Below are 144,179 nucleotides of genomic sequence, written 5' to 3'. Positions count from 1 at the left end.
CTTCAGTCCGGAGCCACGCTGCTGCTACGGTTGCAGGTTCGAATCCTGCCTCGGGCATGGATGTGTGTGATGTCCTTAGGTTAGTTAGGTTTAAGTAGTAAGTCTAGGGGACTGATGACCTCAGATGTTAAGGCTTAGAGCCATTTTTTTGTATGTCTGTTTTGCTGTTTATTGGTTCAAATGGCTCTAAGCACTATGGGACTTAACATCTGAGGTCATCAGTCCCCTAGACTTACAACTACGTAAACCTAAGTAACCTAAGGACATCACACATCTCCAAGCCCGAGGCAGGATTCGAACCTGCGACCGTATCAGCCGCATGGTTCCGGACTGAAGCGCCTAGAACCGCTCGGCCACAGCGGCCGGCCGCTGATTGTTGGGCTATTTATAATTTGCTTTTTTGTTCTCGTGTCTTTGAAGCTAACGCTACATACCTAAACTGTCTAAGAAATTATTTAGTGCATCTGTTATATTTAAGTGGCTCAGATAAATTTAAGTCTGCTCAGAAGTATTTGTTTTCGCCGAACCGCTATGGACTAATGTGTGTACTGAAGAGCTTCGAATGTCATGCGAGTGTCGTTGCGGCTGCTTTAACGGTTTTCAAGAAAGAAATATTTTTTTCTGATATTACTATCTTATTCCTGAAATTATTTATTTAAAATATTTGTAGCTGGTTTCTTAAATCTTTTGGTTAACTCGTTAAAAGGTAGTTGTCATGGTAAGAGCTCAGATTAATTAATTCGACCCTAAGAGTAACTTATTTGATGCACGTCTTGTGTTGAAATTCTGTCTAGTTAAAATTATTTGTGCTTCAGGAAACTGTCGGTAGTAATCTCTTGTACCCCATAGCTGGTACGTGTTACATAGGATCGGGCCGCGCTCACTCACGCCTCGTCGGCCTGCTTAGCCGGCTGTTTACGTCATTTGGAGAGGTTACACTCGGCAGCTCTGGCCGCTGTCTGTCTTTCGCCCTGTTCCCTCCAACGGCGGCCGCCCTGCTTAATGTTCCTGTTCAGGTTCAGTTAATACTTGGAATAAGTTTGAATTTGCATCCGTTAGCTTGTTGCCTTCACCTTAAGCAAAGACACGTGTTGGGACTCCAAGATATATCTCAACCTGTTGTGACTTCATTATTCTTATGTCATTGGAAAATGTGTTGAATCTTCAACTGATGTGTTTTTCTGAGTTTAAAATTATCTTGCCTAGATATTGGTGTCAAATTGTTTTTCACTACCTGAAAAACCTTAGGACTGTCAGAAATGCAGAACACAGGACCTACAAATGGCACCCGTCCTCTGATAATCATCTCACCTTCGAGGAACTACACAACCGAGTCAGTCAATCTTGAGGAATGCAAAGCTCAGGCATTCCCTCTCGCTAACAGAACTTTCACAGACCTGTCATCCTGTGAAAAAAATCTACGAGTAGGCAAACCCAAACCTGCATCTGAACCTCTGGTTCCTATTGAGGATCTAAATGATTATTTCGCCACACAGATATCTTCACTTGACCAACCCACAAGGGCACAACCCATTGATTCCTTTAAAGTATCAATGGTTGACAGAAAAGAAAATTCTTTTCTGCAGCCAGTAAGCCCTAACACGGTCGGAAGTCAACTGCATGGGCTTGCTAATGCAACAGTGAAAATGATCAGTCTTTTCATCGATTCTCCACTGCGCAAAAAGCGGACATTTTTAATCTTTCTCCGAGTTCAGCATCTTTCCAACAGTCTGGTAGCAGAGATTAATAAAACCGTTACCTAAGAAGGAAACTGCCAAACAGCCCTCCGACTACTGGCTCATTTGCATTCTACCAGCATTATCTAAGGCTTCATAATAATACGTAGTTCACAAACAGCTTACCAGTGATTTAACATCAAATAACCTTTTAGGTGAACACCAGTCCGGTTCTGACAAAATAACAGCACAACGACTGCTCTTACAACAATGACTCACGAACTGAAATAAGCTATGGACAAACAACAGGCGACTGTAATGACGTTTTTGGATTTCAACAAAGCACTCAACACTGCCGATTTTGACATTCTTCTTGCTAAACTCACAATTAAAACTTTATCTTCAAGTGCTGAACAGTGGTTCCACTCATACGTTACATCTCGGCAACAGTGTGTAATGACTGGGATAAAAAGGACACAATGAAAGGATGTAGTATCACGATTCCCATAAGGATCATTATTGGACTCATTACTCTTCTATGTGAATGATGTGTCAACTACTGTCTCACACTGCAGATATCACCTGTACGATGACGTAAATCAGTTATATCTAACAAGGGGAGGCCGCCAATTGTGAAATTCAGATATGATTCATACTGCGCATAATAAAAGCTCATGGCCAGAGGTGTAATGTGGCAAAGCACCAAGATGCACTTCTCAGCCGTTGTCGAGAAAATCGACAGTTAAAAGAAACCGTTGCGGTGAAATATTCTCTACGATTAATAACTTTCTACAGCGTCGTGGCGCAGCGGTAAGCACTCGGGTTCGTAATCCGAAGGTCACCGGATCGAATCTCGCGCAATGCAACTTTTTTTTTTTTAATTCAAGTGTATATATATATATATATATATATATATATATATATATATATATATATATATATATATATATATATATATATATATATATATATAATTCCCGGCAATCAGTTGCAACAATTATGCATTTAATAAGTTGTTGAAAGCCGTTTGTCGCGGAAAAACTGGCGACTTCGAACATCATTATGTTTTCCGCAAACAAAGTTGTATTTCACAAATGTTATTAATTGTCTTCATAATGTTAACCACGTATAGTTAACGGAAGACGTAGAAACGATATTCCGAAACGAATACGTATAGCGTAAGTCAAACGTTCGAATTAGAATAGAGACCCCACGAACACAGATTTGCTGTGGCAGGTATGAAATATAAACTCCGTTACTTGCTCGTTACACTTGAAGGACAGATGTTGATTGGACCGAAACGAGCCGCTGCATAACAGCGTAGTTGCCTGCTAACTTCGAAAGAAGGTAGATGCGGTCCCTAGCGCAACTTATAACATCGTCGAAAATCAGTGCGGACGGGAGAGCTTTGGTACACCCTGTTAAACAAACGGAAAAATATATATATATAAACTATTAATCTATTAATGAATTGCTTATGCATGTTGGTGAAGGCGGATCGCTCTCCAATTGTACCGCCTCCATATATATATATATATATATATATATATATATATATATATATATATATATATATATATATATATATATATATATATATATATTTGAATTACAAAAAACTAATAGTAAATAAAATTGCATGGCGCGAGATTCGATCCGGCGACCTTCGTATTACGAACCCGAGCACTTACCGCTGCGCCACGACGCTGTAGAAACTTATTAGTCGCAGAGAGTATTTCATCGCAACGGTTTCTTTTAACTGTCGATTTTCTCGACAACGGCTGAGAAGTGCATGTTTGTGCTTTGCCACATTACACCTCTGGCCATGAGCTTTTATTATGCGCAGTATGAATCGAATCTGAATTTCACAATTGGCGGCCTTCCCTTGTAAGTGCGCCGGCCGTGGTGGCCAAGCGGTTAAAGGCGCTACAGTCTGGAACCGCGCGACCGCTACGGTCGCAGGTTCGAATCCTGCCTCGGGCATGGATGTGTGTGATGTCCTTAGGTTAGTTAGGTTTAAGTAGTTCTAAGTTCTAGGGAACTGATGACCTTAGTAGTTAAGTCCCATAGTGCTCAGAGCCATTTGAACCCCTTGTAAGTGCAAATCCAACAAACCTGTGCACAACCATCCAGATGTAGATGCTGAGTAACTTACCCTATCAATGTTGGTGCAAAGCATGAATATAAGCCTCCTTCATCGCTCACAAAAGACCTCTTATCCCTCAGTTCAGAGAATCTCTTCCGCCATCACTCCTAAAGGGCTCTAAAATAACTTCTTCTTTTTCTGCAAAGAACTTGGGGATAATTCTGGTCCATCATTTACACTGGACTGGACATATAATTGCAGTCTGTAAGAAAATGTCATTATCACTTCACTCTCTACAGAAATACAAAAAAATATTTCCTGTCGACCTTAAAAAGAAGCTGGTAATGCCATTCTCCAAGGACTTTCGTACGAAAGCTCACGCAGGCTGGAACTGGTTATAAATGCTTGTGTACAATACATTTGTGACGTACACTTTTTCGACCACGTCACACCAGCCTATGAACAATTATTATGACTACGCAATGATCAGTGTGAAGAGTGTGGTACTCTATGTTTGCCCTATCGCCTTGTCGATCATTGCACTCCTCTTATTTGTCATCAACTCTCACTCTACTATCTGAACAGCACAGCTAAAGTCCGCTCTGTACCATCGCATAGTACTGGCACGTTCTCTAAACCATTTTCTGTATTAGTAACCCGACTTGGAGCAATCTTCCTCAAAATATCAGTGAAATTAAATTCCTTTCAAACTTCAAAATATAGTTAATCGTTCACCTTTTATCGCAATAGTGATCTCTCCTAAGTCCTGTGCATCTCATTCTCGCCAATCCCCCTCCCCCAGAAGTTTCCTCTACCCCATGTCGGCAGAGTTCTCTGTGTATTTTCTGTTCTTTCCAACAGCCACTACCACTGTCATTTCAATCTTCTCCTCTTCCTTTATTTATTCCGCTTTTGATAGCCCTAAAAATGCCTTCAAACGTGCTAAACTAATCTCCAGAAGGGTCCAGGAGAATGTAGGCACTCTTTGATAGTCAATATTAACGGGGAAAAATGACATACCGTTACAATTCTGGCACGGGGGAAGGTTATTTTACGTGTTCAAAGTGACCCCCATTAGCAGCCAAATTACGTCCATGCCGCTGAACTGTTGACCGAACTACAGCTATCAGTGCTGTCGATGTGACAGGCGCACAGGACGCATCGATGAGTTCTCGTAGCTCGTTCGATGTTGCTGGCTTCTGTTGATAAACTTAATTTTTCATGGTCCCCCTTAGGCAGAAGTCAAGAAGTGTAGGGTCTGGAGACCGTGGTGGGTACTCAACAGCTCCTCTTCGACCTGTCCATCGTCCAGGTAGATTCTCATCCAAATAGGTTCTGACATCTCTGTGGTAGTGTGGCGGAGCGCCATCTTGTTGTAGGTAAAATCTTTCATTTCCAAACAACTCTCGGATGGCAGGTGAAATCGATGTTTACAGCATACGAAGATACACCACATGAGTTACTGTACCTTCAAAGAAGAATGGGACAATCAGACCGCATGATGACAGACCTCGCAACACTTTAACACCCGATATATTAACATGTTTGTCTACGTGAACGTGAGGATTTTCAGGAGCCCAGTACATGCAACTGTGGCGGTTTACAGTACCGTTCGGTTTGAATTGCGCCTCGTCAGATCAGATAAGTACCCCTACAAACCGTTCATCCTCACACAGCACGCCTTCAAACCACTCGCAGTACTCCATCCTTCGATCCGGGTCGTTCTTGTCCATAGCGTGCAGGGATTTTGGAATGTTTGCACCCTTCACAATTCTTCGTACATTTGATCGGCTTACCCCGCTTTCACGTACACACTGCTTCTCGGCTTTTCTAGGTGATCTAGTAAAATGTTACAGCACGGCAGCGCTAGAAGCTGGGCTTGTTGCTGTTTTTGCCGGCCGAAGTGGCCAAGCGGTTCTAGGCGCTTCCGTCCGGAACCGCGCGACCGCTACGGTCGCAGGTTCGAATCCTGCCGCGGGCTTGGATGTGTGTGATGTCCTTAGGTTAGTTAGGTTTAAGTAGTTCTAAGTTCTAGGGAACTGATGACCTCAGATGTTAAGTCCCATAGTGCTCAGAGCCATTTGAACCATTTGTTGCTGTTTTTCATCGGACAGACCTTTCCTTATGCACACCCTGAAGAGTACTGTCGACTTCAGATTTATCCTGAATACGATAAATTGTTGTCATGTTGGTGGCTGAGTTCCGTACATATTACGCCATTACCGTTGAACCTTTATCATGGTGTTGTGCTTCCAGTACCACTACAATACCGCCTTGCGTTCTCAGACGACAATCTTATTTCATTCATTGCTGCACTATCATCAGCTGGAAAACGCGCACCACGATCTGTTGAGAAAACAATGCACTACGCTACCGCGCAAAATAGCAATGAAGTGTCATGTTGTTCAAAGATATTAAGTATCAAAAAGTGTTTACATTTTTCTGGATACCTCTGTACATCATTCCAAATGCCCTTGACTATTTCAATTACTGTTTTTTTATTACTTTCATTGGCGTCTATTATTATTATTATTATTATAGTGACGTTTTGTAATATCTTTTGTATGTGTTGTTCCCGACCAGATGTAAGACAGAGCCTTAACGCCCTCATCTGGTAGGGCTAAATGAGCAATAAATAAATAAACAAAGTAAGTAAATGGATGATAAATAATCCACCTCTAAGGAATGAAAGCAAAGCTTTTGCAATATTGGTTCAAAACATGGATCTCGATGTTACAATATTAGATTAGGTAGAAAACTAAAAAGAAAAGGAACGGTGACTGACAAAAAAATGTGCATCTCAGAATAAGAGAAACACATCTTCAAAATCGGTGCAGTGTGCATGCCATATTTGATAAAATAATGATATAACTAAGCGCAGATTTCATTGTGAAGTGAAACAATGGACAACTGCAAGAAAAAATAATTTTTTAAAGTGGTTGCATTACAGTCGATTTCACCAGGAAGAATTCCACCCGCATTTACACTACTAGCCATTAAAATTGCTACACCACGAAGATGACGTGCTACAGACGCGAAATTTAACCGACAGGAAGAATATGCTGTGATATGCAAATGATTAGCTTTTCAGAGCATTCACACAAGGTTGGCGCCGGTGGCGACACCTACAACGTGCTGACATGAGGAAAGTTTCCAACGGATTTCTCTTACACAAACAGTAGTTGACCGGCGTTGCCTGGTGAAACGTTGTTTGATGCCTCGTGTAAGGAGGAGAAATGCGTACCATCAAGTTTCCGACTTTGATAAAGGTCGGATTGTAGCCTATCGCGATTGCGGTTAATCGTATCGCGACATTGCTGCTCGCGTTGGTCGAGATCCTATTACTGTTAGCAAAATATGGAATCAGTGGCTTCAGGAGGGTAATACGGAACGCCTTGCTGGATCCCAACGGCCTCGTATCACTAGCAGTCGAGATGACAGGCATCTTATCCGCATGGCTGTAACGGATCGTGCAGCCACGTCTCGATCCCTGAGTCAACAGATGGGGTTGTTTGCAACACAACAACCGTCTGCACGAACAGTTCGACGACGTTTGCAGCAGCATGGACTATCAGCTCGGAGACCATGGCTGCGGTTACCCTTGACGCTGCATCACAGACAGGAGCGCCTGCGATGGTGCACTCAACGACGAAACTGGGTGCACGAATGGCAAAACGTCATTTTTTCGGATGAATCCAGGTTCTGTGTACAGCATCATGATAGTCACATCCGTGTTTGGCGTCATCGCGATGAACACACATTGGAAGCGTGTATTCGTCATCGCCATACTGGCGTATCACCCGGCGTGATGGTATGGGGTGCCATTGCTTACACGTCTCGGTCACCTCTTGTTCGCATTGACGGCACTTTGAACATTGGACGTTACATTTCAGATGTGTTACGACCCGTGGCTCTGCCCTTCGTTCGATCCCTGCTAAACCCTACATTTCAGCAGGATAATGCACGACCGCATGTTGCAGGTCCTGCACGGGCCTTTCTGGATACAGAAAATGTTCGACTGCTGCCCTGGCCAGCACATTCTCCAGATCTCTCACCAATTGTAAACGTCTGGTCAATGGTGGCCAAGCAACTGGCTCGTCACAATACGCCAGTCACTACTCTTGATGAACTGTGGTATCGTGCTGAAGCTGCATGGGCAGCTGTACCTGTACATGCCGTCCAAGCTCTGTTTGATTCAGTGCCCAGGCGTATCCAGGCAGTTATTATGGCCAGAGGTGGTTGTTCTGGGTACTGATTTCTCAGGATCTATCCACCCAAATTGTGTGAAAATGTAATCACATGTCTTTCTCTGCCTCGTGATGACTGGGTGTTGTGTGATGTCTTTAGGTTAGTTAGGTTTAAGTAGTTCTAAGGGACTGATGACCATGGCTGTTAAGTCCCATAGTGCTCAGAGCCATTTTGTAATCACATGTCAGTTCTAGTATAATATATTTGTCCAATGAATACCCGTTTATCATCTGCATTCTTCTTGGTGTAGCAATTTTAATGGCCAGTAGTGTATCAGCATCAGTGGATGAGACAGAACAGTTGATGGCAGCTTAATCCTTATTTGCCTAAGTTTGCAATGGCTAATAATTCTTCATTCCTCCTCCATTAATAAACCAGCATGTACCGGAAGGGATATCTGTTATCTCACGTGCACTAACATCACCGAAGTCTCAAAATTTAGACTACAAACCTGTAATTTACATGTAGCTATAAACCCTGAACGTCGCTAAACGATGAACCAGTCTCGACACGCGTAGCGCCATGTTAAATACAGAAACATAATAGGCACATCAAACATCTGAGCATTTTTGTGACTGTTACCAGAATTTTAAAAAACGTTCACTCTGAATGCCTAATAAGAAAACATGGTAGCGTCCATTAGGCAAGATTGAACGGAATTAGAATGACAAAGATATTCCACAAGCTAAACTTGGAATATAGGAAGGCTTAATGGCAGAAAGCGTAATTTTGAATGTCAATAAAATGATAAATTACTTACTCCCTACTCCTGACAGTTCCAAAAACATTTTGCTCCAGAATATAAGGCACATTTGTTTTTCGTACAACTCACTTAAGAGCTAACCATTTTCAGTGAGGCATTTCATAAGAAACGCAGTAGTCCCCAACCCCATTTCGACAGCGTTTGCGCTGACAGGCGCTAACGAGTGGTATGCAAGTGGTCATATAAAATAAATAAAATATTATAAAATAAATAAATATTAATTATTCATTATGTATTATAGTGATTGGATGTAATTAATATTTGCTTATCTGGAACGTGGACGTTTAATTATTTGGTATCAGACGCTTGACAATGGCTTTTTCGTAAATGCAATGTTATTCGTAGTTGACCGTGAAATATGATTCAAATAATCGGACTTCGTATTTAAATCGTTTCCAAAGACTGCTGCGGTAGGTGCGGACTCAATATCTAAATCTCAATATTAGAATAATTTGCCAGCCATGTCAATACGTCGTAAGAGGTGACTGTCTACTAAACATAAAAAAGTTTACACAGTTAGTTAAATCAGATATATTCAACGAATAAGCCTACAGTTAAATAATTCTACTTACTTTCATAAATATAAATTCTTTACAGAATCGAGTGCCTAGTAAGATTGCAACTCGCAGTGTTCTATTATAACTTCAAATATGGCGGTGTGCCAGTTAATAAAATATACGTGCTTCCCGCACCAGTTGTTGTACAAGACCTCCCCTTCTTAATCAAACATAAGAGTGACCTAATTGTATCTTGTTTTATCAGCGACATAGCGCTGCAGTTCTGTGCCATAGGCTTTATTTATTTGTCAGAGATTAATTATTTAATTAAGATTTCGCGTTTCCGAGGAAACTCACGCACGGCATACAAATGTGCCTTTATAGTCAGCGTGGACAATGTGGTCCCTCGACTTCGTAAAACCTCGCTGTTGCACAGTATGGAGACCAGAAACGCCGCGAAACCCCGAGCCCGCGTCTCTGACGCACATTATGTGATCGAAAGTATCCCGGCACCTAGCTGAAAATGACTTACAAGTTCGTGGCGCCCTCCATCGGTAATGCTGGAATTCAATATGGTGTTGGCCCACCCTTAGCCTTGATGACAGCTTCCACTCTCGCAGGCATCCGTTCAATCAGATTCTGGAAGGTTTCTTGGGAAATGGCAGCCCATTCTTCACGGAGTGCTGCTCTGAGGAGAGGTATCGATGTCGGTCGGTGAGACCTGACACGAAGTCGGCGTTCCAAAACATCCCCAAAGGTGTTCTTTAGGATTCAGGTCAGGACTCCGTGCAGGCCTGTCCATTAAGGGATGTTGTCGTGTAACCACTCCGCCACATGCTGTGCATTATGAATAGGCGCTCGATCGTGTTGAAAGATGCAACAGCCATCCCCGAATTGCTCTTCAACAGTGGGAAGCAAGAACGTGCATAAAACATCAATGTAGGCCTACGTTGTGATAGTGCCACGCAAAACAACAAGGGGTGCAAGCCCCCTACATAAAATACACGACCACACTATAACACCACCGTTGCCGAATTTTACTGTTGGCACTACACACGCTGGCAGATGACGTTCATCGGGTATTCGCCATGCCCACACCTTGCCATCGGATCGCCACATTGTGTGCCGTGATTCGTCACTCCACACAACGTTTTTACACTGTTCAGTCGTCCAATCTTTATGCTCCTTGCACCAAGTAAAGCGTTGTTTGGCATTTACCAGCGTGATGTGTGGCTTATGAGCAGCCGCCCGACCATGAAATCCAAGTTTTCCCACCTCCTGTCATAGTACTGGCAGTGGATGCTGATGCAGTTTGGAATTCCTGTGTGTTGCTCTGGATAGATGTCTGCGTATTACACATCACGATCCTCTTGAACTGTCGGTGGTCTTTGTCACTCAACAAACGAGGTCGACCTATACGCTTTTGTGCTGTATGTGTCCCTTCACATTTTCACTTCACTATCACATTGGCAACAATGGACATAGGGATATTTAGGAGTGTGGTAATCTCGCGTACAGACATATGACACAGGTGACACCCAATCATCTTACCACGTTCGAAGTCCGAGAGTTCCGCAGAACGCCCCATTCTGCTCTCTCACGATGGCTAATGACTACTGAGGTCGCTGATATGGAGTACCTGGCAGTAGGTGGCAGTAAAATGCACGTAATATGAAAAACCTATGTTTTTGGGGTGTCCGGATACTTTTGATCACATAGTGTATCTCATGACGCCATCCACCTTCTGTCTTAGTTAGTCCATAGCAAACAGAACGAATCACAGTCCGATAGGAGGCATAGAATTCGCTCCTTTGTCAGTGGCTTTACACAAGTTTTCGTAGTGAAGCGAGATTCCTTATTAAGAAACTGAGCACTTACCTGCTGCAGACAGTCCACACCGGAGGGAGGATCCGTGACGACTGACCGCTATCTGAAGTGGGCCTCGTGAGACGGCAATCTCTGCCGGCTAAGTTCGCCGATCCGTGCCTTCTACGTGACGCATTCGCTCAGTTCGGCAACCGGAAGTCGTCAGTTAGTCCACTAAAAGTTAATGTCGGTTGCACTTAGTGCCGCCAATACCGTTCCTCAACCATCAAAAAGCGCCATTCCACTGCTCCCTGTTCGTTGTATTTCCAAACGCCAGCAGTCTATGTCAGTTTTCGTGGAGTATTTGTGCAGTAGTCTTCTTGAGTTACGTGTGTTTCATGTCCTTACTGAAGAAAATCATAAAAATGATACACTTTCGGTGTATTTTGCAATTACACTTAGAGCGACCTAGTATTATCCTTCTGTTTCTGTAGGGTAGGGTAGCTGTGTGCGTTATCTGCTTGAAGCCCTTGAAAACGGACAAATTAACATGAAAAACACAGTTCTTCAACCACAGTTTTCACCCTTTAGCAGTGACCGTCCGTAATGCCCAAATAATGGTATGATCCCCGATTAGCGCATTATTTTTGAGTGAAGTTTCATAAAATTAGAATCAGTAGGAAAATACTGGTGATTTTCTTGTAGTAGTCAACCATTTATCACTTTCTGAGAGAAGCAGCAAACGATAGACGGGCGATGTTTTACTTTATTTGCCCATTTGATTCAATATTTTGATTCTACGTATCTCAAAACTAAGACAGTCAAAATTTTTCAGTCTTTGTTATATTTCTACATTTATTATAGGAAATAATAGGAATAACAAACGAAAAATCGGTTACCAATTTTTAAAAAACCGGTTATTTTCAGCAGTTTTAACAGTCATGTTAAAATGGCTTGAAAGAAAACGATATGACCGAAATCTGGTTGCTTCAGCGATGATCGCCATCCCTGCTGAGCCCTGATTATGCAGTACACCACGGATGTGCACTTTAACTTACACTTTCCTCTACAGATTTTTCTGGCACTTGTTTTTAGTTTGTGTAGTTATTTTGAATCAGTCATTAGTTATGTTGTAATTTTCTGGCGAAGTTCAAGTAGAGTATCTCGTATACTGAAACTTCAGAAAAAATTATCAAATACATGTGAACCGCACAGAAAACAAAATCTTTTCACCCATTATTTCGACAACTGTAAATCACAACTGTACCCTCCATAGGCCTATACATTTATGAAATTATTATCTTCTACACAGTAGGCAAAAATTATTTGAGGAAAATCATTTTAACCACGTATACAACACAAGAAATAAAAATAATTTTATGCTTGCGATACACAAATTGAAATTATATGAACGGGCTCCACAGTATTTGAGGATGACAATATATAACAAATTAATGGGCAAAAATATATTTAATGTTAAGCCAGAGATCCTAAAAATAAGGCTACATCAGATTCTGCGGGAGAAATGTTACTATTCGACAGAATTTTTAGAGGATGAAATGATAATTTGAGCTAGGGTAATTTAGGCGTAGTGTTAGATTTTTAGATATTATTTTTATTATTGTTATTATTATTATCTCTGTCTTTTGTGTGTATAAAACCAAACTGTATTATTATTATTATGCTGTATGTAAACATCAGTTTTCTATGTTAATGGTAAATTTTACCAAACTTTTGACGTGTCTCCTGTACCTGAATCAAATGATATTGACTGTGTACATTATGAGAATAATAAACCAAAATTCACAATTCACAACGTTATTGTCCTCTGTTCAGCAGCAACGTCTGGGGTGGAATCATTCATGATCATCTTACTGATTCCTATTTCTTCCCACAACACCTTGCCGAGAAAATATACTTTCGGTCTCTAAGAAATGATGTGCTTCTTTTACTTGGTAAAATACGTCTATATGTCATCCAATAAACGTGGATTATGTACGATGGTGCTCCAGTTTTACTCAACAGTTTGCCAGTACCTTGATAATTGATGGATTGGTGATGGTGATCCACTGTTCAGCCTGGTCTATCGGATTTGAATCCAATAGACTTTTACTCATGGGGCGTTTGAATTACATTGTGCATTCAACTTGTGTACCGTACCTAATGTCGATGTCCTAACGAAGCATATGTAAAATCGATTTGACCGAACATGACATGGTCCAGGTATTTTCAACTGAGTACTGCAAAGCATAACCTGCATGCTCAGACCATGCACAGAAGGTCGAAGAGGTCATTTTGAGAAATTTTAGTAAATCTGCATTGTTAACTGTATCAAATGTAACGTTAGCAGTAAACCCATGTGTTTCGGCATCCGCTTCTGGCATATCTACACAGCTAGCCAAGAGGCATGCTGGCCAGCCACCTGCATAATGTTGCACCTAGGGAAACATCCTGCAATGCGGTGTTCTAACGTCAGTGGTAGAGTGGATTGCTACATGCTGTAGCACAATGCAGCATTTCCGAAGCCAGCTATGCGATAGGAGCCTATCTCTTGTCACAACACACCTAGCTGGACTGAGCATAAGTATACCCAGATCGGCCAGAAGGAGCACTCCGTTGGCACAGTGTATACGACGGTCGTCGGTTTAGAAGATTCTGCCCAGTGGGTGCCTCCGCCTGACTCCGCTGCCAGTCTCTGATGATCCTGGTTTCGACCTGGGGGTCAGTACGTTTCTGCCAGAGACCTCCGGCTGTGAACAATGCACGTGATCCCAGCTGCCTAGCATTGCTGCGCCACAGAGCAGACATCAGACTTGCGTCAGCAAAGGCACCATCACCGTCCACACTCTGCTGTCTGCCATAGCAGTACGCTGCCTCAACATGCGTCAGTCACTGCCAGCTTCGGTCGGCTCCCAAGTCGTCTCTTGTCATCATGAAGGAACTTTACTGAAGGAAATTACACTGTGCAACAAAATTAAATGATCACTTTTCCTAAACCTCGTAATTTACTTCCATTCCAACGTATAAGTTTGAAATTTGGCTCAAAGATGTCTATAATCTTCCTCTGTAATGTCGCAAAACCATGGCACCCTGCGACGTCATCCTCGGACTCGACGGAGCTTCAAGCAGCAAGGTGTCGACACTTGCGAAAAAAGAGCAACACTTCAGAAGTTCATGTGACATGTAAGGTGCGTTAATGCTGTCACATTGGCTCCAAATTTTAAGACAATTCTGTCCAACGCCACTGTGGACGTGTCACACGACGAGAAGATCGCCACGCCCCCCTCTTACCCACATTTCACCGCTCCTTTTGACGTCTCTGCCTTGGCAGTCGTAATAGCGACACACAGCGTTGAAATCACGCGGTTTTCTGATGGGTGGCCGAGGAGAACAGTTCAGAAACACCGATGCTCAGGCACAGGGGTGGCATAAAGGTCGCCAATGAAACGACCCGTTTTCTTGGGGAGTTGATTCCCACACATTTTGCAGCCGAAAACGACAGTTCGCAGTGCGATGATGACTCGTATGCTTCAAACCTTCTCTAAGGACATTCTGGGAATGCATCCCCATTAAACGTGATCGCACCCCTTTTGAGCTCAACACAACCACAATTTTGGCTCTCTGTATAGGCTGGAACCACTAGGGACCGTTCAGAATCATTCACCGAAATGTGAACGTGATCCAGAGCAGCAAAGGGTACTTATCCTTTTTCAAGCCTCCGTTTTTCCGTCCTTCTTTCCATGATCACACAGAAGTGCCACCTGTGAATAAAATGTGAAATGGTCCCTCTAAGACATTCCAACCCCAAGTTTGGCAACACTCTCAGACCCAGCCACGCAGCTTTGTTGAGCGCGTTGCATATGTAATTGACTCCAGTTCAGTCTGGCGGCTGCTCTTGCGCCTGAAGGTAAGCAGACCCCACTCCAAGGGGTGTCAAAGGGCTTACCTAACCCTAACTCTGGGGGTCGCGGTTCTAACATCCACCACAGAAAAAACAAAAGAAGGAGTGGAATGTGGGTAAGGGAGGCTGTGACGACCTTCTCATCGTGTGATACGTCCACCATGGCATTGGGCAGAATTGTAGTGACATTTGATGCCTATGTCACATCATTAACCCACACTACAGCTCAAATTACCTTCCTGGCCGTGACCTTTTTTTCCCACATGTCAGCACCTTGTTGTCTGAAGCATCACCGAGCCTGAGGGTGGAGTTAGAGGGCCTCAACCTTTTGCACCATTACAGAGAAAGTTTCTAGGCACTTTTGTGTCACAATGGGAGATAACTACCGGGTTTCAAAAAAATAATCCTTTAATTCTTTTGAACAGTGTAATAATAAATAATACTCCAATTAAGAAAGCTTTATCGACTCCACACTCGCTGTAGTATTACCAAATCATCCCATACCTTCCTGCACATGCCACTTTGGAGTCAGAAATGGCCATCCTGCAACTCTGATGGCCCTCTTATACAACAATAGTTTCAGAAGAGACGACACCTGCAAATGATCTGCAGAATCACCTCAACAAGATGACTGTAAATGATCTATTCTCATGTCATAGGATTCGGCACACAGTGTCTATTTGCCTGCACAAGAGCCCTTTACATTACTCCATGGAATATAGGAATGTCCATTTTTAGTACTCAGATGTAAGAATTACATCTGCATCTTCATCTACAGGGTTACTCTGCAATTCACAATTAAGTGCCTGCCAGAGGGTTCATTGAACCACCTTCTCGCTATTTCTCTGCTATTCCACTCTCAAACAATGTGCAGGAAAACCAAACACTTAAATCTTTCTATACGAGATTTGATTTCTCTTATAATGATCATTTCTCCCTATGTGGGTGAGTCAACAAATACTTTCAAAATCTGAGGAGAAAGTTTCTGATTGAAATTTCACAATAAGATCCTCCTGCAACAAAAAATGCCTTTGTTTTTGTGATTGCCACCCCAATCTATGCGTCATGTCCGTGGCACTCTCTCCCCTATTTGCCGATAATACAAAACGAGCAGCCCTTCTTTGGAAATTTTCGATGTCCTCTGTCAATCCTATGTAATGTCGACCCCACACCAGGCAGCAATACTCCAGAAGAGGACAGACAAGTTTAGAGTAAGCAGTCTCTTTTATAAATGATCAGCCAATAAACTGCAGTATTTGGTTTGGTTTCCCCAGAACATTATCTACGTGATCTCTCCAATTTAAGTTATTCATAATTATAATCTCTAAGTATTTAGTTGAATTTACAGCCCTTAGATTTATTGTATAACTAAAATTTAACAGATTCCTTTTAGTACTCATGTGGGTGAGTCCACACTTTTCATTATTTTACCTCTTTTCGCACCATACAGATATCTTGTCTAAATCATTTTGCAATTGCTTTTAATCATGTGATAGCTTTACTAGATGATAAACCACAGCATCATCTGCAAACAATGTAAGAGGGCTGCTCAGATCATCTCCTAAATTGTTTATGTAGGTCAAGTACAGCAGAGCACCTACAACACTCCCTTGGGGAACATTGTATATTACTTCTTTTTTACTTGATGACTTTCCATCAATTATTGTGAACTATGACCTTTCTGACAGGATACCACAAATCTAGCCAGACAACAGGGATGGTACTCCATAGGCATACAATGTGATTAAAAGCTGCTTGTGAAGAACAGTGTCAGAAATCTTCAGGAAATCTAAAAATATGGAATCAATTTAATATCCTTTGTCGACAATGCTCATTACTTCATGAGGATAAGGTGATCTTTGTGTTTCACAGGAACAATATTTTCTAACTCCGTGATGGCTGTTTGCATTATCTTCAAGGTAATTCATGATGTTCGAACACAGTATGTGTTTCAAAGTACTACTGCACATCGACACTAGTGATATGAATCTGTAATTCAACAGATTACTTGTATTTCCTTATATATAACCACATATATTATCACATATTCTCCATACATTAAAAAAAACAGAGAGAGTGTCCATGGACCTCCACATAACCACCAGATAACACCGGCCTCTAAGGATTGATTCCTACTGGATATATGTATTCATAAAAAGTTAAAATAAAGTAAGTGCCTATATGATGTAATGATGCCAACTGTTTGCAAATACAGTCACATAAATGGGACAAACTGTCTCAAAACTACATTTTTTTTTAACAACAGTTTCCAAAGAAACAGTCTATGCATCCCAACACTGTCATTTGCATATACATTGCACAAAATTTTATACTTTATCATTATCAATTAACAGCTGCAACAGAGTAATTGAACTACATTATCTGTTCCACCTAACACAAACACACAATCACACAATATGCAAGGTTTCTTCAAAAAATTCTGGAACTTTGACCGCAAAATTTTTCTGTGCTTAACTTTTACTTATGGAGCATGGTTGTCTTCAAAATACTCTCCACAATAGATACACCGCTCCCAATGCTGTTTCAACTTCCGGAAGCAGCCGTGGTACATCTCTTGCTGGATCGCATGAGGTGCCATCTGTGAATGTTCTTTTATCTCATGTATCATTGCAAATCTTCATCCTTTCAATGGGGTTTTCAACTTTGGAAATTAAAAAAAAAAATGCATTGGGGCCAGGTCTGGAGAGAACAGAGGATGCAGCAGCACAGTGATTTCGTTTCCTGTGTAATAGTCACTCACCAACAGGGATGAATGTGTGAGTGCATGATTGTGAAGTAAGAGATGTAAATTGTCTCACCACATTTCATGCTGTTTCCTTCTCACATTTTCTCATAGGTGCTGCAACATGTACCAATAGTACCATCGATTAACAGTGCATCCCTGAGGCATGATGAACAAATCTTTCAAAGTCAAAGACAACTATCAGCATGGGTTTGACATTTGACCTTATCTGACAATTTTTTTTTGTCTTGGAGAACCTTTCCTGACACATTCTGAAAACTGAACCTTGGTCTCAGCATCATAACCATAGACCCACACCTCATCATCAATTATGATTCTCTTAATGAACATCTCATTCTCATTTGCATGATCCAAAAGCTCTTCAAAGAATGCATGGCGAAGTTGAAGGTCTTTCTGGTCTTGACTCATGAACCGCAGAACAAACTTGGTAGCAACTAGATGTGTTCCAAGAAGCTGTGTTAGGATTTCATCACATGATCCAACTGAAATTTTACATTCTTCTGCGGTCTCTTGGATAGTCAGTCTTCAATTGGCACGCACAGTTTCACTAATGTTCCTGACATGAGCATCGTCGGTAGATATCAAAGGGTGTCCTGATTGAGGGTCATCTTTAACTTCCGTCCAGCCACTTTTAAACCATGCGAACCACTCATAACACTGAGTGCAGCTCAAGCACTCATAACCGTAGGATTCCTGCATCATTTGGTGTGTCTCTGTAAAGGTTTTCTTGAGTTTCATGCAAAATTTAGTGCAAACACATTGCTGTTCTATCTCTGCCATCTAGAAACTTGCAAACTGTGTGACACAACATACTAATCAATACAGCACTGAACAGTAACTAACAGACATACAACAATGAAACTCCACACAGGTGTGTGCAAGGGTGCCAACCACATTTCACTCCAACACATCATTGGCTAGAAACTATGAATGTTCTGAAATTTTTTGAATAGACTTCGTAAATTAAAATTATTGACTATACACTAACACACAGTATAAAACAAAAATTTGACCATGCACCCCATCAAGTATGCTAGATGACAAATGCACCAATCTATTTCCTTAAACTGTATCACGTCATAAATATTATTAAAGAGCTAAAATAATAATATGTGCACATACCATACAGGATAATAACAGCTTCAGAATGATTCAAGCACAATATATGCCAATGTCCAAGCTATTCTTATTAAACAAATTAAAATAAAAAAGTAGCTAAAGCATCCTCTTGTGGCACACATTTGTACATAGCAAAACAGCTACCCATTTATTATTATCTGTCTCTGATGTTGTTACGATGGAACCACCAGGCATAGACAGTTAATAATAATAATAATAATAATAATAATAATAATAATAATAATAATGGAAAATTACACAAGAAGGGTGATTTGACTGACTTCAACAATTATAGTGGGATCTCATTGATACCAGTCACATACGATATTATCTAAGACATTATTAAACAGAGCCGAACCTCAATTGAATCCAAAACTTGGATATTATCAGGGTGGTTTTAGAAAAGGACATTTCTGTACTGAACCGATCCTTAACTTGAACTCAGTATTAAGTCAAATTAAACTAGTGAATTAAACAGTACATAGTTACTTTCATTGACTTCAAGAAAGCATACGATTTAGTTGACAGACATACTCTTATGAGAATTTTGCAGGAAATGGGCCTGAACCAGAAAACCCACAGCCTTATCCAAAAGACCCTGAGTAACACTAGATCATTAGTAAAGGAGTTAGACAGGGAGATGGACTTTCACCTCTTCTCTTCAACTGTGCACTAGACATGGTGACCAGAAAGTGGCAAAAATAAATGGAAGTACAAAATATACCAAGTGGTATTTACCTGGGACACAAATGGGAGGGACTAGTAGTAGACTGTTAAGCTTTTGCAGATGATCGGACACTTATAGCAAGCTCAGTGGAAGTAGCAGTAAAGCAGCTCAATATGCTCAAACTCCAGGCTGCCAAGGTAGGACTTCAATTGTCACTATAAAAGACAAAATACCTCACCAACACCAGTGACACTCCCAGTGAACTACAGTTGGAACAAGGTCAAATTGAGAAAGTTGACAGATTCAACATTCTGAAAGCTCTTGAGAAACAATATACTGAACAATATATAAATATTAAGAATTGCATTCCTTGTGATAAGAAGGAACAGCACTAATAACTCTGATTAATAAGTTACAATTAGCATATCGATTAACCAAGAACATCTATAACAAGAAATGCCTATCTCACAATTCCAAACTAAAACACTACCAAACAGTTATCCGCCCTGAAGCCCTATATGCATCAGAATGCTTGAATCTGAACAGGAAAGGCATGACAGATAAACTAGAGATTCAGGAGAGGAAGATCCTGAGAAAAAATTCTGGGACCAGTCAAAACAGATGGTGAGTACAGAAGACAATCAAACCAGGAGCTATAGAATCATACTGAGAAAATCACAGATATCGCCAGGAAGAGACGTCTTGCTTTCTAAGGACATATAACAAGGACAGACCAAACAAGACTAACCAACCAAATTCTCAACTACTGAAACAGCAGGAAGACCATGACACCATGGAAGACATAAGTCAAGAAAGATATCCAGCAACTGAACGTAGCTGAAAGTAATATTAGAAACCAAACACTTCCCAGAAGGATACTAAAAGAAAAGAGGTTTCAGGACAGATCACCCTGTAAAAAGATTTGTGCCTTGTGGAAAAAGGAGAGAAAGGAGAAATGTAGCCAGAGAATGTGGGATTACTGGGAAAACATTAAGTCACTCTCCAGGATGAAAAGTTGAATATCATGGTCCTTAGCTGGCCCATTCAAAAGAAGAAGAAGAAGAAAGAAGAAGAAGAAGAAGAATGGAACATTCTATAAGTTACATTTGGCACTGGAACTGGAAAATGCATAACCAAACTGTTTTTTGTAAGTATTATTTTGAAATAATGTGTGGTAGTCTATATGTAATTTCTAAACACTTGATGTTATGTATTAGAATTGTATCCACTTGTTATCTGGTTTTCTCCTTTTGGTGGAAAAGACCAAATATGGTCTTTTGCAGGCCCAGAATCGGTCTCCAATAAAAATAAAGTAGTTCTTAAATGTAATGTAAAATGCAATTCTTAATATTTATGTATTGTTCAGTATATTGTTTCTCAAGAGTTTTCAGTGTGATTTTGTTGAAACTAAGTCAAAATTTTTCTCAAAACCTATGAATTCCTGGTGACTTGGAGATTCATGTTTTCATGGCTCCATTTCATATTTTTGTTCATCGCTTGCAAATGCTCCTTTGTGCTTTATCTATTTATAAAGCTCATTTGCCTGAGCAACATGCTGTTTTTGCTGTAACATTTTTAAGAATTAATGCAAGACACGGTTGTTAAGTATTTGTAGAAAGTTGTTTTTAATACATTGCTTGAAAGTCTTATTCTACATTGATCATCTTCTCTGTTGGACAGATACCATGAAGATGTAGTTGATGATAATGTTCAAGAATGTCTTAAACATTGTGGAGGAGAAGCTGATAGGTCTACAGTTCTTTCAGTTTTGTCTGTCATGTTTCTTGTGAAATAGAACAACTACAGGATTGTTCCAATTTTGGAGTACTGTCTTCTTTCACAGACACCATGTAAACAATATTGCAAATTCGTTTTATATTACTTTTCCTCTAGCTTTGAACTCTTAATCATGCAAACAGTCAAAGAAATATTCTAATGCTTGTACAATTGTCACCCTGTTGTTAGTTCTTGTACCACGTGCCATCTTAGTTGATGAAATGTGATATCTATCAAAATTAAAAATGTAGATACAAGATGTGTATCACTATACAAAAATAAATTTGACAATGGAAATAATCAGTTTTTGAAAATATAATGTAATTCAATGGATAACAGATGGGATGAGAAGGAAAGTCTGAGTCAGTCTTTTCTTCTCATCCCATCCAGTAAGTTTCCCCTGACCTGAGGTTCTGGGCAACTTTTTCAAATTCTACCCCTTTTCCTAGACCTCAGCAGTCATTTTCCTTTCCCATCTTCCTTCCCCTCCAACCCTTCTGCCAAAAGAACGGGCCACTGATTCCAAAATCTTGCAAATTGAAATATCTTTTATATATCTGTTCTCCAGATGGTGCTTGCTGATTAGATTTTTTTATCCACCCAATTATAAAAATAAATTTGGTTTGTCATTTTCATATGTTTCTTGTTTTCAGTTGTTTCTTTAGTAAAAGTTTCTTTGTATCATCTCACATCTTCTTGGAGAAATGTATGAACAGTTCTATTTAATTAATATGCATTCACGACAATATTGCGTACACTCCCTTATGATGATTTTTTATCAACAGTCACTCACAGTCCAAAAATAACAATAACATTTGTACATATAACACTAGAAAGAGAAACTATTTACAGTGTCCATCACACTGTTTTAGTGTGGCATGGAAAGGATTGAGCTACTTAGCCATAAAAAATTTAAAAGATAACAGAATTAACTTCAAACACGAACTGAAATCATATATACTTGACAACTCCCTCTATTCCATAGAAAACTCCTGAACATGTAGCAGTATTGCATGTTACCAAAAACTAACATATTTGCTATGTTCTACTGGATGTCCTGTTATAGCTAGCTGGGATCAAATGCAGTTAAAAGAAGCTCAGTTTCTTCCATTTCTATTCTTTTTAACAATCCAGTGATACACTTCTTGTTTTCATTATAGAAAGTTGTTCAGTAACATCATTATGACTAGCTGGTAATTTGTGTTATCTTCAGTTGGAACAGTTAACAATCATACCAATTTTCTCCTTGCTCAATGAGCTTCACAGATGATTTTTAAAGAAATTTCAACTTCAAGAAGTTTCCCTCCAGATTTGCAGCTGATATAGACATTGTTAAAAGGCTGTTAAGTTTTATTGTCAAATTAGAAAGCATTACCAAATTTTCAGGAACAGACTTTCACTCTGCAGGAAAGAAACACTTGTAGAATTCTAGCTCAGACAATATGTCATGAACTGTGACTGGATAGCTGAGTTGGTAAGGGCACTGACTATGAAAGGCAAGGTTCTAGGTTTCATTCTGAGTCCACTGCACAAATTTAATTTCCCAGAACGTTTCATTTTAAAAACTGTTTTGGGACTATGAGGCAGCACACATTCAAATGCTGTATTTTTTGTTATGCATCCATTTGAACACAGCTGTGACGACTGGTGGGACTACCCAACAAACAGTTCAGAGCAAAGTCCTGGAATAATATACATCTTGTATCTATATTTTTAATTCCCCAGTTACTCAATTCATTATAGTATCAAATATGGCAACGTATCCCACAATCTAAAGAAAATTATTATTGCTACAGACACCAAGCTCTGTGCATGATTTCAACATGCCTAGAAATAAGCTTAATTTCATTCTCATTTACAAAGAGCTTAGTCACAATCAAAAATTAAAAAGACTATTCATTAAATTCTTCAGTTTTGTAGGCATAGTGTCTGTACTTGCATTACAGTTATTGAATTCACAAAATTTCCAGTTCTGGACAACACTGCGAGACTCATCAAAAACATTAGTGCCAAATGAGAAAATACCTCAAAAATGTGCAAGCAGATGACATTTCCTGTAATAAGGAAAAGTCTGACATAAAGTACCAGCACTTATGATGTTTTGTATCAATAAAACAAAATGTGTTTGGTGACAAAACACAAATTTTTTATAATTGAAAAATTGGATTTGAAATATCATCAATAATTATTCATTATATCACACATTGTGAATTCACTATATCAGAGGTGATCCAGTCTCCTTGATGTAATAGTGATAAAAAGAAAATTATTTGAGATAGGGCCAGCTATGGACAAATATGAGCAGCTCTATACAACTTTGAATAAGTGACTATAATTAGATTTAATACATTTCACATATTAAATCTATGATACTTCAGCACCATGGAAACAGCATCTTTTAATTCTAAATGTTCCGCTACAAATTCAAAATTCAGTACCTCTGTGCCTCTTGTTTTTTAATTTATTTTTTAGCATATATTTTACAGCTTTTCAATACTTCATACATCACTTATTCTTCTTTGTCCCACAGGCTGAATTACAAGCTGCGGCACCTACACAATAAAAAAACCCATATATTAAATACCATATAGGAGTAAACTATCACTCTATTATTGTAACAGAAAAATTTGACAGTAACTTCTACAAAATTTCTTCCCTGAAATTAAAAATGTAAAGTTGGTGACTGAATATCACAACTTCTTAATTCTCACTTAAAATATGTATAACAAACAAGCGGCATCATCATCACTTAACTCATCTACCCAGGCTAAGCAGCCTGCATTTGGGCTTCTACTTGGGTCGCATTACCTGAGCAGCCTGTCATATGCGGTGCTGATCATTTCTGGAGTATTTTCTGTAATGTGTCCCTCTGTTGCTCTAAGATTTTTCGCTGGCAAGATGAACATTATTGTAGACGTAAGAACTCTTTTCTAACTTTGAAGCTTCTCTGCAAATTTATGGTTGTTACAAATCCTAGGAGATTCCTTCAGTAGTTCCTGATCTCATTTTGGTAACCCATTCTCAAAGTTAAATCATTTTCAGATTATTTTGATTTGGAATTACATCTCTTGTTGGAACGTAAGACTGTAGTGTTACTCCTGCTGAAGCAGATGGCTTAAAACTGTTGCTTTCAGAATAGACGGAGGAGTTATCAATTTCACTAACATCAAATAACTCATTCACACTATTTTTCTTTGTGCGTATTTTCACGATCTCTAACTCAGTGCAATAATAACACCCTTTTATTTCCTTTGTGGAATGGAGTAAGAGAAAAAAACAGTCTTACCAATCCTGATGAACAATAGACTAAAGCAAAATCATATCCAGGAAAACACAACTTAGCAGCCAGTAATGTGAAAAGCTGCTGATATATGAGCTGGAAACTCTGATGTATGCTTATACTTGTCAACAGCACTCAGGTACCTGAGTGGCAGTGCAACTACATTAGTCATTAGTGCTCAGGGTTCAGCAAGGACACCAAATTTAATATTGTCAACAGTGGTGAAGGGAAACCCAAAGCCCATGCTTAAACTCATCAACAGCACCTGGGGCGTAGTGGAGCATGACAAGTTAACTCATGAACAGCAATCAAAAGGTTACTATAATACAAAACATACAAAAGAGATATATCAAAAAAATTCAAAGAAGGGCAGCACATTTTGTATTATTGTTAAATATGGGAGAGAGTGTCACTGAAATGATACAGGATTTGGGCTGGACATCATTAAAAGAAAGGCATTTTTCGTTGCGATGGAATCTTCTCACGAAATTACTATCTCCAACTTTCTCCTCCGAATTCGAAAATATTTCATTGACACCATACTACATAGGGAGAAATGATCACCATGATAAAATAAAGAAAAGCAGAGCTCATACGGAAAGATATGGGTGTTCGTTCTTTTTGCACATTATATGAGATTGGAATAAAAGAGAATTGTTAAGGTGGTTTGATGAACCCTCTGCCAGGCACTTAAATGTGATTTGCAGAGTATTGATGTAGATGTAGATATCAGGTTTATGTAACTTATGATACACATTTTTTTTTTTTTTTTTTTTTTTTTTTTTAGCAAACGCTACTCCAATCCAGTGTCCTCACTTTCATAAGTTCTTTAGATTGTAGCTAAGTAATAACTTTGCCCCTCCCCATTTTTGTCTTCTTTCTGTGGAATATGTTGAACAAACTGTAAAATTTTATATCATTCATGGACCTCAGCAAAACTATACCTGAAATGAAAAACTTACATTCACAATTGGAGGCTGTGAAAGGACATACACCACAGCATTAGCGATATGTTCTGGCTCCAGATAGGGAAGCTGGGAAAAAACTTTGTCCTTATCAATTTCCTTGCTGTTATCCATGATTTCAGTCTTCACTAGGCCTGGACATATTGCCTGCAACAACAATGGAATCATTAATTTCTCTTGAGCTCTACCATATTAGAAAATTCATATACAGATACTAAGAATATTCTGATGATGAATTATGGTAGAATTATGATGGTGGTTGCAAATCTGGAAAGGAAGATATGTATTTGCTCAATTACAGACCACTCTGCATTTATCACAGAAGACAATGAAAAATTAAAAGGTATGTGGAGAGCAATCTCTGCACCTCTCAGACCAGTGACCACCCCTGCATTGTGGTTTGGGGACAAAAAGAAAAAGAATGCTCTTCGATTTGTTAAAATGGCCTGCTCAAGCTGAAACCTGATCACTTCAAACATCTTCATCAAAAAAAAGTCACCAAACAATTCTATATTTTCTGAAGATATTTTATGTATACATGGAGTGCATATGGACCTGAATATAGCATTAATGAGATGCCAAAATAGGTTGTCTAAATAAAATAACTTCTGTAAATATACAGGTTTGGCAAATTTCCCTTGGTAAACATCTCACCAACCACTGTCTCGTATTCATAATGGACAACAGAGATCAAACGTCTTCAGTTCTTCCCCATGCCTGATTAGGTATAAAAAATTCAACCCCAGTAAATTAGAACTTAGTGGCATTAATTCCCCAAAGAGTAACTGCTATTCTCCTTGCCTTTTTTTGTGAAGAATTTAAGAAATTTGATTGAAATCAGCAGATATTTTAATTAATATAAACAGGTACTTTCTCTATAAATGAAAATGTAAAAGAAAAAAATTTCTTGTGAGAAATGAAGGCAATATGGGGTCATGGCATGTAGGAAAAAATAGGTAGTAATGAGACTGAGGAGTGGGATGTGGGGAGGGGGAGGAGGAAGGGGGGGGGGGAGAATAAGGGGTGGAGGGAAGTGGGAGAGGGAGGATGGGATACAGTGTCACAGAAAACATGGTGCTAAGGATAGAAAGATTAGCAGCAATATACATAATAAATATGTATATTACTATGTCCTATATAATGAATTAAATACACAACCAGTACACAAAACAAATAAAACATTTTTGGCATTCCAAATTAATCTTGCAGTATGTGCAGCTAGTAATTAAACTAAATCAAACATATTCACTTGGAAAGGGTGCAAATTACACAATCAATGTTATAATAAAGCAATTTTACTGGACATATTACTTCCAATCCAAAAATCTACAAAACCAAAGCTGTCCATAATTACAACATTTTCTTTTCACATTTTTCTTTACAATAAAGTAAAATAGTCTTGAGCAAAAGTGATTGGGGGGGGGGGGAGGAGGAGGCAGGGGGGGGACAGAAGGGAGGGGGGGGGGTAGATTGTGGAACAGAAAAACCAGTGGGCAGTACAGAAGGAGTGACAAGGGGTGGGGCATAGACAAGAATGACAGGTCATAGCAGTGGAGTGTAAAAGCATACGGAGGACAGAATAAAGTATAGAGTGTGATATACAGTAATAAGCAATACTACATACATAATACCACCTGACAGAACACACCAGTGGAAACAATCAGAATATCAAGTGAATGGGTGTCTTCACTAACGTGTTCTGTCATGTGGTATCATGCATATCATATTGGTTATTACTGTATGCTACGCTCTATATGCTATTCTGTTCTCTCTGTGCTTTTACACTCCACCCCTCCAATTCTCCCCCCCCCCCTCTTCCCTCTTGTCTACTCACCACCCCTGCCACCCCTCCCCTATTGTCCACTGGTTCTTCTCCTCTATCCCCCCCCCCCCCACTTTGGGCTCAAACCATTTTACTTTATTGTAAAAAATTTTTGCTGGTTAAAAAGAAAAACTTGTGATTATGTACAGGTTTGGTTTTATAGACCTTTGGATTGTTGGAATTGATATGTCTGGTGAAGTTGCTTCACTATAAAATAAATAGTAAAATTTGTACTTTTCCCAGTTGGATACATTTGATTTAGTTTATTACTAGCTGCATAGATTGTAAGATTAACTTGGAATGACAAAAAAAATTGTTTACCTTGTGTACTGGTTGTGTATTTGGTATATTATAAAGGATGTAGTAATATATATACTTATTGTACATTTTACTGATACTCTTCAATTCCTTTAAACTTCAGTTCTCATTGACACTCAATGAACCCCATGTTACCTCCCCCCACACTGCTCCACAGTCTCATACCTCTCTATTTTTACTTTTACCCGCACAGCCATGACCTACTATTGCCTTCACCTCTCACAAAAATTATTTGTTAAACCAGTCCTTTTCAGTGATGACACTGTGTCTTCATTACTCTACACCAGATGTGTTGATCACATAGACAGAATTTTTATTGTTATTAAAATATGTGACTTTTCATGTAGCACCTTCACTTGTATGTATATAAAATGGTTCGAATGGCTCTGAGCACTATGGGACTTAACTTCTGAGGTCATCAGTCCCCTAGAACTTAGAACTACTTAAACCTAACTAACCTATGGACATCACACACATCCATGCCTGAGGCAGGATTCGAACCTGCGACCGTAGCGGTTGCGCGGTTCCAGACTGTAGCGCCTAGAACCGCTCGGCCACCCCGGTCGGCATATATATAAAGCTTTTATTTATTTATTTTTTAATGTAAAAGATCTACCCTGTAATGATTACAGATATCAGTTAGATATGAATCACAGTCATCTTTGCAGTATACATTTAGAATGGCTTATACTACTCCACCTTGAGCACATCTCAGGCTCACTGCTGGAATTCTGTTGCACACATTCTTCTGAGCTATGGACAGTATATAAAAATATGTTGTGGACAACATGCTTAGTTGACTGAATAGTGTCATTTTCATTAAAGTCTTATGTACATGGTGTATACATGGACAAGGAAAAAAAATTCCCGGATTTTCCCCAGCTTTCTCGGTTGAAAATACACTTTCTTACATTTTTCCCCGTGTTATGTGAGAGTATAGTTTTCCTCGGCACTGTAAAACTTATCAGTCTTTTGAATGTTTATGGTTTTATACGCCGACGTAGAATTTCCCGGCACTTTAAGAAACGAAACTCAGGGGGAGGGGGACACACACGTTTTGGAAAGATCTTTGATGTGCAGCAGCAACATGCACACTGCATATTTTCGTGTTACGGAGATATAAATTTGAATTCCACCAAACACCACATGTTACTTTCCAAGGCAATGAAATCGAGATTGTGAGGAGCTTTTGTAAGCCAGTTATAGCTCATGTCATGTGATCTAGCCAGCTGATGACGGCATACGACACATGATGTAGTCAGCCAATAGCAATATCACTCTTAAGTAGCGCGAACACACAAATAAGAAAAGTTGATGGTTTAAATTAATATACATTGTGTTGCTACAAGAAAAACAGATGTTTCACATATAATCGTAGTCTCAAAGATTAATAAGCTGCAAGAGAAGCTAAGTTTCCACATATAATGTTGATCTTTTTTGTGCGTGTTACACTTTAAGATATATCGCACAAATGTGCCAATAAAATTTTTAATAATGACGTAAATGTCTGATTTTCTGGGCTCGAAATTCTTCTAGATGGTCGTCCTCAAAGAGTTGATTTTTGATTGAGAGTCAAACGCTATGTGATTTAAGAAATTCATCGTACATTCTTGCATCTAGTTCATCTTGTGTAAAAGGAAATTTACTTTGAAAGCAACGCTTTTCAAACCACCTTGACCTGTTGGAAACTGATTCATTTCAGCAGTTGCCAGATAGCGCCAGATACCAGGCGTCACCGTTCTTGCGCAGCTACGATGACACAGGAAGCCCATATGTTCGTACGTGTAAAGCATTTAAAGATCTTGCACTACGTCACAAAAGAAACAAGACATCAGAGGACACGTCAAGTTCATCGGAATTCCGTGAACCATACTAATTGGGCTTAAAGTTCACATTTGTATGTCCAGATTCGGATGGAAATTTTCTTGAGTACCAGTACTGTATTATCTCATGTTTGGTTCTTTATTATGGCACAATGCCATGCGAGCTAGAAGATGGAAAATGTGCACTTGAAATGCAGAAAACAGTTGAAACTAGCCAACAGTGTGAAATTAAACACTTAGTTTCTAATAAATTGACTGCCTCAGTGCAAAATATTAATAAAAGCCAAATATCTTTAGCAAAGCGACAAAAATAACTTCATTCTTCTCCAAGGTGATTAATGCTTGACTGTCAGAAAGGTGGAAATAAAAGATGAAAATAATAACATATTTTAGCCTTCCGTAATCATGCAAACATATTTTAATTCATTTGATAGCTCCCAGCCACAGAGATCCATTTTGTTCTCATTTGATGTGAGAGTAATAAATGAAGAGGAAACAGCAAAATCACTAAACATAAACACAGGTCACGTGGAGACTACCCACCACAACTAGGACTGCTCTGTGCATCAGCCCCGGATCTACGATATTTCTGAACCGGGGCAATACTAGATAGTGGTGACCAGCCACACATCCATAGCCAGAAGCGGGAGAAGGTACTACCCATACGCGACTCAATTGTGCATGCACAAGAGCCCGCCCGCAACTGCTCAAACAAATCTAATGTCAACAGCTGTCACGTCACGCTCATCGGAGGCAACTTGTCATTATGAATCATTGCATAGTCTTTCTAAAGCCTTTGACACACTTTGCTGTTGGCAGACGTTTGTGTGAGCACTACGTTTTCTTGTTGTATATGGCGGATTTCCTTTGCGGCTTAAGTTTTATTTTCGTTTTTTCTTCCTCTTGTTAATGTTTTCTTGCTGCAGTATTATCCTGCAGATGTGGGATACAGTAATGTCTTTTGTTGGAGTATTGGTTCTTACCAGTCAAAATCACAAAAATTTAACTGAAAACTAAAACAATGAAACATTCCCGGAATTCTAAAAAATTCCAGGGTTTTTCCCGGTTTTCTACCGGATGAAAAAAATTCCCGGATCTCCCGTTTGTCCTGAGTCGTATACACCCAGTATGTAATATCACTGATTTAGTTGTAAAAATTGTATATTATTCATATTTCATTCCTGTCATTTAGTAGGCACAGTATAATTAACTGGAGTCCCAGCCAACTAATTTACTCAAATTTTTTAAACTACAGTAATAGTTTATCTGAGCAATCGTGGGAGTTGTCATTTTTGTAAAGAGGAACCAACAATTTTTAAGGACTGCTGTTTCTTGCATCAGCATGAGACTATACACAGTGCACATATACAGACACAGATTGCTTGTGTCTGTATATGTGTGGATGGATATGTGTGTGTGTGTGTGCGAGTGTATACCTGTCCTTTTTTCCCCCTAAGGTAAGTCTTTCCGCTCCCGGGATTGGAATGACTCCTTACCCTCTCCCTTAAAACCTACATCCTTTCGTCTTTCCCTCTCCTTCCCCTCTTTCCTGCTGAGGCAACAGTTTGTTGCGAAAGCTTGAATTTTGTGTGTTTGTTTGTGTTAGTTTGTGTGTCTATCGACCTGCCAGCGCTTCGTTTGGCAAGTCACATCATCTTTGTTTTTAGATATATTTTTCCCACGAGGAATGTTTCCCTCTATTATATTCAACTACATATTTGTACACACGAGTTATAATTTCCAAAAAACATATATTTTAGCCAGTCAACAGGCAATGACAGCTACCTGTGAGACCAGCAACATAAGAGTTAACATCAAATGGTGACAGATAAACACAAATGTGTGACACAACAAAGAACAGTACACAGCATCAACTGGTTTTACTTTCATCCACACATTCTATTCTGAAAGTTTTTGGTTTGTATTGTAATGAGTTGATAATGGGACATATTGGCTGTGCATTCATAGATGCCATATTCAAAAGACAATTGCACTCCATATGGGTTGGTATTCTGCACCCTGTTGCTACGCTGAAGGCTCACCAATTTAAGACATATTCTCCCACCTATTCCAATGGACTGAGAGTGAGAGGTAACTACAGGCCACAGCACAACCACTCATGGCTCACCTGGCCCTCATCTCCACCAATAAAAGGATGGAGAAAGAAACTGAATGTGTCCTCTTCAAAGGAACCAAATATGGATTCAGTTTAAGTGACTTAGAAAAATATTACACTGTTGGACTTCTGTATCTGGAGATATTTGTGCCATGCTGTAGAGAACATAGATAGCAATAATAAAACTCAAAATACACTGGCCAATGGATAACTGTGGTGACCAGTTGTACAATGCTTTACTCTGTCCATGTTATACTTCAAGAGTGTCCAGTCTCTCACTTCTCTCAGATCAGGATATCTAGATTGTTTGGTCCAGTGTTTCGTGTTTAAAAATCTACATTTGATTTAGATTTAATACTTTCAAAATACATCACAATATAATATGATATAAATTAATAGAGGGAAACATTCCACGTGGGAAAAATATATCTAAAAACAAAGATGATGTGACTTACCAAACGAAAGCGCTGGCACGTCGATAGACACACAAACAAACACAAACATACACACAAAATTCAAGCTTTCGCAACAAACTGTTGCCTCATCAGGAAAGAGGGAAGGAGAGGGAAAGACGAAAGGATGTGGGTTTTAAGGGAGAGGGTAAGGAGTCATTCCAATCCCTGGAGCGGAAACACTTACCTTAGGGGGAAAAAAGGACGGGTATACACTCGCACACACACACATATCCATCCACACATATACAGACACAAGCAGACATATTTAAAGACAAAGAGTTTTACATAGTAATAGGAAATTAAATGAAATGATTGTATGGCATTGCTGGCCGGGAGGCCCCATCCGGGGAAGTTCGCCTCTGAGTGCGAGTCTTACTTCAGTCGACGCCACATTGGATGACTCACGTGCCAGCGATGAGGTTTAAGTGATAATGAGGACAACACAACACCCACTCAATGAGCAGAGAAAATCTCCAACCTGGCTGGGCCCGCTGCATGGGAGGCAAGCATGTTACCAACCAGCTAAGCAGGTGGACTATAATAATTGTAGTTGTAATAGAATAAAAATATTCATAACATCAAAAAAGAAATATGTTTGTTAATCTTGGTACTGATCAGTGAATAAAACACCATACCGTAACCCTGATTCCAGATTTCTTCTCAAGCAAGTCCTTTCTGAGACCCTCTGTCAATACCTGAACTGCATGCTTGCTGGCAGCATACATGCTTATACTTGAGGAACTTGGAGGCAAAATGCCAGCAATACTGAAAAGTAATAAAACAAAACAAGGTCACACAAAACCAAAAATGATAAACTGTATATCTCAGAAGGATACAGCAACAAATGTTGCTAATAACAATACTGAAATTTATATACTGGCATGAGATTAGCTTGGTTATTTAGCAGCATCATATTTACATCTATCGATCAGGTACAAGTATATATTTTCATTTTACAATTTTATAAATATGCTCTGAAATGTAACTACCTAACCCATGTTGTAATGTAGTATTCAATACAAATAATTAGTGGACAACCCAGTACAAAAGCATTTCTTGATTTGAGGTTTTTTTCTGTATTTTGCCATTGTTGATTGCCATATGGTTTTCAGTAAATAGTTGACATTTTTGTTGCTAATTAAAGGATTTTGAACCATTTATAATTAAATTTATTAATCTCCAAAATTAATAACATGTAAAGAAGCATAAATAAGCAAGGTTGTGGCACTTTATTGTTACAACATAGAAACTAGAACATTTTACAAGAACTGTGAAGCCTTTGAAAAGTACAAAAATTATTGCATCAACTGTAATAAAATTTACAGAAAAGCAAACCATGTATTTACATTAATAAAATGAAATGGTCACAAAATGTTATAGTTGTAATTCTCCACGACAGGTAGAATGACCTCCAAGAGCTTAGTGTTGTTAGTGTTTAGTGTTGTTACCAAGCCTGGTAGGGCATATAAGGGACCTGAACAGTGTCAGGTGTTGATCACATGGAGATTCACATACTTGTGTGAGATAACATTACTGGCATTTGACAGATTTTGAAAGGGGCATCACTATAGGTCTCCAATTGGCTGGCTGGTCAAATTGTGAGGCTTTTGTATGTGTCAATGGCTCAATATTGGACTGCATGAGAAAATGATGGCAGGCGTACTCATTGTCAAGATACCAGTCACGGATGTCTGACCTTCACAAAGGAAGATTGCCATACTGTGCACCAAGCACATTGTAACTCATTCACATGTGTGTCTTTCGCCCAATAACAAATAATGGATTCCAATCAAAGTTCTGTGTCATCCTGCACCACTGGTCAGAGACTAGCAGCAGTTGGACTAGCAAATTACTGTCCAATGCTTAGGCTGCCATTAACACCATAACACAGGCAGCTACATTTAGATTGGTGCTATGACTGGGAAGCATGGACTGCTGATGAATGGCATTGCATTTTGTTCAGCAATGAATCATGATTCTGCACTAACCCAGGAGACCATCATCAGCAAGCTTGGTGATGACCTGGTGAGAGGTCCCATTGCTCCAATAATTTGGAGACTCACAGTGGCATTACTCTTGAATTCATGGGTTGGGAAGCAATTGAGTATGACTTGCAGTCATTGCTAGTAATCATTGCTGGAACTTTGGTAGTCAACAGTACAACATGGACATCCTGTATCCTCATGTGTTACTTCTCATGTGATAGTACCATGGTGCCATTTTTCAACAGGGCGATGCTCATTTACACATGGCATGTGCCTCTATGAACTGTCTGCTTGATGTTGAACCAGAAAGATCCCCAGATCTGTCCCTGATAGAACATGTGTGGGACCAGCTTGGACATCAATTCCATCCCACTGCTAATATCCAGAAAACCAAGGAACAATTGCTGCAGTTGCAAGCCAGCTTACCTCACAAGAGTACAACTCCTTTATGACACTCTTCCCAACTGATTCAATGTATCATTCAGGCCCAAGAAGGTGCAAGTCTTATTGACAAGTGAGCTTGAACTCCCAAGTTCACTTTGATCTGATTTCATAATCAATACAGCAATGTCACGTACCCTCTCAACGTAAGAGGGTTTCATTTTGTCTACTCCTTACCTTCTGAGTGCTTCACTGTTTTTGTCAAGCAAAGTATAAGAAATGTCTGATGAAATAGTCTGTGAGTAAGTAAATCAACTGTGACTGATACAGCAATATAGAATAAAAAATAGTTATTGTTTAGGACTATAAAATCATAAGTGGCAGAGGCCACAAGGATTTTTCCTTTTTTTCCTTTTTGGACTGCCTTGGTGGAAGCTGCTGTATGATTTTTCACCTTACATAGTAAAGTACAAACCAGTCTCTTGTTATCTCTTCTAAATTTCTGAACCAGTCTGTCTTGCTACCAATGATAAGTATCTCAGTTTAATTTATTAACATTGCTACTCTCATTACTCATGTACAATGATGTGATTCAGCTTTTGTGTTCTAAAACTCTCCTTGCCAAGTTAACTATTCTAAAATTATTAATTTTTACTATGTACTTCAATGGGGTAGTAACGCCAGAACTTTATGTAGACATATTTAATTATAATCAGATTTTACATAATTTAACATTTTTTAATACAACACAATGCACTAGCACACACTTTAAAATCTACTATACAATCTTCATACATATTTCAAATTTATTGCAATGAAACTGAGAGAGGTGACATAGTGGTTAAGACACTGGTCTTACATGGTGGTTCAAATCCCTGTCCAGCAATCCAGATTTAGGTTTTGTGTGTTTTTTGCAAACTGCTTAAGGCAAATGTCAGGATAGCTTGTTTTAAAACTACAGGGCCAACTTACTTCGATAATCCAAGGTAATTTTTCTTCTCTAATTACCTCATCATTGACAGAACATTAAACAATGACTTTCTTTCCATTTTATTATAATGTACACCTTCTTCCAAAACTTTGCAGTTGAGATGTATTCATTGACTGAATATGTAGTCTTTTCCATGTAGACTCCTTTTATTACTTGTTTAAATGGATCTTTAAAATGAATTAGAAATATTAACCAGTTAAAAGTTGTGCAATTTTCTGTCAAATTATTTACAGAAGGTTGAAAAGACATAGAAACTGACTTAAGAGAAAATCAATCTGAGTTCAAGAGAAATGTAGGAACAGAGAAGACAATAGTCACACTATGACTTATCTTATAAGATAGGCTGAAGAAAGGCAAACCCATGTACACATCATTTGTATATTTAGAGACAACTTCTGATAATGCTGTGATTCAGAAGGTAGCAGGGATAAAGTACAGATATCAACAGGTGTCTAAATAAAACATTCCAGGCAAACACAATTTAATGGTCTCTCTCCTTTTGGAAATGTTCAGAAGAACAGACACCACAAACCTAATAATGTCATTCAATGCTTACTTTCTAACAGGACAGTAAATTTTGTCCCCAGTAATAAAGAACCAAATACTGATTCATTAGATTTACTTGTACAGTTACTATGTACAACAGCAATAGACATTACTTTGGCATTTATCAGGAGCTCTACACAGAGAAAGTAAAACGAAGATATACAGGTAGAATATCTTGGTCATGGGTCCAGATCATGAAGATACAGGGGGTACCACAAAAAAAGCTGAAATTATTTTTAAAAAGCTATTTATTTTCAAATTGTTCACAAACAATCTTACCCCTTCAAAATACTCTCCATTACAACTAATAAATTTGTCCCACCAGTGCTTGCACTGTATGAAACATTTTTTGCAGTCATCTTTAGAAATGGCTGACAGCTCATCCCTCATTTCTTTCTTGACATCTTCATTGTTGTCAAATCAGTGTCCTTTCCTGCCCCTTTTAATGTGTGGAAATAGAAAAAGTCACACAGAGCCAGGTCAGGCAAGAGAGGTGAGTGGGGAGCAGAACAATGCCATTTTTGGCCAAAAACTGTCTAGCAGAGATGGCTGTGTGTGCAGGTGCATTGTCATGGCAGAAGAACTAGACCCTGCCTGCCACAAATCAGGCCTTTTTTGACAAACACTCTTGTGCAATCTTCTTAAAACTTCCAAGTAAAAGATTTGATAGACAGTCTGACCTGAGGAACAAACTCTAAATGAACTATGCCCCTGGCATCAAAAGAGCAAATGACTTTTTTGGAGTGTTTGATGATGACATCCTCCAATGGCTTGACTGCTGATTTGTTTCTGGGTCATAACTGCAGTACCATGACTCTTCACCAGTTATGGCCTTTGACACAAAATCTGGATCAGTTTCAAGCTGTTGTTTCAAAGCATGACATGTATAACACCCCAACGACCCCCTTAAAGTCAATTAAGACAGAATATCATAATACAAAGTACCTTGGCAAATACGACATCTTTGCCGATAAGCTAACACCAATAAGTTTTGATACAACAACATTATACATCACTGAGAGTTTTTGTTATGAAAAGAGGAGGAAGAAAATTCAGATTTAATTTATGAACAAATATCCAAGTGATAATTGCAATTAATTTCTTGAAAACTAAGTCCAAGGTGATGTTAGTCAGAGATAACTTTTATGTGGAAGAGAGTTGTAAGCGCAACAAAGAAATTCAATGCGCCTACAAAACTCTTTCACAGAAGAAGTCGCTTGCTGGCTCTCGTCCTGTAAAGATGTGCGAGAACAATTCTTGTCTTAGTTATTGAGAGTATGGAACATGACGAGATTGTTTTGCATTCAGAAGTGTTTCTTGCATGACGTGATTCACAAACTTTGGAAACTGATTTTCTAAGCAGAGACAGGAACTGATAGATGCGTTTAATTGTGCATAATGGGTAAACTGAACTTTATTGATGAAACTACTGAATATTGGACTTGACTTTCAAATAGTTGGAACTAAAAGAAGAGTGGATAGTATATCAAAGGACTACACTCAATTAGTCTTGAGTGGGACACAATTACACGACTTCACAAAGATAATACAATTACGCTGAAGAGTCAAGTTGTCATAATTGTCAAGAAATTTAATTTTAATAGAATGGACTTTACCAACCAACTGCGTGTGCACGTGGTGTGAAAGTTATAAAGTATTTAGTGGCCAAGGAACAATAAACTGTTCTTTCCAAGTGAAATATCAACTGTGGGCTACATTATTAAGTGATTTGATCAATGATAGTTAACCAATGACAGTTCAGCAGGGACAATTTAATCTGAATATCAAAATACCTACTTCATGAATTGAAAAGAGAACTTTTGAACATTCTTTTTAAATTACGGCGTAGGTTCACTGAGACGTGATCAAAGAGTATCTGTGGATCTCACTTCATACAGGTTCAACAACTCCATAGCAATGAGCCAACAATGTACAAGAAGACTGATAATTACAATGTTTCCTCGCAATTGGTGTTGTGCACGATGCGGATGAGATAAGATTTAACAACTACTGCATATCCGGGCAATGAATCATTCAATCTTAAATCAGAAGAAGCATCCATCATATGAGTTCGCATTTCTGTCTCCCGTTCACCAACAGGGACCTACGTCATCGTGCATCATGTCTCAACTCCACTGCGAGAGCTGTGGCAGTAGCAGCTCTATGGCGTCAACAATATCAGCGCTCGGTTGGAGTGCGGGGATGCCACACATGTTTCAACTCAATGTTACTTTTGATTGTCAGTTACAATCTGAGGAACAAACTTGGCAGCAACCCTTTTCATCTTCCATTAAAATTCACTGAACCAAGCTCCAACATAACCCACTAGTCTCTGACAATTGATCAACTGTCTGTCAACGGTCTATGAGCACAAGCTGTTGAATTTTTCAATATTTTCGTTGATTTGGATAGTTAATGGACGTCCAGAAAGAGATTTGTCACCAATCAACATGTCACCATTTTTAAATCAAGGTTGGTTGGGTGGTATGGGGAAGGAGACCAGACAGCTTGGTCATCGGTCTCATCGGATTAGGGAAGGATTGGGAAGGAAGTCGGCCGTGCCCTTTCAGAGGAACCATCCTGGCATTTGCCTGGAGTGATTTAGGGAAATCACGGAAAACCTAAATCAGAATGGCTGGACGTGGGATTGAACCGTCGTCCTCCCGAATGTGAGTACAGTGTCTAACCACTGCGCCACCCCGCTCGGTTTTAAATCAAGCGAACCACTGATACACTTGGGTTTTTCCCATAGTGTTATTTGTTTTCAACATTAAAACAGTTTCGGCAGCATTTTTACTGAGCAGAAAACAAAATTTCACAGCTGCATGTTGTTCACTTAAACGAAACAAGAACAAAATAGTGGCAGCAAAAACAGTCACTGAAAATGACACAGGCAGCACTAAACTGGATATGAGTTGCGCTGTGCATGCCTAGTGGCGGAAATGAGTACTACACAAGCTCTGGACACAGCAATGTATGTTTTTTTCTTTTTTTTGCACCCCCTTGTATCATCAATGAACCTGAACCAGACAAGGTGCCTGCGATTTTGGGAGGCTAGGAAGGTTTCCTCTAACTGCCTCGTAAGCAGAGTGGCATAGAAGAGTGTCATGCAGATGGTCATGGCATTCCTTATACATCTAACAAATTACATCCTCACGCAATACTGCTTCTCCTTTGAGACTACGATATGTAGACAAGTCTGCAGCACAGCCATGGACCTCTTCATGGGATCCTCCTAAGCAAATCTATTTATAGGCCATCTGGAGGAAACTTTTCTTACTTTCCAAAATTACACCTTATCTAGTTTATGTTCACTGGTGATATCTTCATTATCTAGACCCACGGCTAAAACACCTTAGTCTCATTCCTCCACAGCCTCAAAACCATCTCACCTATTTGGCCTGCCTGGTCCTCCTCAGCTCAACATGTCAACTTCCTGGACATTGATCTCCACCTCTCTGATGGCTCCAGCCACATCTTTGGCCATGCCAAGCCCACTAGTCATCAACATTACCTGCATTTTGGCAGCTGCCATCCCTTCCACCCCAAGACAATGTCTGCTATACAGACTCGCCACCAATGTGCAGGGTGTCAGCAGATGGGAACTCCATTACTCAATATGCTGAAGGTCTCACAAAGGCCATCACAGACAGGCACTATTCCGTAAATCTAGTCCACAAACAGATTTCCCACATCATATCCTCACACATCCCTAAAATACCCACACCAACAACAAACTGGTCACACCCTCAGCATCCAATATCATCCATGATTGGAGCAATCAAACCACATCCTTTGCCAAGGCTTTGACTATTCATTGCCATGCATAGAAACGAGGCACATCCAACCCCCAATATTTCTCACTCCCTCTTAAAGTGGTATTTGACTGACCACCCAACCTACACAACATTCTGGTTCACTGCTATTCCACTTCCAAACCCTTGCCACAGTGATCATAATCCTGTGGAAGACTCAGGTGTCCAGTTCACCCAGCACACCCTTTTTTTGTCCTGTCACAGGCTTTTCTCAAACCATCACAGGCAGGGCCACCTGTAAAAGCAGCCACGTCATATACCACCACTGCACAGCATTTTATTTGAGTGTGTCCACTAGCCACCTGTCCACCAAAATTAGTGGCCACAGACAACCTGTGGCCAAGAGTAGAATTGACCACCTAATGGTGGAACACGCTGCAGAGCCCATCAAGCTCAATTTCAATGGCTACTTCACCTTTTTTGAACTATCTATAAGAGTGTTATTCTTGCAACACATCCTTTGTTTCTTCAATCCTTCTGGTCTCTATCTCTGCTAGCCCCTGCACCCACAACTTCCTCCAAATGATCTACCCTACTGCCTCTAGAGGCTACTTGCTAAAATAATCCAATATGGAAAAATGATGTCTATTTTATCCTTATGATTTCCAGTGTGTCCTTTGGGCCTTTATTTTAGGGTTAAGTAATTTGGAAGAAAAGTGACAGGATAAATATACTTATAGAGGTAACAGTTAATAGCACAACCAAATAATGCAGCTTACACAATGTCAAGGTTATTAAAGAAAACTCATGTAGTATCTTCCATCAAAATATCAGTAGCTACATAAATAAAACGGATGAAATTCTGACATGTCTTCAAGAAAATGAAATGATGGATGGAATTTCAGCAACTGGTTGAGCATGTGTGAACATGCAGTTGTACACGCTCACCACCGGTATGGGATTATGTTCTGGGGAAATTCTGGAGATGCCATCAAAACATTAAAAATTAAAAAGAATTATAAGAATAATGGAAGGGGTAGATAATCACAAATCATGTAGACCATTGTTTCAAACAAGGATGACCCTGCCACTTCCTTGCATATATATATTTCAAAATATAATGTATTTAAAACAAAACTTACATACAAAAAGACCACTCGTCACTCAAAATCACACAATACACAGCTATGATACAAGACAAAAATTGGATGTACATGTTCAAAGTGCCAACACAAAGTTATTTCAAAATGGCCTTATCCATCCTAGTATCAAACTATACAATGCCTTACCAGATACCATTAAATACATACAAAACATTGGTCACTTCAAATCTAAATTGAAGTCCTACTTGGTAGATCACTGCTTTTACACAGTAAATGAATACCTACAAAACTAAATTTTTCTGTGTTAACCCAATGTAGTCTCATACAGAAGAACATTTGTATTTTATCTCTCTGTATATAGTGTAACAACATTTATTTAAGTATTCATCATTAATTGACACATCAACATGTTATTATGTACAAAGGTATATTATATGTAAAACTGTTGATATTAACATAAAAATCCAAATATCTCTAGCACATTGTGCAGCTGTAGATGAAAATGGATCAATAAATCAATCAATCAATCACTTGGAAATTGCCAAAACTAAACAGATTCATCTTGATGGACGCAAGCTAATATCATACAAATGGAGATTTATATCTGCACCTATAATCAGCATATCACTGTGAAGTGAATGGCTGAGGCCACTACACCAGTTATTAGAAATTTTTCCTGATACATTCACATATGGAGTGCAGATTTATTTATTTATTTATTTATTTATTTCTTGTTCCGTAGATCCAGTTAGTGAGTCAATCACAAGGATATGGAACGTGTCAAATTGTACATGTTTCAATTTAAACTTACAATAAATACAAGGGCAATTCAATGGCAAATTGTACATAGTTTAAGTAAGACATACTATAAATACAGTAACAGATACAATGTCAGCTAGATAACATAACAACCATTTGACAGAAAAAGAAGTTTCAAATAAAGGTTAAAGATAAGAGCACAAAGTTAAATCAGATATTAGGCCTACAAGAGTAAATACATGTACAGCCAATCTGTTATTACAAAAAGTGTGCTAATGCCCAAATGCACAATAAAATCAAATGAACTACTTCTAGACACAATAAGTTTAGTGATGGTATACATTTTCTTTCAGGTATTCATCCACAGTATAATAAGATTTCTCTGTCAGGTAATCTTTGAGAACTTGTTTAAATTTTGGCAGTTCTGTATGAACACATTTGATATGTAGTGGTAGAGCATTGAACAGCTTAATGCTGGAGTAGTAAACTCCTTTTTGTACCAGAGTGAGACGTTTCATTTCTAAATGTAGATTGTTTTTGTTTCTGGTGTTATAACCATGGAATTTACTGTTGTCTTGGTATATGGAATAATTTTTGCACAGAAAAGTCAGCAAGGAAAAAATATACTGTGAGGCAGTTGTTAGGATACCTATCTTCCGAAACAAGTGCCTGCAAGAGTGTCTTTGATGGACCCCACACATTATTCTGATTGCTTTTTTTTGGATGGTGAAAACTTTTTTTGCAAGTGGTTGGTTCCCCCAGAATATGATAGCATATGACATCAATGAGTGGAAGTAGCCAAAGTAGGCAACCTTAATAGTGTCAACTTCAGCCACTGAAGAAATTACCCGTAATGCAAATGTTGCTGAGCTAAGTTTTTTACATAGATGAAGAATGTGAACTGACCAATTACATTTACTGTCTATGTAAGCACCCAGGAATTTTGTGTCTTCAACTTTCTGTATTGGTTGATCTCTACATTTTATGTCAATTTCATCGGGATTACTTTGTGATGTATGGAACCTCATATAATGAGTTTTATCTGCATTGAGTGAGAGACCATTTGAGGAGAACCAATTTAAGATGTCATTAAAAACAGTATTTGTAGTTTTTTCAAGATCATGATCAATCAAATCGTCAATTAGAATTGTGGTATCATCGGCAAACAGGGTAAATTTGCTGTTTGTCTCAGAACAAAGAGGAAGATCATTAATAAAGATGAGGAAAAGCAGTGGGCCCAAGACGGAGCCTTGAGGCACACCACACGTTATCGTGCCCCATTCAGACGAGGCAGGTTCTCCAGAAGAGCCATTTAGCATTACAGTCTGCTTCCGATCCTGTAGATATGATTGTAGCCACAAGCCAACAGTACCACCTAAACCATAGTATTCTGCCTTTTTCCAAAGAATTTGGTGGTTTACACAGTCAAAGGCTTTCGTAAGATCACAAAAAATACCCACTGGAGACATTTTTTTGTTAATGGCTTCCAAAACTTGGTTGCTGAAAGAGAATATTGCCTGTTCAGTACAAAGACCGGCACGAAAACCAAACTGATTTTTGCTTAAGATACTGTGGAAGTTGAGATGGTCTACAATCCTCCTGTGCATGAGTTTTTCTAGAATTTTCGAGAAGATAGTTAATAGGGATATTGGGCGATAGTTTGTAACAATGCTTTTATCCCCTTTTTTAAAGAGAGGAATCACTACAGCCAACTTAAGTCTGTCAGGGACAATCCCATCTTGTAGGGATGCATTGTATATGCTGCATAAGACGGGACTAACAAATTTATAACAGTGTTTCAGTATTTTACTAGAAATATTGTCCACACCAGCAGAATTTTTATTTTTTAATGATCTAATTACTCTTATGACTTCGCTTACAGTAACTGGAGATAAGGATAACTGTGGGATTCTGTTGCTAAAAGCTTTCTGTAGGAGGAACAATGATTCTTCCATAGAACCATTACAGCCTGTCTTCTCTGCTGCTCTCAAAAAGTGGTTATTAAATATTTCTGCAACCAACTCAGGTTTCTTTATGATACTGTCCCCTGTTTTAATCTCTATCTGAGACATGTTCCCTGTTGTCCTGCCAGTTTCCCTCTTTATTACATTCCATAGAGTTTTAATTTTATTTTCTGAGCTTTCAATTTCTGATTTTATGCACATACTTTTAGATTTATTTATAACCTTCTTGAGAATGCTACAGTAAAGTTTGTAGTGTTTTCGTTTCTTTGGATCATTAAAAGTCCTGAGAGAACTGTATAACATCCTCTTTGTTCTACAAGATGTTATTATCCCTGTAGTGATCCAAGACTTCTTGGCATTGCCTATATGACTATTTCTAACTACTTTTTTTGGAAAGATGGACTCAAATACAGACATGAATTCATTTAAAAATGAATTGTACTTTTTGTTTACATCTGTTTCCCTATAAACTTGGCTCCAGTCTATCTCTTTTAGGCTATCATTGAATTTTTTAAGGCCCTGTTCATTTATTACCCTAAAAGATTTCCAAGAATGCTCGGAACTGTTGCACACACTGATGTAATTGAGCCTAAGCAATTGACCACCATGATCAGAAAGGCCAAGGATTGGATGTACAGTGATCTCATTGCATTTAGACTTATCTATAAATATATTATCTATCAGACTTTTACTGTTAATAGTAACCCTAGTTGGGAAATCTACTATTGCCATCAGATTATAAGACTCCATTAAATGTACTAAATCAGCTTTACTATTGCTCTCATTTAGGAAATCAACATTAAAGTCACCAGTAATTATCAAGTTCTTGGACTTTGAGTACAGTATGGATAATAAAGAATCTAAGTGCTTAAGAAATACATTCAAATTCCCTGAGGGAGATCTATACAGTGCTAACACTACAGCCGTGAAGTCATTTACAGTAATCTCAACACCACATACTTCAATTTGTTGCTCTATACAATGGCTCTTTAAATCTAATGCATTGTAAGATATGTTGTTTTTTACATAAATTACCACTCCACCTTTTTCCATGATGGTTCTAGAGTAATGCGCTGCCTGACAGTAACCACTTAGCTGTAACCTTTCAATATCTTTCACATGATGTTCACTAAAACATAATACATCAGTATCTTTTATTCCTTGTGGTTCCTCTAACAGAACAGTAATGTCATTTACTTTATTACCAAGTCCTCCCACATTTTGGTGAAAAATCGTCATTTCTTTGGAATTAGAGACAGATCTAAACTTTTGCCTAAAAAATTATCTGTAGCTACAGACACAGTACGTTCATTACTAACAATTTCCTGAAACATTTGAGTTTGAAACCGAGTCTGACTTGAAGGTTGGAGCCATTCAAGTGCGATTGGTTCCAACTTTGGGGTACATTTGTGGACTTCTTCCAATATTTTTGTTTTTAAGAGGGTACCTAATGCTTTTTTTCCTGATCTGTTCAGGTGCATACTGTGTCTTGTAAATAATTCTCGTCCAAAACTGCTTACATCTACAACACAAGTATTTTTAAAATGCTTACACAACTTTGCTAACTTAGAGTTCGTTTGTGAGATAGCCTCATTTACACAGGACTGTGGAATTAAGTCATGTCTCTGTGGAATGTTCACAACAAATACCTTAGACTGATGAAGCGCCGATATTTTCTTCCTGAGCGACTGTATGGCATCATTCCCTTCGTTGCAGGCAACGTTGTTTGAGCCACCTATTAAGATCACACACTCGTTTTTTACTTTTTCAGGATCACACCCCGCTACAACTTCTTGAAGTTTAGCACCTGGCTTCACAATTCCACAAACATCGGCAGCATTAAAACTGCTTTTCACTATATCAGCCATGCCTCTACCATGACTATCAGCGAAAATGTGAAAACGATTTGTTGATGTTTCACTCACAGCAGACTGGATCACACCACTGCCACTTTCATTGCTGTTAACTGAACGTTGTGGCGTTGGAAGTTCAAACCTAACCTTTTTCCGATAGTTTATCGGTACACTCTTCTTACGATTGTTTTCACTTTCAGTGAGACTATTACTAGAACAAAGTACATCAAAATTGTTTACATTCTCGAACCTCGAAACATTTTCTGTAGACGAAGTTTTAGTGCCGATTGTTTGACGCTTGTTGTGTACTACCTTCCATTCTGATGATTTGTCAGCGTCACTTTGCACCGATGTAGCCATGTTCTGGCGAAAGTTTTTGTCCTTCTGTCTGTCTTGAAGCAATGGATCCATGTTTCGCTTCGACTTCAGTTCCATATTTTCGGAATTCAGGCTGTCGATTTCTATTCTTAGACTGCTGATTACACATTGTAAACTAGCAATACGCTCATTATACTTTAATAATTCACTTTTGCACCTTACACACGAATTTTTAACGGCTTCACTGTAACTTGTTTTTGGAGTAAAATCGCGGATATCTACACACGCCGCCATCTTGACATCTGCTGTTTCATTGCCTCCATGCACGCTGTAATTAATCTTGCCCTTACAATCCCTGAGGGAGCAACATGTAAGGGGTCATAGTATATTCCCTGACTCATCATTTAAAGCCACTTCCACTTCTTGAAACTTTGTAAGTACACTATTTTGGGATAGTTTGAAGCTCTCTTTGGGAGTCTGTCTGTTCAGTTTCTCCTTGACAACTCTTTATATTCTGTAGAAGAATTTCTATTAACGTAGTGTGCAAAAGGTGGTGGGTAGGAGTGAATCATTTCACATCATTATGATTTATCATGCAAATGATCCATGGAACATGAAACTAACTTAAGGAATGATTTGCAAATTGTGATTAAGGTCCCACTTCAGCTGAGGAATATTTCAGAACAAATGAAAATTAGTGAAGGACCGGAACTGGAACTCAGCTTTCCCGTTTGTCATGATCAGTCCCCTTAAATATTTCTGCTATCTGAGCATCCTTCCAGGAGCAGTCCAAACTTCCATTTGTCTGGTTGTCTAAATTTCCTAGGGCTTGCACTACACTACCGCGATTCCCACACAGGCTGAGACACTGTTTTTTGATAGTCACATAGCTCTTCTATGGGATGAAATACTGTATTTTAGTGTAGTGACTGTGTTGTACTATATGACTGCATATCTGAAGGAACATTGCTTTGTACTATATAGTACAACAAAGACATTGCAGTACAATACAGTATTTCATGCCATAGCAGGGCAATGTGATGATCAAAAAAAGGTATCTCAACCTGTGAAGGAATCACAGTAGTATAGCATGAGGACTAGGGCATGTGAGCACCAGTGCAAATGGAAGTTATTTGCCCCTCCTGGAAGCATACTTGGATAGTCAAAGTGATTAAGGCAACCACTCACGACAAGTTTTCATTTGTTTTGAAACCTTCTACAGCTGAAGCAGAACCCTAATCACAATTTATGAATCATTTCTCCACTGAAATGTCACTGTTTATTGTCAACACAGTGTCTGTTCCTATGGACATACATGCTTGTCTGAAGGAACACTGCTTTGGACTATATCATAAAACACAGACACTGCAGTACACTACATGAAACTTACTAGCTAATTGACTGAATATTTGTGCACCATCTTTCAGACAGTACTTCATTACAGATAACTGCATCATTTGAGAAAAGTTTAAGGTTACTAATAATATTGTCTGCAAGATCATTAATATTCAACATGAACAACAAGGGCTCCAACACACTTCCCTGGGGCACACCCAAAGGTGCTTCTGTTTCTATCAATGATTCTCCATTTGAGATAACTTGGTGCATCCTCCCTATCAAAAAATCCTCAATCCAGTCACAGATTTCACTTGATAACCTATCAGATTGTAATTTTGATAATAAATATAGTTGTGACACTGAATCAAATGCTTTTTGGAAAATGAGAAATACTCTACCTACCTGACTGCCCCAGTCCTTTATGTCATTTGAGAAAAGTGCAAGTTGGGTTCCATGTGATTGATGTCTTCAGAATTCATGCTAGCTGACATGGAGGAAGTCATTCTGGTGTGACCTGTGCTTTCTACCAACTACTGGGCACAGTTTTTCATTTGAGGGATCTATGGCAGATTATAATTAAACAGAGGCTAACTAAGCTGAAAATACAGTATAGATTCTGATAGGGATTCCATCAGGCCTTGGACATTTGTTCAGTTTTTGATTCCAGTATTTTTCTCAGTACCACTAATACTTATTTCACTCATCTTTTTGGTGGTACGAGGATTAAACTGGAGTACTTCTACTTTGTAAAGGAACATTTGAAAATGGAGTTATGGATTTCTGCTTGTGCTTTGCTACCCTCAGTTTAAGTTCTTGTCTCATTCATGATACTAACTGTGGGACCATTATTAGCCTTTACATTTGAGCAGAGTTTCTTTGGGTTTTGTGACAGACCACTCAACAGTATCATGTGATGATAGTCATTGAAGGATCGTGCACTGCTCTTTTGACAGACAAACACATTTTATTTAGCTTTTCTCCAACAAAAAAGAAAAAGAACGGTGGCTTCATATGCAAAAAATGGAGTTAACACTTCAACTTAATGAATGTTGTGTTGAACAGTTACTAGTGAACAAGTGGGAATTATTTTACGCTTCATAAAACAGCTGGAAACAGTTTTATTAAGGATAAGTGGACTTAACTGGAGAGTTATTGTTTGTGGAGACTTTAACATTGATTTTCTTTCAGATGTTACTGACCAAAGGCACCTATAGTTGTTAATGCTCAGTTTTGGATTATTTCCACAATAAAATTCCCTGGTAGTATTGAAGTACATAATGAAACACCTACTGACAATTTGTTTTTAGAGCCAACTATCTGCAGTGTTTTATCTGTAAAATCAACAGTCAATCTGACCTAGATGGTCAAACGTTAACAAAAAATATACTGATAAGTTACATTCAGACTATACAAGGAACATATTGTATCACAGAATAATAAACAATGCCTTGATCACAGTGTTTACACAAAAATTGAAGGAAGAATTCTGGGGACAAATTTATAAACCAGTTGGTGTCGACATTAAATTTTATCTTTTCTTAAACACATTCCTACAGTATTTTGTGTCCTGGTTTCCCCTAAGATAAAAAAGAGCAAAACTGAACAGAAGTAAGGATAAGGGGTGGATAACTTCCTGAATTAAACTATCTTGTCAGAGAAGAGAGAGCTCTACCAGATTCCAAGGGCTACCTGTAATAAAGATTTGAAACTTCATTACCAAAGAGTAATACCCATCTATAAAACTAGGGTTTAGCAAACCACCTCTAACCACAAAGCTATGCCACACCTTGCAATCTTTTCAAAGGTGTTGGATAAGAGGTCCATGACAGAATATTAGCTTATTTAACTGAGCAGGACTTGTTAACTACCTCTCAGACTGGCTTCTCCAGGAACAAAGCTATACAAGATCTCACAAATGAAGTTATAAGAGAGATAAACAAGAAAATTTATCCTGTCGGTGTATTCTATACAGGCCAAATACTGGAAAGGGGGGGGGGGGGAGGGCAAACTGGGGTATCTGCCCTTGGCAGCAATTTCAGGGGGTGCCAAATTCATATTCTTGAAAACCTTGTTTCGCAAAGCACCTAGTTTCCAGCACGTGTCGGTCTATCGATTATTCACATGATTTGCAAATGCATCCCTGTTGGTTTTTGAACATTTTGAACATATTCTAAGTTGATTTCTGAACAAATCATAAGTTGATTTTTAAATGTGTGCATAGTGTACATCATATCTCTGCCAGGGAAATTCCCATCACATCTAGAAATAAAAAACTTTTCCACAGACAAAATGAGACAGGCATATACAAGCTGAGCCAAATAAACCTGAATGGTTGACTGCCAATTGCTGCTTGCTTATGTGGTTGATTTGGTGTATGAATGATAAGCATTATTATAATTATTATTGAAATTTGTAGATTCAGACTACCAGAGTGGAAATAAATGACTAACAGGACTAACAGGTGAGAAAGATTACTTATTGTCTTCTCAGTGTATCCAAGAAAATGAACTGTTGACAGAAAATTTTTGCCAAACCACTACACTACTAAGGCCCAGTTGTACAGTCACCAGTTAGCAGCTGCTTAAGTTTTATTCTTGGAATAGTGCAGAAAATGCATTGTAAGAACTTGTAATAATGCCTAACTGGAGAATAAATGTGGGATAAATAAACCAGTGATTCTGGCAGGGTTACCAAAATCAACTACAGAATAACATTTAACAATGACAGGAATAGTTACAGAATTAGTTATGACATGATTGTCTGTTAGAATGAGGAAGGAGAAAAAATGGGGACATCACACAAATTATATGGAAGAATATGATGATTCCAAATTTATATAAAAATTTTGTACTACTACTACCTTTCGATCTCATGCTTGAGAAACTGGAGCATATGAATGAAATTTGAAACTATTTCCTAAAATAAAACTTTTTTCTTGTAGTAGACCTAATATGCATTTGATATTAGTAATTCATAAATTATATTCTTTCATGTTATTTATGTAAATGAGGTAGATAAAAGTGATCATTTGTGCCAAAACAGTCTCACTCATTTGTGTGTGTTATAACTGCTGCAATATTAGAAAGGCCTACTTTGTTTTATACAGCAGACAGTGATAAAATAGATGTAATCAGATTAAGAAACCACACCAGTCTTGAGTACTATCCATATCAACAGCTTTTTCAGTATAAGACAACGACATTTTGATTTTTCATGTAGCAAAACGTTTGATGTGCTTTGATGAGTTAATAGATTCATTAGCAGAAAGAAAAGCACATTATGTAAAGCTGTAGCAAGATTAGAGAGAAAAAAATGCTGGAACCTAAGGATTGAAGAAATGTGTACTGTCTTGGCTGTCTCATGTCTTTACTAATTTTTTGTTTTCTATATTTAATTATATGTCACACAAAAGAGAAAGTTATTAGCTTATAGGCAATAAAGAGTGAAAATTTTCTCATGAGCTCTTATTCTCCTGATCATAAATAACCTCACCCAGTATTAATTGTGAGTTGTGTCTATTTTTCAAACTGGCCAACTATGAGCAGGATAGGCAATGCAGAACATTTTAATTTCCACTGTCCTTAATATAGGTTTGATGACTTCCAATACAAAACACACATGTTTGAATTCCACAGAGCAAAATACAGAGACAAACAGTAGAAGAGCCATGGTACTGGACTTTCTGAGACTGAATACCAAGTCTTACAATTCTTCAAAGATATATGTTTTATATATCAAACTCTTTGGAAAGATATGTGCTAAAAATGAACATACTTTCAAAAATGAATTTTATTTAAAAGTTTTGACTTCCTGTCTCAAACTCTCGAGGGGTAAAGGGGTGGGGGGGGTGGGGGGGTGGGTAAAGCCTTTGATCAGGTGGATAACAAAATTCTACTTGTACAACTAAAGTAGTAAGACATCAAAGTTACCTCTCTTGCATGGATGGAGTCTTACTTGCATAACAGAAAATAGATGGTCTCATTAATAGACTGTGATGTAAGCCCACCGTCCTTATATTTGGATTAAATTTTGGGTCTCAAATATTGAATTATATACAGTTGTTTTCATATTCATTTGGCATTGGACTGTTTTGACAGCATGTGCAGGTAGCTTTACTCCCAAGGTAAATGCTTCACAGTAATAAGTTTCCATATTGTGTATCTAAGTGACACATGCCCTATAAAATTCTTGTTTTCACTATTCAATATAATTAAGCCAGGAAAACTCTAAAATAATGAGAAACATAACTTGAAATCAGAAACTGAATTTGTTGCACTTTACATCCATAGAAAATGTCCCTGTGATGCCTGAAGTTCATCCACAACACATGGGGCTAACACATACTTTGCTTGAGTTAGCTATTTCTTTACAGATTCAGTAATGTTGCTGTAAAAGTATTATAGTGCATAGGTAACATTATTTAGCAAATACCACAAATGTGAGAAATTTAATCTACACCTAAGGGTTTCAGAAGTCAAGCTCCCACCACTGGTTGTGTACATTCAACCCTTCATACACATGCACTTTAAAATCACAAAATAGTCATCAAATAAAAACATAGCACTTTGCTGTGGAGTACATTCCTTAAATTTGTGTGCTGTAGGGTAAATAAAGTGAACAATGGTTGTTATTCAGTGATTATGTTCAATAATTTGGCTAACAATGTGAATATTCTCCTCAGTTATGCTGGTCCTCAGATGATGTCAATGGCCTGCATTCTCAACTGTTTCTTGTCCTTGTAGAAGCTGTCTGTGACATGTGTACACTTGAGTCTTTCTCAAGACATTGTCCTGAAACTGGGCCACCAGAATTTTCAGAACTTTCAAAATTTCATTTCCATTTTATCATGTTTCACACAGTATACAGACTGTGGAGGCACATCTATACTGTGGCAAACTGATATCCGAAACTGCATGTCAAAGATTTCACATTCATGTCCATGGTAAGCGCAATTTTACTATGGTGGATTTAGTACATGTGTTTTACCAAATACGTGTGGCACCAAATGACATTGCTGAGACTGTCAACTGCGCTCCATTTAGACTGTTAGTATTGTGGAGGCACCAGTGGTGGCCAAGTGAAGCAAGCACACCACCACTGCTCACAGCCAGCTCCCTGTCTGACAAATATGAACAGGTGAGGCTGCTAACAGCAGGGCCTCATCCATTTGCTTCTTCCCCATTGTACCCAAATGTGCTCGAGTCAGACCAGCTCTGTGACAGTACGCAATAAGTTGATAAGTTGTCAGTGATAGGACTATGTAGTTGGACAGTTAAAATTTGTGTTAATGTTCTCTAACCTTGTCAGTATTCAGTATGCAGTTATCAGGTGATGCAATTTTTGTATATGTAGTGGTTGCCAATAAAGAGTGAAGATACAGCATAGATCTTACCTGCTAATGTGTACAATAAAACCGTCATCCACTCCCCTCTTCAGCATTCCTTGTACAGCTTCTCTTGTACATATGCTTAATCCCATGACATTAATTTCCAAAATCTTCTTCCATTCCTCTGAGGGTGCCACTGAAAAGCAAAATAAAAAATGTTCTTTTGTGTTGTGTGGTAGTCTACTACTGAAGAAAAATAGAAAAATATATTTGTCGCAGTAAAACTAATAAGCATTGCCAATTTCTTTGCAGTTTGTCACATATTTTTATGTTTCATGGTTTAGTCCACTATACGAGTATATTTATTAGATTTCAGACATGCTACATTAACTTAGTATCTGTACTACATCAATCCCTCCATGTAAATGAATATAAATTTTCCATATCCTATTTCCTTCTTAAATTTTACTGCCATCCTAACAATTGTGACTGTGTGAGTGCATAAAACATGCTACCACAGTTAATGCATTAAGCAGATGAAGTTTTGACAACAGCTTCTAAATAAAAAGCTTTATTCTCTCCTATAAAATTCAGTCAAATTCCTTTTCTCAGCAAAAATACATTACCAGTCAAAAAAATGTATGTTTGTGTTAGTTGATTAGAGAATGCATAGAGTGTCAATTCAGTGTATCATTAAACACTACAACAGCACAGAACATACTGTTATGTGTGATACTTTTAGTTATGCTGCCTGTGAGAGGAAGACTAAAATTAGTAAAATGATCCTCACATGTGCACTGTGAGAACACTGAGCTAGTAAGCCATATGCTGAATTGGTTTCTGTTGAAGATATTTGCCAATAAGACAATGCCTTTGTTGGCAAACTTTGTCATTTTACAGGACAAAATTATCACATCAGTATTAGCATACAGTACCTATGAGGTAACACATGTTACTTCGAAAAAGTAAGTCACAACAAGTTAACCCAACAAAACTAAGTTTAAGTATTCAGTTGCAAAATAGTATATTCATTTCATTATTACTTCGTATAACATCAGTATTCAAAAAAACTATTAGCTCAATACAATGGAAATGACAAGTTATTACATTTTACCTCTGCAGTGACACGTGAGTGTACCTTCAAAAAGCCATGCATGTGGCAGTGCTGTGTCATCCACAGAGGGCGCCGCAGACTTGTGTGTGTGTGTGTGTGTGTGTGTGTGTGTGTGTGTGAGAGAGAGAGAGAGAGAGAGAGAGAGAGAGAGAGAGAGAGAGAGACATCACCATCAGAGCCTGCCATGGGCCACAGGCCATTTAAGGCTAGCCGAACTATGTTTGACCTCAGTTCCCTATGTGTATTGCTACAGCTCCTTGCATACATAACTGGTTCCTGATTAATGTTACTTCAGCACTGTGTTCAAGTTGTTAATTTTTCCATGGAATAATGCTGTGTTCAGTCTACTGGCCATGTTTTACTAATACCTAATTACAACACTCTCAACTGTGTAGTGGCTGTTTGTGAACTTGATTATTCAACATTCAGTATCAAATAAATTACTCTTAGAAATTGAGAGGACATAATCTACAGTAATTTATTCTCTTTTGTGACTAAAGTTATTTTTCATGAATAATTTTCATTTTTTCTCATAATTAAATTTCTTTATGCGAATTATTTAAGTTTAAAATCTACATTTAATTTACGTAACACAGTTATTGGTAATTGTTGTTAATATTAATTTATAAAATTTACATTTAATTTACATAAAACAGTTGTTGCTAACTACTGTTAATTTTAATTTACAAATGATTTTATCAAAGAATCAAATTTAGAAATCCTTTAGGTTTTATTTTCATTGAATGCCAGTAATGTTTTCATGTTTGATGTTACAATAATATCTATGTGAGGAATGAAGGTAAACCCTTCAGGAGAAGCAGTGAATGCCCTATCATGGTGCAGTACTGGATAAAGGTCAGCTTATCTTGAAACTTCAAGCTAATCTGGTGACAGCAGAAGAAGGTTTAGCAGTTTTGTTTTTATTCTCCATCTGAAAAATTATGAATGAGATACAGGATAGTTTCAAATATTGGTATAAAGTGAATTTATTAAGCCCATAACAACTGGTGACCCTGACACGATATTCAACAGTCACTGAGATCTCTACTGTGCTGTCGTGCTACAACATCTGCGTAAACGGCATCATGCATCTTTTGCGTCCTTGTAACCATAACTGCATGATATCAGACCTGCTACCAACTGCAGACATGCCTACAGGCACAGTAATCAATCACATGATAGTAAAACCATCACAACAGAATCCTTGCCTGCAGTTAGAATGCCAGTTTGTCCTAGTGCACATAACTGCAGACGACACAAATTATAGTTATGTTGTCATTACACTCAATGAAGATATGGCCATGGATGTGCAAGACATTCTGGCATTACTACCTAGCACTGATTACCTGCCTCTTGCAATCTGTGATGAATAGATTGGTAAAGTTACTCCACACCAAGGAGCTAGGGCATTGCACTCCATCACAGTTACTGCAACACCTGTGTATGTTAGCAAACAACACTGTTAACACAGACATCCTGCAGAACATTTTGTTACCATGCCTGCACCTGAGGTGCAGAGGATATTAACAGTGTGTGCTGGTGATCTCGATGTGCTCATGCAAATGGAGGATTGCGTAGCAGAGATGTATCTGTCCACATGTCGCCACAGTTTGATCACAGCCTCTGGCAGATAACAGCTTTGTAGCATCATAAGCATAGATCAATGAGCTTACCATGCAAGTTGCTGCCTTACAAGCTCAGAATACTAGCTGCCAATTCCCTTGCCACTACCCATTGGGAAAGTGCAGCCACACACCATCATCAGCAAGAGTCTCCTAGTACCACTGATGGTTCGGCTTGAGAATGTGGAAGTGCAGTCCACCATGAGAGAAGGAAGGCTCAACAGGAAGTTAGTGATGATGATCACTGAATCTCCAGATGGCAGCCATTGGCTTTTTATGACATGGCACAATACAAAGCTACAGTTCCCGGTAGGTACAGGTACTGACGAGTCAGCTTATCCATCTGCCCGTCTGCTGTGCTGTAACTGTGATGACTTCCACCCTTTTGCTGCCCATGGTTCCATGATCTAAACAATTGGTCAGGTCACTTTAATGTTAATCCCAGACCTGTGATGCAAATTCGAACAGCAATTCATTGTAGCAGACATAATGCACCCCATACTCTGAGTGAACTTCCCATCATTCAGTGGACTCTGGGCTGACCTCCATCATCAGTGCCTCATTGATACCACTACCAGCCTGATAATCTAAGGGTGAGTACATTGTGTCAATTACACTACAGTCCAGATGATAACTGGTGACTCTCCATTCACAGAATTCCTCACACAGTTTCCAGAGATCACATCAGACACCCTCACCAACACCCATGCGGCACTTGATAGTATGTAATATATTAACCACACCATGACCACCACTTCATGCTTATCCATGCTGCCTGACACTGGAGGAGCCATAGGATATGAAGCAGGAATCTTGTTCATGCTCACTTATGGAATCTGCTGTCCATCAAGCAGTGATTTGGCATCTCCACTGCATGTGGTCTCAAAGAAGTACAACAGAAGGTGCCCATACGGAGATTAAAGACAGCTCAACTTCAAAATGATTCACAACTGATATCTGAAACTGCATGTCAAAGATTTCACATTCATGTCCATGGTAAGCACAATTTTACTATGGTGGATTTAGTACATGTGTTTTACCAAATACGTGTGGCACCTAATGACATTGCTAAGACTGTCAACTGCACTCCATTTAGACTGTTAGTATTCGTTAGAATGTCTTTTGGAGTTTTTATTGCTACCCAAATGTTTCAACAACTTACGGATGAGGATGTACATGACCTAGATTTTTGTTACGTTTACAGTAATGACATTTGGGTCATGTCAAGCTCTGGGGCAAAATACCTGTCACTCAGCAGTTTCCACTCATCTCCATGCACATGGTCTGCTTATCAACCCCTTCAAAGTGCATCTTCAGAGTAGTTGAGGTATCACCAATTTCTATTGTCGTTTTGTTCCTAAACATGCCATCCTGGTTACACCATTGAATGAATTCCTGCATTGTGCACCAAGGCCAAAGGACAAATTGTCATGGAAATGAGAGGCATTTGAAAAGGTGAAGACAGCCATCACAGAAGGTACTCTGTTACCACACCTATCCCCATAGGCACCTCTCTCCCCAATAGTCAATGTGTCTGTCACAGCAATTGCTGCTGCACTGCAATGGCAATTAAGAAAACACTGGCAGCCCTTGGCCTTTTTCAGTCAAAAGTTATCGCCATCACAGTAGAACTGATCCATGTATAATCATGAAATGTATGCTGTAGGCTGCACACACCTCCATTAAGATGTTTTCCCACATATTAGAGGGACGGTGTTCATCTTAGTCACAGACCACAAGGCAATGAAGAACACTTTCCATCAGTGTCCAGAGAAAGCTTTACCATGTCAGCTGCACCAACTAGACTATATTAGACAGTCCACCACCCACATAACCCATGTTGAGGGTGACCTGAGTGTGCCAGTGGATGCTCTCTCTCAGACCAAAGCAATCACTGATGCAGCTGATTTTGAAGCTGCCACTGCAGAACAGAAAGGAGACAGTGAGATGTGACACTTTTTGACACAACCATCAGGCCTATAGTTCTATTGTGTTACAGTAACACCATCAAATGTGCTGCTGCATTGTGATGTAACTACTAATCTGTGACTGTTGACTTTTGGCAACAGGCAATCACCTCCTTGCATTATCTGTTGCACACTGGAGTATGGGGCACAAAAAGCATGATGAAGCAAGCTTTTGTGGGGCCAAACACAGACAAAGAAAGTATGAAAATGTGCATCATTGCATGGCTTGTCAATGGAACAAAGTAAACAGGCAGGTCAGTGCACCACATGGCAGGTTCATTCCACCAAACCAAGGATTTGAGCATGTGAAACTGGACATTGTTGGACCACTCCCACCACTGGAAGAGAACATTTCACACGCTAGCTGTTGGTATTCCCTATGATTAACATTACCACCAAAAATGTTGTGATCACAACCTTCTGGGGATGGATAACCTGTTTCAGTGTACCACTGAGTTACAACAGGCCAAGGATAGCAGTTCAAGTCATATCTGTTCAAAGCAATTGCAGTCCTACTGGATATGAACAGTATTAGAACCCAGCAGTGAATGGCTTATTTGAACAAATGCACTGGCAATTGAAAGTGTCTCTTCAATGTCATGAATTGCAGCAGGGGACAAAGACATTGTCCATTGTCCTCCTGGGTCTCGGTGCATCAGGAAAAGAACATCTGAAAGCCACAAATGTGAAACTTGTATATGGACAGACACTAAAACTGCCCATCAAGTTCCTCAGCATGTCAGATGGCCACATTTAACCATCATACTTTGTACATGGTCTACATGCACAAATGTGGCAGTTACATCCCATAGCTCTAAGGGACCAGCAGAGCCATTGCCCCTTTATTTTTGATGAGCTGTGGAGCTGTTATTACGTTTTTTTTTGCACCATGATGTGGTGCACAAGCCACTCAAACCACCTTACAACAGATAATTGCATTATCAATAGGAAGGAAAAGACTTTCAAAGTTGACATGATGGGAACACCAACCACCATCCCCATCAACAGACTCTAACCAGCTTTCAATACCTCCCATTCCAGTCAGACTCATCCAAGGACACACACTCCACAGACATGATAAACATACCAGCTGCTCTGCTGCACACTACAGGTAAGCAAAAAAAAAAAGGGGGGGGGGTTCAAATAGCTCTGAGCACTATGGGACTTAGCTTCTGAGGTCATCAGTCCCCTAGAACTTAGAACTACTTAAACCTAACTAACCTAAGGACATCCCACACATCCATGCCCGAGGCAGGATTCAAACCTGTGACCGTAGCGGTTGCGCGGTTCCAGACTGTAGCGCCTAGAACCACTCGGCCACACCGGCCGCCCACAATGGACAACTGAGGCTACCTGCAGCCGGCATGAGACCTGTTGTGACCCGGTCCAGATGACATGTCTGATTCAACATGAAACATCATTGGCACTAAAGAGGGAAGTGGTGAAGTGCAGTGTTAAGTGAAGTGTATTGCTATCATGCAAAAGATTACTCTGTGCAGTGATTATCTTTGACACAATCTCTCTTTGATTTATGATTGCTCTGTTTTGTAATCATTTTGCTGTCTCATTCTCTGTCAAACAAATACTGAATAGGTAATGGGATAGTTTCAAATATTGCAACAGAGTGACTTTATTAAATCTGCAAAATAGCCAAGCATTTCATATCAGTGAAAAGATCCAGGAAGTCTATGACCTACCTGATGGGTCCCTTACCTCCTGGAGTCTGAGTATTCTGACCTTCCTGTTCAACATATCCTTCTTTCCATGCCAAGGAAGGAACTAATAGTTCAAAAATCTTGAGTCACACACCTCTACAAGAAGGGTTGAAGAGGAGATCCACAAAACTAACATCCACTATCACTGGCATCCATCTGTTGTAGAATCTTAGAAAATATTCTGAGCTCAAATGTCATGAGTTACCTTGAACAGAATAATCTCTTGCACACCAACTCTCATGGATCCAAATATGTCAGTGATGTGAAACCTAACCTGAGCTTTTCTCACATGACCTCCTGGAAGCCACTAAGATCTCTGCACATAAATGTGAGTTCCAGCTTGCTTAGAGGTGTACAATTTGTGATGTGATACACTCAGCCTGGATAAAGAGTTTCACGTGCAAGCTCAATGGAAGTCTGAACCCCCCCCCCCTCCCCCCTTACTAAAGTGCTGCAAACTGTGTGTGCATTTAAAACATCACAAGTGGATAACATACTTTTGTGTCAGAATTTTACCTTTCACAGGTGGCCCAGAGCTGTAGAGATACAATGCAGTGTGCTTCCATAACAGACTGTTAAGTGGTGAAGTTCAATTCAGTGGTAGCCAACGAGTCATTTTCTCCACGATCTTGGGTTAGTACTAGCTGTCACTCATGGCAACACACTTTGTTTTCCAGTTCTTTGAATTTTTTTCCTTGCATTCCAGGTGGGACTATGCACATAATGAGGGCAAGAGTTATAAGCATTTCCATAAAGGACACAATGCTGAAGTATGCCTTAGCATGGGGGGCACCAGGTAGTGGCCCCAGCTGATTCAAATAAATAACATTTCTGACAGTGATGAGATGCTAATACCATGTAAAATCTTGTTGCATGTAACAGTGAAACTCATTCCAGTAACTTTTCTTTGTGATTCTGGTGCACTGGTCTCAGTCATCAATGTCTACATATTTTAGTATGGGCACTCACTTCCTCAGCATAGTACAATCAACACTGTGTGATTATAGGCACTATGAGGTGTTACTAAAGTTAATGCATCAGGCAAGAAGGATAGGTAATGTTTCTGCTAGAAAGAGCAGATAAGCAGTTGTTAGCATCTCACTTATACAATGAAGTGACATCATTTAGTCCCATTATGATGGACACAGTGGAATTACAGTATAACCTCATTAGAGTGAACTCGCATTAGATGAACTCGTGGCTAACATGAAAAAAAATATTGGTCCCACCTGGAATACATTAGTTCTTATGGTATGTTTTATCAGTTAACATGAATTTCGGTTAAGGCGAATTACGAACTCTGTTTCAGTTCCTAGCGTAATTAAGTTTCACTGTAACACAAACTTCAGACCTTAGAGTATTCTAAAGCATATTTTTTTTCCGAAATGAATGTAGGAAATGTAGCTACAAAGCTAATTATACTTATTGTTGACTCGTTTTTAATGTATTGTAGGTCGGTAGCCGCGATTATCACCTCAACAATCAGCGTATGCTCTACGTTGTTAGACATTCAATAATGTGTGCAGCAGCATTTTGTAATGTACTCAGTGCCAGATTTGACAGGTGTTCTGTTAGTTGTAGCCATATCGAGTTGGAATACTGAATAAAAACTACAGTTACAACCGGTACCGTAGCACACGAAAATGGCAAAAAGGAAACAGACAGCTCTAAACGTACAGTCAAAGCTTAAGATTCTAGATGAAGTGGACCGTGGTACCAAGAAAACAGCAATTGCAGAGCAGTTTGGAATACTTAAATCTACTTTAACTATGATTATTAAGAATCGAGAAAAAATTATTAATGCTGCGGCATCAGGTTCTTGAAACAAATCTAAATGACTTTGTACCGCCAAGTATGAAGACATTGAGACATCACTGCTAGAATGGTTCAATCATATGTGTCCATCTAACATACCTTTAACTGGCCCTGTGATTCAGTAAAAAGCAAATAATATTGCTAAAGATATGGGCATCGAAGACTTCCATTGTTCTGCTGGTTGGTTGTATTGGTTCCAAAAGACACATTCAATTTCATCTGTATAAATTTGTGGTGAAGCAAATAAAGTTGATGAAAAAAGTGCGAACAGCTGGTTGCATGAATTCAACCGAGTGAGGGAAAAGTATGCCTCATGTGATGTGTTTAACATGGATGAAACTGGATTTTTCTAAAATCTTTTTCCAAATTACACCCCAGGGATAAAAGATGATAAGTGTCATGGTGGAGCACGAAGCAAACAATGTGTGACTGTTGTACTGTGCTGTAATGCTGATGGCAGTGAGAAGTTTCATCCCTGGGTTATCGGTAAATCCGAGAAACCACGTTGTTTTAAAAACATAAATATGGACACTTTACCTTGCATCTACTCTCCCAACAAGAAAGCTTGGATCGATGGCACATCATTTCGCAAGTGGCTTCTTCGTTACAACAGTCAAATGGTTGCTCAAAATAGACATGTTCTTCTTACATTGGACAGATGTACTGCCCATAACGTTCATGATCTGAACCTTTCCAACATAAAGGTTCAGTTTTTTGCACCCAAAGCCACAAGCCGCCTTCAGCCTTTGGACCAAGGCATAATCTCTCTCATAAAGAGAGCTTATTGCAAGCAACTTGTAAGATCTGCAATTCGTGTTGCTGAAAACAACAGTGCAACCCCAAATTGGAATCTGCTTGATGCAATAAAAGCCATTGCAGCAGCCTGGAACTTAGTACCACCACATCATATGGGGAAGTGCTTTAACAGAGCTTGGAGACATAGCAACACTGAAGATGTCCACGAGTTAGAAGATGCCACTTCACCTGATGAATGGACAGTTCTGCAGGATGTTGCGAACCCTGGGATTAGTTTTGAAGAATTCATTAGTGTAGATGACAATGTTGTCATATGTGCTTCTGTGGAATCGGATGTGCCAAAAGCTGTGAACGAGGTGCAAGAAGGGCCATCAGAAGAAAGTGAAAAGGAAAAGAATACAGATACCATTCCACTTACCCGTCAGGAGGTGTTTACAGCCTTGGACTGTTTTGAACAGTTCGCTTCAACATCTGACGTCACTGCTGGGTTTACAGACACTATCATTACAATTGGTTGTGAAATTACAAAATATTATTGTTCCCGTGAATGTCATCGAACCATGACTGAATTTTTTCCAACGTACATAATTTGTGAGTACTTGGATTTTATAATCACTTTATAGTGTTATAAGTCTACCATAATGTGATTGATAGTGTAGTGTATTACACATTAGTGTACTGCTGCACATGCATACTTATTAAAAGCTGTGTTTTTCACTTAACCTGGATTTTTTTAACACAAACTCCTTATCTTTTGGTCCCTTTGGATTCATGTTAACAACGTTTTAATGTATATGCAAGGTTTAAATGGACTGTAAATCATGTTCTGGAGATGTCTGTGTCTAGTAAGTGGATTAAGGATGGACAGGACCCATCGTTATTTAATATGAAATTCAGAAAATGCTGAGGAAGCAAAGGATGTTTCACACACAAATGATATCAGGAAAAGATTAGTAGAGGCAAAGATCTGTATACACAGCATACAACAACTACTCCACTCACACCATAGCAAAAGATCTGGCTGAGAAACCAAGGACATTCTGGTCCTACGTAAAACCACAAACAAGATATAAGACTTCTATCTAGCCATTCATTGACCAGTCTGGAGTACCTGTAGAAGATAGCGAAAGTAAAGACGACATTTTAGATTTTGCATTTGAGAATTGCACAAACATACCATCATTTGACAAACACACAAATTCCCATATGGGCAATAACATAGTAGGCATCCCTGGTGTAGAGAAACAACTGAAAGAGTTGAAAACAAATAAGTTGCTAGGTCCGCCTGAAATCCCAATTCAGTTTTTTAAAAAAACTACTCTGCATCATTGTCCCCCTACTTAGCCTGCATTTATCATGAATCTCTTGTCTAATGTAAATTCCTAAACAATTGGAAAAAAGTGCAGGCAACTCCTGTATATAAGAAGGGTACAAGAACAGACACGCAAATTTACAGCCAATATTCTTAATTCTGATTTGCTCCACAATTCTTGAACATATTCTGAGTTTAAATATAATAAATTTCCTTGAGCCAAAACGCTCACGATATCCTGCAAACTATGGATGAATGGCAATAGGCAGATTCCATACTTCTATATTTCCAAAAGGCATTTGACACAGTTCCCCACTGCAGACTGATGATAAAGGTACAAGCCTATGGAATAGCTACCCACATATTTCAGTGGCTCAAGTCTTCTTACGTAGTAGAACCCAGTAGACAGTCCTCAACAGCAAGTGTTCATTATAGACACAAATATCGTCAGGACTGCCCCAGGGGAGTGCCATAGGACAACCTTTACTTTCTATATACATAAATCTGGCAGACAGTGTGGGCAGCAATCTGCAGTTGTTCGCTGATGATGCTGTGGCGCACAAGAATACGTCTTCATTGAGAGATTTTAGCAGGATACAAGATGACTTAGACAAAATTTTTAGTTTGTATGATGAATGGCAACTAGCTCTAAATGTAGAAAAATGTAAGTTAATGTGGGTGTGTAGGATAGCAAACCTGTAATGTTTGAATATGGCATTATTAGTTGGCTGCTTTGGGCAATCATATTGTTTAAACACCTGGGAATAACATTGCAAAGCAATAAGAAATGGAATGGGTATGTGAGGATTGTTGTAGGGAAGGCAAATTATTTACTTCGATTTATAGGAAGAATTTTGGTAAAGTATAGTTAGTCTATAAAGGACACTGCATATAGGATGGTAGTGTGACCTATTCATGACTACTGCTTGAGTGTTTGGGATACACATCAGGTCAGATTAAAGGAAGACATTGAAGCATTTCAGAGGTTGGCTACTAGAATTGTTACCATTAGGCTTAACCAACAAGCAAGTATTCAGGAGATGCTTTGGGAACTCAAATGGCAATTTCTGGAGGGAATGCAATGTCATTTTCAAGGAACACTGTTGAGAAAATATAGAGAGCCAGTATTTGAATGAAGCTGAATGCAGAACAATTCTACTGCTGCCAACATACATTTTGTGTGAGGACCACGCAGACAAGTTACAATAAATTAGGGCTCATATGGAGGCATATAGACAGTCATTTTTCCTCACTCTGTTTGTGAATGGAACAGGAAAGGAAATGACTAATAGTGGTACACAGTACCCTCCATGAAGCACCATGTGCTGGCTTGTTGAGCGTGTATGTTTTTAGTTCTACATCTACATCTACATTTATACTCCGCAAGCCACCCAACGGTGTGTGGCAGAGGGCACTTTACGTGCCACTGTCATTACCTCCCTTTTCTGTTCCAGTCGCGTATGGTTCGCGGGAAGAACGACTGTCTGAAAGCATCCGTGCGCACTCTAATCTCTCTAATTTTACATTCGTGATCTCCTCGGGAGGTATAAGTAGGGGGAAGCAATATATTCAATACCTCATCCAGAAACGCACCCTCTCGAAACCTGGCGAGCAAGCTACACCGCGATGCAGAGCGCCTCTCTTGCAGAGTCTGCCACTTGAGTTTATTAAACATCTCCGTAACGCTATCACGGTTACCAAATAACCCTGTGATGAAACGCGCCGCTCTTCCCTGGATCTTCTCTATCTCCTCCGTCAACCCGATCTGGTACGGATCCCACACTGATGAGCAATACTCAAGTATAGGTCGAATGAGTGTTTTGTAAGCCACCTCCTTTGTTGATGGACTACATTTTCTAAGCACTCTCCCAATGAATCTCAACCTGGTACCCGCCTTACCAACAATTAATTTTATATGATCATTCCACTTCAAATCATTCCGCACCCATACTCCCAGATATTTTACAGAAGTAACTGCTACCAGTGTTTGTTCCGCTATCATATAATCATACAATAAAGGATCCTTCTTTCTATGTATTCACAATACATTACATTTGTCTATGTTAAGGGACAGTTGCCACTCCCTGCACCAAGTGCCTATCCGCTGCAGATCTTCCTGCATTTTGCTACAATTTTCTAATGCTGCAACTTCTCTGTATACTACAGCATCATCCGCGAAAAGCCGCATGGAACTTCCGACACTATCTACTAGGTCATTTATATATACTGTGAAAAGCAATGGTCCCATAACACTCCCCTGTGGCACGCCAGACGTTACTTTAACGTCTGTAGACGTCTCTCCATTGATAACAACATGCTGTGTTCTGTTTGCTAAAAACTCTTCAATCCAGCCACACAGCTGGTCTGATATTCCGTAGGCTCTTAGTTTGTTTATCAGGTGACAGTGCGGGACTGTATCGAACGCCTTCCGGAAGTTGAGAAAAATAGCATCTACCTGCGAGCCTGTATCTAATATTTTCTGGGTCTCATGAACAAATAATGCGAGTTGGGTCTCAGACGATCGCTGTTTCCGGAATCCATGTTGATTCCTACATAGTAGATTCTGGGTTTCCAAAAACGACATGATACTCGAGCAAAAAACATGTTCCAAAATTCTACAACAGATCGACGTCAGAGATATAGGTCTATAGTTTTGCGCATCTGCTCGACGACCCTTCTTGAAGACTGGGACTACCTGTGCTCTTTTCCAATCATTTGGAACCCTCTGTTCCTCTAGAGACTTGCGGTACACGGCTGTTAGAAGGGGGGCAAGTTCTTTCGCGTACTCTGTGTAGAATCGAATTGGTATCCCGTCAGGTCCAGTGGACTTTCCTCTGTTGAGTGATTCCAGTTGCTTTTCTATTCCTTGGACACTTATTTCGATGTCAGCCATTTTTTCGTTTGTGCGAGGATTTAGAGAAGGAACTGCAGTGCGGTCTTCCTCTGTGAATGTACATGGTACTTCTAGGTCATGTGTTACTCAAGGACATTTATAGTCAGGTGTCTTGACACTGACAACTTTGGCTGAGTCAGATCTGTTGAGGAAGATTATATTTGGCCTCAATATACATTAAACTTTCATTATGTCATACAGTACACTCCTTCAATTTGTCAGTACCATGAACTGCTATTGACACACTTAATATGGATTTTGCACTGTTGTTTGAACCTGGTTAGGTGAAAGTAGTGAATTTTAAGGCACCCATTGTCTTTAAACTGACAGCAACTACAAGATTTTGCAGAGGGTCCCCAAATTGGTTGGTCATTAATGATGACATTAAGACTGAACTTGATAGACTAGTACAACAACAAGTTTTATCCCCCATATCCTACAGTTAGTGGGCTTCTCCATAAGGGGTGGTCAGGAAATGTGGGAGATCTCTCCAAGTGTGTAAAGACTTTAAGCAAACCATTAATGCTCAAACCAACATTGATTCTTTTCTTTCCTAAGCTTGGGTGGGGTAAACTCTTCTCTAAAATTAATCTTACAGGGGCACTCACTGAAGACATTCGTGTTGAACACAATGTTTAGATTGTATAAATAGAACAAGTTGCCTTTTGGCACTACTAGAGGCCCCGCCATCTTCAAGAGTTCTTGTATAGACTAACGCTGGCATTCCAAATTGTGTAAATTATCTTGATGATATCCTGGTCATTGGTAATAGAATGAGCAAATATTTGTGCAGTCTCCATCCGGTTTTTGTGACACTGGCACATAAAAGACTTATGCGTAACTTTTCCAAATGCATTTTCTTTCAACTTTTGGTTACTTGTTTAGGTTATATCCTCTATGACGTTGGTCATCAGTTCACCACACAATAATTAGAGGCTATTCAGAACATCCCTGCACCTAAATCTGTTAAGGACATTCAGGTATACCTAGGAACAGTGAATACTACTTTTTCTGCAAGCAATATCTGTAACCCACCTGCTCACCCATCTTAATAGAAAAGAAGTGCTTTTCTGTGGTCTGAAGTGTTTAATCAGGCTTTTTAGAAGTTAAAATCAGCCCTCAAATTAGCCCCCTGCCTAGTGAACTGCCAATCTCAACCATCATTGGTGTTGACTACAGATGCACGCCAACATGGTGTCAGGTCTTTTTTCTCTCATAAGTTAGAGGATGAAACAGTGGGGCTAACATGGATATCAGTATGTCAAAGATGCTTACTCTAGCTCAGGAGCAACATCTCAGATCACAAAGGAACTGCTGGTCATCCTTTTTAGTGTCCATACTTTTTTTTCCTACCTCACCTTCCAGTATGTCTGGATCCTGAATTAAAGCACTATGAAATAGTTCATTTTCAATTAAATGGTCAACTGGAGTAACTGCTTAATGAGTTCCCTATAAATTCCTACGACATACTACAATGTCCAGAGCAACTCATTTCTTCGACAGGCCCAGAAGTACACATCCTGTTCAACAGTATCCAGACACATCTTTTTAATGTGGAACTGACCACTAGATGTTATGAGATACAGTCCCACCAGTATAAAAGGCAGTGGGAGTATTGTATTGTCAATAGAGAAACGGTAACAACAGAACTGATTGAGCATACAGCCCATTGACTTCCAACATGGACCAATCATTGGATATCACCACCAGACACATCTCATCCTTCTAAAGCTAACCAGACTGACTGTTGCTGATGTGATGGTGAAGTTGAAACACAAAGGAACACTCACAGCTAAACCAAAACCAGATATAGACCTCATGTACTGCAGGGTCTGGAACATCAATCATTGCAGAGAGTGGTTGTAAAAATCACATAAAATCAGCAGAAATGGTCACTTGTATTTGTTCCAAATTACTACCAGCAGTCCAGCTAGCACAATGATTGTGCACTGGGAAGTAAAACGTATGGTGTACAATGGGCAACCAGGTTCTTATATCCACAGACTTTCATTGTCAGTGGTGAGAGAAGCTTGAAGTGGTGTACAAAGAGATGCCATTGGACAGTGGATGACTGTAAATGAGTGATTTGGAGTGGTGGATCATGCTATACACTGTGTCAATCTGATGGAAGAGTTTGGGTTTGGCAAATTGCTGGATAATCTGTATAGTACCCAACAATGAAGTGTGAAGTAAGTGGAGTTGCAGTATGAGATGTTTTCCATGGTTATGGTGTGGATCCCTTACTGTGCTTATGAAAAAGCTAAATGAAAAAGGATATGAACACATTTTACAGCATTACGTACTGTGTACAGTAGATGAACAGTTTGGACTTAATGACTGTTTGTAACAGCATGAAAATGCACCATGTCATAAAGAAGGATCTGTGAGACTATGATCTGTGGACAATAACATTTCTGAAATTGATTGGCCTGCCCAGAGTCCTGAACTGAAATCAGTAGATTGCCAGGATGAGTTAGAATGTCAACTTCACCTCTGGCTGTAATGTCCAACATCACTATTTTCTCTGGTTTAGGCTCTTGAGGAAGAAAGGTCTGTCAGTCCTCCATAAACATCCAGACACATAGTTGAAAGTGTCCCCTGCCAATTTCAAGGCATGATAAATGTAAAGTAAGAAGAAACATCCACTAATAGGTGTCTGTATAATTTTCATCAGATAGTGTCGGTGCAGCCATGTTGGCCTTACGTGTTCTCTGCTGCAGATCCACTTGACCTTTGCTTGCTTTCTCTGTCCTCTATGCAGCATCAGGTACTTCAGCTCATGTATCTATCCCACCTGGGCATTTCTAGAATGAAGCAAACCTTGTATGGACAGAGATTTACAATGGTTGCAACAGTGTGCAATTTTCCAAGCACACTAACTGACCTCACCCCAGTTATTCTGATCATAGCTCACACTAACACAGTCAAGGGACCAAGTTCATGCCAACTTCACAGTCCCTTTCATGGGATCCATGAGGTAAACTATTGTGGACACCTTCTCCCACTCTCTGTGTGTCACCTATCTCCAGCTGACAACAAGGATATTCACAATGGGAGTCTTGGAGTGGATCAACACAGTACAGGGTGCATCAGTATGCTGGCGATCAACAATGGTCCCCAATTTACAGCAATCAATTTCAAAAGCTTTTGCACCTTCAGTGGTATTAAACACCTTACTAAACTCCCTTTCCCTCAATTGGCTGGCAGAGCGCCTTGTTCACTCATTTAGGGTCCAAAGGGTTCTGCAGAATTTGCTTCAGTGCTAAACTTCATAGCTTCTTACATATTCATGTCTGTCAATGAGCAGTGCCCACTGGAACTACTTTATGGGCAACCTTCTACATCTACATCTACATTTATAATCCGTAAGCCTCCCAACGGTGTGTGGCAGAGGGCACTTTACGTGCCTCTGTCATTACCTCCCTTTTCTGTTCCAGTCGCTTATGGTTCGCGGGAAGAACGACTGTCTGAAAGCCTCCATGCGCGCTTGAATCTCTCTAATTTTACATTCGTGATCTCCTCGGGAGGTATAAGTAGGGCGAAGCAATATACCTCATCCAGAAACGCACCCTCTCGAAACCTGGCGAGCAAGCTACACCGCGATGCAGAGCGCCTCTCTTGCAGAGTCTGCCACTTGAGTTTGCTAAACATCTCCGTAACGCTATCACGGTTACCAAATAACCCTGTGACGAAACGTGCCACTCTTCTTTGAATCTTCTCTATCTCCTCCGTCAACCCGATCTGGTATGGATCCCACACTGATGAGCAATACTCAAGTATAGGTCGAACGAGTGTTTTGTAAGCCACCTCCTTTGTTGATGGACTACATTTTCTAAGCACTCTCCCAATGAATCTCAACCTGGTACCCGCCTTACCAACAATTAATTTTATATGATCATTCCACTTCAAATCATTCTGCACCCATACTCCCAGATATTTTACAGAAGTAACTGCTACCAGTGTTTGTTCCGCTATCATATAATCATACAATAAAGGATCCTTCTTTCTATGTATTCACAATACATTACATTTGTCTATGTTAAGGGTCAGTTGCCACTCCCTGCACCAAGTGCCTATCCGCTGCAGATCTTCCTGCATTTTGCTACAATTTTCTAATGCTGCAACTTCTCTGTATACTACAGCATCATCCGCGAAAAGCCGCATGGAACTTCCGACACTATCTACTAGGTCATTTATATATACTGTGAAAAGCAATGGTCCCATAACACTCCCCTGTGGCACGCCAGAGGTTACTTTAATGTCTGTAGACGTCTCTCCATTGATAACAACATGCTGTGTTTTGTTTGCTAAAAACTCTTCAATCCAGCCACACAGCTGGTCTGATATTCCGTAGGATCTTACTTTGTTTATCAGGCGACAGTGTGGAACTGTATCGAATGCCTTCTGGAAGTCAAGGAAAATAGCATCTACCTGGGAGCCTGTATCTAATATTTTCTGGGTCTCATGAACAAATAAAGCGAGTTGAGTCTCACACGATCACTTTTTCCGGAATCCATATTGATTCCTACAGAGTAGATTCTGGGTTTCCAAAAACGACATGATACTCGAGCAAAAAACATGTTCTAAAATTCTACAACAGATCGACGTCAGAGATATAGTTCTATAGTTTTGTACATCTGCTCGACGACCCTTCTTGAAGACTGGGACTACCTGTGCTCTTTTACAATCATTTGGAACCTTCCGTTCCTCTAGAGACTTGCGGTACACGGCTGTTAGAGGGGGGGCAAGTTCTTTCGCGTACTCTGTGTAGAATCGAATTGGTATCCCGTCAGGTCCAGTGGACTTTCCTCTGTTGAGTGATTCCAGTTGCTTTTCTATTCCTTGGACACTTATTTCGATGTCAGCCATTTTTTCGTTTGTGCGAGGATTTAGAGAAGGAACTGCAGTGCGGTCTTCCTCTGTGAAACAGCTTTGGAGAAAGGTGTTTAGTATTTCAGCTTTACGCGTGTCATCCTCTGTTTCATTGCCATCATCATCCCGGAGTGTCTAGATATGCTGTTTTGAGCCACTTACTGATTTAACGTAAGACCAGAACTTCCTAGGATTTTCTGTCAAGTCAGTACATAGAATTTTACTTTCGAATTCACTGAACGCTTCACGCATAGCCCTCCTTACGCTAACTTTGACATCGTTTAGCTTCTGTTTGTCTGAGAGGTTTTGGCTGCATTTAAACTTGGAGTGAAGCTCTCTTTGCTTTCGCAGTAGTTTCCTAACTTTGTTGTTGAACCACAGTGGGTTTTTCCCATCCCTCACAGTTTTACTCGGCACGTACCTGTCTGAAACGCATTTTACAATTGCCTTAAACTTTTTCCATAAACACTAAACATTGATATGTTAGGTAGTCTGAAATCTGCCTTCTATTACTCTTGCTAAACAGATAAACCTTCCTCCCTTTTTTAATATTCCTATTAACTTCCATATTCAGGGATGCTGCAACGGCCTTATGATCACTGATTCCCTGTTCTGCACTTACAGAGCCCTTACAGGACACTCCTGTATCCATCTCCAGAAGAAGAAGAAGAAGATGCAGTCATTCCATTCTGTGTAGGTGCCCTGATGTTTGCATGCACATTTGGGCAGAGTCCAGGTTGGATCCAAGGGTTTGTAGCAGAATAACAGGGGTATTAAGTGCCATTGGTAGCTACACTACATAGGATGCTGCACTGACACCATGATGAATGGTGCTGGGTCTAGCAGTTTACTCTGAACCTAAATAAATGAAATGTACTGTGCATAAATAGGTAAGAAATCCACCACTGTATAATAACACTACTGACAACAAATCGCTAGAAACATTAATTACCATAAAATATGGATTAAACATATGGAGGGGCATAAAATGGAAAGACCACATAAAACAAACTGTAGGACAAGCAGGTCCCAGGCTGACATTCACTGGAAAAATATTGAGGAAATTTAATACATCCACAAAAGAACTTGTTTTCAAAAGACTTGCTTGACTGCTTCTTTGTTATGGCTCCTCAATCTGGAACCTTTACCAGAGACAAGTAAGACCAATGGAGAGCAGTACATTACATCACAGCATTGCTTAGCCACTGTGAGGGCACTCCATAAATGCTCAATGAACTCCAGTGGCAGACTGAACAAGAGAGGCACATCACAGAGAAATTTGCTATCAAAATTCCAAGCAAGTATGTCTTAGAATGAGTCAGGCAACATATTACTCTATCTCAAATATGTCTCTCAAAATTTCATCACAGGATTGTTTTACCAGTGTGAGGGCATTCTGAAATGCTCAACAAACTCCAATGGCAGACACACACACAAAACGAGAGCCCTTACATGACATTTATTTAGGTTTATGGTAAACTGCCAGATCCTGCACCATTCATCATGGTCTCAGTGCAGTGTCCTATGTAATGTAGCTATCAATGGCACTTAATACTCCTATTATTGTGCTACAAACCCTGGGAGTCACCCCAGACTCTTCACAAGTAAGATCTAACACAGAGATTTACCAGCACTCATTCATTCTATGTGCCATTCGTGTGATCTACTCTACACAAGCCCGCGTAAAATGTTTCAGCTATCAACAAAGTGAGGGGATCAGGTCTGTGTTCTATCATACTATGCTGGTTATAAATACATTTTTGGAAGTACTGGGATGTAATTAGTAATTACTTCCTTGCCTTCTTCTGGGTGGGTGCCACTTTTAAAGCAACAGTCTCGTAAAAATAATGTCATTCTTCAATTCATTCCTCATTTCCAATTTTTATGACTGGGTATTTCTAATATACGTTTCTGTGCATCAAGTCACCAAGTGCATACAGAGAGAACATTGTTACTCCATCAGCACAATATTTCAGTACTTTGGTGGACAAACTTTTATATTCAAGAGCAGACACACAATAATTATTCGAAACTAGACATCAGTGGGAACACACTAGATAAAGCTTTATGAGTCCAATTTATTAATCTACAGCTAGTCAGTGGGCTAAAATGAGACCAAGTGGGTAAAATAATGAAATTCAAAGAAATATTTTTCTGCAGAAGTTAGAAGTGAAAAAAAAATGTGGAAAATTATTAACAGAACATCCTGCAATGTCCACCTGAAAAAGCCTGAGATAAAATTATTTTATTTCACTTATTGTCAATAACAAAAATCAATTTCTGATTAGGTTATCTGAAATATACTTAAACACAATCCAGTTAACAAATATGACCACACAGACTATGCCTTCTTCTCTAACATTTAGAGCAATATTTCTTGTGCAAAGGTCTTCAATGTATTGTCCACAGAAACGTGACAAGAAACTGGTACTCCTTGGAACTTCCAAAGTAAATGAAAAGTCTGCATTATTAGACATTCCTTCTGAAAATTTTACATGTCTACATTCAAGGATTCACAATCTCTGTTAGTAGTATTACAATAGCAACACACACAGTCTTCCACTATCACCAGGATGTGGACAACTATCTTCATTTGACAATTATCAATCTAGTCATATACATACACGTGCGACTGCTACGGTCGCAGGTTCGAATCCTGCCTCGGGCATGGATGTGTGTGATGTCCTTAGGTTAGTTAGGTTTAAGTAGTTCTAAGTTCTAGGGGACTGATGACCACAGCAGTTGAGTCCCATAGTGCTCAGAGCCATTTGAACCATTTTTGAACCATATACATACAAAAAGTAGTAGCAGTTGCTTAGTACATAAGGAAAAGCAGTAGCTTTTTCAAAGCAGCATTTCTTTGTTAATTTTTTATGTTCATCAGAAGTCCTTTGGAGCACCAGATTAATGACAGTTACTTATACATACATTTTACAGAACTAGTAACAAAATGTAAGCTGTGTCCATTTCTTAATTCATTTCTTGATTTGTCCTGAATAAATAAAAAAAGCTGTATTGGCATTTAATAAATATATACAACATGTTTTCGATTATGGATGATAACAATAATGTCCTTAAGTAAATTTCCTTTCATGAAAAGTGACAGTGAGAGTTAGGACATCGACTTGTTTGATGCAGATATTAAAAGAGATACACTGGAATTATTACCTGTGAGATCTGAGTATCCTAAAACTCCAGCATTATTAATTAATATATCAACTCCACCAACATTCTCATTTATCCATTTAAAAGCTTTCAGAATATCTTCTTCTTGTCTTACATCACCTCCTACAGCATACAGTTTTCCAGGTGCACCTTTGATTTCCAGGGCCTACAACAGATATATTTATTAAGTCATAGTATAAAAAACTCCCATGAAAGAAAAATTTCAATATAGCCCCAAAACTGAAATTCATGATAGGAATGTTGCAGTCACAATTCACATTTGTTGAAATCATCCAATGTGAAAGACTTATCAGTGATGAGGGCAGGGAGTCAAGAACTAAAATTAGATTTAGAAGCCACACTGAACTGTCAAAGCCCTCATTTTATACTAATATAGAGACACCTCTATAAACAGGAATGAGAAAGTTATACTTCCCAAAATATGTCAGCTAATATAATAAATTCAAACCTTTTGAAATTATGTAATTATACTCTAAGCACAAAATTGGTAAGTGTGATGTACATGTGGAGATATACAAATGATTATAGTTTCAGAAAAATTGGATGATTTATTCAAGAGACAGAGCTTCACAAACTGAGCAAGTCAAAAACATGTTGGTCCACCTCTGGCCCTTACAGAAGCAGTTATTTGGCTTTGGATTAATTGGTAGACTTTTTAGATGTGCTCCTGATGGATATCATGGCAAGCTGTATTCAATTGGCATGATAGATTGTCAAAATCCTGACCTGGATGGAGGGCCCTACACATAATGCTCCAAACATTCTCAGTTAGGGAGAGATCTGGCAAGCTTGCTAACCAAAGTAAGGTTTGGAAAGCATGAAGACAAGCAGTAGAAACTCTCTCCATATGCAGGGATGGCATTAGCTTGCTGAAATGTATGCCCATGATAGCCTGCCATGAAGGGCAACAAAATGGGTCATCATCAAAGCACCGCTGTGCTGTAAGGGTGTTGTGGATGACAACCAAAGGGGTCCTGCTATGAAAATAAATGTCACCAACAAGCATAACTCCTGGCTGTTGGGTACACAGTAACAGTCACGTTAATATCCCATAGCTGCCCAGGGAGTCTCCAGACACATCTCAACTTGGAATCACGTTGACTCAAATAGAATTGTCTTCGATGACAAGTCCTGCTTTGAAATGGTCCCAATGGCCTATGAAGACATGTCTGGAGATACCCCAGACAGCAGTCAGACACCAACCTGGCTGTTGCCAGCTGGCCCAACAGCCAGGAGTGAAGTTCTGGGATGACATTTCTTTTCATAGCAGCACCCTTTCGGTTGTCATCTGCGCCACCCTTACAGCACAGTGGTATGTCAATGATATTCTATACCCTATTTATAAGAAACAATATGTTGGACACGCTTTACAACAAATATACATACACAAAATGTATAGAAGAAGTCCAAGATACTCCATCAGCAAAGATGAATCACATAGCAAACATATCATAAGAAGCATAGTGTAGAACTGCCAATCTTTCAACCATCACATGTGGAGCACCCCACTGCTCAATTCTGGGCCACCTACATTTTATTATTTTAATTAATAATCTACTTCTTTGTGCAAATTACTGTATATTCTGCTTATGACCCTATGTTATTTACTGATAATTCATTAGACTAACTTTAGCTGTCAGCTGATAAGCTTTCTGGGATATTGTGAACTCAGTTAACATATATGGCTTTTCTGTTAATTTCATCAAAACAAGCTTTATTCAGTTTCACACATCATCTAAAAATGAAGAAATAAGAGAAAAAGAAGGCAACCAGCAGATGGCTAGTGCAGACACATCAAAATACCAGGGCTTACACAATGATACCAAACTAAATTGGTCAGACCACACCCTGTATCTGTTTAAACTATTGTGTCTGGAAACTCATGCTTTATACATTATTTGCTCTTATAAAAATATGGAAATTATTAAATTACCTTATTATGGCTATTTTCAAGCCATTGTGGCATATAGAAACATATTTTGGGGGAAGTCAGCCATTGGCTAGAAAAGTGCTTTACATACAGAAAAGAGCCAGAATCATGAGTGGAGTCCACCATAGAACTACACACAGAAATCTTTTTAAGGGACTTGGAATTTTCAGATCCACTATATATCATTGTTTTTTTTTTTAATTTATTGCCATGATTGTACTTTACTGGCATGTTAAGATTGCATAGCACAGGTCATTTTCCTTTCCCTTCTTACAAACTATTTTTTTCATATAACTGAAGAAAAATTCCATATTCATGTCAGTAAAATAAAAACCATGATGGACAGTTTCTGCTCATATACTGAAATTCCTTTTTGGTAACATTTTATTTATAATAGTAAAATATTTTAAAATCATCAGTCCTCATTTTGATGACTCTGTATAGATTCTTTGCCCAGCTCTTCTTAATGACACCTGCCAACTGCTCATGTGTTTACTACTTATGTTCTCCTTTCATACGCCATCAGTTATGTACAGCCAATGTAAAGGTGCCCTCAACTCAAAGATTGTTTTCAACATGACAGTGCTATGCTAGGTATGATTTTACTAGAGATAGTATGCCCTCTGATGCTTTAACTGACTTACCCAGACAGTTATAAGGGAACCTACAGTTTATCATAATTTTTCAAGTCAAGAAACATACTTGGAGGTGGAAGAAGCAATAGGTGGCATAAAAATCATAATCCCAGAAATCTGAATCCACAGTCAGATGCTTAACGACTTTTTATTGAAGATACTCTTTATTCTTCAAGTCTTTATACAAAGTATCTAATTTTTCATACAATTACATTTTTAATAACTGTTTAACATTATTACATTATGGACACAATTTCAAACAAGAAGAGAAATTTAAGTACATGGGATCAATTCCATCTAATAAAAGTGAGGTTGAGAAAGAGATTCAGCAGAGAATAATTAATGCTAATAATGCCTTCTTTAGTCCCAATAACTTATTCAAGTAATGCTTGGTCTCACAAAACAGAAGATCAAACTTTACATGGCACTGGTGAAACTGGTTCTGTTATATGGCTACGAGACATGAGTGACTTCACAAACACTTGGAGAGCACATTTGCGCAGTTGAAAGGAAAGTGCTCAGAAAGATCTATGGGCCTACATTCAACAGAAAGTGGAAGATGGGAAAGAAGGCAAAAAGAGGACCTATACCAACGTTTTGGGAAATCTGACATTCGTAGGACCATCAGAGGACGACAACTCCAGTGGTTGGGACATGTCTTAAGAGCTGGAGAATCTATCCCCAACTGAGTGTTCAATTTACAACTGATTGTAAGATGTCCAAGAGGTTGTCCAAGGACTAGATGGAAAGATAGGGTGATTAGGATGTTGCAGAAGGTAGAACCAACAGCATCCCTGGAAGATGCAATGGACAGAAGAAAGTGGAACAACATCTGCTGGAAATAGCTGCAACTGTGATCACGACAATGCTCCTTCCTGTGTCACAAATTGTGTTATTGATTTTTGTATAGTGTGTTATTCTGGTTTGTAATATATCTTTTGCTTTCTGTCATGGGGCTTTATGGCCTGTTACATACAATAAATGATGATGATGATGATGATGATGGCAATGATGATGATGATGACTGTCAATAAATTTTTACATTATAAATAAAAATGTGAATGTCAGCATTCATAGAATGAAGCCTTTAATACAATCTTCAATATGAGGTACATGCAGAAAGTAAGTTCCATTTTGTGATTAAAAAAAATGAGTACATACATAGAAAAACTATTTGCTGGAGAGAAACTACAAATGTTACTCTGTCTTTCCACATAACTCACAATTTTGTAGGCATTTATCATAGCATGGCACAAGTTTTTGTATGCCTTCTTCAAAGGATGTTGCCACCTGCTTTGTCAATCATGTAGTAATGTGTTCTTTGAACTAATCATTGTTGTTGAATTTTGGACCACTATGAACATTTTCAAGTGCAAAAAGAGATGGAAATTGCTAGAGAGAGGCCAGGATTGTATGGAGGGTGGTATTCCAGCCGAAGTCCTATAAGACTTAGCATGTAGTCCATTGTTTTGAATGTGAGCTTGGGCATTGTCATGGATCAAGATGAGTCCATTTCTAAGCTTTCCATAGGGGTTATTCTGTTTCACATGATACAGTTTCTTAAGCATCTCACATTAGACATCTGTACTGATTGTTTCACCATACACTAAAAATGCACCAGAAAAATGCAGTCTCTCTCCCAAAAGACTGTATACATGACTGTTCAAGGTGTCCAGACTTGCTCCACTTTAGTCTTTATTGGTGACACAATATGTTTCCATTCCATTGATTGCCATTTCAATTGTGGGATTTCAAAAATGACTTGATCTCACCCTGGTTACTTTCTTGCTTAGAAAATCATCACCATCTTTGTTGTAATAGGTCAAAAAGTTAAATTCAGTATCTATCGTGTTCCTCTGTAAAAGATTTTGGCACCCACTGAGCACACAGTTTTCTAAAATACAGTTTATCATAAACTGTTTCATGAAGAAGTGATTCTGAAATTTGCAGGAAGTTCTTAGAAAGGTTGGTTACTGCAAACCAATGGTTTGTTCACAAGTTCTTCAATTGTGTGAACCAGTTCTTCATTAATGAAACATGGATGGCCACATCATCTGTCATTATGCACTTGATCATATCCTTCACTGAACTGTTGGACCAATCTCCAATGTAATTGCATTTTCTCCATAAACCTTGCAATTCTGTTGATGAATTTACACTGATGTAGTGTTCTCTACATCCAAAATATGAGTTACAGATCTAATTTCACAAGTAGTCAGAGTTTCAATCATCTTTACCATTCTAAACAAGCATAACAACATGCAGAGATCTCTAAATGGTGTCATTTCCTTGTCCTTGATTCACAGCATCCACTGTGCATGTACCAAACTGTGGCTGTTGTGGGAAGAAATGCAATCACAAATTACTTCCTTGACATACCTCATAATTACACATGGAAATAACTTCTTTTGACTTCTTTTATTTGGGAGACATCGACAGTTTTTAAAAAAAAAAAAAAAAAAAAAGAGAGAGAGAGAGAGAGAGAGAACATTGGGATAAATGGGGTTTTGAGGATTTTTTTGTAATGACAATTAAAGAGTCCAGTTTATATTCTTATGGTTACATTATTCAAAACTCATTCTTAAAACTGCTGCATTAGTTGACAAAATTAATAAATTAACGACACAAAAATTGGTAAACAAAATTTTCTTATGTTGTCAGTGAGAGCCCTTCACAATTACCATAATCCTCTGTTTAAGCCCATGGTTTTAAAGATCATGTAGTATGAAAATTCATGCTTTGTTCAGCACTGGATCCATACCATAAATGTAAGTTTACTTTAGTTACATGTTTTTGTTGAATTTCCAATTTCTTCCACAGCAGGTAAAATGTATTGAACATTTGTCAAAGAAAATTAAAAATTCATTGTTGTCTATTACTAATCTAAAAATTGCAAACAACGTACATATCACATAACTGCAACAGAAAATAACCTTCTTTATAACAGAATTAAATAGCAGTAAAATTATTTTCTTATAGGCAAATTTTCAACATCATTGTCTTTGGGACTGGAAGAAAGGCGTCAGCAGAGTTAATAAAGTTTGACAACATAGTATGTGGAGAACAGCAACCTGATGTTACATTTACATTAAAATGAACAGTTGAGATCACATTAATATTTCTTTATTGGCCGGTTTAAGCTTATATACAAGCCATCTTCAGAATTTCTTGGCCCCCTATGGCTGCTGCTGATGGCCCCCCAGGTTTGTCATGGTAACCACGAGTGTACGATCACGGTTACCATGAGACACCCAAGACGCAATCAGCACCAGCCATAGGAGGCCACAAAATTCTGAAGATGGCTTGTATATAAGCTGAAACTGGCCAATAAGGAAACATTAATGTGATCTCGACTGTTCATTTTAATGTAAAAATCAGCAGAGTGGTCAGAGGTAACATGTGATCAAGACAAAATTAAAGCTTTTTGCAAGCAGTGAACTGTTGAAGTCAGTGGTAAAATTGAAAGAATAAAATGTCATCTGAAAAAATGCACTGAGAGAAACGAGTTTTCAACTCCTCTGGAATTAGAAACACAAAGTTTAGTTCCAGCAACAATAACAGTACTGTATTGGAAATGGATTCTTGCCCTGGCCGCTCCAGTTTCAGCAGTAATGGTGGTACACTAATAGTAGATCATGGCAGTCAAAATTTGACTTCAACACCACTGAGGAGGAAACAGGCTAGCCTGGGGGAACTTTATAATTAAAACTAATGATCAATGAAAGGAACAACTGGACATATTGTTAGCAAAGTTCTTTTACACGAACAACATAGCCATAATGTAGCTTCAAGTCAAGAATAAAAAGACATGATCCAAGCACTGCGACCTGGTTATGTTGGTCCTGACTACTTCAAATTAAGTGGTATGTAGCTTGATAAAGTTGCAAACAAGGTCGATTCAGATATAAAACTTAAGTTAAAAGATCATAATAGCAATACTACTACAACATGGGTTGTCTAATATAAAGAATCACCCAATTATGACAATCAGTATCCACACAGGGCAACAAGCATTTGTATTAAATACAATTGATTGTGAAGCCAACCAAAACACAGCTATATATTGTGTGGAGTCTCTGAAATATTCAATTAAAATGCATGAAGATAATTTTCAGAAAAAATTGCTATTTATGCTGCTAATGAAAACAAAATGTGATAGCTTTTAAAAGAAGACCCACCTGGCTTATTAACATATGGTTGTTCAGTTCATTATGTTAATCTACGCCTATGAGTTAAAGCACATTGGTGAAGTCTGTAAGTACTTTTGGAAACACCATTGACTACATGGCTGATTGAAGGAAAAGAATGGTCTTATGTCACAGCTCCAAAATTCAACTAGATGGATTTCCTAAGCACCTTTATTGATATTTATTATAAATATGCAGAAATTGTAAAAGAGCATTCTGGAGATGTCCCTGCTAACATTACCAGAATATTGGATAATGCTATAATTTATAAAGATGCCACTCATCTTTTCTGACAAGTGCCAGATTTTTAGAGACCTGGACATTCTTCAGGCACACAGCACAAATACTGTGCACGCTGTCAATCTATAGATTGATCTTCTAGAAAGTCTTGATGTGGAATACTATAACAACTTACTAAAATAATGAAAGGAAAAAGCACTACAGCCCTTTCATTAGCTTGTTAATATGTTACAGCCAAGATTCAGAGGGAGAAGATGAACTGCTGAACAAAAAGAAGGTGCACAAAAATGGCTCATAGAGATGCATCCAGTGTTGACTGTAAGTGTTATGTCTTTTGGAACTGCCAATTCTGATTATTTTCCTGGCATTATGTTTTCTGATGCAATTGCAACAAATTCTATCCAAACAAATGGTGGAAGATAATATACCTGAAAACAACAAAAATCAGAAACTTACCAACAGTATTTATTACTTTTGTGAAAAGCTTCATTTCTGGCCCTGCCAGCACTATATCCACTTAATTTATAGTGTAGTCTATTTTGGAATATTCCCACAGGGACGTTTTGCATGTTTTTAAAATAACATATCCTCTTTTAGTTCCTGAAATCCACTGGTACTTGTGTCTAGAAGTTATAGAGTGATTTGTGTGTGTGCTTTTTTTTTATATTGTATACTGTACATCTGTACATATTCTTTTAGCTTCAATATATAACCACACATCTGAGCAGCAAGTATTTTTTTTTCTTATACTGTTAAAACCAGCACAGTTAATTAATACAACTCTACCTCCTGGCTAGATCCATATTTCTGCCTATGCATTGTGAGTAAATACACTCCTGGAAATGGAAAAAAGAACACATTGACACCGGTGTGTCAGACCCACCATACTTGTTCTGGACACTGTGAGAGGGCTGTACAAGCAATGATCACACGTACGGCACAGCGGACACACCAGGAACCGCGGTGTTGGCCATCGAATGGCACTAGCTGCACAGCATTTGTGCACCACCGCCATCAGTGTCAGCCAGTTTGCCGTGGCATATGGAGCTCCATTGCAGTCTTTAACACTGGTAGCATGCCGCAACAGCGTGAACGTGAACCGTATGTGCAGTTGACGGACTTTGAGCGAGGGCGTATAGTGGGCATGCGGGAGGCCGGGTGGACGTACCGCCGAATTGCTCAACACGTGGGGCGTGAGGTCTCCACAGTACATCGATGTTGTCGCCAGTGGTCGGCGGAAGGTGCACGTGCCCGTCGACCTGGGACCGGACCGCAGCGACGCACGGATGCACGCCAAGACCGTAGGATCCTACGCAGTGCCGTAGGGGACCGCACCGCCACTTCCCAGCAAATTAGGGACACTGTTGCTCCTGGGGTATCGGCGAGGACCATTCGCAACCGTCTCCATGAAGCTGGGCTACGGTCCCGCACACCGTTAGGCCGTCTTCCGCTCACGCCCCAACATCGTGCAGCCCGCCTCCAGTGGTGTCGCGACAGGCGTGAATGGAGGGACGAATGGAGACGTGTCGTCTTCAGCGATGAGAGTCACTTCTGCCTTGGTGCCAATGATGGTCGTATGCGTGTTTGGCGCCGTGCAGGTGAGCGCCACAATCAGGACTGCATACGACCGAGGCACACAGGGCCAACACCCGGCATCATGGTGTGGGGAACGATCTCCTACACTGGCCGTACACCACTGGTGATCGTCGAGGGGACACTGAATAGTGCACGGTACATCCAAACCGTCATCGAACCCATCGTTCTACCATTCCTAGACCGGCAAGGGAACTTGCTGTTCCAGCAGGACAATGCACGTCCGCTTGTATCCCGTGCCACCCAACGTGCTCTAGAAGGTGTAAGTCAACTACCCTGGCCAGCAAGATCTCCGGATCTGTCCCCCATTGAGCATGTTTGGGACTGGATGAAGCGTCGTCTCACGCGGTCTGCACGTCCAGCACGAACGCTGGTCCAACTGAAGCGCCAGGTGGAAATGGCATGGCAAGCCGTTCCACAGGACTACATCCAGCATCTCTACGATCGTCTCCATGGGAGAATAGCAGCCTGCATCGCTGCGAAAGGTGGATATACACTGTACTAGTGCCGACATTGTGCATGCTCTGTTGCCTGTGTCTATGTGCCTGTGGTTCTGTCAGTGTGATCATGTGATGTATCTGACCCCAGGAATGTGTCAATAAAGTTTCCCCTTCCTGGGACAATGAATTCACGGTGTTCTTATTTCAATTTCCAGGAGTGTATATGTTCTATCATGACTTCATTCTGACAATATAAGCATTTGTCAGTGTTATGTAAGTTCAGAGCTTTCAGTTTTGGATTTTTGATATCACATTATTTATTCCCATATACCATGTACTTCTAATAGAGGTTTGTAATACACCCATGTAAAAATTATTCCAAATGCTCTTCCATCAAACTTTTTGTCATTTAATCTTGATGCTACTTATATGTTGCTGACCTTTCTGTGCCCTGTACATCTGAGTCACATTGTAGTTTCTTGGTCTTACTGCCTCTTTCACGTAATTGAACTCAATTAAGAACATATGATTAAGTTTGTAATATACTGGTTATGTGTGTTGATAGGTTTCCCCGGGAAAAATGGTGCTTGGGAGTCTGTTGAGCTTGCAGCCAGATTAACTGATAACCGTAGAACGACTTTTCTATGGCATAACATGCCATCATCATCAGACTACTCTGCCAACTGATGTCTCAGACCAGTGGGTGTGACATATATACCAGTCATCTACCCCCTCTGCTGACCACATGCGTGGACTGTGCTATGTGTCATCTGTGGTGGAAGGAGTAGTTCGTGCCCAGCAGTTGAGTGGTGGTCCACATTCTGTACTCAGCCTTTGCCATGCACAGTGTTCCATTTCTGCTGCCATGTAGAGAATTTTCACTGCTGGAGCCTATGCTTGACTAGGTTGAGATCCATTGCCTTGTTTATGAAGTTCTCATGTAGCTGGATTTTGACAGCCTCCTTGCATACATGGTCCCAATAGTGGGATGCATTTTTCAGAACATTTTTTGTATCTTCGCATTTCATTTTGTTGCTGGTTTCAAGGCAATGTTCAAAAATTGCTGATTTTGTGATCTGTTGGAGGTCAGTGTGTCATCAGTATTCCACACACCATTCTTCAATTGTACAAATTGTTTGTCTGACATATGCATCCACACTCACATGGTATGTAATATACTCCAGATTTCAGGAGATCCAGGTCATATTTTACTGTCCTTAAAAGGGGTTTGGTCTTTACTGACACCATGTATACACATTTGATATTTTGTCTTCATAAAATTCTACCAATCTGTCTGTGTATGGAATGCAGGCTATGTTTTTCAGTTCATCTTCATCAGGTGTTGGCTATGATGAGGTCTTTTGCATGAAGGCGCATAAAATTTGATGCTCACTGTAGCCATTTTTCTGGAACACACTCCTGAGGCAGTCCATTTCCAGTTCCATGCTTTCTTCATCAGAACCACATGTGATCTGTGAAACAGGGTGTTTAGCACTTCTTCCCTTGGTGATGGGTGATGACAGCTAGAGCCATGAAGGTACTGGTCGATGTGGGTCTTCTTTCAATAGATGCTGTGTCCCAGTGTTCCGCCCAGTTTTCTATGTACCAGAGCATCCAAGAATGGCAGCTGATCATTTTGCTCCATCTCCATACACAACAAAATTCAATTCACCATGGAGCATTCTTTGGTCAGTTGGTTGGTAGGTTGGGGGGGGGGGGGGTGGAGAGGGGAACAAATAGGAAGTCAGTTGTGCCCTTTCAAAGAAATCATCCTGGCATTTGCCTGAAACAATTTAGGGAAATTATCGAAAACCAAAATCGGGATGGCTGGATGCAGGTTTGAACCATTGTCCTCCCAAATGCGAGTCCAGTGCGCTAGCCACTTGGTGGAGCATTCTTTGCCATCAGTTCCTCCAACCAAAGCCACCTTAATCCCAATATTGAACCCTGCCTCTTCCAGTTCATATCACCATCCAATTGTGATCCTCCCCTGCCTCCCAACCAACCACCCCCTCAGCATCTTTCAGGAATTCCTTGCCTCCAACTTGGCCTTACCAGCCTTCCCCAAGTCCTGTACTAAGGAAACCAACCTTTCAGCAGAAGAATGGACAGCCATACACAGCCTCAAAAGAGATCCTCACCTTATCATCCTACCTGCAGATTAGGTTCAAATAGTTCAAATGGCTCTAAGCAATATGGGACTTAATATCGGAGGTCATCAGTCCCTTAGACTTAGAACTACTTAAACCTAACTAACCTAAGGATATCACACACATCCATGCCCACCGAGCGAGGTGGCGCAGTGGTTAGCACACTGGACTCGCATTCGGGAGTACGACGGTTCAATCCCGTCTCCGGCCATCCTGATTTAGGTTTTCCGTGATTTCCCTAAATTGCTTCAGGCAAATGCCGGGATGGCTCCTTTGAAAGGGCATGGCCGATTTCCTTCCCCATCCTTCCCTCACCCGAGCTTGCGCTCCGTCTCTAATGACCTCATTGTCGATGGGACGTTAAACACTAATCTCCTCCTCCTCCATCCATGCCCGTGGCAGGATTCGAACCTGCGACCGTAGCAGCAGTGCGGTTCCAGACTGAAGTGTCTAGAACCACTTGTCCACAGTGGCCAGCTGCAGATTAGGGTTCCACCACTGTTATGAATTTCAGCAACTACTTGACAGGAGGCCTCTACCAATTGTCTGACTACACCACCTATAAATTCTGTCAGAGTGATCCCATCCTACAAGTCCAACATATCCTCTAATCCCTGCTTAAAGACTCAGTCTCTTCCCAGAACACATCCCCTGAATCCGTTTACCTTCTCTTCCCCACACCACAGTGCACACCCACCTTCTATATGTTCTCCAAAATCCATAAGCCTGACAGTCCTGGATGCTTCGATGTAGCTGGTTATTGTGCCCCACTGAAATAACTTTGGCCCTCACTGACCAACACCTTCAAGGAATTGCACAAAATCTAGCCTCCCACATCTAATATGCCAATGACTTCCTTCACCAACTATCTGCCACCCCTCCCCTTTTTACCTCCTAGATTCTGACTCGTCACTGTTGATGCCACTTCCCTAAACAGTAACACCCCTCACACCCACCGTCTTGCCACTATTGAACACTACCTCTCCCACTGTCCTTCAGACCCCATTCCCACTATCTCATTCCTCATACACATTAACAACTTCATTCTAACACACAACTACTTTTCCTTTGAAGGGAAAGTATACAAACAAATCTGCAGCACAGCCATGGACACCTGAAGTGCACCCTCCTATGTTAACGTGTTTGAGATATCCAGCGTAAACTTTTCTAGCCTCCCCAAACCCATGGTCTGGTTCAGGTTTTTTGATGACATCTTCTTGATCTGGACCCAGGGCCATTTCTTCACAACCTCAACACCACCTCTCTCCTCCACTTTACCTGGTCCTCCCCAACCCAGTGTGCCGTCTTCCTGGATGTGACCTCCTCCTCTCTGATAGCTCTATCCACAATTTTGTCCACAATAAAACAACCAACATCACCTGAATTTTGACAGCTACGATCCCTTTCACACCAAAAAAAATCCCTTCCTACAGTATTGTCACATGGGGACAGTGTACCTGGTGTGACAAGCACTCCTTTGCTCAGTATGATGAATGTTTCACAAAGGCCTTCACAAAGAGGCACTATCCGCCCAAACCTAGCCCGCAAACAGATTTCCCATGCCATATTCCTCAACACACACAGTCCCTCTGACATTCCCAAGAACCAGCTACAAAGCAGCACCCCCTTTTCTTTGTTACCCATTATCACCCCAGACTGGAACAGTTTAACTAAATCCTTCATCAGGGCTTTGATTATCTATCATCATGCCCTCAAATGAGGGACATTCTACCCAAGATTCTTCCCACCCATTCTTAACCTGTTAAGTGGGTAGTTTGCGCATGCGCGCCTCTTCCACAGTGGGTAATATACGCCAGCGCGCCCGTTCGCGGTGGTGCTGCGCACTTTTCTCACGTTTTCCTTTGCGTTTTCATTGTTGAATTTAAATTTTTATTGGGTGAAAATGCATAAAATATATTGCAGAAGTTAACAAAACTGTATTTTCACAATAATACATATCATTTTCAGTGTGAAACATTTTAAAACAAGGTGCTGCACACAAGGAAACTTCGGATTATGCGCACCAGTATGAAGTCTCTTTGCGAAGGCCTTTTCTCGTACACACCACACACCTCCTTGTTGGTCTTTTCTTCATTGTGGGTGGCAGAAGATCTGGAAAATGCCTGGCTGTAAGGCGTGTTGCTTTTGGTGTTCGAGGTGGGCGTCCTACTGATGTCCCTTGATGTGGTGAAGATATGGTCAACTGTTCACCAAGACTAATCAGGAAACTCATTCTACTTTGTTCGCCACCATGCGTCTTGTACAGAATGTATGCATTGTAGCATGCAATGTCCAAAAAGTGTCGGAAAAGCTTCTGATAGTATTTTTTCAGCCCGTTTCTGGCCATCTGGTAGCTTTGTAACTGAGAATCGGACCTATCCATGCCCCCCCCCCCTCCCCCCCCCCCCCCCATATTCTTGTTGTAGTCAACGACAACTTGTGGCTTTTGAATTATTCCCTTCTTCGAGTTTACATTTACAAATGTATCGTAATGGAAGGTGCTGACCATAACAACGTCTCTTTTGTCTTCCCATTTCATTACCATCTGCTTGCCTTTGTACCCTGTTATGTACTCCCCTTTCTTCAGTTTTTCCTTTTTTACGAAGTCAGGGACCCCTTCCTGTCTTGCCGCATTGTGCCGACAACATCGGTGTTATTGCTCGTTAGTTTGTCCACCAAATCTGTCTGGTGTACCAGTTGTCAAGATAAATACAGTGGCCTTTCTCGAGTAGATCATGTGCAAGCTCCAAAACAATTTGAGAGGTTATTTTTTCATCTGGATAGTGGCTACCATAATTAGTGTCCTTTCCAGTGTAAACAATAAAGTCCCATTCATACCCAGAACTGCTTTCACATAGTTCGTACAATTTTATACCAAATCTGCTACGCTTTGATGGAATATATTGCTTCCATCCAAGCTGCCCTTTCCAGAGCAACAACGGTGATGTTCCTTTCTGGCATGTACACTGATCTGAATGTACGCCGCAGATGCTCCATAATGGGGTGAATTTTGAATAGTTTTCTGCTGATAGTGCCTAGTGGATCATATGAGGTATTGTCAGCAAAGTGGAGGAATTTCAATAGAAGAAATTGCTTTTCACTCATTACTTTCCTGAAGAAAGGTGTGTCAACTGATTCCGTCTTTGAAAAGTACATTTTGTGGTATGGTCTGTGAAGAATTCCTTGAAGTACAAGCATTCTAATAAGTGTTTTTACCTCGTCACGTGTAGTATTCTGCCAACTGTGAACCCTGGAGCATGCTGCTAAATTGGGATGAGAAGCTGTGAACTGTTCTGCATATAAGTTCGCCTGTTCAGCTATCATTGTGCACAAAGCATCATCCACAAAACACATAAAACAACTCATCACATCATTTTGTTTTAGAGGCACAACTGTACCACTATTACCACTGAACAAATATTGAATACAAACTGAACTAGCACTCTCAAATTCACTAGGTACCGTCTGCTGCAGTAGTGTCTCGTCGTAAGACGTTTCTGAATCAAAGTCACTTTCACTAGCCTCAACATCTGTATCTTGAAAACTTTCAGAACTGTCCCTGAAATTATCATCACTTTCTAAAAGCAGCTTCTCATTCTCCGAATCTGATAAACGACTTCTTTTCACCATTGCAAAAGATCACTCACTCAACACAGACAAAAAAGGCGCGCTTTTGCGGCTGCTTCACAGGACGCATTTTCTCGACGTGTGCTCGGGTGGACAATGTTATAACTAGCCTAGAAAACGCTGTGTTGCGTGACAGGAGCTGCCATCTAGTGGATGAAGCTCAACTAATACCACAGTGTCAACGGCAGGCCAATAACTCATCATTCCCACTAGCTACTAGCCACAGAACGCAGTGGACGGATATATCCGTCGAACCCACTGTGCAATAGCAGAGCATGGACAGATGTATCCATCATGCCCACTTAAAAGGTTAAGTGGTATTCCTTCACCCATGCTAACTCCACAACATCCTAGTCCATCACTCATCCACTTCCAATCCAAATCCAGGGACCATATCCCTGTGGAAGATCTAGGTGCAAGACCTGCCAAATCACCTATCCAGCATTTCCTATTCCATTCCTGTCAAAGGTTTATCCTACACCATCAGAGGCCAAGCCACCTGTAAAAGCAACCATGTTGTATAACATCTCTGCTGCAATCATTGCTCAGCTTTTTATATTGGTAACACTACCCACCAGCTGTCGACCAGGATGAATGCCCCCCACAAAACTGTGATTGAGAGCAAAATAGACCACCCTGTCATACAACATGCAGCTGAAAATAAGTTGCTGCACAGATGGGAGTTACCCTTACAACACAATCTCTGCTCCAGAAATCATCCTGACCTCAACCTACAGTAACTGACTTTCCCCATACCCTCCACCCAACTGCTTCTGCCCCCTCTGACCTATCAACTCGTCCCAATTCAGATCCCATCACACACATTGTGTGGTGCTTTCTGCCAATGCACTCAATGGTCTCTTACCCTTCTCTGCTCCCCTCCTTTCCACTCCCCTTTTCACACCCTCTTCCCTCCCCCACAGCCTTGATATGCTGCACCTGGCAGCCTTGTCATGCTATCTGTAGTCCCTGCATGCTCAAACATGCAGCACTGATCCCTCTTCCCCATCCATACCCTGCTATTTCTCCTACTTCCATGCCTCACTCCAAATTGTTGCTCCCATTCTACACATTTCAGTTGTATTCTGGTCAGAATGGTCAGACACAGTGGTCCCAAGGGTGTGAGGTGTGTTTACTTGTGCATTTTTTTTTTTTTTCCTTTTCTGAAGAAGGCTTTCTCTGAAAGCTTAGTCTGTAACAGTTTTCTTGTTGTTGTGCCTGCCTGCAGCTCAACATGTCATCTTTATGATGATTCCCAATCTGACCTTTTTGTAATCACTGGTATTCCAACTTGGGATTACGTCTTACTATTATACAATCAGTAAGAAAACAGTTCAAGTGGATACATAATGAACTCTCGGCTCCATCAATTTAATTAATACTATACTGAATAGCTCTGCGAACACCATGTCATAAACCTTGTTTCAAGAAACACACATTTTAGGATCATTCCATCATCTGATGACCTGATAAATAAACAAAATATATGAAGACAGTAACTGTTCTCGAAAGAACAGAATACTGTTGTTGAGCATGCAGCTTTTCCCTGGAAAATGATCATCAACAGTATTCTGTTCTTTTGAGAACAGTTACTGTCTTCATATATATAGTTAAAGGTACCCAGCCATTGACCGTCTGTGCGAATGCGCACAGGTTGCCCAAACTCGGGAATCGCCAAAGCATGTGCGAGTAATGAGTGGATGGGCAAATGTCTATAAGGTACATTACATATGTAGAATTGTGGATAGTTGGGAATGTGAGTCTCACGGGAAGCATGCAAGGGATAAGTCCCTGCAGTGGCACTATTCATCTGTGTCCTCGGTGGCTCAGATGGATAGAGCGTCTGCCATGTAAGCAGGAGATTCCGGGTTCGAGTCCCGGTCGGGGCACACATTTTCAGCTGTCCACATCGAGGTATATCAACAACACCTGTCGGCAGCTGAGGGTTTCAGTTAGTCATCATTTAAATAAACAAAAAGTTTCTTTTTACATATTATTTATGTTACAAGAGTCTTACAATGGTCATTACATAAAACAACAGTCCAGAGTAATAAAATGCAAACTTCTGATACATACCATAGAGTATGTATGTACAACACAACTTCCTTATACCAGTCATGTATTGTCAATTGAACTTTAAGCTTCATCAATTAAACACTTAATGCCAACAAGAAATCTAAGAGGCATAAGGCTAGAACTGTTGTGTCAAGCTGGACTGTCTGCACCACAGAAGGCATGATGTTCACTAGATGGTGTTGGAGCACAGCCAAGTGCTACGACTTTGTGTGGCTTATGTGAAAAGTACTGGTCAAGCGAACAACTTAGCACGCATGTACAGGGTGTTTCAAAAATGACTGGTATATTTGAAACGGCAATAAAAACTAAACGAGCAGCGATAGAAATACACCGTTTGTTGCAATATGCTTGGGACAACAGTACATTTTCAGGCTGACAAACTTTCGAAATTACAGTATTTACAATTTTCAACAACAGATGGCGCTGCGGTCTGGGAAACTCTATAGTACGATATTTTCCACATATCCACCATAGGTAGCAATAATATGGCGTAGTCTCTGAATGAAATTACCTGAAATCTTTGACAACGTGTATGGCAGAATGGCTTCACATGCAGATGAGATGTACTGCTTCAGCTGTTCAATTGTTTCTGGATTCTGGCGGTACACCTGGTCTTTCAAGTGTACCCACAGAAAGAAGTCACAGGGGTTCATGTCTGGCGAATAGGGAGGCCAATCCACGCCGCCTCCTGTATGTTTCGGATAGCCCAAAGCAATCACACGATCATCGAAATATTCATTCAGGAAATTAAAGACGTCGGCCGTGCGATGTGGCCGGGCACCATCTTGCATAAACCACAAGGTGTTCGCAGTGTCGTCTAAGGCAGTTTATACCGCCACAAATTCATGAAGAATGTCCAGATAGCGTGATGCAGTAATCGTTTCGGATCTGGAAAATGGGCCAAAGATTCCTTTGGAAGAAATGGCGGCCCAGACCAGTACTTTTTGAGGATGCAGGGACGATGGGACTGCAACATGGGGCTTTTCGGTTCCCCATATGCGCCAGTTCTGTTTATTGACGAAGCCGTCCAGGTAAAAATAAGCTTCATCAGTAAACCAAATGCTGCCCACATGCATATCGCCGTCATCAATCCTGTGCACTATATCGTTAGCGAATGTCTCTCGTGCAGCAATGGTAGCGGCGCTGAGGGGTTGCCGCGTTTGAATTTTGTATGGATAGAGGTGTAAACACTGGTGCATGAGACGATACGTGGACATTGGCGTCATTTGGACCGCAGCTGCAACATGGCGAACGGAAACCCGAGGCCGCTGTTGGATCACCTGCTGCACTAGCTGCGCGTTGCCCTCTGTGGTTGCCGTACGCGGTCGCCCTACCTTTCCAGCACGTTCATCCGTCACGTTCCCAGTCCGTTGAAATTTTTCAAACACATCCTTTATTGTATCGCTTTTCGGTCATTTGGTTACATTAAACCTCCGTTGTAAACTTCGTCTTGTTGCAACAACACTGTGTTCTAGGTGGTGGAATTCCAACACCAGAAAAATCCTCTGTTCTAAGGAATAAACCATGTTGTCTACAGCACACTTGCACGTTGTGAACAGCACACGCTTACAGCAGAAAGACGACGTACAGAATAGCGCACCCACAGACTGCGTTGTCTTCTATATCTTTCACATCACTTGCAGCGCCATCTGTTATTGAAAATTGTAACTACTGTAATTTCGAAAGTTTGTCCGCCTGAAAATGTACTGTTGTCCCAAGCATATTGCAACAAACGGTGTATTTCTATCGCTGCTTGTTTAGTTTTTATTGCCGTTTCAAATATACCGGTCATTTTTGAAACACCCTGTATATAAAACATGAAATCAGTCCACAGTCCAGATCACAGGAAATTTTTGCATGGAATTACTGCAAAACATTACAGAATAAAATTGTCTGTATTCATAACAAATAATCGCAAAAATTATGGAAATCCTTTATTAAAAAAAGCTTACACATCAGATGTTAACTTGTTTGTCTAATTTACAAATACATATTTTAAAATAAGACCAAAGCACATATTAAGTTTATAAATAAAATATCAGGGACTTGTTACTTTACAAAGTGGAATACATTGCTCGCGTCGGATCAGTGCAATTGGTTTATTGTTTCATGAAGGTATTTCAGGTTTAACAAGGGGCTTTGAAAAGACACTGAACTAAATCATATGTAACTGAAGTGACTCAGGAAGGTAACTGTCTTATTCATTTCGATCAAAAAATAACCCATCAAATATTCTGAAAAAACCAGTTCTGGCTAAATGCCAAATGTTCATTAGGCCCCTATCAAACAATCGGGATCTGAACAGTTGTTAATGCAAATTTCTAATACTTCAAATATATCTAAATTACCATCCGTATTCTCAACATTCAACAAAGTATGTAAATTTTCTTTCTATTAGCTTATGGTTATGGACTCATAGATGAGCTCCCAGAGTGCTGTCATTGCTTGTGCAGTCATGTTGCCTAACCATTTTCTAATATCTCTACCCACCTGCCCAAACTAGTAGCAGCTGCATGACCAGCATTTAATCTTATATACCCGCAAATAAGAAAATTTATTTGGGAAGGGGGAGGGAGTACCCTGAACTATGGTGCAGAAGTTGCCCAAACTTTCTATTTCTCCGGAAACATACCTGTATGTTATGTTTTCTGAAAGTATTTGTAATCTTTTCTGATAATGAGCCATAATATGGCACAGATCTGTATTTCTTATCAACACCCATTAAAGAATTTTTAATTTTTATTTTCCTGAACACTTTTTCCCCTAGCTTTCTAATATCACTTTCCCCGTAGCTATTTTCTGTGCCTATCTGAATAATGATGTCCATTTCTCTATTCTTATCCTCCTTCTCTAACTGAAACCCAGTGAGCCTGTGAAAACAATGAGTAAAAAATGTTCCTTTCTGTGATTGTGTATGGCATGAATCTGCTATAATAATCATGTCAGAAGCTGTTATCTCTGAAAGATGATGAGTGAATCACTTGAAACTACTCTCATCATATGTACGTCAAGAAAACTGAGTGAACTGTTTTGTTCCAGTTCTTTCATAAAAGTTATATTACATTCAAGGAATTTAAGGCAATATTCAACTCACCAGTTTCTTCTATACCACCACTGAAGGCTATCTATGAACCTCTTATACAACATGATTTTCTTACGCAGATCACTATTAATTTGAAGGGAAATTTGCTTTCTAAATTCTACATAAAAATCTCCTGATATAATAGAAGTTAAATGCTAACTGCAATTTGGCAGTACTTATTTCTGAGAAGTTAAATAATATTATTAATTAATTAATTAGTAATTGATTAATATTGCAAGAAACATTTTCTGTGAATGATTTATTTTAGTTTTGCAAGCTTCAAAGTTAAAGGAAGTCTTTATAGAATCTTTTAATGTGAATGTATGGTTGATTTTGTAACAAGTTTGGACATACTTCATGTAAGGAAAGGTTTTTACAGTAATACTGTAAATTTGTGGAAATTTTTACATGTATATACTCTTTACCAATCTGAGGTGGTATTTGAGTTAATCGACAGTAGTGCAAGTCGAAGAATTTAATCACTGTCACCATCTATGCTTTTCTCCTGCCAACTTCTCTCTCTATCATGGAGATAACTAAAGAAATTGTGTCATTAAATAATTTTTAATCCATTCTGATCCATTCACATATCTACTAACAAAAGACAAGCAAGGTCAAGAGCAGAGATTACATACAACAGGTTTGTTGAACTTCTTTGTCAATGGAAATGATTTTTATGTGGAGTTAGTAAACTGCACAGTAGGTTCAAGAATCTTTAGGAAATAAATACAAATAGTCAAAGTAATAGCACAAATGCAGAACTAAGACACCACAGCATAGTAATCAAAGTGGAAATATTGCAGTATATGGTTTGAAAACACTGATAATTTGAGAAATCACTAATTCAATACTCAGAAACGCAAGAAATAAAAATTCTAAACAACATATTTGACCCAACCTGCTAGAATCTGGATGAAAATGAATATTCAGGAATTATACCAGCATACTGAAAAATATCTGACACTTTCAGGAAGAGAGTATTAAAATTTTTGGTCACACTCAGAATGAATTATGACAGACTCACCAAAATAATTATTGTCATCACAAAAAAAGTGAAACTGAAAGGTACCTGAGGAAACTGAAATCACAGATGACATGATACATGATGCATTCAGAACACTTGCCAAGATTCATCAGTTTGCAGACAAACCAATAAGAACAGTGGATAGAACAGTGGATGAGAAACTTCAGTGAAGCATGGAAGAGATTTTAGGAGAAGATGAATGCAAACTCAGGGTGTCTACGTGGACAAGGAAAAAAAATTCCCGGGTTTTTCCCGGATTTTCCGTTTAAAAATACACTTTCTCCCAGGCGAAAGTACCTCTTTCTGTGTTAAGTGACCGTATACTATTCCTTGGCACTGTAAAACTCGTTAATCCTTTGAATACTTATGGTTTTATATATCGACGTAGAATTTCCCGCCCCTTTAGAAAACGAAACTCAGTGCAAAAAAACACGTTTTGAAACACCTTTGATGTGCAGCAATATGTAGGCTGCACATTTTCGTATTACGAAGGTATAAATTCGAATTCCACCAAATATCGCTTGTTACTTTTTGAAGCATTGAAATCGAGATTGCGATGCGCTTTTGTAAGCCACTCATAACTCATGTCACGTGATCTCGCCAGCTGATGACAGCATAGGACACGTGATGTAGTCAGCCAATAGCAAGATCACTCTTAAGCAGCACAAAAACACAATTAAGAAAAGTTAATGATTTAAATTAATATACATAGCATTCACATATAATATTGGTCTCCAAGATTAATAAGCTGGAACAGAAGCTAAGCTTCCACATATAATGTTGATCTTTTCTGCGCATGATACACTTTAAAATACATCACACAAATGTGCCAGTAAAATTTTTAACAATGACGTAAATGTGTGATCTGAGCTCAAAATTCTTCTAAATGGCCGTCCTCAAAGAACTGATTTTTAAATGAGAGTCAAACGCTTTGTTATTTAAGAAATTCATCGTACATTCTCACACATAGTTCATCTCACGTAAAAGGAAATTTGCTTTTAATGTATGTAACGCTTTTCAAACCACCGTTCGCAATATTTTCCCATTACCTGTTAGAAAAGGTTCCTTTCAGCAGTTGCAAGAGAGCGCCAGATAACAGTAGTCCAGCGCAATGACGCAGGAAGGCCATATGTTCGTACGTGTAAAACATTAAAAGATCTTACATTATGTCATAAAAGAAACAAGACATCAAAGGATACTTCAAGAGCATCAGAATTTCGTGAACCATACTAAAATGAATAATTCGGCTTAAAGTGCACATTCGTATGTCCAGTTTCGGATGTAAATATTCCTGGAGTACCAGTATTGTATTATCTCATGTTTGGTTCTTTATTATGGCATAATGTCATACGTGCACTTGAAATTGGCGAACAGTTGAAACCAGCCAACAGTGTGAAATTAAACAGTTCGTTTCAAATAAACTGACTACATCAGCAGAAAAGATTAATAAAAGCCAAATCTCTTTAGCAAACCCACAAAGATAACTTCATAGTTCTGCAAGGCGATTAATGCTTGACTGTCAGAAAGGCGGAAATAAAATCTGAAACTAATGACATATTTTTACCATTCGTTATTATGCAAACGTATTTGAATTCATTTGATATCTCCCGGTCACAAAAATCCGTTTTATCATTTAACGTGAGAGCCATAAACGAAGATGAAACAACAAAATCACTGAACGTAAACACAAGTCACGTGGAGACGACCCACCTCCCCACCACAACTCAGACTGCTCTGTGCATCAGGCCCGGATTTACTATATTTTTGAACCGGGGCAATATTAGGTAGTGGCGCCAAGCCACACTTCTGTAACAAGAAGCGGGAGAAGGTACTACTCACACGCGACTCAACTGCGCATGCTCAAGAGCCTGCCCGTAACTGCTCAAAGGAATCTAATTTAAACAGTTGTCACGTCACGCTCATCGGAGGCAATTCGTTGTTATGAAGCATTGCATAGTCTTCCAAAAGCCTTTGACACATTTTGCTGTTGGCAGACGCTTGTATGAGCACTGTGTTTTGTTGTTGTATACGGCACATTTCCTTTGCAACTTAACTTTATTTTAAGGTTTTTTTTTTTTCTCTGGTTCATGTTTCGTTGCTGCAGTGTTATTCTGCAGTAGTGGGGTACAGTAATATCTTTTGTTAGAGTATTGGTTCTTACCACTCAAAATCACAAAAATTTAACTGAAAACTAAAACAATGAAAAATTCCCGGAATTGTAAAAAATTCCAGGGTTTTTCCCCGTTTTCTCCCAGATGAAAAAATTCCCGGGTTTTTCCCGTATCTCCCGGGTCTTATACACCCTGAAACTCTTCAACTGCACTCCTCAATTATGCATAAAAAATAAAAAAGAATGAAAGAGAGGCAGCTAGAGAGCTTTTGTGAGGCTAGACAGATTCAAGTGGAGACTCGTTTTCCAATGACACAAGGATATAATGTAACAAACATTGATAGTTTCACTTTAGATCCAACTACCTTCACTACTGAAGATGTAGAAGCCACAGTCAATGGTTTATCTGCCAATTGTGATAAAGCAGTTGCCATAAAATATACTGGTCAGTTCAGGTCATAGAATAAAATTATTGTATCAGAGAATGAAAACAACAGGCACAATCCTGAGAAGACAGTGTAGATGAAAGTTTTAATTCTTTCTTAAACATATTTCTGCACCACATATGAACGTAAAATTAAACAATAAATCAAAAGTAGGGACAAGTTTCAGATAAAATGATCTGGTATTCTGAAGTGAAAGACTTCACAACATATGAAAGTAAAATTAAACAATAAATCAAAAGCAGGGAAAAGATTCAGATTAAATGATCTGGTATTTGTTGTGACTCGCTGATCATTCAAAGTGCCGCCATGCAATTACGTGCGTCCTCTACATGCGGCGCTGTCTGCCAGCCATGCAGCAGCCACGCCACCTAAGCGGCCAGCCAGCCAGCGGCCGCTAGACTTGGACTCAGTGCTCATTCGAATGTTACCGTGATCACATGTCTTGCTTTGTCAACTTGCTCAGTGACTTATATGTGTTTGTGTCATTTTGAAATATATGTGTGTAACTTGACGTTATAACAATTGGCGACAAGGTAGTGGATTTTTCCATTTCATCGTTGACCCACAGGTTTCCATGGCTACTGTCGAGCAGATATTGCAAGGTATCACTGAACAGCAAACGCTTCTAACATCAGCAATTCGCGATTTCGTCGCGGCATCAAATGCGGGGCATTTCTCGTCGTTGTCTATACCTCCTTATGACGAGACGGCGGAAGACTGGTCTGATTATGAAAAACATCTTCAACAGCACTTCTTGGCATTTCATGTCACGGACGAACAAACATGTAAGTCTGTTCCTTTCCTGGATTTCACCTCAAATGTATCGGTTGTTGTTGCAATTGGCTCCTCTGAAAGATCCTGCGTCTTTGTCCTTTGCTGAAATGTGCTCACTTCTGTCTATTTTCAAAAGCAAACGCGTGTGGTAGCCTCTTGTGTTGCCTTTTATCGTTGTCAAAAACAACCGCATCAATCCTATCGTGCCTGGACTGCTGAACTTCATGGCCTCAGTCAAAAGTGTCAATTTGTTACTGACGTTCACAAAGAATCCTACGCCGATTCCATGGTACGGGATGCTATTATCCGGTTGGCGCCCAACAGAGAAGTTCAGCAACGTGCCCTTCAGTTGGCAAGTCCTATCCATCGCACAGTCTTTTGCAATTTCTCGCGCCGCTGGGGCACAAATAGAGGTGTGGGGTGACGTCGGGGAAATACAATCTCTGTGCGCTGTTGACGATGTGTGCGATGTGTCCCCGCTGGCCGACGTGGCCGCAGTACGCTCCCAAGCGCAGCCTCGGCCTAACCGTAAACAACCTTCTAAGAAACTGCAGCACAACCCCTGGCAACTTCCTTCATGTCCGCGGTGTTTTACGAAACATTCACACGAGGATTGTCCCCAACGTTGGGCCGTGTGTCACAATTGCAAAAAGAAGGGTCATGTGTCTTCCGTTTGCAAATCTGACTGCATACATGATGTTCATGAACATGACGCTGATTCTGATTCTGTGTTGTCTGTCCATTGTACTTCCCTTTCAGGGAAGTTATTCCTCACTGTCCAAATACTTGGTCGAGAGGTTTGCATGCAGGTGGATACTGGTTCTGCTGCCACTATCATTAATTCTCAGACGTATCTTCAGTTTGGTTCACCACTCCTATCACCTGTCACTAGGCAATTGCGGACGTACAATAAACAGAAGATTTCTCTCTTGGGACAATTTAATGCTGAGGTATCTTACAAATCCATCGTTCGCACTGCTCCCATATTTGTGGTCGACCAGAGTAACACAGCAAATCTTTTTGGTTTCGATGCCTTTCGCGTTTTTGTGTTCTCCATAGATGACTCTATCAATATCGTCTCTGATGCTATTCCTTATGCTCAATTGGATTCCTTGCGATGACCTTTTTGTCCCTTTTTTCTCCTGGATTAGGCCATGCAAACGACTTTGAAGCTCATATCACGCTCAAACCCACTGCTCGGCCTAAGTTTTTTCAGGCTTGGCCCATTCCTGTGGCCGTTCGTGATCGGGTAAAATGGGAGCTGGATCGTCTCACTACTTCAGGGGTGTTGCTTCCTGTCACTTCCAGTGAGTGGTCCTCTCCTGTCGTTGCTAAGCCCAATGGTGATATTAGTCTCTGTGGCAATTTTAAAGCCACTGTAAATGCGCAGTGCCTCATCGACATTTACCCTATGCCCCGACTTGAAGAATTGTTCACTAAACTTGCGGGAGGCCAGTATTTTTCTAAAATTGACCTGTCAGAAGCTTATCATCAACTTCCTCTTGACACTGCTTCCTGGCAGTATCTGGTCCTTAACATGCCTTTCGGCCTCTATCAATACCAACGATTGCCATTCGGGGTTGCTAGCGCCCCTGCTCTCTTTCAGCGGTTCTTGGAACAATTATTGCTCCCTGTCCCTGGGTGTATAAATTACATGGACGACATTGTTGTCACTGGCTCCACCACTGAAGAACATCTTCAGAGCCTCCGCACACTTTTTCATGTCTTACAGACTGCCGGTCTTAAGTGTAATCTTCAGAAATCACAATTTTTTCAGGCATCTATCACGTACTTGGGGTTTCAACTCTCTTGGGATGTTATTCGTCCACTACAGCAAACTGTCGCTGCGATCGATGCCCTTCCTCGCCCTACATCTGTTAAGGAACTGGAGGCCTTCTTGGGGAAAATAGCATACTATCACAAGTTTTTACCGTCTGCTGTGTCAGTGGCTCATCCACTGCATCGCCTGTTGCATAAAAACGTCCCTTTTCGCTGGTCCGTGTCATGTGATGCGGCTTTCCAGAAATTGAAGACTATGCTGAAACAGGCCCCGTGCCTGGCTACTTATCGACCTGGCCAACATCTTGTTCTTGCCACCGATGCCTCTCAATACAGGGTCGGTGCAGTCCTTGCGCACCGTTTTTCTGACGGCTCTGAACAACCCATTGCTTATACCTCCAAAACACTCATGGATGGCCAACAAAAGTATTCTCAAATTGAAAAAGAAGCTTTGGCCATTATTTATGCTCTTCGTAAGTTTGGTGTTTTTCTCTATGGATCCAAATTTAATCTTGTTACGGATCACAAACCACTTGTTTCCTTGTTTCATCCATCATCACCACTTCCCGACAAGGCTGCACACCGCCTCCAGCGTTGGGCTCTTTACTTGTCTCGTTTCAATTATGAGATTCATTTCTGGCCGACGGCTCAACATGCGAATGCTGATACACTGTCTCACCTTCCCATGGGTCCTGATCTGGCATTTGATAGGGACGAACTTTTGTGTTTCCACCTGGATGTTGCCGAGCAGCGGGTTGTGGACAGATTCCCCATCACCGGGGACCGGCTGGCGGCTGCTACGGATTCTGATCCTACCCTCTCCCAGGTTTTACACTGTATTCAGAAGGGTTGGCCTGATCATCCGTCCGCTAAGACTTCTGACCCGTTGTGGAACTACTACGCTTTGCGCTACCACCTCACGGCTAGGGATGGTGTTATCCTTCTTTCCACCGAAAATGCATCCCTGCGTGTGGTGGTACCTGCGTCGTTGCATGCTTCGGTCTTGCGTCTCCTTCACCAAGGGCACTGGGGTGTCTCTCGCAAAAAATCTCTGGCGCACCGTCATGTGTACTGGCCTGGCATTGACTCTGAAATAGCACACATGGTCACTGCCTACTGCCCTTGTGCGTCACAGGTCGCCGCCCCGAAGTCATCTTTGTCACCATGGCCTTCGTCTGAGACGCCCTGGGAGCGCATTCATGCTGACTTCACGGGACCTTTTTTAGGTACTTATTGGCTCCTTGTAATTGACGCCTACTCTAACTTTCCTTTCATTGTCCGTTGCATGTCGCCTACCACCACGGCAACCACAAGTGCTCTCGCCTGAATTTTTTCTTTGGAATGCTTTCCCTCTATTCTTGTTACTGATAATGGTCCGCAATTTGCCTCTTCTGAATTTGCGGATTTTTGTGCTCGTCACGGCGTTATGCATGTCACGGCCCATCCGTTCCATCCGCAATCAAACGGTGAGGCTGAACGACTCGTCCGCACATTTAAGGCTCAGATGCGGAAACTGCTGACTTCTTCTGCTGCTGATGAATCACTTCTCCAGTTTCTGGGTTCTTACCATTTCATCCCCATGGGCGACCACAGCCCGGCTGAGCTCTTACATGGGCGACAGCCCTGCACGCTACTTCATCTTCTGTTGCCTTCCACCTCCCGACCGCGGGTGCCTTCGCTTGGCGAGTTCACCGCCGACGACCTTGTCTGGGTACGGGGATATGGCAGGCAGCCTAAATGGAGTCCGGGCCGCATCTTACGACACCCTGGCCAATGCCTGTATGAAATGCAGATGGACACGGGTGTTGCAGTGCGTCATTCGGACCAGCTTCGGCCTCGTGTGCCGGCAACGCCTGTTCCAAATGCTGCTACACCACCTTCGGCTCTACCTGACGCTCGGGATCTTGGCATCTCTCATTACTCACAATGCAGCCCTCTCACCATCATCTCGGTGACAGTACAAGAACAGACGCCACCAGGAGACGTGCCCATGCAGGAACCGGATGACCATCATCTGTCGGAGCCAATCTACTCGCCTCCTTCTCCTACGGACGCCGACACATCGTCCATGTCTCCTGTTATATCAACTGAACTTGCCGCAATGGGCAGATTGGTGCATGGGGCCCTAGCAGATTCGAACCCTACGTCTCCTGAAATCTCAGCCAGTTATCATCGGGGACACTTCCGTCCGTACAAGAAGCCTCCTCCTCAAGGCTTTGCGGCCAGTCAAACAAAGCCTATGGACGTTAGCAATCTACAGGCCACCACCATCAAAACCAGTGAAAAAATTTCAAAGGGGGGGAAAACTTGTGACTCGCTGATCTTTCAAAGTACCGCTACGCAGTTACGTGCGTCCTCTACACGCGGCGCTGTCTGCCAGCCACGCAGCAGCCGCACCACCTAAGGGCCAGCCAGCCAGCGGCCGCTAGACTTGGACTCAGTGCTCATTCGAATGTTACTGTGTTCACATGTCTTGCTTTGTCAACTTGCTCAGTGACTTATTTGTGTTTGTGTCGTTTTGAAATATATGTGTGTAACTTGACATTATAACAACTACTCCATGTTAAGATTGTCTTGGCACAGAAAGATACACACAATGGTGCAAACAAATTTGGGTCACTTACCCACTGATATAAAATGTCTGATCGATAGCAAAGTAAAATTTGAAAACAAACTGGAAAAGTTCCTCCTTGACAACTTGTCCTATTCCATAGATTAGATTAGATTTACTTTTCATTCCATAGACCAAAAATGAGATGATTCTCGTGGATGTGGAACATTTCAGAAAGCAGAACTTAAAAATATAGTACCTTTGAACATAATACTCACTTCCCTGATCATTTATCAGGAGATTGTCAAGGTATGTGAATATACTAAAGTAAATTGGAACTTCTAATGCTTGCATAATCAATACACTATTAGAATGAAACAGAGTGCTGTCAAAACTGAAATCTAACAGATATTTTTACTTACACTGGTCCAACAGTCCCTGTTAAAATATTCATGTATAGAGTAGGAGTTACCTACTAAAAGGTCTTTCAAACTCTGTTTAAACTGTGCTTTATCTGAAACCGAGTTTTTAGTAGTTGCTGGTGATTTTTTTCAAAGGAGTATTCTTGAATATTGGTCCCATTTTTGGACCAAGGTAAGTGATTTTAGGTCTTTATGTAGTGTTTTCTTATTCCCTATATTGATACTGTGTATTGAGCTATTGATTGGAAGCAACCATATTATTTGAACAAATTTCATTAAGGAATAAACATACAGTGAAGCAGTGGTTAGAATACTCAGTTGCTAGAACAAGTTTCTACATGATGTTCTTGAATTTACACCACAAATGAGTCTTATGGCACACACACTTTTGCCGTCTAAAAACTCTTACGCGGTTCAGCGAGCTACCACAAAATATGTTCCCATATGACATAACAGAATGAAAGTATGCAAAATATGCAAGGTTTTTTTAAAAAATTTATATTTCCTAAATCTGACATCATCTGCATTACAAATGCAGATTTATTTAGTTGCTTCAGCAATTCTGTGGTATACTCTTCCCAAATGAATTTATCATCAAGTTGTTATCCCAGAAGTTTAGCACTATCAACTTCTTCTATCTGCATTTCTTCATATGTTATATAAGTACTTGAAGGAGATCCCGTACAGGTTCTGAACTGCATACAGTGGGTCTTTTTCAGGGTTTAATGACTGTGAATTACCTTTGCACCATTTAGTAATGTCAGTGAAAATTTGATTTTCAGCCATTTCTAAATCTGTACCTGACTTGCTATTTAATGCTATGTTAGTGTTACCTTCAAACAAAACAAAGTTAGCATTTGCCAATGTAACAAACGGGAGGTCATTAATGTACACAAGAATAAGCAAAGGATCCAAGATGGAAACGTGAGAAACACTACATGTAATTAATTCTCAATCAGATGAAGACTGACTGCTTACTCTACAGGTATTTCACAACAGCACCCTTTGTTTTCTGGTATCTGGGCAAGACTTGAACCATTTTGCAACACTGCCAGTGGCAGCATAATGTCCTAATTTATTTAAGAGAAACTGTGATTCACACAGTCAAAGCCTTTTGACAGGTCACAGAAAATGCCAGTAGCCTATAACTTGTTATCTAATGAATAAACTACATTCCCATGGTGCATGTAAATAGCCTTCTCTAAATTGGAACCATTAATGTGACATGGACAATATATTATTTGCAGTCAGATGCTTATGAAGCTGCTTTTAAACATTTTTGAAAGCCAGCACTACTGAAATTGGTCAATAGTTTGATGATATCTCTTTATTGCCCTTCGTGTACATTGGCTTAACTTCAATGTATTTTAGCCAGTCGGAATTTTCCACAGATAAGAGATTCATTACACAAATAACTTAACCCATTAAGTACCAAATCTTTTTCTTCAATCAATTCATTTCTGTGTTGCCTGATTAACATAGAGATGAGGAAACTGAATATAAAATTAAAAAAAATGCAATAACCTTGAAATAAATGATTTATTTTAATCAGTTCCCAAATGGGGGCTACACCGTTCATTTATTACATATTTATATGAGCTTCAAACAGGAGAGATTTAATTTCAGTTTTCTGTGTAGTTACTAGTTTATTTTTGTAATTTATTGCATGTTTGAGTGCTTACTAGGCAAAGGCTTTTATTTTAACAAAAGTGTAGCGTACATTACCACACTCGTTATCGACCCTTGTATTGACCATCATATCGTACAGGCTTTTGTTTGTTTTTGTTAGAACAGCTCAGTGTCAGTTAGACCATCAGTGACAGAGCACCGCGAGTTCCTGCTGCTAATAAGGCAAGTACACTGTTCATTTCTTACATATTTCTATGGGCTTTAAACAGGAGTGACTTCAGTATTGGATAGGAACTGTGATTGCTGTGTACAGATGTGGGCTGAGTTGTTGACTCTTTGCTCACAGCTCCAGGCAGTGTTGGCTTCCCTCACCCAGCTTGAGGCTGCTGCCAAGGAGCATCACTGTTGGGCATCAGACGCGTGGATGCAAGGGACATCGAGCACGTCCCGCGTGTCCCCCGATTGGTCCACTGCTGTGGCCACCCCGGGTATTGCCTGCACTGAGGTTGACTCCTCATCCGTGGTCTAGTGGGACATCATTCCAAAGCCTGGCTGGCAGCGAAAGAATTTCTGAGGGGCTGATCGTAGGGCCTCCCTGGTTCGTTTGACAAACAGCTTTCAGGCGTTATCTCTGTCTGAGGAAGTCTCTAAGCCAGATATATTCGTCCACCCTGTTCCAGAGGAGGCTTCTTGGCCCACAAGGTCTGGGCATTCACAGAGGTGCGTAATGGGGCCCCTTAGAAACATGGATGCCAAGGAGGGAAAGGAAGCTAGTGTGCACTCCGTGTGCATACTGGGGGGAGTCATTCCAGATGTGGAAAGGGTGCTTCCGGATGCCATGAATAGTACAAGGTGCAGCCAACTACAGGTGGTGGCCCACGTTGGTACCAATGATGTGTTTTGCTTTGGATCGGAGGATATTCTATCTGGTTTCGGAAGGCTAGCGGAAACGTTAAAGACTACATGTCTTACTTGTGAGATTAAGGCGGAGCTCACCATCTGCAGCATTGTCGGCAGAACCAACTGTGGTCCTTTAATGTAGAGAAAGTGGAGGGTCTGATTCAGAGGCTCAGGCATTTCTGCGACTGTAGGCTGCAAGTTCCTTGACTTGTGCCATCGGGCGGTGGGTTTCCAGGTTCTGCTTAATAAGTCAGGAGTCCACTACATACAGGAAGCGGCTACATGGGTAGTGGGGGCTGTGTGGGAGGGACTGGACGGTTCTTTAGGTTAGAGGGCCTCAGGAAACCAAAGAAAGGGCATCCTTCTAAAAGGGGGCAGGTAAAACACAGTAAGGTAGTTGTAGAAATGATCAGTATTGTAGTTGTAAATTGTCATAACTGTGTTGGGAAAGAACCAGAGCTCCCAGCCCTAATAGAAAGCACTGAAGCTCAGATACTTATAGGTATGAAAAGCTGGCTAAAGCCAGAAATAAGTTCAGCTGAAATTTTTTCATATGACCTAAGTGTTCAGAAAGGATAGATTAAATACATTTGGTGGTGGAGTATTTATTGCTGTCAAAAGTAGTTTACTTTGTAGTGAAATTGAAGTAGATAGTTCCTGTGAAATAGTATGGGTAGAGGTTATACTTAACAATCGGACTAAACTATTAATTGGATTGTTTTACTGACCCCCCGACTCAGAAGATATAGTTGCTGAACAGTTCAAAGAAAACCTGAGTCACATTTCAAATATGTACCCTACTCACACAATTATAGACAGTGGTGACTTCAATCTAACCTCGATATGCTGCAAAAATTATACATTTAAAGCCAGTGGCAGGCATAAAACTTCATCCAAAATTGTACTGAATGCTTTCACAGAAAATTATTTTGAACAATTAATTCAGGAGCCCGCTCGAAGCATAAATGGTTGCGAAAGCATACTTGGCCTCTTAGCAGCAAATAATCCTGCACTAATAGCGAGTATCATGAAGAATACAGGGATTAGCAACCACAAGGCAGTTGGTGCTAGGCTGAATACCGTAACACTCACAATCATAAAAAAGAAACACAAAGTGCATCTATTTAAAAATACTCTTAACACCTTTTTAAGAGACAGTCTCCACTCCTTCTGATCTTGTCACGTAAGCATAGAAAAGATGTGGAATGATTTCAAAGCAATAGCATCAATGGAATTTAGAGATCTATACCACATAAATTAATAAGTGACTGTACTGATCCCTCATGGTATATGAAATGGGTCAGATCGCTGTTGCAGATTCAGCGAAAAAAAGCATGCCAAATTTAAAAGAACGCAATATCCCCACAATTGGCAAAGTTTTGCAGAAGGTCGAAATATAGTACGTACTTCAATGTGAGATGCTTTTAATAATTACGACAATGAAAGTCTGTCTTGGAATCTGGCAGAAAACCCAAAGAGATTCTGGTCACATGTAACGGACACCCGGCAAGATGCAGTCAATACCTTCACTGCATGATAACTATGGTGAAGTCACTGATGATAGTGCCACTAAAGAAGAGTTATTAAATATGGTTCTCTGAAACTCCTTTATCAAGGAATATGAAGCAAATTTTCCTGAATTCCAAACAAGAACAACTGTGAAGATGAGAAACATAGAAGGAGATATCCTCGGTGTAGCAAAGCAGCTTAATTTACTTAATATAGGCAAGGCCTCTGGTCAAGACTGCATGCCAGTCAGGTTCCTTTCAGAGGATGCTGATTCAATAGCTCCATACTTAGTAATTATATACAACCACTCGATCACAGGAAGTTCTGTACCTGAAGGCTGGAAAATTGCTCAAGTCACACCAATACCCAAAAAGGGAAATATGAGTAATCTGCTGAATTACAGGCCCATATCACTAATGTCAATTTGCATTAGGGTTTTGGAACATATACTGTGTCGAATATTGTGAATTATGATTTATTGACACATAATCAGCACAGATTCAGAAAACATCATTCTTGTGAAACACAACTAGTTCTTCATACTCATGAATTAATGAGTGCTATTGACAGGGGATGCCAAATTGATTCATACTTTTAGATTTCCAGAAGGCTTTCGACACCACTCCTCACAAACGTCTTCAAACCAAACTGCGTGCCTACGGAATATCGCCTCAGTTGTGTGTCTGGATTTAAGATTTCCTGTCAGAAAGGTCACAGTTCGTAGTGCCAGATGAAAAGTCATCAAGTAAAACAGAAGTAATATCTGGCGTTCCCCAAGGAAATGTTATAGGCCCTCTGTTGTTCCGGGTCTACATTAATGACATAGGAGACAATCTGAGAAGCCCCATTAGGTTCTTTGCAGATGATCAAAATGAATTGCAAAATGATTTAGATAGATACCTGTATGGTGTGAAAAGTGGCAATTGACCCTGAATAAAGAAAATTGTGAAGTTATTCACAAGAGTACTAAAAGAAATCCACTAAATTTCAATTATGTGATAAGTCACACAAATCTTAAGGCTGTAAGTTCAACTAAATGCTTAGGGATTACAATTACAAATAACCTAAATTGGAATGATCACATAGATAATGTTGTGGGTAGAGCAACAAAAGACTGCGATTCATTGGCAGAACACTTAGAATGTGCAACAGATCTACAAAAGGGACTGCTTACACCACACTTGTCTGCCCTATTCTGAAGTATTGCTGTGGGGTGCGGGATCCGCATCAGGTGAGACTGACAGATGACATCAAAAAACTTCAAAGACGGGCAGCTCATTTTGTATTACCGCAAACTAGGGGAGAGTGCCACAGACATGATGCACAAACTGGAGTGGCAATCATTAAAACAAAGGCGTTTTTCGTTGTGACGGGATCTTCTCATGAAATTTCAATCACCAGTTTTCTCCTACGATTGCGAAAACATTCTGTTGGCATGCACCTAAATAGGGAGAAATGATCATCAAGATAAAATAAGAGAAATCGGGGCTTGCACAGAAAAACTTAAGTGCTCATTTCCCCCACGCGCCGTTTGAGAGTGGATCAGTAGACAGACAGTTTGAAGGTGGTTCATTGAACCCTCTGCCAGGCACTATATTGTGAATAGCAGAGTAATCACATAGATGTAAATGTAGTGAATGGGGATCAAAGCACATGCCAATCTTTTTACATTTTCTTTCATTTTTTGTGCGAGACAACAAAACAATGAATATGAGGTCCCAAATTTCACACAAAACACTGTTCCCTCACTTTTTCTTGCAAATTGCACATTTTCTTTGTTTCCCCAGTGGTGTGAGAGGTGTGCATTCAATCACATGTCCGTTTCCAGAAGTCCTGAGTTCAATTGGAAAGCGATGATTTTGGGTATGATGAATGTCCTGCTCTTTTTGGATCAGAATCAGCAGATGATTGAATAAGATATGGCCTTGCCACCATCCTCTGGAATTGAAGCAGTGAAATATTTTCATTCGAGAGGCAGTAGATGACGTGCACATTGACCAACGTTACATTTAATGCATTGGTGAACAATGGGAAATACCATTTCTTACGTCAAATTCTCACACGATATTTCTGCACATTCCAGTCCAGTTCACCGCACCTCCCATATGACTGTCATATTCTGAAATCATTCTTGGCTGTGGAACTTTCACTTCTTTGTTCTCAGCTTTACTCCATCTCTTTACTTGGCTTACTGGATGCACTGTCTCATGGTCTGACAAGAGCTTCACACAATTGTTACCCTTCCACATTACTGCCATTATCTCCATATAGTTGTCAAATCTATAGTCATTCACTCCCCTTCATTTCTTCTTCGAGCTGTTCTAAGATTCTATTGGACAGTTATTCATTCAGTTCATACGGGCAGTTCCAGTTGCTCTTATTCTCATTTCTGAGAACTATGTCATCAAACAGTAGCTCCTGAAAAAGTTATCAAAATATATTTTGTGAAATTCAGGAGTCTGCAGAAAAGAAATCTTATTCAACACAACTGATCTACCAAGTCCCAGAACTGAAACATCACTTGTATCCTTCGATTTTCCTTCATAGACTGACATATGGTAACAGAAACCGCTAGAACAGCACATGGCCCACTGTTTGAACCCAAATCTCAGTATTTTCCTGCGAATGAACTGTTTTAGGTAATGGTGTCCATAATATCAGACAATTTGCGTATCAGTGCTCAGGCTGTGAGAAAAAAACTTGAAATTTCAGGAAATTATTATTCAGTAAATCCATCAATGGACAAATTTCAATAAGTTTACCCTTTTATCAAGTGAGATTCTGTTCAGACGTGTGTTATCATTAAAATGAAGGTGGTGCTTTACTTCTAGATATCTGTTGCGACTCATACTGTTGTACACATCTTATATCAAAGTTCTCATCTTCATTCCAGTACAGCTTCTCATGTGGAAGAGCATGATATCCAATGAAGAGTAGTACACTAACGAACTTTTTATGCATCTATTGGATAACTCATAGCTATTATTATTGTTCTGTGCAACATATCAGACACTTTCACTGACAATCAAGTTCAATACCTGTTCATAAAAAAATTCTTCAAAGCACTCAATGGCAGATTTTCCTTTTAGTGCTGCTACCAAATTGGATTTTCACTGTTCAATTTCTGCTGTATCAGGGTAGGTTTTAGAGTAAGTCAGAATTTATGTTGTCCAATTAGAAGTGATAATAGCTTTTGCTTTCTTCTTTTGTGGGCCTGCATGTTCCTAATTTTCCTTTTCTTGATTGGCATGAATTTCCAAGAAACATGGCACATCAGATGGAACCGTATTTTCAAATATATTTTCCTTGATGTCTTCACAGTCAGACATCTCAGCTACACGATCCCGAAGGCGCTCGACAGTGGTCTCATTCACATCACCATCAGTGCCAAAAGAATCCATGAAGTTTGAGTTATTTACAATTTCTTCAATTTCCCCCATAGAAAGTGCTTCATAGTGCCTCATTATGCCAGAGGCAAATAACAGCAAAATAAAGTTTTGCGTGGAAACTGCAATGAGCCCCAAATGGGGATTGAAGGTCAGACAGGTGTGATGCAGAAATGAAATAGGTCAACAAATGATCAATAAATATCTTCTCAGATCATTACAGAACATGCCTTTACACAGATATTGGAAGTATTTACATAATAATATAATTTACACCGTTTTGAAAATTTGCAACTCTTGTAATGCTTAAAAATGTAGCTTCTTCACAAAAATAAGTGTACAACTCACTCATTTAACAATAACTGATGAAACTTCAATGTAAGTGCTTGACAAAGGTCTGGACAACAATGGGAAATCGTAGCATTTGCTGCCAGCATTATTAGAATTGCAAAATTTTTGTTACGAAGACAAATCCCCAAATGGGGATCATGGTACATAAAGAGTTAAGACAGAACACCCTTTGACTAACTTTGTTGACATGTTATCATAACCAATACAATACCTTGATTTTAAGGATTTTATGATGGGTGCTACTTCTTTGGGAGAAGTGTATGTGATTTCCATTCTACTGAAGTTATTTGTAGACACTGGTCTCAGATATCCCATTGCACTGTTTACTCACCTGATAACCCCAAGATGTCATTAACAGGAACAAAATACTTGTTTCAGAGGTTTTCAACACTACACGCACTTGTTACCAACTTTTCATTTATTTTTAGAGCTATCTGTTCCTCTCCCTTTCTGACCGCGCCTGCCTCTGTCTTCACTACATCGCACATAGGTTTTATTTTGTTGCCTGATGTAAGTATATTTTTTTCATAATAAAGCTGCTTAGATTTCTGGATTACTTGCTTCAATATTTTGCAGTATTCTTTGTAATGGATTACAATGCTAACATCACAGCCGTTTCTAGATAGCAGACACAGTTTCCTTTTTGTCCCACACAATACCTTAGCCCTTTTGTAATCCACAGTTTATTTTTAGATTTGTGTTATTATGAGGGAAAAACAATTTTCAAATGAGGAAGTAACTTTACTAATGAACACTTTGTATTTTCCATTAGAGTCAGAAGTATTGTAAACATCCATCCAGTTAGTGTATTTGAGCACTCTCTTAAAATTCTCAATTTTTGTACTGATTTCTTACCCTCCTGTACTCGGATTTAGTAGATTTTATATCCTATGAAGTTCCAACATTTAACATAAGATGCTGTACATCATGTCAGATAGCCCATTTATTACTGGTTTTGTGACGTGTCTTTTCCCTACATGTGTCTACAAAGGCATATCAATAGCTGTCTCAGAGCATCTACAAACCCAAAGTCCACAGTAAAAATTAAACTGAATGACAGTGTTACTGACTGCAAAATTGTTCACTGACAGAACTTTCAATACATCCATATTAAAATCACCAGCAACTACTATTTCCTTGTTTTTTACTGAGTGGGACAACAGAACTTTCAGATTTTTTATGAAGATGTTGGTTTCCTAAAGGTGCTCTGTATACACTTACCATTATAAAGGACTTATGATGGAATAATAATTCTGCTGCAAAAGCTTCTAATTGCTGCTCTGAGCAAAATTTATTAACCTCAGTATTCTTGAAATTAAAACAGTTTCATGTGGCAACTCCTCCTTTCTCCATATTTTCTCTACAGAAGAGACTAAATTAAATTCTGTAACATTTAACATATCTATACCAGTGGTCAAATGATGTGCAGAGAGGCAGGTTATGTCAACAGGTTTGTTGAACTCTAATTCTTAAACCAAATAAGCAACTCTTTAAGCTTACCCCTCAGTCCTTGGATAGTCTGACGCAATAAGGATACTAATTTTCCTGTCAGTTTCTGAACGTCTCCAGTTTGCATATTAAAATTTGTATATTGTAGTTTGTATATTGTATTTTGTATATTAAACTTTGCTTTTTGGCTACCTGTTTTATCAATGTGAATGTCATTTTCTACCTGTCTGTGAACATCCTTTTTTCCTGCCCAAAAAAAAAACTGCTGTTCTGCCACTTGTAATCATTTGTGATTTACCACATGTAAGAGTGCCATAGTGCCCCCCCCCCCCCTTTCTTTAGATATTTGCTATTAGCCCAGACCATTTTCCCTTCCCTTCCAAGGTGAAGGCCATGCCTAGTATAGTCACACCTACTGATAGAGTCGATAGAGTCAACAGCAACCACACCAATATGAGACCTCATACCTGATTCAAGCAGCCATTCTGACTCTAAATTAATTCTCCTAACAGAAGAGATTAAAAGAGGTCAGTCATTGTGCCTCAGAACAGAGATAAGCCCAACACCATATGTCTCCCTGCTATATATAACAGAGGGAAACATTCCATGTGGAAAAAATATATCTAAAAAGAAAGATGATGAGACTTACCAAACAAAAGCGCTGGCAGGTCGATAGACACACAAACAAACACAAATATACACACAAAATTCAAGCTTTCGCAACAAACTGTTGCCTCATCAGGAAAGAGGGAAGGAGAGGGAAAGACGAAAGGATGTGGGTTTTAAGGGAGAGGGTAAGGAGTCATTCCAATCCCGGGAGCGGAAAGACTTACCTTAGGGGGAAAAAAGGACAGGTATACACTCGCACACACACACATATCCATCCACACCAAATATGTCTGCTTGTGTCTGTATGTGTGGATGGATATGTGTGTGTGTGCGAGTGTATACCTGTCCTTTTTTCCCCCTAAGGTAAGTCTTTCCGCTCCCGGGATTGGAATGACTCCTTACCCTCTCCCTTAAAACCCACATCCTTTCGTCTTTCCCTCTCCTTCCCTCTTTCCTGATGAGGCAACAGTTTGTTGCGAAAGCTTGAATTTTGTGTGTATATTTGTGTTTGTTTGTGTGTCTATCGACCTGCCAGCGCTTTTGTTTGGTAAGTCTCATCATCTTTATATATATATATATATATATATATATATATATATATATATATATATATATATATATATATATATATATATATACGAGGGGCGTTCAGAAAGTAAGCTCCGATCGGTCGCGAAATGGAAACGACTATGAAAATCCGATAAAGCTTTGCACAGATGTGTTGGGTAGTGTCTCTAGTATAACCCCAGTTAGCATCACGTCGCTCTTCTCATTTCTGAGCTCGCAGTGAGTGCGTAAAGATGTCTAGAAAATAGTGTCTGCCGCCAAGTACGAGGGCCTGGTGAGAAATTTCGCCTGAAGCTATGCAGCTAACATTACATAACTGTCGTGCTGTTTCTTCTTCAAGACAATTCTCAGCCGCATTCTGCAGGGGCAATGAAGATGCTCCTGCATCGTTTTCAAATGGAAATGTTAGATTACCCACAATACAGTCCGCAATTGTCTCCCCCTGAGTTTCATCTCTGGTCACATGAACCGCTGTCTTTGAAGACAACATTTTGACACAGACAACGAGGTGTAGCCCAGCGTGGAGAATTGGCGGAAAGCACTGGCGGCTGCCTTCTATGATGAGGCTATTGAAAAGTTGGTACAACGCTATGACAAACGTCTGAGTCAGAACGGCGACTACGTAGAGAAGTAGCTGAAAGGTGTAGCTAATTGTTACAAGTAAAACATTTCTGATGTTCACTGTGGTTTCAATTTGGCAATCAATCGGAGCTTACTTTCTGAACAGGCCTCGTGTATATATATATATATATATATATATATATATATATATATATATATATAAAATAGAGGGAAACATTCCACGTAGGAAAAATATATCTAAAAACAAAGATGATGTGACTTACCAAATGAAAGTGCTGGCCTCGACTGACATCTCTGCCCAAACTCTTTGTCTTTAAATATGTCTGCTTGTGTGTGTGTGTGTGTGTGTGTGTGTGTGTGTGTGTGTGCGCGCGCGAGAGAGAGAGAGAGTGTATACCTGTCCTTTTTTCCCCCCTAAGGTAAGTCTTTCCGCTCCCGGGATTGGAATGACTCCTTACCCTCTCCCTTAAAACCCACATCCTTTCATCTTTCCCTCTCCTTTCCCCTCTTTCCTGATGAGGCAAAAGTTTGTTGCGAAAGCTTGAATTTTGTGTGTGTGTTTGTGTGTCTATCGACCTGCCAGCGCTTTCGTTCGGTAAGTCACATCACCTTTGTTCTTTGTTTTTAGATATATTTTTCCCACGTGGAATGTTTCTCTCTCTCTCTCTCTCTCTCTCTCTCTCTCTCTCTATATATATATATATATATATATATATATATATATATAGAGGGAAACATTCCACGTGAGAAAAATATATCTAAAAACAAAGATGATGTGACTTACCAAACGAAAGCGCTGGCACGTCGATAGACACACAAACAAACACAAACATACACACAAAATTCAAGCTTTCGCAACAAACTGTTGCCTCATCAGGAAAGAGGGAAGGAGAGGGAAAGACGAAAGGATGTGGGTTTTAAGGGAGAGGGTAAGGAGTCATTCCAGTCCCGGGAGCAGAAAGACTTACCTTAGGGGGAAAAAAGGACAGGTATACACTCGCACACACACACATATCCATCCACACATATACAGACACAATCAGACATATTTAAAGACAAATAGTTTGGGCAGAGATGTCAGTCGAGGCAGAAGTGCAGAGGCAAAGATGTTGTTGAATGACAGGTGAGGTATGAGTGGCGGCAACTTGAAATTAGCGGAGATTGAGGCCTGGTGGATAACGGGAACAGAGGATATATTGAAGAGCAAGTTCCCATGGAGTTTGGATGGGTTGGTGTTAGTGGGAAGTATCCAGATAACCCGGACGGTGTAACACTGCGCCAAGATGTTTAGCCACAGGGTGATCCTCATTACCAACAAACACTGTCTGCCTGTGTCCATTCATGTGAATGGACAGTTTGTTGCTGGTCATTCCCACATAGAATGCATCACAGTGTAGGCAGGTCAGTTGGTAGATCACGTGGGTGCTGTCACACATGGCTCTGCCTTTGATCGTGTACACCTTCCGGGTTACAGGACTGGAGTAGGTGGTGGTGGGAGGGTGCATGGGACAGGTTTTACACCGGGGGCGGTTACAAGGGTAGGAGCCAGAGGGTAGGGAAGGTGGTTTGGGGATTTCATAGGGATGAACTAAGAGGTTACGAAGGTTAGGTGGACAGCGGAAAGACACTCTTGGTGGAGTGGGGAGGATTTCATGAAGGATGGATTTCATTTCAGGGCAGGATTTGAGGAAGTTGTATCCCTGCTGGAGAGCCACATTCAGAATCTGATCCAGTCCCGGAAAGTATCCTGTCACAAGTGGGGCACTTTTGTGGTTCTTCTGTGGGAGGTTCTGGGTTTGAGAGGATGAGGAAGTGGCTCTGGTTATTTGCTTCTGTACCAGGTCGGGAGGGTAGTTGCGGGATGCGAAAGCTGTTGTCAGGTTGTTGGTGTAATGCTTCAGGGATTCCGGACTGGAGCAGATTCGTTTGCCACGAAGACCTAGGCTGTAGGGAAGGGACCGTTTGATGTGGAATGGGTGGCAGCTGTCGTAATGGAGGTACTGTTGCTTGATGGTGGGTTTGATGTGGACGGACGTGTGAAGCTGGCCATTGGACAGGTGGAGGTCAACATCAAGGAAAGTGGCATGGGATTTGGAGTAGGACCAGGTGAATCTGATGGAACCAAAGGAGTTGAGGTTGGAGAGGAAATTCTGGAGTTCTTCACTGTGAGTCCAGATCATGAAGATGTCATCAATAAATATGTACCAAACTTTGGGTTGGCAGGCTTGGGTAACCAAGAAGGCTTCCTCTAAGCGACCCATGAATAGGTTGGCGTATGAGGGGGCCATCCTGGTACCCATGGCTGTTCCCTTTAATTGTTGGTATGTCTGGCCTTCAAAAGTGAAGAAGTTGTGGGTCAGGATGAAGCTGGCTAAGGTAATGAGGAAAGAGGTTTTAGGTAGGGCGGCAGGTGATCGGCGTGAAAGGAAGTGCTCCATCGCAGCGAGGCCCTGGACGTGCGGGATATTTGTGTATAAGGAAGTGGCATCAATGGTTACAAGGATGGTTTCCGGGGGTAACGGATTGGCTAAGGATTCCAGGCGTTCGAGGAAGTGATTGGTGTCTTTGATGAAGGATGGGAGACTGCATGTAATGGGTTGAAGGTGTTGATCTACGTAGGCAGAGATACGTTCGGTGGGGGCTTGGTAACCAGCTATAATGGGGCGGCCGGGATGATTGGGTTTGTGAATTTTAGGAAGAAGGTAGAAGGTAGGGGTGCGGGGTGTCGGTGGGGTCAGGAGGTTGATGGAGTCAGGTGAAAGGTTTTGTAGGGGGCCTAAGGTTCTGAGGATTCCTTGAAGCTCTGCCTGGACATCAGGAATGGGATTACCTTGGCAAACTTTGTATGTGGTGTTGTCTGAAAGCTGACGCAGTCCCTCAGCCACATACTCCCGACGATCAAGTACCACGGTCATGGAACCCTTGTCCGCCGGAAGGATGACGATGGACCGGTCAGCCTTCAGATCACGGATAGCCTGGGCTTCAGCAGTGGTGATGTTGGGAGTAGGATTAAGGTTTTTTAAGAAGGATTGAGAGGCAAGGCTGGAAGTCAGAAATTCCTGGAAGGTTTGGAGAGGGTGATTTTGAGGAAGAGGAGGTGGGTCCCGCTGTGACGGAGGACGGAACTGTTCCAGGCAGGGTTCAATTTGGATAGTGTCTTGGGGAGTTGGATCATTAGGAGTAGGATTAGGATCATTTTTCTTCGTGGCAAAGTGATACTTCCAGCAGAGAGTACGAGTGTAGGACAGTAAATCTTTGACGAGGGCTGTTTGGTTGAATCTGGGAGTGGGGCTGAAGGTGAGGCCTTTGGATAGGACAGAGGTTTCGGATTGGGAGAGAGGTTTGGAGAAAAGGTTAACTACTGAATTAGGATGTTGTGGTTCCAGATTGTGTTGATTGGAATTTTGAGGTTTTGGAGGGAGTGGAGCTGGAAGTGGGAGGTTGAGTAGATGGGAGAGACTGGGTTTGTGTGCAATGAGAGGAGGTTGAGGTTTGCTGGAAAGGTTGTGAAGGGTGAGTGAGTTGCCTTTCCGGAGGTGGGAAACCAGGAGATTGGATAGTTTTTTGAGGTGAAGGGTGGCATGTTGTTCTAATTTGCAGTTGGCCTGTAGGAGGATGCTCTGAACAGCCGGTGTGGAAGTGGGAGAGGAAAGATTGAGGACTTTTATTAAGGATAGGAGTTGACGGGTGTGTTCATTGGCTGAGTTGATGTGTAGGTGAAGGATTAGGTGGGTGAGGGCAATGGATTGTTCAGTTTGGAACTGGTATAGGGACTGATGGAAAGAAGGGTTGCAGCCAGAGATGGGAACTTTAAGTGTGAGGCCTTTGGGGGTAATGCCAAATGTCAGACAAGCCCGAGAAAATAAAATATGCGAGTGTAATCTGGCTAACTCCTTTGGTTCCATCAGATTCACCTGGTCCTACTCCAAATCCCATGCCACTTTCCTTGATGTTGACCTCCACCTGTCCAATGGCCAGCTTCACACGTCCGTCCACATCAAACCCACCAACAAGCAACAGTACCTCCATTACGACAGCTGCCACCCATTCCACATCAAACGGTCCCTTCCCGACAGCCTAGGTCTTCGTGGCAAACGAATCTGCTCCAGTCCGGAATCCCTGAAGCATTACACCAACAACCTGACAACAGCTTTCGCATCCCGCAACTACCCTCCCGACCTGGTACAGAAGCAAATAACCAGAGCCACTTCCTCATCCTCTCAAACCCAGAACCTCCCACAGAAGAACCACAAAAGTGCCCCACTTGTGACAGGATACTTTCCGGGATTGGATCAGATTCTGAATGTGGCTCTCCAGCAGGGATACAACTTCCTCAAATCCTGCCCTGAAATGAGATCCATCCTTCATGAAATCCTCCCCACTCCACCAAGAGTGTCTTTCTGCTGTCCACCTAACCTTCGTAACCTCTTAGTTCATCCCTATGAAATCCCCAAACCACCTTCCCTACCCTCTGGCTCCTACCCTTGTAACCGCCCCCGGTGTAAAACCTGTCCCATGCACCCTCCCACCACCACCTACTCCAGTCCTGTAACCCGGAAGGTGTACACGATCAAAGGCAGAGCCACGTGTGACAGCACCCACGTGATCTACCAACTGACCTGCCTACACTGTGATGCATTCTATGTGGGAATGACCAGCAACAAACTGTCATTCGCATGAATGGACACAGGCAGACAGTGTTTGTTGGTAATGAGGATCACCCTGTGGCTAAACATGCCTTGGTGCACGGCCAGCACATCTTGGCGCAGTGTTACACCGTCCGGGTTATCTGGATACTTCCCACTAACACCAACCTATCCGAACTCCGGAGATGGGAACTTGCTCTTCAATATATCCTCTCTTCCTGTTATCCACCAGGCCTCAATCTCCGCTAATTTCAAGTTGCCGCCACTCATACCTCACCTGTCATTCAACAACATCTTTGCCTCTGCACTTCTGCCTCGACTGACATCTCTGCCCAAACTATTTGTCTTTAAATATGTCTGATTGTGTCTGTATATGTGTGGATGGATGTGTGTGTGTGTGCGCGAGTGTATACCCGTCCTTTTTTCCCCCTAAGGTAAGTCTTTCCGCTCCCGGGATTGGAATGACTCCTTACCCTCTCCCTTAAAACCCACATCCTTTCGTCTTTCCCTCTCCCCTCTTTCCTGATGAGGCAACAGTTTGTTGCGAAAGCTTGAATTTTGTGTGTATGTTTGTGTTTTTGTGTATGTTTGTGTTTGTTTGTGTGTCTATCGACGTGCCAGCGCTTTCGTTTGGTAAGTCACATCATCTTTGTTTTTAGATATATTTTTCCCACGTGGAATGTTTCCCTCTATTAATATAAATAGAGGGAAAGATTCGACGTGGGAAAAATATATCTAAAAACAAAGAACAAAGGTGATGTGACTTACCGAACGAAAGTGCTGGTAGGTCGATAGACACACAAACAAACACAAACACAAAATTCAAGCTTTCGCAACATACTGTTGCCTCATCAGGAAAGAGGGAAGGAGAGGGAAAGACGAAAGGATGTGGGTTTTAAGGGAGAGGGTAAGGAGTCATTCCAATCCCGGGAGCGGAAAGACTTACCTTAGGGGGAAAAAAAAGGACAGGTATACACTCGCGCATTAATTTGACATATGAATGTAAAATGACTCATTCCACATCATTACAATTTATGGTGCAAAATGATCCATGCAACATGAAACTGACTAACAAAAAATTGTAAATGCAGGGCATGGTCTAACTATAACAAGCAGGTACAAAAGGATTGTGGCTGCAGAACTTATTCAGAGACGAAGAGACTAGCACATGACTGTCTAGCATGGAGAGCGGTATCAAACCAGTCTTCAGACTTAGGGCGACGACGATGGTAATAACGACCAACAGTAATAACAACAGCAGCACCAACAAGATTTGGTTTCATAATCTGATATAGCAACTTCTAATAAGTTGTACACACTTTTGGATGTTTTACAGTGTTTCTTAAAATGTTGTATTGTTTATAGTAATGAAGTATTTCGAGACCCCTTCTTGTTCTGACTATATTGTAGATTTATGTTTTTCATTGTGAAAATACTCTGGAAACTATAGTGATAGAGTGTTTCTTTGAATACTTCCCAATTGTAAACTTAATTCTTGGTTTGAGAACAGTGTTTTAAAAAGGCTACAAACTTATTAAGAAGTAATTTGATTTTATAGCTATGTTATGTGACTGCCTGTATACATCATGACATGGTGTATTGCAGGACATGCATATGATTAATGCGTGCTTGTCACAGGAATGCTTTAGGTATCAGTATATCACAAACCTCATCTACTTGAGTAGGGAAATTAATGACTTACAACGAACTGTAATGATTAGTTGCATCTCTATTTCACTTTACTGTCAAATTTCTTTAAAAAATTTTCATTAAAAACCACAACAAAGCAATAAAAAAACTTAAACAAACACTTATACAGCCAATTATTCATTAAAGCAATGTTACCCTGCATGGCCTTTCTCAGGAAAACTCAAAGTGCCTGGAATTGGTTATGAATGTCTGTGTTCATTATATGACAATATTATGAGATGGATATATTGCTACTCACCATACAGCAAGGATTTTATGTCGCAACACACACACACACACACACACACACACACACACACACACACACACACGAGCACAGTCATAGGCTGCTGAGGCCAGTCTGAAGAAAGAACATTGTCTACAGGGAAGAGACCTGGAGACAATGGAAGGGTTCAGATTGATTATATAATGGCAAGACAGATTTTTGAATCAGATTTTAAACCTTTAGACATTTCCAGGGACTCTGATCACAATTTACTGGCTACGAACTGTAGATTAAATCTGAAGAAATAGCAAAAAGGTAGGAAATGAAGGAGATGGGACCTGGACGAAGTTAAAGAATGAGAGGTTGTTGAGAGTTTCAGAGGGAGTATTAGCCAAAGGTTGACTAGAACAGGTGAAAGGAATATAGTAGAGGAAGAATAGGTAGCTTTGAGAGATGAAAAAGTGAAGGCAGCAGAGAATCAAGTAGGTAAAAAGACATGGCCTAGTAGAAATCCCTGGATAACACAAGAGAGACTGAATTTGACTGATGAAAGAAGAAACTATAAAAATGCAATAAATGAAGTAGGTGAAAGGGAATACAAACTTCTAAAAAATGAGACTGACAGGAAGTGCAAAATGGCTAAGCAGGAATGGCTAGAGGACAATTGTAAGAGTTTAGAATCATATATCAATAGTGGAAAGATAGATACCGTCAGCACGAAAATTAAAGAGGCCTTTGAAGAAAAGGAAAACCAGTCCTAAGCAAAGAAGGGAAAGCTGAAAGGTGGAAGGAATATATAGAGGGTCTACACTAGGGAGATGTGCTCTAGAGCAATATTATAGATATGGAAGAAGAAGTAGGTGAAAGTGAGATGGGAGATATGATACTGCGAGAAGAACTGATACAGCACTGAAAGACGCAAGTGAAAACAAGGACCTAGGAGTAGACGAGATTCTATTACAACTATTGATAGCCTTCGGAGAGTCAGCCATGACAAAACTCATTACTCCAATACCAAAGAAAGCAGGTTCTGGCAGGTGTGAATATTAACAAACTATTCAGTTTAATAAGTCATGGCTGCAAAATACTACTAAGAAATTCTTCACAGAAGAATGGAAAAGCCGGTAGAAGCCGACTTGGGGACGATCAATTCGGCTTCCAGAGAAATATTGGAACATGCAATACAATACTGACCTCACGACTTATCTTAGAAGATAGGTTAAAGAAAGGCAAACCTATGATTATAGCACTTGTAGACTTAGAGAATTATTTTGATGATGTTGACTGGAATACTGTTTTGAAATTCTGAGGTTATGAAGGGTAAAATGCAGGGAGAAACTTGTGAGGTAAGCAGAGAGCAGTTACAAGAGCCGAGGGACATGAAAAGGAAGCAGTGGTTAAGAAGGGAGTGAAACAGGGTTTTATCCTATCCCCGATGTTATTCAATTTGTACATTGAGCAAGCAGTAAAGGAACCAAAAGAAAAAATTGGAGTAGGAATTACAGTCCAGAGAGTAAAAATAAAAACTTTGAAGTTCGCCGACGACATTGTAATTCTGTCAGAGACATCAAAAGTCTTGCTAGATCAGTTGAATGGAATGGACAGTGTCTTGAAAGCAGAATATAAGATGAACATCAACAAAAACAAAACGAGAACAATGGAATGTAGTGTTGTAATATCAGGTGATGCTGAGAGAATTACATAAGGAAATGAGACACAATAGGCAAGTTTCTCTATTTGAGCAGAAAAATAACTGATGAATTAGCGAGAATATAAAATGTAAAACAGCAATGGCAAGAAAAGAGTTTCTGAAGAAGAGAAATTTGTTAACATTGCGAATAAATTTAAGTGTCAGGAAGTCTTTTCTGAAAGTGTTTGTATGAAGTGCAGCCATGTATGGAAGGGAAACATAGATGGTACACAGTTTAGACAAAGAGACAATAGAAGCTTTTGAAATGTGGTGCTACAAAAGAATGCTGAAGATTAGATGGGTAGATCCCACAACTAATGAGAAGGTAGCCTACTGAACAGAACTGGGGAGAAAAAAAATATTGTGGCACAGCCTAAATAGAAGAAAAGATCAATTAATAGGACACATTCTGAGACATCATAGGATCAACAATTTAGTACTGGAGGAAAGTGTGGGAAGTAAAAGTCATAGAGGGAGACCAAGAGATGAATATAGTAACAAGATTCAAAAGGATGTAGGCTGCAGTAGCTACTCAGTGATGGAGAGTCTTGCACATAAGACAGTAGTACGGAGAGCTGCATCAAACCAATCTTTGGACTGAAGACCACCACAACAACATGTATAACTATCCTGACTGTGTGTCACAGATTTCCACGCCCTGTATCTTCTCTAATATCTTATCAATGTACACTGTCCCTCATCTCTCTCCTTGATCTTAAAGCTTTTGTCTGAACAACATGACAGAAGCACCCATTGCCATCAGAACAAAATCCATTCTGCCCACCCCATCATTCAACCACTTTCTCAAAATCCTCCTCAGTAGCAGCAAATCAACTCTGAAACAACCTCCTGAATTATATTAGAGAACTGAATGACATCCCTAGCTTTAGAACACTAAAGGAAAATAATGATTACCATTGCATCTGAACACACTTGTTACCCTTGTACACTTCTCTTTCCAACCAGATCTTCCTCTTTTCACAGTATTCTTAGCAGGTGCAGCCTCCTTAAATTTCCTTCCCCCAGAACTTGCTGCATCAGAAAATATCTATTTTGTATACCTATAAATACTTCATATATGTTATTATCACTATTAGTGGCAGCAGCAGCAACAGCAACAACAACAACAACAGTAGCTAGTATTAACTTTATTAGTTCATAGCCAGTCTTATTTATTCACATTGTCACAACAGACACTCAAATCATTGTAGTACTATTTGTCTTACACAGTTGTTATTTCTTAGGTAACTATGATGTAAAAACAAAGTACTTTATGTCTGAAATGCTGGTCAGATATAAGAGAGGGCTGAATAGCCCTAATCACAGCAGGCTAAATAAATAAACAATCAAACAAACAAATAAATAAATAAATAAGCGCTTTTATCTGCTGACAGCTGCCACCAACACATCATACATACACAAGGAGACACCATAAAAATATATTATCACATGGTATTTCCAGCTGCAGAATACTCAAAATAGAAATTTAATAATATTCCTATGAAATATATGACAGTAAATTTATTTCCAAAATTCTACTGCTGTGGTACATATTCACTGGTGCTGAAATATTCACAAAACTTGTCACGGACATCTATTGCAGCCGATGATATGTGGTTTTCCTGTTGTTGATGGATGCTTTGCAAAACGCAATCCTCACTGCAAGAAGTACCCTCTACTTGGTCTTGGCCAGTGTTCACAGAGTTCATGCTTGACAGATATGTGCTGTCTGCTTCATCTATCAAGAAATTATGTAAAAGACACACTGTTTTGATAAGAACTTCAGTTTTCTCTATAGGTAGCTTTATTGTACGTAACACAACTCTAAAACGGCGTGCCAAAATACTGAAAGCATTATCAACTACATGTCTTGCCCTTGATAATCTGCTGTTGAAAGTTTTGGACTTTTCACCTTCACAGTGCTTGTAAGGTTTCACAATACATGGCTGTAGGCTAAAAGCATCACCTGCTACCATTACATAAGGTACTGAAATGCTGCTGCAATTAAGAACTCTTTCCTGCGGAACTTTGAGCGAATTCTCTTGCAGTGCAGTACCAATTTTGCTATTGACATACACATCCGCATCATTGCCTTTGTTGCTGCAAACAATATCCACAAGTATGAAACGATATCGTGCATCCACAACAGCAAGCAAAACTACGCTATTAAATTTCTTATTGTCAAAAGAGTCACTAAATTGTGTAGGAGAGAATGCAATGTGTTTCCCATCCAGAGCACCTGAAAATAAAGTAAGGGGAAGTACAGATAATACAGTTCAATGTAGTTGTGTTCTTGAAATACTAATAGAAATGTACCCATAACGGTTTCCATATGCTGAAATATATATTTTTTAGAAATTAGAATTAAAAAGCTCATTGACTTTGCATCTACATGTAGCTCACCTATACAATGTGGAAACTGCCATAAATCATCGAACTCTCTTGCAATTATTTCCCATTCTTTCTCTGTAGCTGGAGCCTGGAACATAATACGAATTAAAATGTAACCCCTGCACATTGAACCTGTCGACCCATCAAAAATAAAGCACATACCTTTAAATACTTGTCTTTCAGTGTACTGCAAATTGCGGAACACACTTCCATAACCATTTTCGAAATACATGGAACAGAAATTCTGTGAGCAACTGACAGGCTCTGATAGGTCCCTCCTGTTGTTAAATACTGCAATGTTACTGCCAGCCTGTAGCACAATAGGACGAAAGATATACAGCACCGGCAGACAAAACAACTTACATACTAATGAAAGACACACTGAGAAGAAACGAATTTGACTTACCTTTGTGTCGGCGAAATTGAGTCCCTCATGACGGTGTTTGCCTTACGAATATGCACGCCAATAAATGACAGTAGCTTGTCAAAACATGCACAATCCATCCGCACAAATCTGGAAAATTCAAGCGGATCTTCTGGTCTCTCCTCATTCATTAACGTATTATAAATTCCTCTTCCTTCTTCATCTCTTGTTTGCAGCCAGGGCTGCACCCAGCAACGCTTAGTTTTCTTTCGACGTTCTTTTCTCCTTTTAGCTAAAATAATCAGGGCTAACGCCGCTGCCGCCAATACTTCTTCTGACATATTATTTTGTTATATAAATACATATAATTGCTAATAAACTTTGAGAAAATGTATAGTTAACACCCACGAGCATACTTGACTATAAGACGATGTATCACGAACACAGCACTGTTTTGTTTCTAACTTAAAATAACATATAAAACACGCAACGAACGGCAGCACTTCATACGAAGCTCAGCTAGCTCTGCGCAACACAACAGAGCAAAGCAGCCGAGCAGTCGATGTGAAAACACTAAGACAGTAAAACCTTAGTAAACACTAAACAATTATCTGACACTTGTGGTTTGTTTTGGAACGCGACGACCGCCAGGGTACCCAACTTCGCAGATTGAAAAGAGAATAACCTGTGACAAGTTAAAAGAAATCGCTAGCAAAACACATATTCCTTTTCAAATTTTGGAGCAGTTCACAAAATTTGTGTTTTACTCGAAGTGGTGACCTCAATATGCTTTGCATACGCACTAAAATAAAATAATAAAATTCCATTTAAAAACATTTCATTATTCTTATTCTGTTTTCACCTTAGCATGACAGTAAATTAGACGAAAGTGGGAAGAATTGCAATTCAATTACAGTGGTCAAGTAACACATTGTAATAACACATAATACGTTTTTAAATCGCTACATACATAAAAGTAATTCTTATTACAATTTTCCAGTTTCACTGCTGACATCATTCTCCAAAATTTTTGAGAAGATGATGTATTCTAGAACAGTTTGTCACCTTAGCAACAATACCATCCTTAGCAAAACGCAGTTCGGGTTTCAGAAAGACTGCTCTACTGAGATTGCCATTTACACGTTCGCTCAGCAGATTTTACAAGGGACGGTTGGTATTTTCTATGACCTCTGTAAGACATTCTCCTAGATAAACTGACGTTTTATGGAACTGTTAGTAAAGCCAACCAATTGATAATATCATATCTAACCAAAATGATGCAGAAAACTGTACCTAGTAAAACAAGCAATGTAGCCCAGGAACAAAATTCCGACTAGAGAGAAATCATACATGGGGTTCCCCTAGGTCCACTACTGTTCCTGTATACGATCTTCTGTGAGATACACAACAAGCAGAATTAGTTCTTTTTGCAGATGACACTAGTACTGTAATCAATCGAAGTGTACATACAGAAAGAGAAGAAATGGTAAATATTTTTAAATGTATCATTGTCTGGTTTTCTGTGGATGGTTACACCCAGTTCAAAATTCTTAGGTATCTATATTGCTGAGAATTTAAACTGGAAGAAGCACATTTTTGGACTCCTAAAACAACTTACTTAGTCCACATTTGCACTTCAGAAGTATTGCATACATTGAGGAGAGACTAATCACAAAGTTTACATATTTTCATTCAATAATGTCACATTATTATTCAGATTCAGATAGTGAAGGGAGGCGAAAATTTAATAGTCATGGGTGACTGGAATTCGGCAGTAAGAAAAGGAAGAGAAGGAAACGTAGTAGGTGAATGTGGACTGAGGGGTAAGAAATGAAAGAGGAAGCCGCCTGGTAGAATTTTGCACAGAGCATAACTTAATCATAGCTAACACTTGGTTCAAGAATCATGAAAAAGGTTGTATACATGGAAGAATCCTGGAGATACTAAAAGATTTCAGATAGATTATTTAATGGTAAGACAGAGATTTAGGAACCAGATTTTAAATTGTAAGACATTTCCAGGGGCAGATGTGGACTCTGACCACAATCTATTGGTTATGAACTGTAGATTAAAACTGAAAAAATTGCAAAAAGGCGGGAATTTAAGGAGATGGCACCTGGATAAACTGAAAGAACCAGAGGTTGTACAGAGTTTCAGGGAGAGCATAAGGGAACAATTGATAGGAATGGGGGAAAGAAATACAGTAGAAGAAGAATGGGTAGCTTTGAGGAATGAAATAGTGAAGGCTGCAGAGGATCAAGTAAGTAAAAAGACGAGGGCTAGTAGAAATCCTTGGGTTACAGAAGAGATACTGAATTTAATTGATGAAAGGAGAAAATACAAAAATGCAGTAAGTGAAGCAGGCAAAAAGGAATACAAACGTCTCAAAAATGAGATCGACAGGAAGTGCAAAATGGCTAAGCAGGGATGGCTAGAGGACAAATGTAAGGATGTAGAGGCTTATCTCATGAGGGGTATGATAGATACTGCCTACAGGAAAAGTAAAGAGACCTTTGGAGAAAAGAGAATCACTTGCATGAATATCAAGAGCTCAGATGGAAACCCAGTTCTAAGCAAAGAAGGGAAAGCAGAAAGGTGAATGGACTATATAGAGGGTCTATACATGGGTGATGTACTTGAGGACAATATTATGGAAATGAAAGTTGAAATGGGAGATATGATACTGCTTGAAGAGTTTGACAGAGCACTGAAAGACCTAAGTCGAAACAAGGCCCCGGGAGTAGACAACATTTTATTAGAACTACTGACAGCTTTGGGAGAGCCAGGCCTAACAAAACTCTACCATCTGGTGAACAAGATGTATGAGACAGGAGAAATTCCCTCAGACTTCAAGAAGAATATAGTAATTCCAATCCCAAAGAAAGCAGGTGTTGACAGATGTGAAAATTACCGAACTATCAGTTTAATAAGTCACAGCTGCAAAATACTAAAACGAATTCTTTACAGACGAATGGAAAAACTGGTAGAAGATGACCTCGGCGAAGATCAGTTTGGATTCCGTAGAAATGTTGGAACACGTGAGGCAATACTGACCCTGCGACTTATCTTAGAGGAAAAATTAAGGAAAGGCAAACCTACGTTTCTAGCATTTGTAGACTTAGAGAAAGCTTTTGACAATGTTGACTGGAATACTCTCTTTCAAATTCAGAAGGTGGCAGGGGTAAAATACAGGGAGCGAAAGGATATTTACAATTTGTACATAAAGCAGATCGCAGTTATAAGAGTCGAGGGGTATGAAAGGGAAGCAGTGGTTGGGAAGAGAGTGAGACAGGGTTGTAGCATCTCCCCGATGCTATTCAATCTGTATATTGAGCAAGCAAAAAATGGTTCAAATGGCTCTGAGCACTATGGGACTCAACATCTGAGGTCATAAGTCCCCTAGAACTTAGAACTAGTTAAACCTAACTAACCTAAGGACATCACACACATCCATGCCCGAGGCAGGATTCGAACCTGCGACCGTAGCAGTCGCGCGGTTCCTGACTGAGCACCTAGAACCGCTAGACCACCACGGCCGGCGTTTTAAATTTGTCCAGTAATACTTCAGGAGACTTCCCCCATGAACCATGGACCTTGCCGTTGGTGGGGAGGCTTGCGTGCCTCAGCGATACAGATGGCCGTACCGTAGGTGCAACCACAACGGAGGGGTATCTGTTGAGAGGCCAGACAAACATGTGGTTCCTGAAGAGGGGCAGCAGCCTTTTCAGTAGTTGCAGGGGCAACAGTCTGGATGATTGACTGATCTGGCCTTGTAACATTAACCAAAATGGCCTTGCTGTGCTGGTACTGCGAACGGCTGAAAGCAAGGGGAAACTACAGCCGTAATTTTTCCCAAGGACATGCAGCTTTACTGTATGATTAAATGATGATGGCGTCCTCTTGGGTAAAATATTCCGGAGGTAAAATAGTCCCCCATTCGGATCTCCGGGCGGGGACTACTCAAGAGGACGTCATTATCAGGAGAAAGAAAACTGGCATTCTACGGATCGGAGCGTGGAATGTCAGATCCCTTAATCGGGCAGGTAGGTTAGAAAATTTAAAAAGGGAAATGGATAGGTTAATGTTAGATATAGTGGGAATTAGTGAAGTTCGGTGGCAGGAGGAACAAGACTTTTGGTCAGGTGATTACAGGGTTATAAATACAAAATCAAATAGGGGTAATGCAGGAGTAGGTTTAATAATGAATAAAAAAATAGGAGTGCGGGTTAGCTACTACAAACAGCATAGTGAACGCATTATTGTGGCCAAGATAAACACAAAGCCCATGCCTACTACAGTAGTACAAGTTTATGTGCCAACTAGCTCTGCAGATGATGAAGAAATTGATGAAATGTATGACGAGATAAAAGAAATTATTCAGGTAGTGAAGGGAGACGAAAATTTAATAGTCATGGGTGACTGGAATTCGTCAGTAGGAAAAGGGAGAGAAGGAAACATAGTAGGTGAATATGGATTGGGGGGAAGAAATGAAAGAGGAAGCCACCTTGTAGAATTTTGCACAGAGCATAACTTAATCATAGCTAACATTTGGTTCAAGAATCATAAAAGAAGGTTGTATACCTGGAAGAATCCTGGAGATACTAATAGGTATCAGATAGATTATATAATGGTAAGACAGAGATTTAGGAACCAGGTTTTAAATTGTAAGACATTTCCAGGGGCAGATGTGGATTCTGACCACAATCTATTGGTTATGAACTGCAGATTGAAGCTGAAGAAACTGCAAAAAGGTGGGAATTTAAGGAGATGGGACCTGGATAAACTGAAAGAACCAGAGGTTGTAGAGAGTTTCAGGGAGAGCATAAGGGAACAATTGACAGGAATGGGGGAAAGAAATACAGTAGAAGAAGAATTTGTAGCTCTGAGGGATGAAGTAGTGAAGGCAGCAGAGGATCAAGTAGGTAAAAAGACGAGGGCTAATAGAAATCTTTGGGTAACAGAAGAAATATTGAATTTAATTGATGAAAGGAGAAAATATAAAAATGCAGTAAATGAAGCAGGCAAAAGGGAATACAAACGTCTCAAAAATGAGATTGACAGAAAGTGCAAAATGGCTAAGCAGGGATGGCTAGAGGACAAATGTAAGGATGTAGAGGCTTGTCTCACTAGGGGTAAGATAGATACTGCCTACAGGAAAATTAAAGAGACCTCTGGAGAGAAGAGAACCACTTGTATGAATATCAGGAGCACAGATGGCAACCCAGTTCTAAGCAAAGAAGGGAAGGCAGAAAGGTGGAAGGAGTATATAGAGGGTTTATACAAGGGCGATATACTTGAGGACAGTATTATGGAAATGGAAGAGGATGTAGATGAAGATGAAATGGGAGATAAGATACTGCGTGAAGAGTTTGACAGAGCACTGAAAGACCTGAGTCGAAACAAGGCCCCGGGAGTAGACAACATTCCATTAGAAGTACTGATGGCCTTGGGAGAGCCAGTCATGACAAAACTCTACCATCTGGTGAGCAAGATGTATGAGACAGGTGAAATACCCACAGACTTCAAGAAGAATATAATAATTCCAATACCAAAGAAAGCAGGTGTTGACAGATGTGAAAATTACCGAACTATCAGTTTAATAAGTCACAGCTGCAAAATACTAACGCGAATTCTTTAGAGACGAATGGAAAAACTGGTAGAAGCTGACCTCGAGGAAGATCAGTTTGGATTCCGTAGAAATGTTGGAACACGTGAGGCAATACTGACCTTACGACTTATCTTAGAAGAAAGATTAAGAAAAGGCAAACCTACGTTTCTAGCATTTGTAGACTTAGAGAAAGCTTTTGACAATGTTAACTGGAATACTCTCTTTCAAATTCTGAAGGTGGCAGGGGTAAAATACAGGGAGCGAAAGGCTATTTACAATTTGTACAGAAACCAGATGGCTGTTATAAGAGTCGAGGGGCATGAAAGGGAAGCAGTGGTTGGGAAAGGAGTGAGACAGGGTTGTAGCCTCTCCCCAATGTTATTCAATCTGTATATTGAGCAAGCAGTAAAGGAAACAAAAGAAAATTTCGGAGTAGGTATTAAAATTCATGGAGAAGAAGTAAAAACTTTGAGGTTCGCCGATGACATTGTAATTCTGTCAGAGACAGCAAAGGACTTGGAAGAGCAGTTGAACGGAATGGACAGTGTCTTGAAAGGAGGATATAAGATGAATATCAACAAAAGCAAAACGAGGATAATGGAATGTAGTCAAATTAAATCGGGTGATGCTGAGGGGATTAGATTAGGAAATGAGACACTTAAAGTAGTAAAGGAGTTTTGCTATTTAGGGAGTAAAATAACTGATGATGGTCGAAGTAGAGAGGATATAAAATGTAGACTGGCAATGGCAAGGAAATCGTTTCTGAAGAAGAGAAATTTGTTAACATCGAGTATAGATTTAAATGTCAGGAAGTCGTTTCTGAAAGTATTTGTATGGAGTGTAGCCATGTATGGAAGTGAAACATGGACGATAACCAGTTTGGACAAGAAGAGAATAGAAGCTTTCGAAATGTGGTGCTACAGAAGAATGCTGAAGATAAGGTGGGTAGATCACGTAACTAATGAGGAGATATTGAATAGAATTGGGGAGAAGAGAAGTTTGTGGCACAACTTGACTAGAAGAAGGGATCGGTTGGTAGGACATGTTTTGAGGCATCAAGGGATCACAAATTTAGCATTGGAGGGCAGCGTGGAGGGTAAAAATCGTAGAGGGAGACCAAGAGATCAATACACTAAGCAGATTCAGAAGGATGTAAGTTGCAGTAGGTACTGGGAGATGAAGAAGCTTGCACAGGATAGAGTAGCATGGAGAGCTGCATCAAACCAGTCTCAGGACTGAAGGCCACAACAACAACTTCAGGAGAAACCCATCATCACTTTTTTCAAATATGATATACCTACATCATAAAATCTTGAAAGTATTACAGCTTCCAGCACTATTCGTCAGGTCATATCTACATTGGTGCTGCTGCTTCACAGATCAACCACAACCACTCATAATTCTTATGTACTGTAAGAGTAGTGAGACATATATGGTTTAATCCACACTGATTTGAATTGTAGTAGCAGAGTCTTTATGTGACATGTGGCTAGGATTTGTGGCCATTCAACTGCTAGATGTAAGTCAAGCTGTCTGTCCTTAGAACATCCACAGACGATGCTGGTGTCGCTACATTGAGATGTGTAACACTAGCATACTATACTACCCTTCACTGTATGGTACAGTACAATTGACATTTAACCTATTTCGATTCTGCATTCGTGTGGAAAAGCTGATTGTCAGAAAATACCTGTAAAGTAATGAGACATACATGCAAGTAAGTAATATATTTCTAACATGCTCCTCAGATTTCTAACAGTAAAAACTCTCTTACAGCAGCCAACACAGAGGAGTTTGTGTAGCATCCCACTATGACTAGGTGATTGCACGCATGTCACTCTGCGTTGGATTTCCTATTGCACACACCATAAAAAGTTTTGCATCAGCCCAGTTCCGAGAACTTCTGAAGACAGACGTTGACTGTGGATATTGTCTCACAGACACAGTCCCTTTCACTGTTCAGAGATGACACTAAACCCGCCCAATGATGTAAAAAAACGTGCATGAGCAGCGCCTATTACACGGAGGGGTCCGACAGCCGATCAGTTCCAGTCATTCCACAAGGAAGGAGGCACACAGCTCGTGTTGTCTGTAGTTCATCCACGCCTAGACGGTCAATTCCTCGGTTCTATCGCGTCCACATTGTTACTATGTGCCAGGAAGGGCTCTCAACAAGGGGAGTGTCCAGTTGTCTTGGAGTGAACCAAAGCGACGTTGTTTGGACATATAGGAGATACAGAGACACAGGAACTATCAATGACATGTCTCGCTCAGGCCCCCCAAGGGCTACTACTGCAGTGGATGACCTCTACCTATGGCCGCCCGGAGTGGCTGGGCGGTTCTAGGCGCTACAATATGGAACCGCGCGACCGCTCCGGTCGCAGGTTCGAATCCTGTCTCAGGCATGGATGTGTGTGATGTCCTTTGGTTAGTTAGGTTTAAAAACTCGTGATACACCACACCTTTCTGATCCCACCAAACTCAGAGCATTGTCTTCTTGCCGAATCGATCTGGTTTTGCAGTCGATGTTGATGGTTGTCCTGGATTAACCCATGATTTTTCCCGTTTAGGATTCTTAAAATAAATCCATTTTTCATCGCCAGTAACAATTCGATGCAACATTGATTTTCTTTCATGTCTTTGAAGCAAAATTTGACAAATGGTTTACCTTCTGTCTTTCATTCAATTCATGTGGCACCCATTTTCCACATTTTTGTATCTTTCCCATAGCTGTCAAACGGTCAGAAATTGTTTGTTGTGCAACATTTAGCATTGCTGCCAATATGGCTTGCAATTCGGCGTCTTCGAACATTTTTAGTGGTCTTCCACGTTCTTCATTTCTTACATCAAAATCATTATTTCTGAACCATTGAAACCATGTTTTGCATGTTGCTTCTGATAGAGCATGATCACCATATGCCTCAACAAGCATTCAATGCGACTCTGCAGCACTTTTTTTCAAATGAAAACAAAAAATTAATGCTTTCCGCAGATCATCACTTTCTGGTACAAAATTCGACATTGTTAACACGATGAAAACATATGATGTTGTTTGTTCCATGACTTGATGTATACTAAATATCTTTGATAGATGCCATACCAACCAAACAAAAAAAAATTAAGGCTCGTTCACAACAAATGTTCTCTATTGACACATTTGTATCTTAACGTTCATTTCATACCGGTACACCTGGTAAAGGCCTCGTCGCTACTGCTGTGGAGTCATAATTATCACTGTTGTTACGATTGGACGAGTTTGTAAGATCGTGAAACGGCTTCTGGTGCAGGAGACCGCCAAGACAATTTCTCCCTGCCACTGTTACACAGCTACGCCCCAAGGTCAGATAACAGGATAGGAGAACGAAGGTTCTACAACACTCCAACAAATTAGTAACAAAGTCACACAAATGAGTTTAAAACGTTTACTTATCTGTATGATTCGTCGAATAATGAAGTCTGCAACACTACATGTCATATGAAACAAAAAAAGGTCCTTGATGACTAAGGGCAAATAATCGTAGGTAAACTTCACAGTACACAGCAAATGCAATTTACATCAACTGTCTGTTCACTTTGAAGAGTTCACTAAATGACGTTCCCTGTCTAAGTCAGCACTCGACGATGATCTACAGGGTGGCGCAGGGGAACGGGAAATTTTGAAGGTTACAGTTGGCAGCACTGTAGCGCCGGCAGATGTTCGAAACTTTGCGCAATTGATGTAAACGCATTTCCATTTAGTAATCATGGAGAATTGGACTGGTGCGGAACGTGCAGTAGCTGTGAGAGCGTTTTACAAAAATGGTGATAGTGCGACTGCCGTGCAGAGAACATTTCGATAGCATTACCAGCTTGGACGTCATGGACGTGTCCCATCTGCGCATTCGATTACAACGTGGGTGCGTAATTCTGAAGAAACAGGATCTGCCTTGAAAAAGAAACCTCCAGGTGGCATTCCAACGGTAGGTACCCCAGAGAACATTGCAGCTGCTAGAGCTGCAATCGAGAGAAGTCCTCGCCGCTCCGTTCGACAGCATGCATCTTCGATAGGGATTATACTGCACGAATCAGAATTCCATCCCCATTATACTGCACGAATCAGAATTCCATCCCCATAAGTTGCAGATTGTGCAACACTTACATGAACGAGACCCAGCGTCACGTAAGGAGTTTAGTAGCCGGATATTGGCTAAAATCAACGAGGACGCGAATTTCCTTGGTAACTTATGGATATCAGACGAAGCCCATTTCCACCTGAACGGATTCGTGAACAAACAGAATTTTCGTTATTGGGCGCAGGACAATCCTTGTGGGTTTCACCAGCGACCACTACATAGCGCCAATGTCACAATATGGTGTGCTGTATCATGTCATGGTGTTAACGGCCGCCGGCCGGTGTGGCCGTGCGGTTCTAGGCGCTTCAGTCTGGAACCGCGTGACCGCTACGGTCGCAGGTTCGAATACTGCCTCGGGCATGGATGTGTGTGCTGTCCTTAGGTTAGTTAGGTTTAAGTAATTCTAAGTTCTAGGGGACTGATGACCACAGATGTTGAGTCCCATAGTGCTCAGAGCCATTTGAACCATTTTTTGTTAACGGCCCTTATTTTTCTGAACGTGAGGATGGTAGTGCAGTGACAGTAACATCCGCTCGATATGTTGAAATGCTTCAAACATTCTTTACACCGAGACTGTACGAGCTTCATCTGAACGTCGAAAACATGAGGTTTCAGCAGGACGGAGCTACGTCACACACTGCTCGACAATCGATGGCAGCAGTTCGGCAATTGTTTGGAAGACGCATTATTTCACGTAACGATGACATTGCATGGCCTGCGAGATCCCCTGATCTTAGTGTGTGCGACTTCTTCCTGTGGGGATATCTTAAAGGCAATGTGTACCGTACACGTCCTGAAACGATCCATGAACTGAAGGAGAACATTGAAAACGAAATCACTGCCATTCCCCAAGATTTGCTACACCGCGCATTCCTGAGTTTTCATAACAGGCTGTTAAGAGTGTGAACGCCGAATGGGAGCATATCTTTCCGGTGTCATCTTTAAAAAGTAAAGAGACACTTTTGGACATTTTGATTGTAAAGGCATACTGAATAATGGCATACTGAACACATTCACTTTCGTTAGTAAATTACTAGTTTCCCTGCGCCACCCTGTATAACCAAGAGGGCGAGAACTGCTCTTCTATCTTCCGAGAAGTCTTCTGTCCATTGTCGTCCGGTCATTGGTGGGTTGTAGTTGGCCAAGGAGAAGTCGATATCTTTATCCTCAGCGTTGCCCATGTTGCTGGTGGAACTCGCGCAAGTGGCGAGTCTCTCTGGTACTGGCACCAGTTCGGATCTTTGCGCCTGTGGTGGGATTGCCCTGGCTGTCTCTAGTTCGGACGACACAGCACAAACAGCGGTAGACACACATTGGGGCAGCTTGGTCACAGTGCGATTCATCTCCTTCGTTACTTGCTGGCAACACAGATGCCACTACACCTGTGTGCTTACAGACGAATGCAGCACTAAGGCTTTTGCTATCAAAACGACGCCGAATCCGTGTGACGAGCTACATCTGGCCCAAGAAGAAGGTGGCGGGAAGCGTACGTGCACTTTTTCCTTAATTATTCGAATAACCGGAGAAATTTTCGCTTGTGTGATATGAGAAGAGAGAAACGTTCAATTACATAGTCGAGATGATTCTTGGTGATACAGAAAAGCAAGAATACAATAAATTACTCCCCTCAACTTCTAATAAATTCAGCAATACATATGCCAATTAATCTTCAGTGAATGTCATCCAGTATACGTGTGAAAGCACCCCGTCTTCAGGCCACAAGTAGCCCATCGGGTGCATCCGACCGCCGTGTCAGCCTCAGCGGAGGATGCGGATACGAGGGGTGTGTGGTCAGCACACCGCTCTCCAGGTCGTTACGATGGTTTTCTTTGACCGGAGCCGCTACTATTCGGTCGAGTAGCTCCTCAGTTGGCACCACGAGGCTGAGTGCACCCAGAAAAATGGCAACAGCGCATGGCGGCCCGGATGGTCATCCGCACAAGTGACGGCTACGCCCGACAGCGCTTAACTTCGGTGATCTGACGGGAACCGGTGTATCCACTGCGGTTAGGCCATTGCCATAAGTGTGAAAGACAAATTATAAATTTTGGTACAGAATGTTCCTTGAACACCTAAAGCACTGAAAAGTGGAAAGAGATACACCACATTTGCAAACCACCTCATACAACAGTATGGCCAACATACCGGCAGAGATCCAGCGGTAAGCAATAATAATAGTTCGAAGACAGCTAACGCCCGTCCACTGCAATCCAGAACAGATTAATCGCCGTTGCTTCACGCACCAAAGTTGACATACGCCAGGTTTGTAACTTGAACGTATATTTTTTGGCGCTATGATCTACGTCAGCTGTCACCAGACTAGTTCCACAGGCTGTGTCCGCACCGCGACTTCAATTCATCCGGCCCGCCAACGGGGCTGAAATTTGCTTGATAAAATATATGGAACACGAGTCGTTGTGATACAATTTAAGTTTCGTATTTAGAATATTAGGAAATCTTCACACTTGCAGAGACCTCCTGCTTGCTAGGTGCCTCAAATCTATTATGTTCAATGATCGGGGCTCAGTAGGAAGTTTTGTAAGTTCCGGGTTCGCTTTTCATACACTGCATTACATATCAGCAAAACTCTGTGGCAAAGACTTGGATATTTCTTACTTACTGAAAACCAGTCTTTTCTCCCTTGAATGTCATACGGGGACATGTGCTCAATCATCGTCATTTCCATGCTTTTCTTGAAAAAACTGATTTTGAATTTTGTGACTTGCCTAATCACACAGCAGTGAGGTGGATCGGCTGCTGTAGAGTACTGTTTCGTTAAACAGATGTTTTTCTCATTGAAAAAGGCACAGTTGAGCCACAGTTGTCACATTCTACGTCGCTGTCAAAATTGTCATTTTTGGTCGGCCTCACAACCCACACGAATGAACTAAACTTTAAATTTCACGGAAAGGATAACCTCGTCTGTTATCTCTGCAGAACTATCGAAGGATTTCGAAGAAAGCCAACATTGTGTGTAGTGAAAATGGGCGGAGAAAACGTTTCTCGTCTTCACTGTTTAAAAGAGTTTTGCGTTACAGTCCCCGGAGACGTCAAGGTGTATTTTCCGAAAAAGATTGTTCATGATGTGAAGAAGGATTTATTCGAGAGATTTTTAGGACAGAATTTAGAGTGACAATCTATAACGTTTATTGATGCTTAGTATGTGAGATTCGGCTAACTGAACACTATTTCTTATGTAAGAATAAGTACTTTTTGGCCACCATCGCCTTCTTTGAAAACATTTTTTGTGCATTGCGTTCTACTCAGCCATGATTAACACTGAATGCTGAACTGAGTTTTTCGTCTTTTTTCCCAGAACTTTCGTTTTGGCTTGCAAGTACTGTACAGAATGATGACGCGGCCCATAATTGTCGTTTTGTCAGTTGTACGACCCGCTGTGACGAAGTTTGATGACCTCTGATGTAGACCAAAAATTTACGATACAGATTTTGCCTGTGTTGCAGATGACATACTGCACTACACAGTCAGAGGCTGAAATGGCCACACACACACACACACACACACACACACACACACACAACATGTATAATGTAATATAAGGTAACATTTAATTAATTATTGTGTTAAGTAGTTAGAAACTTGAGGTTTCCAATAAAGAAGCGATTTCAGGCCATAGATTCCAATACGTAGCCTTATGATGACCTATTTCTCATCCACAGAATGCCTCAAAGTCCTGTTTCCTTGTAACAAACTTAAAATTTCTCACAAACCATGTTTTGCGTGTGGGATGCCGCCCGATTTGACCGAAGAAAACAATGTGATCTGAATTCCACCGACCATCGTCCGAAGCCTGTACATTTTTCGAATTGAGATCGGCTGTACCGATACCGCACACGTACTTATTTGAAAAGACCGGCCATCTTCGGCCGACGTCAGTTGGCGGAAATCCCCGATGTCTGTGGCAACGTGAGCTGAGCCTACAAGTATTTGGGAAGCCTAAAGCTACAAGACGCTTCGTAAAGCGTGACAACCGACAGCAGTGCGCGATAGACAGGAATACGGGAATAGCTTTATTGTTGTTAGCAGCTGCTGCGCAGCGGCTTACCTTGATTCTGTCGACCCTCCTAGCGAGTCCGACCACGGTGATTCCCCGGCGCAACAGTGCCTGCACTATGGCGGCGCCGATGCCCGAGCTGGCGCCAGTAACTAGGGCAACGCGACCGGCGTAACGCTCCATGTCTCTGCCACAGCATCAACTGCTCAGCTCATCAAGCGAGGCGTGCCTACCCGTCTCTCCCTCCCCGCCGCTTCCTAACTGGCCTTGGCTTGCTCCGCGCTGCTGCTGCTGCTGCTGCCGCCGACATAGTGCGAATCGACGCTTCGCGTGATGTCATGTTATGTAACGGAGAGCAGAGAGAAACTCTTCAACCTTGTCGGTTTACGGTGGCTTACACACTAAACGTCGATAACGCTAGTCAGCGTTGTGTCACGTCAGACATTATAAGCGGGAAAGTAGTGAAGGTGAGTCACCTTTAACTGGTCATAATAAACTGGTGCGCCAAAGCAGAGCCGGCCGCTGTGGCCGAGCGGTTCTAGGCGCTTCAGTCTGGAACCGCGCTGCTGCTACGGTCGCAGGTTCCAATCCTGCCTCAGGCATGGATGTGTGCGATGTCCTTACATTAGTTAGGTTCAGGTAGTTCTAAGTCTAACTGATGACCTCAGATGTTAAGTCACATAATGCTTAGAGCCCTTTGAGTAATTTTTGAGCCAAAGCAGACAGTCACTGTACACTGTGAGATGGAATTCCGTCTGATGGATTAGTGGGCAGCTGATGCTCTAAGACAGTGGTTCCCATTACTCGTGAGTGCAATCAGATATTAGTTAGTACCCCCCTTCCCTCCCCAACCCCATACATCATCAACAACAGTGTCCAACTAAACTTTTGAACTGAAAGTAATTTTCTTTGAACACTTTTATTTTTGAAATGATGAAAGGTAAATGATAAATAATTATTGTAGATGTTTTATTAACTAATGACTCAGTGGTACAAATGATGCCATGATAAAGCAGTTCTCAGTGTAACGCGAATGCTACTTTCAACTCCTCCTAAGAAAAGCAAGCTAGCTATCCACGTTGAGGGTAGACACTTGTTACAAAACATGCTTCCTTTCTAACATTCCTGCCCGTAGCGACAATTGCTTCACCGATTACCTGCACCAGCTTTTAAATTCAGTCAAGTTAAAACGTGTGCTCTATACACAGGTCTACTCTTTGCGAACTTGGCTAATAAATTTCCTTCGATGTTTGTAAATCACTTTATTGCTGGACTCCTGACTTCTGAAATGAAACGACGCGACGCGTCATGTTTCGATTCATGAGGGTCAGCAACTGATAAAAAAAAAAGGGGCCCCCCGGGTCGTCCCAAGGTCGCGATGGCGGCGTCACTGTTCCGCCGAGATAATTTGTCCTTTTAGGACAATTATCTGAGCAAGCACCCACGCCAGCAAAAGGTTGGCGCGTGTGAAACTTGTCTTTTTGGAGTGACAGTCATGTGGGTATTGATAACGGAAATTGTTTAGTATATAAGGGGCTTAAAATTGTTGTCTTCACAGTATGTCCTCTGACTACACGCCCAACACATCTATTGTCTGTGAAGAGCTGCCAGAAATAGTAAGTACATTTCTAAATAATGGACAGTTTGTACAAACTTGCACGGATTGCTGTTTGTGGAAGACTTACAAATGCTTTAGATGTATATGAATTAGAAGTACCAGAAACGGTACGAGAAGACATTTTACTCCAATTCCGATATTCAAAATTCAATTTTATGTTAAATTCGTATCGACTGCCAGAATGCTATATTTTTGATAGAAGCGAAAATGTCCCAATGGTTAACGAAATTATCAGTGATGCAATAGAAGCATCTTGTTTCTGACCATTACCACAAATAATAACAACAGTAGTACTTCAAATGGCTCTGAGCACTATGGGACTTAACTTCGGAGGTCATCAGTCCCCTAGAACTTAGAACTACTTAAACCTAACTAACCTAAGGACATCACACACATCCATGCCCGAGGCAGGATTCGAACCTGCGACCGTAGCGGTCGCGTGGTTCCAGACTGAAGCGCCTAGAACCGCTCGGTCACTTCGGCCGGCTCAACAGTAGTACCGTGTAGACTCTACAGTAGTGAATTAGCCGTTACGCAGTGTTGTGTTGTGGTGTCAGTTACGTTCATTCGTTGTTGCGAAGTGAATAATGAAGTAGTTTCTGGTCCATTGCGGGAACTGCCGACAACTCGAAGACGTTTTCATGAGATACAGCGTGCAGCACGTAAAACCACCCCACCGTACACAACGATAATGTTCCAGAGGGTGCGAGCGCGTCAACATTAGTGGAAAATGAAAAATGCCGTCCAAATAGTCGCACATGAATTAGCCTTTTCCTCAGATGTTCCGACACTGCTGGCAAATTTGCTGTGTAAAAGCCAGCTGAAACCGTAGCCAGTGAAGCTTATCGAACCAGCTGAGAGAAAGGCCTCATTGTGGGATGGCGGGTTACTGTGAGTGTGTGATAATGCCGTATTCGTTACCCGAGCACGTTGCCGTTGTTGAAGCGTTCATTTTCACTGGATCTTTTGTGAAAACAAATAATTTGTTTCAGGAGAAATTTCCAGGACGTTCTGTGCCAGCAAAAAGCACCATAAAGGAATTGATTGAAAAATGGCCGCATACAGAATCGGTTCAAAATGCTCTCAGGAACCTGTCTGCACACCTGAATTAAAGAGGCAGATCCAGGAAATAATGGCAAGAAGTCCATGTTAGTCAACTAGGAGATTTAGTCATCAAGTTCGTGCGAGGGAGAGAAGTTGCAGACGCGTTTTAACGGGACTGAAGTTAAAGCCGTACCGGATAAGTGTGCAAGAACTGAAGGAGCAACCTACAGAATAGAGTGCATTTTTATTCATGGCTGTTGAGAAATGTTGCCAGTGGTGTCTTGACCCAACCTCATCATTTGTGACGAGGCGTGGTTCCACGTGTCTGGGTACATAAGTTACCCAAACAACCGGTATTAGTCGACAAAAAATCCACACGCTATCCACCAGGTACCTTGCATGAGGAGAAGATACACTATGTGATCAAAAGTATCCGGACACCCCCAAAAACATTCGTTTTTCATATTAGGTGTATTGTGCTGCCACCTACTGCCAGGTACTCCATGTCAATGACCTCAGTAGTCATTAGCCATCGTGAGAGAGCAGAATGGGGCGCTCCGCGGAACTCACGGACTTCAAACGTGGGGTGATTGGATGTCACTTGTGTCATACGTCTGTACGCGAGATTTCCACACTCCTAAACATCCCTAGATCCATGTTTCCGATGTGATAGTGAAGAGGAAACGTGAAGGGAGACGTAAAGCACAAAAGCGTACAGGCCGACCTCGTCTCTTGACTGACAGAAAGCGCCGACTCTTGAAGAGGGTGGTAATACGTAATAGGCAGACATCTATCCAGACCATCACACAAGAATTCCAAACTGCATCAGGATCCACCGCAAGTACTATGACAGTTAGGCGGGAGGTGAGAAAACTTGGATTTCATGGTCGAGCGGCTGCTCATAAGCCACATCACGTCGGTAAATGACAAACGACGCCTCGCTTGGCGTAAGGAGCGTAAACATTGAACCATTGAACAGTGGATAAACGTTATGTGGAGTGACGAATCACTATACTCAATGAGGCGATCCGATGGTAGGGTGTGGGTATGGCGAATGCCCGGTGAATGTCATCTACCAGCGTGTGTAGTGCCAACAGTAAAATTCGGCGGCGGTGGTGTTGTTCATGTAGACACTATCACATCACAGGCCTACACTGATGTTTTGGCTCTGAGCACTACGGGACTTAACATCTGAGGTCATCAGTCCCCTAGACTTAGAACTACTTAAACCTAACTAAGGACATCACACACATTCATGCCCGAGGCAGGATTCGAACCTGCGATCGTAGCAGCAACGCGGTTCCGGACTGACACGCCCAGAACCGCTCGGGCACAGCGGCCGGCACTGACGTTTTAAGAACCTTCTCGCTTCCCACTGTTGAAGAGCAATTCGGGGATGGCGACTGCATCTTTCAACAAGATCTAGCACCTGTTCATAATGCACGGCCTGTGGCGGAGTGGTTACACGACAATAACATCCCTGTAATGGACTGGCCTGCACAAAATCCTGACCTGAATCCTATAGCACACCTTTGGGATGTTTTGGAACGCCGACTTCGTGCCAGGCCTCACCGACCGACATCGATACCTCTCCTCAGTGCACCACTCTGTGAAGAATGGCCTGCCCGTTCCCAAGAAACCTTGCAGCACCTGACTGAACATATGCATGCGAGAGTGGAAGCTGTCATCAAGGCTAAGGGTGGGCCAACACCATACTTAATTCCACTATTACCGATGGAGGGCGCCACGACCTTGTAAGTCATTTTCAGCCAGGTGTCCCTTACTTTTGATGACATAGTATAGGTGTTTGTTGTGCCATTTCCGCCACACGCGTTATGGGACCCAAATTCCTTGACACGACAGTACATTTGGGAATCCTGGAGGAGTTTTATTCAAACTTGACAGAAGAGGAGAGTCAGTTATTTTAAGGGGCCGGTTTTATGTGCCGCACTCTTTATTTAGGCACGTGTGATATACAGGGTGAGTCATATAAGACATAACACCTTTTTCATTAAGTGAACGGATTCAGATATCGAAAGCAGATTTTTGGCGAATGACAGTCCGCTAAGGGGCACGTAATTTGGTGTGTGGTTGAGTCTTAACTCTGATATCTATTGAGACAATGAAGCAAGTACTTTTTTTTTTTTTACTAATGCAAGCGTATAGTTTTCGTAACTGCACTCAGTGATTTAGCACCTCTTAATGTAGACGTTGAAACCTTTCGCAAAAGAATACGAGAAACGTGCTACATTTGAAAAGCAATGTGGCCAGAGTCAGCTATTGTGGTGTAAACACTGCCAAGCAGAGTTCTCATGCGCGGCTCCGTCGTTATGTGCACCAAGACAGCCGACGCTACTAACGTAAGACAAAACCTCATTTCCTATACGACAGAGATACAATATCAGCTATAATTTTTGTATTTGGTACTACAGCATATACTAGCTTCTGGTGCGCATCAGATGGGGCTTAGGAAAACTACTTTAAATGTGTATACGCTACTAAGTTTTTGTGGAAACAGCTACAGTTCGTCAGGCAGTTTTTAATTTGATCCCTCGCCGTTGCTGCTTCCTTGTCGAAGCCTAAACAAAAACGTCGGTCCTTCATACTTCATGAAGATAAACTACCATATTCGCAGTACACAAGAAACTTTCTTAGATTTGAAAAAAAAAAAAAATCTAATATACACTGCTGGCCACCGTAAATGCAACACCCTGAAGGAAGCATGCGAATCAAGTGAAATTTACACCATGGGTTTGCAGCGATGAGATATGCAACTGATTAGAATTTCAGCGCAGACGCACATCACGCGCGCCTGTGGCGCCACCTCATATCGCCATTTAAGGCTTGGCGATTTCGACGAGTGTACGTTCGGCATGTGTGTTTACTTTGTGGTTGTTTCACAAGACGATCAATTATGCCTCGTAGACAACAGCGAACATCGTTTGATCAAGCTTCCGAGTTCGACAGAGGAAGGATAGTGGCTTACCGAGATTGTGGATTATCATACAGAGAAATGGCTAGTCGTGTTGGACGAAACCAAACAACTGTAATGCGGATATGTGACCGTTGGATGTA

The 144,179-nt window shown here is 40.4% G+C and overlaps 2 protein-coding genes across 2 annotated transcripts; both read right to left on the bottom strand.

Moving 5' to 3' along the window:
- Positions 1–23,741: 23,741 nt before the first annotated feature.
- On the bottom strand, positions 23,742–138,665 carry LOC126237372 (farnesol dehydrogenase-like). The gene is made up of 6 exons (XM_049947456.1): positions 138,494–138,665; positions 73,636–73,798; positions 52,468–52,597; positions 32,718–32,847; positions 25,546–25,695; positions 23,742–23,855 (listed from the first exon to the last, which is right to left on the bottom strand). The coding sequence occupies exons 1-6, from the start codon at positions 138,623–138,625 to the stop codon at positions 23,802–23,804; spliced, it is 759 nt and encodes a 252-aa protein (XP_049803413.1). The 5' UTR covers positions 138,626–138,665; the 3' UTR covers positions 23,742–23,801.
- Positions 123,192–125,335, bottom strand: LOC126237371 (uncharacterized). Its single transcript, XM_049947455.1, has 4 exons — positions 124,750–125,335; positions 124,506–124,653; positions 124,356–124,431; positions 123,192–124,191 (listed from the first exon to the last, which is right to left on the bottom strand). Exons 1-4 carry the CDS (start codon positions 125,046–125,048, stop codon positions 123,488–123,490), a joined length of 1,227 nt encoding a protein of 408 aa, XP_049803412.1. The 5' UTR covers positions 125,049–125,335; the 3' UTR covers positions 123,192–123,487.
- Positions 138,666–144,179: the final 5,514 nt, after the last annotated feature.

This window comes from Schistocerca nitens, chromosome 2 (assembly GCF_023898315.1).
Source record: "Schistocerca nitens isolate TAMUIC-IGC-003100 chromosome 2, iqSchNite1.1, whole genome shotgun sequence".
NCBI classification, from domain to species: domain Eukaryota; kingdom Metazoa; phylum Arthropoda; class Insecta; order Orthoptera; family Acrididae; genus Schistocerca; species Schistocerca nitens.
Note: the sequence above shows the minus strand (reverse complement) of the source record. Positions and strands in the feature narration are given on the sequence as shown.

Coding starts and splice junctions, on each gene's coding strand:
- LOC126237372 (XM_049947456.1), bottom strand. CDS start 138,625: ATGGAGCGTTACGCCGGTCGCGTTGCCCTAGTTACTGGCGCCAGCTCG. Junction 25,696..32,717: donor AATCTGGAATCAGGGTTACG/GTATGGTGTTTT, acceptor TTGTTGTTGCAG/GCAATATGTCCAGGCCTAGT. Junction 23,856..25,545: donor CACAGCCTCCAATTGTGAAT/GTAAGTTTTTCA, acceptor TTTATTGTGTAG/GTGCCGCAGCTTGTAATTCA.
- LOC126237371 (XM_049947455.1), bottom strand. CDS start 125,048: ATGTCAGAAGAAGTATTGGCGGCAGCGGCGTTAGCCCTGATTATTTTA. Junction 124,654..124,749: donor TCAATTTCGCCGACACAAAG/GTAAGTCAAATT, acceptor ATTGTGCTACAG/GCTGGCAGTAACATTGCAGT. Junction 124,432..124,505: donor TGAAAGACAAGTATTTAAAG/GTATGTGCTTTA, acceptor ATTATGTTCCAG/GCTCCAGCTACAGAGAAAGA.